Below are 135,732 nucleotides of genomic sequence, written 5' to 3'. Positions count from 1 at the left end.
TGGTGTTGGCATGCTGGTGGTGGCTGACTGCTGGCAGGGCGTCAGAGCAGAACGTCTCACAAGGGAGGAATGAAGCTTGTGTTGAACTGAACGTAAAATGATTCAAGGAAGTCACGAGGAATATCATTTGGAAGAAAATCAAGTCAACAAACTGAATATGTAGATTTATCAATTTGGAAAGTTTACCATATTTAGTCCAGATCAAATTCTTTATTCAGTTGAATGGTTGCCACAAAAATAAATATATATCACGTTCAGCTACTCAAATTAATCTCAGTGCAAATATTCTATTTGTTTTGTGTTATTTGTCTCTCCGGCTACAAGATTGGACCGTTGTATTGATTGTGACATCATGTTTTGTTTTCATTTGCTTATCTGTGTGTGTGTGTGTGTGTGTGTGTGTGTGTGGGTGGGGTGTGTGTGTGTTTGAGACAGATAGAGAGATATAGCGAGAAAGTTTTAAAAAAGAGACGAGAAAAAGAAGATGACTAACGGCGCGGAGAAAAAAACAATAAACAAAGGAATAAAAGTGTACATATGCAGCAATGTGCATCTAGGAAAGAAAACAAGAAAGATGTTGACCCTGCTGTGTGTGAAAGCAAACTTCTGTATTTGTCTAAACTCTTAAGTGTTGTGAATTCCTAAGTCCTCAGCGTCTCATCCACTGAGGGGCCGCAGACCTGGGTGGGCATCAGGTCCAGCTGCTGGTGCAGCCAGCGCAGGGAGCAGGAACCACGGAGGTCTAAATGGGAGGCTGTTGAGGGTGAGGTCAGCTTAAGGGGTCATGGAGAAAGGGGCGGATACGGGTCAGTGTTTGCCCATCCGTTCCCTGGGCAGTTGAAAAGGAAGTAACTGGATGGAGATGGGTAGGAGTGGGTGTGATGCTCTTATTCAGGAAAAGTGTTAATGATGTCCAAAGGTGTCTGAACACAGAAAGGAAGTGATTTAAATTCAGTGTATTATAGCTACCGGTATGTCTCCTCCTAACATGTCTTGTCCACATCCAACGAATGCAAATCCCTCGAGCTCTACTGAGTGTTTTAACATCTTTCATCTTAATGTGGTTTTAATGTTTTTATCAATGACTTTTCCAGAAGAAAAAAAGCTCTAAAACCCCAATAAATGCTACGAGCAGACAGACACAGGTATCAGGTATCATCTAGCTGGTAAACATAGCTCGATATTTCCCTCAGGAGTTGCTGGAGACCAACACAGATCTAGAAGAGTGTGAATCCTGGTCAAGTGGACTTAAACATAACTTGATAATGATGCTCCGTAACAGCAAGGGATGCAGTTAGGCAACCGATTGCTAACAATATGCTACTAGAGGTCATTTTACTAGTTGTTGGTTGTAGTTGTAAGCTTTCAATGAAGACCGTTAGATATGTTTGAAATCTCCAAAAGCTAAGAAGTGGATCTTTGCGCTTAGTTTGTTTTGTTACCTACAATTCAAATTAGCCTCAACGTGATCAGCAGGAAGATTAAAACACTCACGTAGAAAGCGATGTTAAATACAAAATACATTAACGATTGAAAGGTTGAAGTTGCAGTGTCTGCAGTGTGTCTCATTTGAACTCTCTTCCATTTAGGTCACAATGAAGCTGAAGTTCATGTATGTAAGATTAATTGTCTGAAAGTGTGTGTATCAACAGTTTATGGATGTTTAGCTTGTGGTTATACAATCTGAAGGAGCCAGCGTTGCTTATTCCTTGGCTCAATATGTGGTGACTAATGTTCACTGCTTTGATCTTCTTCTAGCTCCAAACCTCTGCGGTCACTATAATCCTCTCAAATTTACCCTCCATTATTCTCCTGCCCTCTCAGGAGTCCCAGAAGAATTCATCTGCTTTACATAATCCAGTGTAACAAGCATCCGACATACAGATCCTTAATCCTCTATCAAACGTGGCCACATGTATAACATGTTTAAGGTTTATATTTAGATATTACCCGTATTTCAAAGTTAAGACAATTGAGCAAACGGCGTAAGTGTATGCACTCCATTAATAACTTCAAATTTCTATTTTTCACATCTACTTGTGAGGTATCTGCTCTTAAAGCAAGATCACATGTGTAAGCCTCTCTTGTCAAACAACAGAAGACATCATTCTGTTCATGTATACAAGGTCTTTGAAGCTTTAGGACTACAAACATACAAATATGAAGCTGCTGAGCTTGTTTTCATTGACAACAGAAACAAATACAGATGAGGGCCGGCCTGAGGGTCCACTTTAACGCTGTTGTTTTACTCTAAGATTGGATCATGTGGAATGATTGCATTGTTCTCAAATTGCATCATCACCCGCAGGATGAAGGCTATAGTTGGCCTAATGGATGGACTGACTTCTGTGCTGAAACACAAGGACAAATTTACAAATGTCATGTGATGAAGAGTCGAGAGGGTGGAGAGATGAGTGGATGTTGGGGTCACAGGTGGAGGTCGCCATGGTTGCTGGTTCGTCTTATCAAATCAGTGGGCTTGTGTGGAGGTGAGTTGAAGGTCAATGTGGTCACCGCTGCTACCCTCTCCCACCTCCACCATGTTGCTCTGGTCCTTCTTAACCATTGACAGCTCACTCAATAACCATTACTCTAACCGGACATGAAGTGTGTGGACCCCGCTGGGCTGCTAATCGCACGATCAATAGTTGACCATAAAATACCATGAGCTCACCATAGGGATCTATTAGTATAAAGAGTGTAACCCTAACTTAATCACAGCTGATAATGACATTAAGAGGGCAGAGGGTACAAGTATAACACACACTATAATAGTATTATATGCTGTATACTTTATGGTCATTTCTATAAAAGATTTAACAACTTTAAAATTGTATTTTTTGCCAAAAAATCATTTTTCAGACTCCTTCTTGTTATGAATCTTTGCACCTGACTGGCTTTTGTCTCATCTTTGCAGATATTCCAGGGACTCTTTGGGTGGCCTTTTCCTTTGTTGTGGCTACATTGCACAGTGCTATTGGTTTCATTGCTTGGTAATGTTTGGATGATGAAACACACACATAGTCTCACACACATGCGCACATGCACACCTACACACACAGACAGACACACGCACACACACACACACACACACACAATGTGGAAACACCAAGATTATCTCAGCCCACGGGAAAGAAAAGCATTGCCACCTGATGGTCATTTGTAGTAACTGCAGCCTTCAGAGTTCACCTCAAATCTTCCACATGATGTAACCTACACTTTTTTCAATTTTTACAAAAGATAAATTAAAATAGAAAATAAAAAATGCTCTTATTCCTGTGTCCATAGAAGTTTCCTACTTGTTGGGAACTGATGACATATTACAGAAGATACATGCAATGTTGCTTTATTTCTGTTTGAAACTAAATGAAAATATAATTATCCATACCTAAAAACTAGTGCTGTGAAAAATAACGCGTTAACTCAGTTAATTAAATTACAGGTTTAACTAGTTTTTTTTAAAAACGCATTTAACGCATGCGCAGAATGAGCTTCCAATCCGTCTGTTGTTGGTCGTCTCGAACCAGCAGCATGTCATTCTGTCTCTAGTGTCGCGTTAACACGACTCCGATCTCCGTCTCGCGCGCCGCAGAGCTCGGATGCCGGCGTGTGCGCGCACATCGGGACGAAAAAAAGTCACTTGCAAAATGAGCTTCCAATACACCACTTCAATCTGAACTCTGTCCGCTCTCATGCAGACGGTCTGTTCATCGGTAATGATCCTTCCGCAGGTTCACCTCCGGAAACCTTGTTACGACTTTTACTTCCTGTAGATCAGGGTCTCAACACGTCGATCGCGACCTGCCAGTCGATCGCGGCGTAGTGTTGGTAGATCGCATGACATTAAAAAGATTGGCCCGCCCCCTGACATGTTCTCTAGTCTATAGCACGTCTTTGTTCTTTTATTAAACTAAACGTCTGTTGTTGATCGTATCTCCACAGCAGCATGTCATCTCTCTTCGCGTTGCGTTAACACTTATCGATCTCCGTCTCGCGCGCCGCAGAGCTCCGTGCGCGCGCATCGGGACCGAGCAAAAAAAAAGTCACTTGTCAATCTGTCCACCTGTCCGTGTCCGGGCCGGTGAGGTTTCAGCTTTGCAGCGGTGTCCCCGCCGTCCCTTTCATCACGGCCCAGTTCATGAAGAAAACCCACACAGTCAGTTTGCCTCAGCAGCTGCTAGAGGAAGACTAGAGGCCTTTAGATTGTATCATGGTGGAGTTAATGGTTGACAAACAAGAGAAAAATGTTCTGTTTAACCCTCCTGTTACCTTTACATTTACTAACATATTTTACCCTCGGGGTCAATTTGACCCCAGCAATTAAAACCTGCAGAAAATTATTAGAATTAATATTGCTTCCCAAGTTTAAGTGAGAGGTACTTTATGTTTGTTTGTTGACTACCTAAATAGCCCTTTAAATAAATAAAAAAGTTGATATTTCTTATATGTTTGACAGTGAAAAACAGCCTGGGGTCAAATTGACCCCAAAGAACACCGACATTAAACATTGAATGGGGTCAAATTGACCCGAAAGGTAACAGGAGGGTTAAACATTCTGTTTAGGATGAAGATGTATAAATGTTCCATATGGAAGAAAACTGCTAAATAACTGCTGAGTTGCAGCACCATTGTATAGAAGAATGTATAAATGTATATATCCGTCTTTTGTCATAAATCTCTATGTTCTCACAAAATATACCGAGAATATCGGTAATATGTGATTAATCATGATTAATCCACAAAAACCTGTGATTAACCCGATTAAAATTTTTTATTGTTTCACAGCCCTACTAAAAACACTTTATATTTCACTATATAACAACGAGTATTCATGCTCATGCATTTATATAGTCAGTAGTAGGTTAACATTTAAATGTAAATTTTGTCAGATGAAAAAAAAAGAAAAGAAAGTAAACCGGCGGTAACTTATTTATTTGACCTCTTGAAGTCAGCAGAAACAAATTGTGAATACAACATTACACCTTCTAAGTTTATTTGATGAACTTGTTAACCCACAGTTGCTTATTTACAAATCTAGCAGGCGCGGAGCAACATTATCGTTAGTTTGCAGTTTACGGTAATGTTCACTCTGTTAACTCCTCGGGGAAATATCTGTCTCTAACAAAATAGTCCTTTCTGCTCACCCAGCTATAGCTAACTGTGCCTGTCAGATACTGTGTCTGTGTGTGTGTGTGTGTGTGTGTGGGGGTGTGTGTGTGTGGGTGTGTGGGTGTGTACTGAATCCCAGAGGAAGTGAGCATGTACGTAAGTTGTCGAAACAGTGATTGACTATCTTGGTGAGTATTGCTGACAAGGGTGCAGTCTCTTTACCATGTCGATACAAACATACCTGTATCTTACTAACTAGATGCACACACACACACACACACACACACACTTTCTTTGCAGTAGATATGTCTTTGTCATAACACCCCTCCAGCTTCTTCTTTAGCAGTTTGCAGTGTCTCAGCAGACTTTGAGGGATCAGTTTGGACGTATCTGTCCAGACGCTCCTGCATCCAATCAATATTTGGGGATTTGTCCACACTCCTCGGGGGAAAACGCTCCGAGTCCCCCTGCCTCCATTCAGCATCCACTGACTTAACCTCCCATACCTGTTACCTGTAGACGTCTCTTCCAAGCTGCAACATAAACCGCCCCTGTGTTGTTATTGATTTGGTGCTAATGTGGTTTAGAGCAATACGGTAACATTGGTTTGGTCTGCTGGTTTTCTGATGGTGCAGTTACCTAAAAGTTCAGCGTCAGAGATTTTAATTCAGGTTTCATCATCATGGTTTATGACATCTTACATTGAATGTGAATTAAGCAGCTGCTGGTGATTTAGATGTCATCCAAATGTGAAGTGAATGAAACAAACACTTATATCTCCTTTTTATGGTGGTAATTTGACCAAATAAAGATAAAAGGGTGAGTGGAGGACCATAGAGATTCACCTGCTCTCTCTCTCTGCTTCTCAGTCACACACATCTGTTTGGCAACACACATGATATATCAGCTGATGTGAGTATTTAAACAATGGCATATTCAAACATGTTAGCACGAATGCAGCTAAACAGAGTAACTTACAGCTGCCTGTGTTTGTATGTGTGTATGCGTGAGTTTAGGACGGGTCATGCGTGCATTAAAAAATGTGGATTGATTTTCAATAATGAGTATTATGAATATGTTTAGTTGTGCTACAAAGAGCAATTTCCCCTCACCTCACATCAATTACAATCATACTGAAGTCCTCCACCTTTATTCAAATCAAATAATCTTGAATAATTCATGATGCATAACACTGGCAGAACTGTTCATATGGAGTGGGATTTCAAAGCTTTCTCATTCAACTCTACTTGTTAATTCTCAGCGTGCATAATTGCATACAGCGCAGAGCAGAGAGCAGCGAGTCCTGCATCCACATTCTAATAAATGCCAGAAGCAATTATATTTTCCATCGAAATGTTGAATTAATAACGTGTTTCCAGGACAAATAATGTGACAGCGAACTGTACAGGTAGTTATTGTTTTCCTCGTTTAGCACTATGATAAAATGTGTTGCCGGCACACAATTTAAGAAGAGATTAATTAATATCTGGAGGACAGTATGTCCGTTAAATCTCACACTCTCAATGTGAACTCATCATCTTGATGGACGCTCACAGTTCCTCCCCTTCCCTTCGTGTCCTGCTGCTTCTTGTTTCTCCATCCCTCTCTCTTCCTCTCAGCCAATGCAATTATGGAAATATGTTTTGGTGAAATTGAATTGGACGTACTGGAGAGGTGAATTTGTTGTCCGCCAATTTAGATCACATCGCTGTTCCTCAGGTCTGTGCACAGTTGGATACCGACAATATCACAGTCCTTCAGCTTCCCAGCTTTAATATGAGAAATATGCTGATGTTTTCTACCCCTGTAGTGTTTTTCAAATTAGCATTTCAATAGCTGAAGGTGCCACATGTAGTTTCCGGAAAGATAATGCCTATCAAGCACATGGCAATAACGCTGAATGAGGGAATCTTTCCTCTTCTTTTCACTCAGGTTTTGAATGGAGACACTTAACTGTTAGTCAATTCCACGGCTGGAGACACATCCAGGGACTGTCTGCTGCTGCTCTGTATGTATGAGCAATCATAATTACCCAGTCTTCAATTAGTCTCTCTTGCTTCACGGTCGAGCTGAGCATTGATTTAGTATGCTTAAGGAATAAAACAAGTGTATCTCTCTCTCTACCTCTCTTTCCCTCTCTCTCTCTCTCCCCCTCTCTCTCTCTCTTGGAAAATATGTATTCATCCCTCTCTCCTCAACACCACCAATAGTGACAGTCTCCTACAAATTAAGTTTATACACCACAACTTTGTTTTATCTTTGGGAAATGCTGCCAAGTTGATGTTCAGTGGCAGTGTTTTGAGTTTTGTTGTACAGGGAGTGTGACCTATTTTTACTACATGCATGTTGTGATAAGCCCCGTGTGTGGACATGTTGGCTCAACAAAAATAATTCAGTCATGATTAGTTCAAGATGGAGGTTTTGAAATAATTTTAAGAAAACGTGTTGTGCTTCATGTCCCTGTTCAATCTTTAAACATATAGTTGCTCCTAGTGCAGTGCCCGTTACCCAGGGTCTGGACATTCGGCATGTACGCTCATTTGGAACAGGCCGATTGCTTGGCTCCTGGTGTCGCTGCTTGTTGTATTAATGGTGGTGTGTCCGTGTGGAGCGCATATGTGATTGGAACAATTGCTTGGCCCTTGGTAATCTCTACAAACAGACTTTGGATGCACATGTGACGTCTGTTGGCAACGAGGCAAGATTTTCGGATAAGAAGCGTTCTGGTTTCTCGTTTGTAGTCCAAGTAGCATTGACCAATCGTGTTCGAGCAGTCTTTGATGGAATGCATATAAACAGTGGAAAGGATTGGCCAATATGCAATCTCCCAACGATTTGTATTGGTTTATAATTTGCTTTGTAAACTGGCTTGTGAAACAATCCAGTGCCAATTGTCGTCTTTCAACTCCGACTTTATCTCAAATCTCAAGTTGCTAATTAAGCTAAATGAGCAGCTAACGGAGGAGCACACCATGGTGTTGATATCTGCTGCTCGACCGATACCTCCAAAATACGGCCCTATGAGGTTTATCTATAAGAGGAGAGCTGCTTGCAGGTTTATTGACATCACTTCCAGTTATTTGAATTGAATAACAGTTTGGTTGTTATGTTAGTTTATCCAGCATCCAGTTGCAGACTCAACTCAGTCCACATAAACCTGAAGCCCCGCCTCCGCGTCTGTTTATTAGTTTGTTTATTAAAAGTATTTGTGAGTCCGTGCTGCACTTTGATGCTGCATTTCCTTGAGACGACATCAGTACGCCCATCAAGTATGAAGTAGATCAGATGAGCGGTTCTCAAGATATGCGAAAGAAAAGACAGCTGTAGCGTTAGAGGTCAAATGAAAATGATTGAGTTATGTTATTATTCTAAATCATTGTACCCTAAAATAACTTCAAAAAGGCCCCAAAAGAAATGGTTTACTGCATATTAAAATTGACAGAGAAGATTTGACTCACAAAATATATAATTATTACAATATGATGAATAATTTATAATGTAACTGAAAAGAATTGAAAGCTTCATCTTAAACAGAATGAAGTAAATGTAAGTACATTGTGGTTAAAGAGCCCTGAGCCCTGGAGTTCCGCTACAATTGCAATTATGTGTGCATGTTTATTCAAAGGTTATTAATAGTGAATGTGTCACGAGTCCAAATTGCAACAAATTCAAGAATGCATGTCCTTGGAACGCCAGCAATACACCCACCAAATGTGAAATAGATAGATCAGATGAGTGGTTCTCAAGATGTGCAAAGAACAGACAGACAGACAAATGTACTGCTGTTGACATTTTTGTTAAAATGTTCTGAATAGACATTTTAGGAAATTAGCAGTTCATGGAATTATCCAAATCATGTGTCATTAATAATTCTTTAAAATCAACTTTTGTTTTTATGTTCAGGGAAAGTAGGTGAAAAGGGTGTTGTCACAATTGTGAGCAGTGGGATAATGTGTCGACATTTAATGACTGAATTAACATATTTCTCCAAGTATGCAGTCATCAAAATTATTCTACTCCGCAGCCCAATTATTAACACATGTACACTTTGAACATGGAATGGTTGTTGTTGCCAGATGGGCTGTTATTTAAAAAACTGCTAATGTATTGGGGTTTTCACACACACCCATCTCTAGAAAATGAAAAAAAATATAGAAAATATCCAAAGAAAGGAATTATTTAAAAAGCTTTATTAATAGCAGAGTTCAGAGAAGAATGACCAGTCGTGTCGCTCTACGCCAGGCACAGGAAACTAAGGCAACAATTGGCACAATATTTCCAAAGTTGGACATTGCCTCGTCTGATGAGTCTTTCTGCAGTGACAGTCAGATATAGGGTCAGAATGTGTAGCAGCATGAAATCCATCGACTCATTCATCATATTTCTTCACACATTTTGTGACATTTTTTATCAATTGAGCCATGCATTCATGTTGTTTAAGCCTAATTCTGACCATACTGCTTTTTACGTTTACTACGACCGCACCGAACGAAGTTGAGTAATTGCAAATGTATATATATCAATACACCTTTAAGATGATGCGTACCATCTTTGTCATATATCTTCATGTTTATATGCGTTAGTATCCTTTTGTTTGGGAGCTATGCAGCCATCCCCTTGTCATGCTGCAGCAAGGAAGTAAACAGATCGGGTCACTTAGGCTACACCCTTATGATGTCAATATTTTCCTGGAAATGCATTGATACATCACACAGTAAAATCTTTAGAGTCTGATAACTTATAACACTTTTGTACGGTCACGATTGTGACCAATGAGAACATTACTCTGGTGTATGAAGCTGTAGCTAGCTCCCGGAAAATTTATTTTAGCGTAAAGATTGGAGACTAAACAAGCCCTACAGGGGGATTATGTGACTGTCTCTAGGCAAGTCACTTTCTGAAACCCAGCAACAACTCAGTCAACCCCCTGTAATACCATAACCTGTTTATTTTTTAAGGAATGCTTATAGTGTTAATTAATGGTCTTTTTAGTTGCTGGTGGGTTTTGTTATGGTTTGACAGAGCCAGGCTCACTGTTTCCCACAGTTTCCAGTTCTTATGCAAAACTAAACTTATGTAACTTGCAGCTGAGCTTCACATTTACCAACCAGACATGAGAGTGATCTGCAAAAATGAAATAAAAATAATGAATGAGCATGTTTCCAAAGATGTCAACCTTTTCCTTACAAGAAAGAATAATAATGTTCCTGTAAAAATCCATTTCCCAGAACCTATTTGCTGCCGAAGTGTAGTATAATAAAAATGTTATTTCTAGGGTAACGGCTTCCCATACAAGGCCATTAAATGCAGAAACAGGGATTTCGATGTACTCCTCACTCTCACATGGTCACAAGCACCATAACCAAAAACGATACGTGCCTGTGTGAGGAGAACACACAGCATCGGAGGAGCAAAGGGAGGCGTGGCAGTCAAGTTGTTATTGTCTGTAGAAGGTCTGCTGAAGGTCAAAGCATGGCTGAGCAACAGCTCTATTTTCCCCTTTCACTCCCTCTTCTCTCCCCTCCCCCACTCCAGAGTAATGTCGTTCAGTCTGATTGCGTCTCTGCCGACTGGCTGTCCCCTTTTGACTTCCATCAAATGGCTAAGGCTGCTGCTTATGAACAGTACACCGCTCGGATCAATTCACCTTCTGCCCTTCATCTGAACCACTCAGGCGCTAATCAAAGAAGAGGAGGAGCCTTGTCATCAAGCACCTCACGGAGTCGGGTATATTTTACGAGACGAGAATTTAGTTTGACTTCCCTGAGAATATGAAACACAAATGTATTGGTGTCTCTTTTAATGAGGTGTCAAGAGTATTCTTCAATGTAAGCTGTTTTAATGGCACGCCGGGTACCAATTACACTGTCACTGTCACAGCCGATCATTCACGCATTTTCTTTTCAGTCACATCAAATTCACTCTTACTCTCAGAGGATCTTGATGAAAACGACTTTTAGTGGCAATTTACAAGCTCATTCTTTTTCCAACAGGATTGTGTGTGTGTACATCTTTATTCCTGATGCTAAGGCCAACAAAGGTCATTATATCAGTCTCTAAGGTAATAAAGGAGGTTCTTACAAACTGTGGCATCTGACAATTGGAAATCCATCATGATTAATTCATCAATACGGTCCAGGGAATATAACCTTGTCGGAGAATCAATTGGCCTCGACCACAGACCGACCAGAACTAATTTTGGCCCCTTCGACTCCTTTTAAAATCTATGAGAAAAATTAAAAGCTAACAACAAATATGTCAAGAAGCCATAAAGATAAATGTATCATCTTCCTTAACTGTCTGTAATGGCCGGGCAGTGAGGATCCTCGTTAAGTAGTCACGGTACATGATTACCTGAAATATAGACCTGATGATAGACCTGACGATGGACCTGATGATGGACCTGACGATGGACCTGACGATGGACCTGACGATGGACCTGACGATGGACCTGACGATGGAACTGACGATGGACCTGATGGTAGACCTGACGATGGACCTGATGATAGACCTGACGATGGACCTGACGATGGACCTGACGATGGACCTGATGATAGACCTGACGATGGACCTGACGATGGACCTGATGATGGACCTGATGATAGACCTGACGATGGACCTGATGATAGACCTGACGATGGACCTGATGATAGACCTGACGATGGACCTGACGATGGACCTGATGATAGACCTGACGATGGACCTGATGATGGACCTGATGATGGACCTGATGATGGACCTGATGATAGACCTGATGATGGACTTGAAGATGGACCTGATGATAGACCTGATGATGGATGGACCTGATGATGGACCTGAAGATGGACCTGACGATGGACCTGATGATAGACCTGACGATGGACCTGATGATAGACCTGACGATGGACCTGACGATGGACCTGATGATAGACCTGACGATGGACCTGACGATGGACCTGATGATGGACCTGATGATAGACCTGACCATGGACCTGATGATGGACCTGATGATGGACCTGATGATAGACCTGATGATGGACTTGAAGATGGACCTGATGATAGACCTGATGATGGATGGACCTGATGATGGACCTGAAGATGGACCTGATGATGGACCTGACGATGGACCTGACGATGGACCTTACGCATGATCCGGATGATAGACTCGATGATGGAACTTACGATGTAACTGATGATGTACCTGACGATAGACCTGATGATGGACCTGATGATGGACCTTACGATGGACCTGACACATGCACCATCCATCCTTGCCATGCAACAGAGAGAGTGTGCATTAGAGAATAAGCGAGTGAGAGCAAGAGAGAAAGATCACCTACACAGCCGTGAGTAATGGTCTTCTAATGTTTTTCCTGAGGAGGATCTGTCCGAGGTGCTATGCTGATGGATAGACAGGTAGCCTGAACAACTGGGGCAACAGATTGGAGGAGAGGAATGTGTTAAAGGAAATGTAATGAAAGAAAATGAAATGAGAAGGAAAGGAATGGAGAAAAGGGATGAAGGAAAATAATCAGAAGGAAATGTAAGAGAAAAAGAAATGATACACTTTAAAGAAAGGGGAAAGGAACAGAGAGACAATGAAGGGAAAGGGGAAGGAAATCAGAGATAAGAAAGAAAAGGGAAACGAAAGACAAGAACGGGGAAGAAGTATAATTGAATCATTTGAGTTGTTTCAGAAGAAAAGAAAACTGCAGGTGTTGAAAATATATTGACAAAACAGTTTGTGTTGCTCTGCGAACAGTTTACAAGCAATTTAGTAAAGAAAGATTGTGTTTGTTAATGCTGATGGTTGACAGCCATAAGACCTTTAAAACAAGGTGAGGTTGAGGTGGGAAATAATAACAGTGAACAGTTAATGTATGCAGAGTGATGCATATTTCACGATCGGCAAAATGTCATTCACATTCAAATTCATACCGTTTAAAAATGTGAAAAAACATAACATAAACTGTGTTCAACCACGATGGAAAAATATGCTTTGTCTGTTGTGAAAGCATAAGAAAATAACTCTAAACACTGCATAATTAAGTGGCTGACTGAAACAATTTTGCATTTTGTTTTGTTTTGGCCTCTCCTGAAAGCTATTTGATCAAATAGTCAAACTTATCTGATGATGCGAAGATCTGCTTCAATAAAAAGAGTGATCAGACGTAGAAGACGAGACGAAGAAGGGCAGTGGCCGTGTGAGGGGCTGAACTCGGGGATGAATGAGCTTCTATGAAAGAGATCAAATAGAGGAGTGAATGGAGGTGAGAGAGGTCAGAGTGAGTGAGAATAAAAGGATGTGGATGGTTGAGGCCGACGTCGACCCCACATTCAGGTCAGACTTGTGGTTGCACGGCTGCAGGCCACGTAATCAGTCCTTGTAGTGCGTGGCTGATCCACAGGCACAGGGACAAAATGAAAAGCTTTGAAAGTAATCTCCAAGATAATAAACTCTTGCTCGATCCAGAGGTGGATCAATGTCGAGCTGGATGGGGCAGGCCCAAAAAAGAGTTCATCTGCTAGAGATGGGGCCATTTGTGTCTTAATCTCATCCATTATCAAGACGAAAGCAGAGCAGCACAGTCAAGTCCAAAGGCTTCAATCTCTGTTTATATCCATAATATTCCTGAGAATCTTTACTTAATTATCTCTCTCGCTCTCTCTCGCTCTTTCTCTACTGCACGCTGTGTCTCTCTGTTGTATGGCAAGGATGGATGGAAAGTGTCCAAAAGAGGGTCACTTAATCTGTTATGAGAGTTCATTATCTTACACACTGAGGGAGGAAGGGACACAGCGAGGTGTTCACGGGGGATCGCGTCCACTGTGCGGAATTACTCCAAGCACTGAAAGAGGGGCAGGAGGGATGCTGATCCAAAAAATGCAGGTCAAGAGTGTCAAACTCAAAACACAACACAGCATTCACAGCAGCCAGACACCACCACAATGCCGGAGTGGGGAAAAAAGTGTACTTTATTGTACCAGCAACTGTTCCACTGTTATGGAAATGCATGTGTAAAAAGGTGAATTGTAGGTTTGGTGTCGCTACTGGTGACGCTTTGTTGTCCTCGCTGACAGACACTTAAAAACTAAGCAGGAGCAAAGTTGATCTCTCCCTCTGTCTGTGTGTGTGTGTGTGTGTGTGTGTGTGTGTGTGTCTGCTCTGATATTGTGTGTTAGTGAATGTGCACAGACTGCTGTTTGTCCCCTATCGGTATGCTGCCAATTGTCAGCCTGGAAGCTGTCTCTTTCACATCAGCAACAAAAGACTCCTTCCAAATGTTCGCGCTCTGCAGATACACTGCTTTCCTCTTGAATGAAGCAAAGCCAGTAGTGCAAAGACAAAGCGTGAATAAACGGCTGAACACAAAAAAAGGATTTATCAACTCATGTAAGCATAGCTATCTCAAGAGGTGTGAAGAAAGAGTGAGATCCGGAGAGAAGTGGGGGTGGAGGGGGTGTGTGGGTTGTACAGAAAGAAAGAGCGCCAGTGTAAGTAGAGAGGGGAAACGTTCCCATAGCCGCTGACGTTATTTCTTCCCACCCGGACGGTTATTATGGTCTGGAGAGGAGTTCTGGCTGCGTCTGGTGTGATCGCTGATACAGTGAGACCCGGTCCAGATGGCCTCTTCTCTTTCTGCTGGGACTGTGGCAGACGCACAGCAGAGCTAAGGGCCCACAGGGAGGACAGACAGACAGGCAGACAGAAATACAGACAGGCAAGAGTTTTTTTTAAATCAGCATGTAGAAACTGACACATTTTCAGAGGAGTGAGAATTTAGAGGAGAAACCGGAATAATAAATGTATGGACAAACCATAACAAATGCATGTTGCCACTTAAAAGTCATCATCCCCATTCAAATGCACTTCAGTCGGTACATTACCGCTCATATACCGCCACAGTGTTCGCTACTGATTCTGAGTCAGTGAGGTTCAGTCAGGTGCGCTGTTCAATAGCTCTGCAGATGATTATGACATCATGATACTGTATGGGGCTTTGTTTGCGTCTCTCTCTCTCGCTCTCTCTCTCTCCAATAAAAAGCAAATCAAAGGTAGAATTTGGAGAACTTCCTCATAAATAAATTACTGAAATGATGGGAAGTACATCATTTGTGACCCAAAATAATCATCTTTAAAAGACAAACAGATTTTCTTTTAAAAGACAACCTGAATTGCTGAGTAGAGAAAGGCATTAGCCTTTGATGAATAACACATTTTAATAATCTGCAATTGTTTTTATTTACCTGAACACAGCCTAAAACATAACTGAAGCTGATTTGGCTTACTGTAACAGTGTGTGTTGGATTACCATTGAATTTGCAACCGCATCTCCTTTAGATACTGTATATCTGTGTTCACTGTTCTTTGAGATAGTGCCACCCACATTCAATACAATTCAGTTTATTTTGTACAATCCAAAATCACAAATTAGAAATTTGCCTCAGATGGCTTCTGTACACATACGACATCCCTGTCCCAGGACCTCACAATGGATCAGGAAAAACTCCCTAAAAAATAGAAATAACTCTTTCAAAGGAAAAAAAGGGAAGAAACCTTCAGGAGAGCCACAGAGGAGGACCCCTCTCCCGGGATGGACAGAAGCAATAGATGTCATGTGTACAGAAGGAATCATTACAGAGTTACAACACCTTCACATCTTATCAAGCCTGAACTGATCAGACTGACATGGAGCTCCATCATCACAGCCTCTGACCGTATACACTGTTGTCTGCCAGCTGCTCCTCTCCTCACACTTCTCTCAGCTGCGCAGGTGCATCCCTCCAGTCTATCTAACCCATGAGCACCTTGGCCCTCCTGCAGACCAGCCCCGGCCCTGCAAGTCCCAGCTCATCTATTATCATTGACAGACAGGGAGCTCACTTCACTTCACAGCTTGTAAGGAGCTGCCAACAACATGTGGGATCTCCTCAGTCCCTCAGACACTCCTGTGCTCTGTTATTAACTTTATAAGCCATGCTGCACCACTTATACTTTTTATTTGACCAAACAGATCTTTCAATATATATAAATATATAATATATAATATAAATATATATCCATATTTGTTTATTTATTTAACCAAACAGAGCTTCCTATATATATATATTCCATTTACTTTATGAGTCATGCTGCACTGTTTGCTCTCCATTTAGTTCATTCAGCTGAGGAAGCTCATCCACGTCTTCTTTCTCGGAATATTTCTCGGATATGTTGAAGTTTCCAACGTAACTCCCCGCACATTGCACATTAAATATTGTAATCTGCCGCATGAGCTTTAATTGGGTAATTAAGAAAAGCAAGATGAGGTTTTAAGTGTCCTTGCTGGGAGGAGAATTGCCCATTACCCAGTGATTTTCTCAAACATGACTATCCTTTATGGTATGTAAAGACTTTATGCTACAGTGACTAGTTAATTATATCCATTATTAAGAGTGGGTGGCAAGTTCACACCTGGAGAAACACACACGGATAACATACAGTCACATTTGTTCTCAAAAAAATGCACACATGCTGGGTAAACAGTCTACATGTGTATTACAGCAGGTAGTGACTGTTCACAGGTTTTTTTTATATTTACCGAAGCCGCATATAAACTGATTATTGCAGCCAATATTGGAAAATAATGCATGATTCTATAAACTGACAAAGTAAACCGGTCTTGTTGAATGTTTCAAGAAACAAAGACATCTCTTTCTCTGAAAACATTTGCATTCATAGGTTATGCCAGATTTGACCTTTAAAGTTGGGCATAATAACCTTTAAAACATAATGTTTAAATATGGATCTGGTCTCTTGACAAAACAGCTGGCTGGCTGTGTGGGTTCACTTCGTGCAACCTTTTGTTTCCCCCACAGCTCTGTGCCTGCGCTCTGCTGGGAGAGATCTTTTATCTGGACTAATGTATCTCATATTAACTCTTATTTGTCATTCAGTCGGTGTTGGTGAGTCGTTGTCAGTTTGTGTTGGGGGACATCTACTGCCAAGCAGTGACACCTACTGGTCAAATATGATCGGCTTAATGTAGCAATTTGTAGTATTTTTTTTTTCTTCCAGGAATCCCATTTGAAAAATACTCATAATTTGCAGGAAGATTAAAGTTAATTGATTTCGTATTAACAGTGAATACAGAAAACACTGACACTTTTCTTACTGCATAAAGTGTCAGTTTTAATAAACAGAAAGCACTATGACTTCTACTCTTAACTCTTCTTAAGATAATAGTAGACAATATGTTTCCAATCAAAAAGTATGATGCTGAATCAAACACAGTTTTTCTGTCCATTCACAAGCATGAAAGACAAAACTCACGAAAAAATAATCCCACCTATGCTATGCGATATTATTTCAGATTATTTTTGGTGTTTGGAAATCTAAACAGGCCGCCACTAGAGAGCAGCAGTGCTATTTGTGACCTCGGTGGAACTCAACAAAACATGGTGTTATATATGTTAAACAATCGATAAATTCCATTACAGAAGTTGTGCTGCAGATTACAACGTGGATAAAGGCAGAAAAAGAAAGAAATACAGCAAGATTAGCGAAAAAAAGTGTTACTTTCTGAGGAAAAGAACCTGCCTTAATACAGCTGCACAAAGCGATGTCAAGTTTGACATCTTCTTCTCATTTGTTAACGAGGATCAGAAGTATGGGTTGGTCACACATGCTGTCTAAAGTTGCTGATGTGGATAGACGAGGATGTGTGAGTGCTCGGTGGAGCCTTTGGACCTGAAAGACGACCCAGTCTCAGGAGTTCCTGCTTGCAGAGTATAAATGGCTGCAAAGAAACGGGTTTAATGCTTGGCTCTATCAGAAAGGTCTCAAACGTTTGATTAAATTCTAAACAAAGAGACATAGATACATTAGTTTTTATTATAACCACACAGTGGACTCAGATCAATCTTCATTACACACTGACAATTATACAAACAATAGTGACTGTATGAATGATATTAAAAACACAGATTGAACTGGATGATTAACAAATAGCAGATACCATAGACTTATTGTAATGTTGATCAGAAGATAGGTTATGGCTAAATAACCAAAAGGGCTCAATGACTAAAGGAGGACCGGATGTTTTTGGGACTGGGTTTTTCTTTTGGCTCAGGGATTTACAGTTGGAGGAAAGATTATGTGGAAAAAAGAGACAGGAATGAGGCCACATCCTCTCATATCAGAGTTCATAGCTTTCTCGCATGCCAAACTACTACAACTGGTAGTATTACATCTTTATCAAACACACAGTTACAATATATTTGAGTGTAAATTTTATGAAGCACGTTTTTTTTTTTTATTACCTTTTCTTCCATAAAATTATAAAACGGTGTTTTTATTCCCCAGCAGATCAGCTTTTGTTAGAACATTGTCTCCATCCAGTAGCCAACCTTTTTTTCAGATTGCAAGCAGATGTTGATTCAAAATGGACAAGCACGAGTCTCAATCTCCACAGCCTGTATGTAACACTCACGCAGACCAGCGTGCCAATAGTATAGCCTCCCATTTCCAAAAAGACCCCTAATCCAAAGCAGGTTTCACACAGTAATTACAAGCAGGACATTGTGTAACGTTTCATCATTGAATAAATATGTCCTCACATCCACAGATGAAAGCCGAGCAACAGACTAAAACATTACCAGGTCCAAAACATTTCAAACTACTTTTGACAAAGTCAAGCACTCGATAATACATTTTTGTTTGTGTTGTGAGAGTAAATAATAATCAGTGTCTGACCGGATTAAGTTTCCACTGCAATTGTGGCTGGTTTGATAAGTGTGAGTGTGATGAGGGAAGGAGCTCCTCGACAGTGACGTCATACATCTCAGAAAAACATGGACGCGCTCGAGGCGATTGCACAACCTCTTTCCCTCTGAGCTCGCTGAAAGGTTTTGTGGGGCAACTTTCTCTGCTTATGAGGTTTAGATGTGACAAATGGTGTTTGATAAAAACATAAATATTGCAAAATTGTTTGGTTATTAAACATGTTTCTAATCCAACAAGTAAGATATCGAATTATTGTTTGAAGCAATTTAACACAACAGCATTTGCATTGTGAAACATTTTAGCCAACTACACAATTACCCTTTTATATTGCTGTTTTGGCATAAAAGTAGAAGAAGCCATGTTTAGTTTCTGGAAAGGTTTGCTGGGTTACTCTGTACTTCCTTACAGAGATCTGTCTTCTGTTGCTCTGGACTAGTTCGTTTTTTCTCTGTTTTACAACCTGCAACCGTTTTCCTCATTATGCAACGCTGCATTCCTCTGGAGTGTAATTACTGTTCTGATGCTGGCGAGCTGTGTGATTTGCTGACTGACACAGTTACAGATATAAACAAGGACGTGAACACGAGGAATGAACATTTCTTACGTTTTAATTATCTGGATGACGCAATGTTTACAGGACCATACCAGTGTAGTTTTTTATTTACACCATCTTTGATCAGTTTAATGTGCATATGTAAAAACACACTGTGTACACTTGTGACATGCCCAACCAGAGTCCACCGCTATGCCCCTGCTTTGAGATAAATATACTAACATGTTAAAAAGGACAATGTACATATAGACAAAGGACATATTTGACAATTATTACGAACACAAAGCTGCTGCTATGGCTGCTAGTTTAGAAGATTTGGTCTTAAAGCAACTAGTTAGACAAGTTGAAAATGTAACGTGATAGAAGAAAATTACTTCTTTCTCTCTCTGTCAATACGAAGTTACAGGAAAATTCATCTATTAGACATTGAATATTTTACTAAATAAGTTTTAAACGTGTTACGTGTTTATGGCACTAAATTAAAATGAAGGGGATTGCATAAGATATTCGGATTCATTGCCTGGACCTCTTGCATGTCATGATAAAGTTGCAAAGCAATCCATGTCAGTCAGCTATTCTTCCTCCAAAAAGAAAACTGATATTTTATTTCACTAACAGTGATTTAGTTTAGACGTATACACTCATAGAGAGAGAGAGAAATGAAGCAGCACAGTTTGATCATGCACAGAGTTTCGAGTCAGGTTTTTTAGATTCTCACAGTATTTTCCTGTCTTTCTCTATCTGAATCTCACAATAATATTCTGTCTGAGTGAGTCATTTGATTGGGGAACAGTTCCTTGTGCAGCACTTCTTCCTCTCTTCTCTTGTAAAGCTACAGCTGAATCAGGCCAGGTTTTAAACGACTCATGGAAACTCTTTATCTTTCCAGCTGTCGAGTTTCCTGTATTTTATCGTGGGACCAAAAGCACGAAAAACTGATTATCTCCACATAAATGTTCTCCTTCATGATCTGGATCATAGTCTGCCATTCTCCATGTTGTTCTTCCACATGAACGTTTTCTCCTCTGTAAAGAACATACACATATTCTCTTCATTCATACCAGAGGTATTTTGAGAGCATTTAGCATTATGTAACAATAAAGAGAACAGGAAAATATATTTTAAGAATACATCTGAACGATATTCTATGTTATTGCTCATGTCAACTATTCTAAAGAAAAGAAACCCGATCAATACTTCATGACAGCAGTACTCCCCAGTCACATGACCTCTACCAGCCAGCACTCCCTCATCCCCGTAATCAGCCGACATTAACCTGCCCACCAACACTGTCAGTCTGCCAGGTACTCTTTATGCCTGCATGCTCACGTTTTGGACTTGTTGCCATGTTGCAGACTTCTTCCTAAAATTAAGTAAAAGCTTGTTTAATTTCTTCTCGTCCTGTCATTGAGTCTTGAATTAAAACATCAACCTGAAACTGGTACAAAAACAGTCGAGAGCTGAAAAACAAGCAGATACAACATTCCTGTGTTAGTCTGTGGAGGGGATGAGGAAACTTTTCAGCAGATCACAAGATTTACTGAACTATATATTTTTATTTTTTGTGCAACTGAGTTGTGATTTAAGACAATTTTTAAGAATGCAATAATTACATTTAGTGTTAAAATAATATGAAGACGAAAAGTTTTGAGGTAAAATATCCTGCTTTTTCTCCACTAAATCAGATTTCATCGTCCTCCTCCAGACCTTTAAAACAGAGGTCTCCAAACAACTGTCCAAGAGGAAAATGGATGACCTCGTTGAGCACATATCATCCGTCTTCAAGGTCAGCCCCATATGTTTCTCATCTAGCCCATAATTCTGCATGTCTTCATGCTTTACTGAGCTGGGAACATAACGGAGGTGCTAAACCTTCACATGTGCCTTCTATGGTGTGTCAGCAGAAAAACACGTTGCCAGGTTAACATAAAGCATCTTTGCATTAGTGAAGTGGAAACAGGTTTGGTATAATGATAATAGAGTTGGTATTGCATCATGGCGATTTTTTATCTCTCCTGCTTTTCTTTTGGACTATGAATCTTCAAGTTGATCAGAGATTTGTTTATATTAGCAGTGTGTAGTTTGTGCATAAATGCCAGATTAGTTACGAGTAAGGTGAACCTGATTTTACAATCCCAAAGCATTACCATATGTTATTTATGGAGATTTCATGATCATCTAATTGTGATTCATCATCATTATCAACTCAACTTCATACAGTTAGTGACTTTCTATTCAACATAATGGAAAATTTAACAGCTGAAGAGCCAGATATTTCCCTCTGGAGTTGGTTGTGACCAAAACAGAGTTAAGAGAGGACTTGGACACAAACTTAACTGTTTATGATTCTATGAAGTAATGAAGATCCGTAAATGCTGAAGATGTAGATAAGCATGTTTGCTGAATTCACTTACAAATTAAGGCGATGATTCAAATGTCCAAAAAAGATTGTAAAAAATGCAGGTTTAAGGGTACAATGATTTCTGTACCTCAAGGAGATGTGTCATCAGAATGTTGCACCGCCATGTTTCAGTAGCCCAGAACGGAAAATACTTAACACGAGCGCTCGGATGGAGAGAGCCTTGACTTTACCTGAAGGACTCCGTCGTTCTCCAGTGACGCGCCTACGAGCTACAGAGAATAAAACCGTGGTACTGTTGCTCATGAAGTAGTGTTGTTATGCTGAGCGAGGCCTCTGAGCAAGGCGGACGGTGTTACTATGGTTTTGTACTTGATGGCTCACGTTAGCAAAGTCTCGGAAAGGAATGAGTGAGTTCACTTCATCCTCAACCTCTCTGCCAGATGCTACCAAATCCTACACCCTGTCCCTGTAACTTCCTCTCCTGATGTTTATCGGGATGATGGACACCACTGAAGGAACGCTAAGCAATAAGCATACTATAAATTACTGAAAGTCATTATTTTTGTGTTTAGATTGGGATTAAATAACACTTTGCACTCTGTATCTGATGGTCAGAGCGTGAAGAGAGTTAAAGTGACGTATTACATTGTCAGTGTCTCGTTGAAGAAAAAGCTATCCTTTTACTTTTACACTCTAAAATTAATTTTAAGGCCCTTATTAGATAAAGATTACATTACATTTCGCTGACGCTTTTATACAAAGCGACTTATAATTAGGGTTGGGTACCGAAACCCGGTGCCAATATGGTACCGGTTCCAATACAACCGGTATTACCCGGACCGAAACGCAACGCACATTTCGGTGCTTCTTTCCGGTGCCTGAGCCGATTAAAATTGAAAAAAACTATTGTTCAATTCAATTCAATTCAGTTTATTTGTATAGCCCAATTTCACAAATTACTAATTTGTCTCGGAGTGCTTTACAATCTGTACACATAGACATCCCTGCCCCAAAACCTCACATCGGACCAGGAAAAACTCCCAAATAACCCTTCAGGGGAAAAAAGGGAAGAAACCTGCAGGAGAGCAACAGAGGAGGATCCCTCTCCAGGATGGACAGATGCAATAGATGTAATGTGTACAGAAGGACAGATTTAGAGTTTAAATACATTCAATGAATGTGACAGAGTATGAATAGTTCATAGTAGGCATATTCCACGATGGAGACCTCCACGATCCATCAGGCAGATAGCGGTGGGGAGGAGGAGTGGGCGGAGTCTCAACAGTGGGCGGAGTCTCAACAGGACAGTGGCGTAGTCAGGAGCAGGAATTCCACAACCCAGACCTCGATGATCCATCAGGCAGATAGGATCTATGCCGTCTCATAGGGTCCGATGACTCTATGAGACGTGAAGTCAAAAGGACTCCGGGGAGAAAGCAGAGTTAGTAACGTGTGATTGAGAGATGAAAATTCATCCTTAAGGAGAGAAAAAAGAGGAGATAGGTACTCAGTGCATCCTAAAACGTCCCCCGGCAGCTATAAGCCTATAGCAGCATATCAAGGGGCTGGACCAGGTGAACCTGATTCAGCCCTAACTATAAGCTCTGTCAAAGAGGAAAGTCTTAAACGAGGTGACTGTGTCTGCCTCCCGGACTGAAATTGGAAGCTGGTTCCATAAAAGAGGAGCTTGATAACTAAAGGCTCTGGCTCCCATTCTACTTTTTAAGACTCTAGGAACTACAAGTAGTCCCGCATTTAGTGAGCGTAGCTCTCTAGTGGGGCAATATGGTACTACAAGCTCCTTAAGATATGATGGTGCATCACCAATCAAGGCTTTGTAGGTTAAGAGAAGAATTTTAAAAGTGATTCTTGATTTTACTGGGAGCCAGTGCAGAGCAGCTAGTGCAGGAGTGATGTGATCTCTTTTCTTGGTTTTAGTGAGAACACGAGCTGCAGCATTCTGGATCAACTGGAGGGACCTAAGAGATTTATTAGAGCAGCCTGATAATAAGGAGTTGCAGTCATCCAGTCTCGAAGTAACGAACGTGAACCAATTTTTCTGCATGAAGTAGTGTTGTTATGCTGAGCGAGGCCTCTGAGCAAGTTACTATGGTTTTGTACTTGATGGCTCACGTTAGCAAAGTCTCGGAAAGGAATGAGTGAGTTCATTTCATCCTCAACCTCTCTGCCAGATGCTACCAAATCCTACACCCTGTCCCTGTAACTTCCTCTCCTGATGTTTGGGCCTGGGGCCTCGGCCTTCAGTGAGTCCTACACAGTCCCACGAATTAATCCACCTCTTATTACTATCATTATGATGCCATGGCTCTAGACCAGGGCTGCTCAATGTCTTTGTTCATTTATTAAACTAAACAGCCGTCTGATGTTGATCGTATCTACACAGTTTGTTCACTAAACAGGGCATTGTCGCACCAAAGCAGATTTCAAGTATATGCTCGACCAAATCGACATCTTCTCCTCCTTCCGCCATTGTGGGTTGAAAAACAGCTTTGTAGTCCGAATTAATTCCTTTATCAAATTCAGTTTCCTAGTTCTGAGGTTCTGCATATACCTGCCCATAGACCCCGCCTCTCAATATTGGTAATCCAATCAAAGACGTGCACGCCCTCCGCCTGCTAGCTGCTCCTGTGCGGTTCGGGGCCAGCTAGAAGGCCTCCAACTCTAAAGCTGATTGGTTGACACAACATTTTCATTCCCATTCACTTGAAGCTACCAGCGCGATTCTGAAGGCGATGGCTGAATATGATTGGATAAAAGATCTAACATAAAGACCAGCCCTCCAAATCTCAACTATGAAATTAAGAGAATAACTCTTACTCTGAAATAATTGAATACATATTTGTGGGAAAATATATTTAGAAAAATATATATATTCTGATGATGTTTAGGCCAGCAGAGAAGGCCTTGCTGGCCCTGACGGCCCGCCACTGGTTTATCGGGATGATGGACACCACTGAAGGAACGCTAAGCAATAAGCATACTATAAATTACTGAAAGTCATTATTTTTGTGTTTAGATTGGGATTAAATAACACTTTGCACTCTGTATCTGATGGTCAGAGCGTGAAGAGAGTTAAAGTGACGTATTACATTGTCAGTGTCTCATTGAAGAAAAAGCTGTCCTTTTACTTTTACACTCTAAAATTAATTTTTATTAGATAAAGATTACATTACATTCTTTTATATAATTAGGGTTGGGGTGCCAATAGGTTCCAATACAAATTTCGGTGCTTCTTTCCGGTGCCTGAGCCGATTAAAATTGAAAAAAACTATTGTTATGAACTTCTCTGGTGACTCCGCCCTGTCAGCAGATTACGATAGCCTATCATTTAACTCAGCGTTGCCAGGTCGAAGTGTTGCATGGGTTGAATTTGTTGTCCGCTGGTTGACCTATTTTGCATGCAAATTACATGAATATCTTTAAATGAAAATCCATATTTTAAATGAAATAATATATTGAAACCCAAATCCTACCAAACTGACTCCAGATCGTGCCTTGATACCTTGTCCGTCACCATAGAAACATTGTCACGTGACATCTAAGCGCTTTGGTGCTAGTGACGTCAACCAGAGTCTGTAAGTAGAAGTGATTTCCAGCAAAGCAGCAGGGATTTGTGAATCTCACAGGAGCGGTGGGCGATGGCGGTTCAGAATCGCCTAAGTTTAGTTTAGTTTATTTTATTTTAGTTTATTTCGATCAGCAAAATATACAACAATCAGAATTCAACAAGCTTATAAGTGCCCTATGATTTCTCAAAAAAACTTATTTCAAAGAACCATATATATATATATATATTGGTGCTGTTAAAAATAACGCGTTAACGTTATGATTAAATTACAGGATTAATTATTTAATTTTTTAACGCATTAAGCATGTGTAGAATGAGCTTCAATCGTCTGTTGTTGGTCGTCTCTACAGCAGCATGTCATTCTGTCTCGTGTCGTATCCACAGACACCTGTGGTTGTTTTCTCAGGACCTTTCAAGGCTATCTCCATGGCGACCATCTTGCGGACTGAGAACTCTGTCTGTTGTGGCCTAGATCACCCAGTTGTTGGATTACCTCCCTCCCAAGTCATGTCTAAAATGTATGTGCTGTCTAAGGTGTTTTCTTCCCTCATGTTATGCTGTAATCTTTCATCCACCCTTTCTTGTAATTTCGATGCTTTTGTACCTGTACTCTGGCAAACGACAAATAAATATATCTATCTATCTATCTATCTACTGGACATGGACTTTAAAAGCAGTGTATATGGTTTCACACCAGCGTCAGGCTGGGCGCGATGGGGAGGCACGGTCCCCTGAACACGTGGAGACCGATTATGACGAGCAGCCTGAACTTAGATTAGTACCGTAACGTTGACTGCAAGTCTTGCATTCATAAAAGTAGGCCAAGAAATAATAAATTAGCCATTATAACCATGCTTAAGCTAGCTCGTAGCTAGCGCCGTGACAGTCTGCTAGCAGATGTGTTGGTGTCCAGCGGTCAATATAGTGACGGAGGAATAAAGACCGTGGGGCGTCACTTTGTTTCAGTGGAACTCTCGCTGTCAGAAGCAACACTTTATTTGTCACGTGTCATCTTCAGTACCTCTGATTGGTTGTTCTCTTTGGCCATCAAAACAGTGACAGGATTAACCCTATAACGTCTGCACATGACAATACATATCACATCATATAATGGAGATCATATATTGTGTATGTTAACAGTCTGATATCCGTTGTTTGTCAGTGCTCCATAATAACAGCTTCTACAGGGAATATGGCCAAAGAGGTTTTTAATGTCCTCATTGTGCGTTAAAAAAAAAGAAGTATCGATTCAGGCACCGGTATCGTTTTAGAAGTACCGGTTTAGCACCGGTATCGGAAAAAACCCAAACGATACCCTTCCCTACTTATAATCATACAACGAATTAATTATCTCTGCATATTATACTGTAACAGGATGGCACGGAAGACACCGCAGTTAGGGCAGTGCAGCAATCACAGGCAGAGTCAGGTCGGTAGAGTTTAAGAGTTGTAATCAAATAAACAAAAAAGAACTGAAAGAGTAGCTCAGACTCGAGCTCTATCTATTCCTTGCAGAATCTATCTCAGCCGGGCCGCTAGCCGACTTACCGGCTTAATCGTCTTCAAGCAGAGGAGCAGGCACTCTTCTCCTCCCGTCGTGTTTTACCCTCTTTGGTCTTTTATTTGTCTCCCTGAAGAGGAGATCACGATCAGGTGTGTCTCTTCCCACACCTGATCCCCATGCTCTCCTGAACGAGTTAGTGGAACCTTCCGGAATGTAGACTCCAGCCACCACATTTCCCCTCAGGCCCTTACAATACTCAAGTGAATTGAAAGAGTGTTTTGTCGCTGTAATCATCAATCATAATCCACAGTCATACTTCTTTGCAAAAACATTCAACACGGTTTATTTGAAGCCAATATTATTTGAAGTCCTTCGAATAGGAAAAACAAGAACTGCGGATATTGTTCCACAAATAACTTTTCAATGTTCAAAATGTCCATGTGAGGATATTGTTTTTAAAATAGACTTGAAAACAATGTAGACCTATCCTTTAACCTAAGGCTCTTTGGAGTATCTCAGTGTACTGTAGGTTTAACAGAGAGGAGGCAGAGGTTGCTGCTGGACCCTTTAATGACTCCACCAGTGAAACTATGCAGAGCAACTTCTGCTTCTGTCATTAGGGGCCCGGCCTCACACAGAGGGAGAGAAAGTTACTCTACTTCCTTTAGGTAACTTTAGGGGGGGGGGGGGGGGGACAACAACAACATCATTCAGATTTAAGTATATTGCCAAGACCTTAAGAAGTCTGCACGTTTGACTTTTGGGGAAGGACATCATTTTTCATTGTACAAGAAGTACATTGATGATGAAAAGAAACGGCTTCTATTATCAAGAGAGGTTTTCTCATTGAGGATGAAATTGGTTTGGACCACAGAAAGTCCCATGAGAACAACATCTCAAGAGCTGCATCCCAACGCTTACAGATTGTGGTTAAGATTGGACTGAGAGAGCTGAGAGAGCTTCGTTGGTCATGCTAAATGCACTAATTTGTCACTGTCAGATGTAAAGCTATTAACAATCAGATACTGGTAATCTCCACTTGAATGTATTGGAACAAGTATTCAGATATTGTACTAAAGTAAAAGAAGAAATACTACAGTGAAATATTCTGTTTTAAGTCCTGCATTCCAGCTTTTACTCAAGTAAAAGTACTAAAGTAATGGCAAATTATGGCATCAAGAAATACCAAAAAGGCCCCTTTTCAGAATAATGTAAATAATTGCAGGATAACCCTTGTCAGTGTTATATTATCAGATATTGTATGACCTTGAATTATTCTTGATTTTCTTGAAAATGAAGATAGTCAAATAGTTATTTATCCGACGAATACTATTACTATGCCAAACATGTTTTTGTGCAGTGTAATCTATGATAATGTAATCAGAATGTAAATGATGATCATGTCTTATCATCAATAGCTGTCACATAAATGTAACATTACAATAATTATAGTGGATAAGGAGCATAAAGAAACAGCAAATGGAAATATAATCAAGTAAAGCACAATTATCTCAAATATATATGTGGTTAAGTTTCATCACTGCACAGCACTGCTCCAGATGAGGGTCCAATGACTCAATAAAATGAGACATATGGCCAAACTAAACAAACCAATGAAAGATCTTTCTGTTTGTTCTTTTAAAATATTACTGTAAAGTTGTGAAGTATTTACTGTGAATACCAGCCTGATGATGGACAAAACTACAGCGTGTTTAATCAAAGCATACCAAAATGAGTCTTATTCGATGTAATTCCACTGAGATGTCTTGAAAGCAGACAGTTATCTCCTCCTGTTGCTTTCCTGCTGTCTCACGTCCTTGTCCTCACATCATCCCCCACCCCATCGTTCCCCCTCGTTTAAAGAAATAAATAAAGTCCTTTGAGGAGCTAAAATGTCCCATAAAGTTGTCCTCACTGCACTGCTTATGAATGTTAGAAATATACTCTGTTGTAATTCACGACAAGTGAAAATAACGTGACATCTCAAGTATATGCAACATAGGCCAAAGGATACTTGCATATCAATATTGATATTAGCAATATTGCTAAATTTCACAAAGAATCCACGACGAAAATAAATTTGTTTTGAGGATGATGAAACGCTGCTGTGCAATTAAAGCATCATGACCAAAGTCAACTAAACTCACTTAACCCTGTCAGTGAAAACATTTATACTTGCATGCCGTCTCGACAGGCATGTGAATACAGCCGTATACGTCAATCAGTTGTTCTCCTGACAAATAATGACTGCAGGGATATCCCAGGAGCATAGCTTTGAGCCTCTGTTAACTCCCTCCTGATTTTAGATACAGACATATTTCCGCACACCTTACCAAAGCAGATATGGCTGACACTAGTGTATTTTTAGAAACTGGTGCTCCACATCCTGGTCATTAACGCACCACTAATAACAACTAATAACCAGTAATATAATGTATATTATTCTGCAATGGGCCATTCTGCAAAATGGGTACTTTTGATACTTGAAATGTATTTTGAGGCTCATATTTCTGTTCTTAAGGGACAGTGTTTAGGATTTGGTGGCATCTAGCAGTGATGTTTGGGTATTCAACCCCTCCTCTTCATCCTCCCCTTCCAAGGCTACGGCAACGTGAGAAGCCAAGTGCAAAACTGTGTTTACTCTGATTGGTTCGCTCAGAGGCCGTCCTTCTAAGAGTCACAGGGAAACAAATATGTATTGTATTAAAAAAAGATGTTTCATGTCATACAAAGAAATTGGACATTTTTTATGATATCTTCACGTTATTCTACAATACAACATGTTGTGGGAAAAAATGGCAAACATTATATTCTGAGTCTTTGTGGTATACTGTACGTTGACATTTTACAAAGATTCTTTTGCTGATGATTTTATGGCATTTTTTTGACACTTTCTTTTATCATACTGGGGGAGGAGGGAGTTGATTTATTAAACACCATCATTTGTTACTCAACCCTGTGACTCTCCTTCTTTAATACAAAGCACTCTAATAACTATTGGGTGTCATGGTTGTACAATGAGAGAGATCAGATCTAAGGATAACAGTGTAATCAAAAGACACTGTGGATCTCTGTCAAAAGAGGAGGGAGGGGTGGTGGCGGCAGAGAGGTATATATGAGACGGTGAAGGAGTGAGCAGAGCTAGAGAGAAGAGGAGGAGGAGAGAGATGTGTGAAACATAAATATAGGGAAAGCATAAAGGACATTTCTACACAGAACTCTGAAGCCAGGAGTTTAGTGCACTCAACAAGAAGGTAAGAAAGAAACAGATTAATAAATAAGTTAATGTGTCCATATTGATCTAACAAACATGATGAAATGATATCGGCAGATTGATATCTAAATCTTGAATGCTTATTTATATGATTTGAAATGAAGAAAATAGTCCTTGTAATAGCTGTTTGAGTTTAAAATACATTACAAGTGAAGACTTATTACAAACATGTGCTTTAAAAATTACAGACAAATTGCAGAGCCTGTCATTTGAATAGTTTCGTAATGTGAATGATTATGTAAAATGCATCTATCTTTACTTCAGATTGGTAATTTACACATCTAATAAATTATAGACTTTGTTGTAATTACTTTTGTTTTTAACCCAGACTGACCAATCCTAGTATTATCAATATCCTTTCTGTTCGATCAATTTAAAAGCAGAAGTGACAAATTAGTCTGTTATCTGGAATTTAATTTACATTTTTTTGTTTAAACTGTACAAAAGCAAACCATGTGTGTGTGGGGGGGATTTGGAGTGTGAAGCCAGTGTGTTGTTAGTGGATGCAGAAATGTTTCAGTATCCAGTGACAAATGGTGATGGCTAACACAGATGTGTAATCTGAGTGTTTTTTTTATGTCCAACAGAATTGCGTTTATCAATTCACTTAAATTAAGTTAAACATTAAAACTATCTAAGAAATTAGCTTTGTATGAGATAACACTGTTTAATTGTCTCATTGTGTTACTTAAAGAAAATGTAAATGCAACATTAAACCTTGTTTAAAAAAAAAATTGTTTCACAATATTTAATCCAAAATAATTTCCCCCAGTGACGCTCTGCCGCTGGACTATCTTCTTTTGGGTTCCCGGTGTGAAAATCCCTTTGAGAGGTGAAAGTTCATGGGTCGGACAGAGCGGCGAGTGAGAATGTCAGTGAGGCCTCTTCTTCTTCTTCTTCTCACCCTCGGAATCACGACCGCCTTTGATGTTACAGCTAAAGGTGGGTCAGTCACCAACATGCACACATTTTATTTTTATTCATCAACTTACTTAAAGGTGTCCACAACTAGAACTCTAAGATGCATAAGCATACGTTTAGATTTTGAATAGTTTGATCTGTTTGAGTTAAATGCAACACACTCATTTTGGAGGGGGGAGAACAAATTGCTTTGTCAGATGTTCCTGTAGTGCACAGTACAAAAATCATCTGAGATACAGGAAAGAAATCAGTCTCACGATTGGATGTGTCTCTTGCAGAGTCATGGAGAAGAGACCACAAAGATTCATCTCCTTCTGTGTCCCACTCTGATGATAACTTGTATTCCCGATGTACTAAAATACATTAAATATAGTAAAGCATTTCATTCTGGTGTTGAGTCAGGTTCCTAACAGGTTTTCTGTCTAGACAACTATGAGTGGACCACATGGTTCAACGTCGACCACCCTGGAGGCCTGGGAGACTATGAGCAGCTGGAGGCCATCCGCTTCTACTACCGTGCCCGAGTGTGTAAGACTCCCAGGGCAATCGAAGCCAGAACCTCTGAATGGGTCCCAGCCCGTGAAACTGGGGAGACGGTCCATGCCGATCCCGCCATCGGCTTCTGGTGCCTTAACGAGGAGCAGGGTCCTGAACGCAACTGCTCCAACTATGCAGTCCGTTTCCTCTGTTCCAAAGGTTTGCTCTCATAACACCTTTAATATGCATTCAGTCACCAAAACATGGTCTCAATGTAAGCCCAAGGCCCTACACTTTGAGGAAAATTAATTAAAGGATTGAGCGACTTTTGTGCCGATAAGACAAAAAGGCTCAAATCCCACTAAAAAACTCAGTGGACGGGTTTGCGCTGTCATATCATGAGCACACTATCTTTTGTAAATTAGATGGGGTTGATAGCTATTCCGAATGATTTGCAATTCATGGTAATATCAGAGGCCACAATCTTTGTGAATTTCCCCTCTGTGTCTTGCCCCTCAAATTCCTGACAATATAGGTGCAAATAAGAAGAATTCTCAGTTGCCTATTTGACTGTCATTTGCACTTTTCCAACAGATAATATGAATACTGAGGGTAACTGGGATCCATGGTCGGACTGGAACCCATGCTCTGCCCTCTGTGGTCAGGTGGGGGTCCAAGTGCGCTCCAGAAACTGTCAGTCACACTGGATGCCTTGCAGTGGACCTAAAGTGGAAGCGAAAGCATGCAGTGGACCAGAATGCCACAAAACAGGTGAGCTAGCCCTATATTACTCAGACAGAACCATCTTCTGCATTTCCTTATATATTCATCTTAAAATCTGGGAGACTGAGCATTTATAAAATGGCTAACTTGTTTAATTCTACTCTTTAGATTGCTCCCGGCAGTGTGTGATGGGGAAGGTAAATGCAGAATGTGACGCATGCATGTGTGAGGAACACATCCTTCTGGGTTCTGTTCGTGGTGCGGGGGGTCTCACTGCTGAAGGGGCTACTCTCCTACGCTCTGGCAAGCTCCTTACCCTTACCGACCACAACGGGCATTTCCGCATCCCCGGTGTCTGCCCTGATGGCAACACGACCCTGACAGTCACCCTGAAGGGCCACGCCCCCCTTAGTGTTGTTGTGCCCCACAGTGCTGAACGTACCTCTGTCGTCAGCGTCCAGTTGAAAAGAACAGGTACGGTGCATATATGTAGATTTACAACAACATATTTCATTATAGTGAAGCAAAAAGTTTGTTTTTAAGTGCATTTCATTCACAAGTTTGTCAAACATGTAAGGAGATTAATAGTTCATGTTATTTTTGTATCTCCGATTGTGATTTTTCAGAGAAGCTCCATGTGCTGGGACACCCTGAGAGCAAGGTCAGGAGGAAAGGACACACTGCTGCCTTCTGCTGCAAAGTGGCTGGAACACCTCAACCAGACAAGTACCAATGGTAGGACAACAGGGAATGTTTAGACCACACATGTTTGAATCACACAGACGCAAGACTGTAGACAAGTCAGTCTAGACCAAGTCAACACCAAGTCCAGAGCTTATCGAGTCCTGTTCAGGACCATAATCGGCAATCGTGTCTGTCCAACGCTAACATAGCGATTAAGGATTTAGATTGGATAGAAATAATGTATCTATAAACAATATTCACATCTTCTCACATCAAACTAATCAATGCATATAACATTAAGTTTGAAGACCATGTTGTCTACAGTTCAATTACGTATTTATTTTCTTCTTGCAAGCCCAAGACAAGTACTGGACTTCAACAATGTGGTCTTGAGACCGGACTTGTGGACTACAGACCTTCATGGATGCATTCAATATATTATTAATACATAATATTATAACAACTTTGCTTCCCGTTTCTGCCGTGTGAACCGACAGGTTTCATAACAACAGTCTCCTTGAGAAGCAGTCCGAGAGCACCTTGGTCCTAAAGAATCTGCACCCTGAGCAGAGTGGGCAGTACTACTGCAGAGCGAGTGGTCCTTCTGGGGCTATTAAGACCAAGCCAGCTACACTCAAAGTCTTAGGTGTGTTCTCAGTAAATGTATATTAAATACACAGGAATAGGAAAGCCAACTTTGTAAGCATTGTGTGTAGAGTAATATAAATGAGATTCCTACTGTATTTTACATCTAAAAGTTGGTAGCATGATCAAACTAAATTCAACACTTCATCTCTTACACAGGTAGAGATGAGCATTCATGTAACCCGAAGCCTGAATCCCACCTCATCCGTCTTCCACGTGACTGCCACCAAAACAGCACAGACTCCTTTTACTACGATGTGGGCAAGTGCCCCTCAATTGCATGTGCTGGACAGCTGGACAAAGGCATCAGGTGCAAAGACAAAGTGGCTTACTGCTGTGGTGTCAAAAAGATGGAGAAGAAGCAGCTAACATGCCAGGGCTACCAACTGCCCACCATGGTGGTGACTGAGTGCGGCTGCCAGAAACGTGTGGAGACCAAGGCCATTGTGCACGGTAGGGCCATTGCTGCAGACAATGGTGAGCCAATGAGGTTTGGCCATGTCTTTATGAATGGAGTCCGAATCAGCCGCACAGGCTACAAAGGTACATTCTCCATCCAGGTTCCTCCAGACACAGAGAGGCTAGTCCTGACTTTTGTCGACAACATGCATAAATTTGTCAACACCACAAAAGTACTTCCATTTAACACCAAAGGAGGGGCTGTCTACCATGAGATCAAACTTCTAAGAAAGAAACTTCCTGTGACCATCAGCCCAAGAGAAACCAACACTCTGGAGCTTGGGGAGGTAGAGGGCCAGGAGGCAATGGTTCAAATCCAGATTCCTCCCAATGCCTTCTATACAGAGAAAGGAGAAGTCTTCACTGGTAATGTGAATGCGAGCGTCACGTTTCTAGACCCCAGAGACGTCTCCACCGCTGCCGCAGCTCAAAGTGATCTCAACTTTGTCGGCGACGAAGGAGATACCATGCCGCTGAGAACCTACGGGATGTTCTCAGTTGACTTTAGGGGTGAAGAAAACAACGAGCCGCTAAACGTGGGAGAAGTGAAGGTGTTCCTAGATTCTGCCCAGGTGAAGATGTCTGCGCACCTTAACACCATGAAGCTGTGGTCACTGAACCCTGATACGGGCCTGTGGGAGGAAGAAGGAAGTCTGCAGGTGGAGAAGAAAAGAAGAGGAAAAAGGGAGGAGAGAACCTTTCTGATTGGTAACATGGAGATCAGAGAGAGGCGTCTTTTTAACCTGGACGTCCCAGAGAACCGCAGGTGTTACGTGAAAGTGAGGACCTTCCGCAGTGAACGCTTCATGCCCAGTGAACAGGTGGAGGGAGTTGTGGTGAGCCTTATAAACATGGAGCCCACAGCTGGCTACTCCTCGAACCCACGTGCCTGGGGCCGTTTCGATAGTGTCGTCACTGGCTCCAGCGGTGCCTGTCTTCCTGCTTTTTGCGACGAACAAAAAGCGGATGCCTACTCTGCGTACGTCATGGCCAACCTCGGAGGAGAGGAGCTGGAGGCCGTCTCTTCTGCTCACAAACTCAATCCCAACTTAATTGGAGTGCCCCAGCCTTACCTGAGTAAGCTGAACTACAGGCGGACGGACCACGAGGACCCGAGATTGAAGACCACTGCGTTCAGCATCAACGTGGCGAAACCAAGTGCCAACACGGCAGAGGAAAGCAACGGGCCAGTGTACACATTTGAGAACTTGAAGGAATGCGAGGAGGCCCCGTTCAGTGCAGCCCACTTCCGCTTCTCGAGAGTAGAAGGAGACGGCTACGATTACAACACGGTCCCGTTCAATGAAGATGACCCAATGAGCTGGACACAGGACTATCTGACGTGGTGGCCCAAGCCCATGGAATACCGGGCCTGTTACATCAAAGTGAAAATGAACAGCCCACACGAGATCAACGTGCGCTCCCGTAACATGGGCGGAACCCACCCGAAGACGGTAGGCCAGCTGTACGGCCTCCGAGACACTCGCAGCATCCGCGACATGGCCCAGGCGACCCTTTCAGCCGTGTGCCTGGAGTTCAAGTGCAGCGGCATGCTGTATGATCAGCAACGTGTCGACCGCACCCTGGTGAGGGTGATTCCACAAGGAAGCTGTAGACGAGATCAGGTCAACACAATCCTCCAGGAGTATCTGGTCAACCATCTGCCCCTCGCCGTCAACAACGACACCAACGAGTTCACCATGCTCGCACCTCTCGACCCCCTGGGCCACAACTACGGAATTTATACAGTGACCGACCAGGATCCCCGCACGGCCAAAGAGATGGCCCTGGGACGCTGCTTCGATGGCACTTCCGACAGTACATCTCGTGTCATGAAGAGCAATGAGGGCGTCGCGCTGACGTTCACCTGTGGAGATCGCGAGTCAACAAGCCAGACGAGTGTCTTCCAGGCCCGACAGGGTTCTCAAGGTCAAGCAGTAACAAGCGTGGTGAGAGGAGAAGGGAGGCAGAACCGGCGCCGCCAGAGGGCCAACGCACCGCGCAGCAGCAGCAGCAGGCGCAGCACAAGAAATCCTGCAGGAAGGCGCACAAAGGCCAGAAGCTGAATAACACGGACGGGGAAGGCTGTGTGGAAACCAGTCAGACCAGCAATGGAGAGGACAGGGTTGAGCTGGTTTTGATGAACATTTTACATTTACTTTGCTTTCAAATTAAGGGAATATTTAACAAAACAAAGCTAGACCTATTTCTTGTATTTTTGTTTACCTTAGATCAACTATACTGTGGCAAATATTTACTTGAAACTGTAAATAGAGTATTTATGACACATGCTATAAAAATGTATAATCAGGTAGCTGTGTTATTGCATTTATGTTTCTTTCATTGATGTTGTAAACAAGAACAGAAACAAGTTTTTTTTGACCAGTGATTTATTAAATTAGATGCTTATAAAACACTGCAGATGCTGTATCTTCCACATTGTGTATCCAATTGTCCATGTAACATTGAAACAGATCAATTGCTTTGGAAAAAAAGGAGAACTACACCTTTCTTCAATTAACAATAGCCCATATGAAGACATGGTGGGTGACGCCTATAAGCCCCCGCTCCTTCATCACACTTGATACAAGCCTGCAGAAGCAATGATTAGGAGACCAGTCGAAGAAAGTTAGTCCACTTGAACAATCCATTCCTTTTCTGCATTAGTAGAAATCGAATTAGTTAATTAAATTTTTTTTTTTTTTTTATGGACAAAAAAATACCTTTCGGTAATCTTTGCTCCATACGTTCAAGGATAGTCCAGACGCATCAAGAGAATGGCTCTGAGGTTTTAAAGTCACATTTATTATAGCCGACTCGTCTATTCCTTTTACCTTACAGTGAATGTCATGTGCTCTCTGTAAAATTACTACTTACACGTTGCATCAGTCTCAAAAAAATCACCCACAGCGCAACCCTTCCCGAGATAAGGATGAATAATTGTTCTGAATTTGGCAACCAAAGTTATAGATACTATATACTTTCCTGTAAGAGAACCATCCACAGGTAAGCACGACCAATAATATATCCATGACATTCTGGTTAAGGAATTTGCATAGAACCTTGTGTTTCTATGTCACTTTACTTACAACTGCAATACTGTATCTGCCGTTTTAAAAGAAGCAACATTTAATAAGAAATGAGGCCTGCAAAACCCAGCAAACAGCAGTTATAATGTATTCTCCATTGAAGCTGGGTCACCCAACAGACGATGTATGATGTGTGAGAATTGAGGCTGAATGACAGGAAAAGGCCATTCCATTTGTATGACCGGACAGAGTTGGTGAGACTGGACTCTCCATGGTATGATCCCTCTGGTCATTGAAGCAAAATTAAGGGGGCAACACATAGTTCAGATTTTCCAGGATGGCACTGGACAGCATGAAAAAGGTACAGCTGCATTTCTGAGGAGGGTTAGGAGGGGAACAGGGCGGGAGTGATGAGCCAATGTCACATGAAGTCCTCATAGTCCTGGGCGTAGCCACCATCAAACTCTGCATAGTCAAGGTCATCTCTCATCTGTGCTTTCAATCCGCCTCCAGCTACAACCCCTTTCTTCTTCTTCTTGCCTTTGTTTTGCTGTAAAGACAAATCAAATTCCCATTTAAAGAAATTACTCCATTTGACAACAGCAAAAACATTTTCTTATTTGATCTGAGAGTTCTCTGGTTCAACTATGCAACAAACTGAATATTAATTTGTTCTGCTGGTAAATGAGTCGGTTGATATTACAATTGAATGAACAAATATGACTTTTTGGATTCAGTAGAGAAACCACATGGACGTTTCAGAACAAACACGCAGACTGCATAGAGCAGTTGATTTTGAGTATGAGTGCACATCCTACTGTGCTTGGTGAACAGCACCCCCTTCTGCATATAATCTACAGAGCAGAATTAATATGAAGAACGAAAAGCATGCAGTCACTCACTTTTTCTTGTTTCTGTTTTTCACTAAGTAGGGCCGTCAGGGAATTACTGACTTTCTTCAACTCTTCTACTTCCACTGTAGGAGGGAGAAAGAAAACAAGTGTTGTTGTTGTTATTAGATTGAAATGCAATAGTAAACAATTGTAATTATCTATATTGTAAAAATTACTGTAAAAGATGCTGCTTACATGAAATGCAGAGTTCCCGAAACAATGAATCCAAGAAACTTGAATAATGCACAGATTTTTCGAACTGGGATATCTTTTCTTTCAGCAAGTTTTCAAACTCTGTGAAGTCTTCTTTGGAAGATGGACTCATGGCGTCAATCCCGGCGACACTGTTTGAAGAGCTGCCGACACCTGAACAAATGCATTCAAAATACAGTTTGAAGTCTCTTGAAAGAGGGGCAGACAGACTAACAGATGCAAAGCAAACAACCTACAGATAATTAACAAATGCTGTTAGTTTAAATAATCTTCTTAGAGGTAGTGTAAACGGATCATAACTAACCTCAAATATTTAATGATATTGCAGTGAAAATATCTTCATAGAACTGGATTTATTCTAGTTTTTCACCAAAGCTACATTTTACAAGATTACATGTGAACACATCATGATGAAGTTATAATTTGCCTGAAGGCCTCATAATGGAACCAAACAAAAACTCCTGTCATCGAATCATAGATTAGTCGTTTACAATGTAATATTATCAGAGATTGGCAACTAGAAAAAATCATAAATGCTGATGTTCTGATTGTAAATTTTATTGACTATTGCCGATAGTCAGTAAACATTATTTCCCACTGAGGTGGTTAACATTAAACTAATTAATCCACAGTTCACATGTGTGCCGACATGCAAAGGGTGGGATCCGTACCGATCCAGTGGTAAAATAATAATTCTTCGGGATCCAGATACATTTGTTTATGTTATGGGTTTTATTAAAAAATCGTTGTTATATTGCCCAGGTTTAAATTAGAGTGTAACGGGAACATGGACTTTGTTCACACTTGAATTTAGCTTTAGAGTGATCATGTCTTACCAAAAGCATCTTTTGCTAGCTCCAGGTCAGCGTCTTCCTGTAATTTCTTCACCCTTATCTTCTCTGCAAGTTCTTCTTCAGGTGTGAGCTCTTCCTGGGATAAAAGATGTCAAAGAAGAAATGTGAACATTATGATGAACAGTTTGTGAATAATACAATACTGTAACGGCCATAATGGAAAGACAATAAATGCAGATTTAAATAACTCACATCTTCCTCCAACTCTTTCTTCTTCAGCTCCTCTTGTTTCCTTAACTGGTTCTCTTTCTCTTTGATCTTCTCACTCAGCTTTTTCCTTTCAAAGACCTTAGTCTCCATCGCTTTAAATAATTAAATAAGAAAACATGTGAATTTGCAGTAAAGGCAGACCACTTTGCTCATTGACATACAAAGCATTACGTTCTCCTGAAACAGAAATAAAAAACAAATCTGTACCCTTTTTCTTCAGCGCTGCCTTTTTCTCTTCATCCTCATCATCCCAATTGTCCTGTGAATAAAAAGGTGGGATAGTTGCCATTTTATTGTTACGGTTACACAGGCAACCTGTGGACAAAAATGGTATTGAAACCATGATAAAGAAGTGAATGTAACATAAGACACAAACAGTACAGGACTCCCACAACCACACACTTAAACAAAACCAGATTAATGGCAACAAAATATATAATAATTCTTAGGGATATGGAGACAGTCACATTTGTTCTCAAAAGGATGCACACATGCTGCGTAAACAGTCTACATGTGTATTACAGCAGGAAGTGACTGTAAACAGGCCTTTTTTATATTTACTGGAGCTGCATATAAACAGATTATTCCAGCCAATATTAGAAAATAATGCACGATTCCATAAACTGACAAAGTAAAGCGGTCTTGTTGAAGTTTTCAAGAAAGAAAAGACGTCTCTTCCTCTGAAAACATTTTCACTCATAGGTTTTGATCTTCGAGGTCATTGTTTGCACTTGCCTCTACACACATGTAAAGACCAACTGGTCGGTCATACAAATGAAATGACAATTTTGGGATTTTAAGTTAAGGACAAATTGGGAGTGCAATTGTTGGGTATTTCTGCCGCCTCTAACATACCACCAGTGGTACACACTTTGGGAACATCAGGTTGCTTATTAATTTTGTGAGACTTTTCATTTATCTTTTATATTGTGATATGATATTCCTTTATTCGTCCCACATATAAAACTAAATACTAAAAACCAATACTAAATATACAGGGGGAAAACAAAGTAAAGATATACATATATATATATGGGGAGCATCACTTTGTGTATTGGTATTAAAGTGTTCAGTACAGGACTTTCAGTTTGGTGTGTGCAGTTTCTTTCCAAGCAACACAAACAGCTGTTCAGTTTCCCACACGTTTAATCCAGAAAGTTGACAGCGCACCAGTTGCAGTCTGTGGCAAAGTAACTTAAGGCACAAGAGTATCACTGCGTGGATGGGACCAGACTCTAACCGTAATGCTTTGAATCTGAATCGTCTATGATTGAGTGTTGCAACTATTTGAGTTCACATGTGCATTTTATTTTTCTGTAGATTATGATCTGTATAAACAAGTATCAACTACAGAGCAGCTCAGGAATTGTCAACAGATCAGAATCATGTGATTGGGAGGATAGCCGAATCAGAAATACTTTACATTTATATGACAGAAATGTCTGTTATGTGTCATTTATTTATCCATTATTGTCAATATGCCAGTATTAGAGAGCATTAACTGTAAAAGTAAGAATTGTGGCCAATGAGCAACTGTTTAATGTGAATCATTATCAAATACAATCTTTGTTTTCCATGTTGTACCAAAGAAACCCGAACCGAAAGAACGTACTTATGTTTACTAAGAGATGCACACATTGCTCAATGAGCTGTGAAAAGAAAAAAGGTTGCATTTGAGCATATTGTTATTACAACAATACCGTAAAACAATCCACGTGCACATTACTGTAACACAGACTGGACTATGGACGACATGAACTCATCGGTTTCTTTGGCTTTGAGTAGCATATGTGACAGAAACGGAACAATTGAGGCCTGTACCAGCACTTTCCCCGAGTCAATATGAGAGGTTTCTGGACAGCCGCCATGTCAACATTCAGCCAACCACCACTTGTTCCACACACAGGACAGTTCTAGGCCTCCTCCTCGAGTCATCAACCATCTGATGATCTCACCCGATAGTGGCTAAAGTTGGTTAGCAAGCCAAGGCCGCCTCATGTTGAAGGTTAGCTTCAACCTACGTTGTCCAAAACTAGACCGGATATCCAACAACCACATCGTTGATTTTACGTTTCTAAATGAAAGCAAACCACTCTGGCATCCAGAAGATTACGTTTAATCCACATCTCGCTCGCATTCCCCGCGATCGCGGCACATCGCATCAGCTGCACACGTGAGCTAGCTCTGGTAGAGTTACTCCAGGCTGCCAGTTAGAGCCACATGAGTTAGCTTGTTGCTAGCAGGCGGCGAAAAGGGCCGTTACGATTGACAGGCTCGGATCCCAAAAGGTTAGCGCGACATCAGCCGGGCCCGGCTAACAGCTGGCTCAACGGTCACCCCGGCACACGCAGGCTTCGGCCCGAGCGTTTCGCTCACCTTAACGTCGTCCTCGTCGTCTTCGCCTTCCCATTTGTCCATCGATGCCGCCTTTTTATTCGGCTCCTCAGGCTGGTAGGTTTCAGCGTCTGTAAAATCAACAACATGAAATTCGTTAGGCAGATCCACATCAAATAGCTGAGTTTGAACAAAAACGGAGCGATGGGCTCGTGAAACAATGTCTGTGTGAAGCGGCTGTGTCCAGATAGCGATCCTTCCTAACTTAGATCCTCACCCCAGTCCGCCATGTTGGCTGCGCTGGTTGTGTTTGACAGGCTCGCAGTGGAGCCAGCGCTGCAGCCCGTTGGCTACGTTCAGAAACGGCTCCCACCTTCTGGACGTCACTCTGCGCGCCTGTCTTGTGACATGGCTTCCCGGTGCTGGCGTTACTTCAGGCGACGTGACACCGGTGTGGGAGCCTGGGTACCTTTATTTAATTAAATAGTCGCAAAACATGATATGGTGGGGGATGGATAATGTAACAACCAGTGGGGGGATTTAATTACATTATTTCAACAACAACAAAAATTATAGAAAAATATAGATACGCCAGAATTACATTCACAATTTGTTATACAATGTCCCTAATTGTAATATTTAACTTACTATCTACATCATGTTAACTTTCAACGCCAATAAGAAATAAGTATTTATGTATTCTTATTTTCTATGTTCACATGGTTTATTAGATAACATGTTTATAAAAAATGAACAGTCAATCAGAGGCAGATTGGTTAAGTTTAATACTTTAGATCTATCACACCAGAAAGTGTGCACAACACCACAAAACACACAGCAAAAATAGAGTTGAACACAGGTCTCATTAAAAACTATATACCAGTTATCGAATCAAGATAACTTAAAATAGATAAATAAATGTAGCAAACAATACTACTCTTCCTCTCACAAAAATATGATATATTTGATATAATTTCACAAAAATATATCGATTTTTATATTTGTATCACAACTTTCAATTGCTCAGTATAACTTTGTCTCATACCTACATATAAATATTGTAAGTGTTATGGTTGCCTTTCTGGGTAAGGATTCATACAGATTTATATTATGAACACACACATACATATATGTATATATATGTACACTACCGTTCAAAAGTTTGGGATCACCCAGACAATTTCGTGTCTTCCATGTAAAATCACACTTTTATTCATCAAATGAATATAAAATATAGTCAAGACATTGACAAGGTTAGAAATAATGATTAATATTTGAAGTATTAATTTTGTTCTACAAACTTCAAGCTCAAAGGAAGGCCAGTTGTATCGCTTATATCACCAGCATAACTGTTTTCAGCTGTGCTAACATAATTGCACGGGTTTTCTAATCATCCATTAGTCTTCTAAGGTGATTAGCAAACACAATGTACCATCAGAACACTGGAGTGATAGTTGCTGTAAAAGGGCCTCTATACACCTCTGGAGATATTTCATTAGAAACCAGACAAATCACCTAGAATAGTCATTTACCACATTAACAATGTAGAGAGTGTATTTCTGATTAATTTAATGTTATCTTTATTGAAAAAACAGTGCTTTTCTTTGAAAAATAGTCATTTCGAAGTGATCCCAAACTTTTGAACGGTAGTGTATATATAATATTTATATATTAATGTAAGTGTATGAAAATAATTATGTGAGTGTTGGTTTGACTTGTTTATATTGTATGCTGTAAACATGTTTATTTATTTTTTATTAAACAAGACATTTGGTTGCTTCATTGCTGGAAGTTGATATGTGTTTATAAGTATTAGTTGCACAGAATACATGACAATCTCATTAAATACACTTTATAGACATCCTGAAGTGTTGTATGTTATTGCACAGAGAAATTAGATAATCTTGTTTCATGTGGTTGCGAAGGTGTTGCCCGATCCAGCAGGGGCGAGTGGGGTCATGTGCCGGGGCAGATAAGGGCAGGGCAGGGCAGTAGCAGCATCAGCAGTCCCAGTATGAGACACAGGGAACTGTAGCTCAGTGCCAGCCCCAGTGACTTCCCTACAAGAATACAATACAAATGTATTGCAAAGCAATGTGAGTTATCCGTCTTTTTATGTCACAAGAGAAAACACTTAAACAAATTTCAGAGTATTTCAAAATATCTTCTTTAACTGGTCAGTTGGTATATTCCAATATTACAAGTGCATTTCTTTTATGGCCATGAAATAAATAGAATACTCATCCCCATTGAATCGCTTTCTTTTTATCCCCAAAGAAAATTACATCATCATATAAGATGTTCACAACCTCTCCTACAGTAATCATAACATCACTCAGACCCTGGACACAACTAGTTCCAACTCCTCCCCTCTGGTTGGTGCTACAGAGCACTGTAGATCAAAACAACCAGACACCAGAACAGTTTACAGTGTCAGAAACAAATCTGTGTGCGATAATCCAGGACCTATATATTCTAAATTATACTCAGTACTTATCTCAATTGTATTATCATTTACTTAGTATATATATTTATATGTGTACATAGCAGTTCCAATGATCCCTTTGTTTTATTTGTCTATTTCTGTGTATGGACATTGAGATCAAGGGGGAAAAGAGTCAAATTCCATGTATGTAGAGGCATACATGGTCAATAAAGCCGATACTGAGTCTGATATGCTATTGTTTTTTCATATTATACAATTTTGTCTATAAAACAGATCCATGTACTTGTGAAATATATATATTTTTTAACTGCATAATGTTACCCCATAATGCTTCTTTACTAATTAGTGTTAATTAATACGACATTGTATTCATAATCTTTGTACTTGACATACTGTTATAGTACGAGTATGGAATTGGGACACAGCTTCAGTTTGAGCAATCATAGTCATCAGATAAACAAAAAAATAAGCTTATAAAAATTACCCTTCTTTACAATCATAAGTGGACAATAAGAGTTTCAAAGATTTAAGTGGTTTACCCCTGAAGTCCACAGGCCTGTCCTCCCACGGGGTCAGAACCATAGCCAGAGCTGTCCTCTGAACATCTGACAGAGCAGAGAGCTGCTCATCAGTTACTTCAGCCGCCTGCTCATAGGAGAACATGCTGATCTGTCTCTGGTGAAACACCACCTTTGAGGAAATGACAAGACAGACGGACATAAAGAAACAGAGGAGCACATTGACTTAATAAAAACTATGAAATATTGTGTGAATGTGGTTTTTTTGTTGTTTTATCAAATGTTGACTTACAAAGAACTTAGCAGCTGGTATCATTGAAACAGCAGCAGGTGCGATTCCTTCTATTTGCTCATTCACCAAAGCTGACATAGCCATGTCTGGAAGACCAGCTGTAAAAAGTGCAATATGTTTCAAAGAAAGTGAAGTAGCACAAAGGGCGCCTCAGTCAAAAACACTGGGATCAGACAATAGGAGTGACAGAACACAATATTCCAACTCTGTAAAAGCCAAACAGGGTGACGGTGAATACCTGCCAGAACTCCGATTTCAATGAAGACAGCCGTTCCCCATGAACTTATGGGTCCAAAAGCAAGACGGTGGGTCAGAAGCCCAACGAGAGCCAGAAGCTGCTCCTCTGAACAGGACAGCCTCAGCTGACCCAGCCAGAGCACCGCCTTGCTGCAGCCACCAGGGAGAGACACAGCAGAGGAAGTGGAGGAGTGAGGCGAAATCACTCTAACTAGATCTCTTCAGCAGCAGAGGAGTTCTCAGAAAGCAAGCTTGTGAAAGAACCCGTTTTTATCTGCTCACCTGAACTCTACGGCATTTAAATAGTTCATCTCTGTGGTTTTGGCTCCACACACGATGTATCCCATCGCCACCAGTGTGCTGGAGTCAAGCTGGCTCACACTCTGCTTTGTGGAGTTTAACACGGTGGTAAACAGGACAGAAAGCTGGAATGAAAACAAGAGTTATGATCCAGATATGCTCTTTGAATATACTCAGCTCATTAGGGAGCTAAAACTAATTTAATCTAATACGACAGCCCTAAAACAACAGCATGGCAACAAGTCTACTTTCATGAGGACATTGTTTAGTGTTTTTTAAACTTCTTCAAGAAGAATTGAGTCACTTTATTGCCATTTTGTATAGTTTTTGTCATCCATGAAAATTGTAGTATATGAGTTGTTGGGTTATTATTATTCTAAAAATATAATGGTCTCTTATCAAAATAAATTGCCATATTTAATCAAATTTAAAGTATCAATCATTCATTTACTTATGACATATTTCTGTTTATATCAAACATGTTTGAAACTACATATAAGTTGATATCACTGAGCACCTAGATATTCATATTTATGCATTTATTTAGCAAACAAAAAGGTTTCCAGCCATACTGAATACAAATGAATCGACATCTGCACATTAAAAAGAATCAACACGTGGTCATGGAAAATGCACATTTTACACTCTGCATTCTCAGAGAATTCAAATTGTGAAGGCACAATATATGTTATGTGTGAAAACAAGAAAGGAAAAAAAAGATTCTGGTCCTAACTATTGTGCATATTTGGTCTAATTGAGTTAATGCAGACCGTTTAGTAAATCTATGAGATATATTAAGTGCTGTGGTCCAAGCAGCTACCTGTCTGTTGCTCCAGGCTCTGACAGCACCAAGAGCAGCGATGCTGCTTCGCTCAGCCAGTCGCAGGCTGCTCAGCTCCTCTGGTGACAGCGCTATCGCTATCCCACCCAGCTGCGAGATCACAGACTGGGAGAAGGACGAGACAGGGCCGTATATCTTCTCACGTCCAGTAAAGACAGAGCAGACACACAGTATTAACACCTGGATTTGAGAGGGGACATGCCGCTCTACAGCCTTGAATCAAACACACCTGGTGGTTAATGGACTGAGGTGGTCTGCAGAAGGATCTCACCTGTTTGACTTTCTTGAGCACTTGGCTGCGTTGATAGGACGCAAGGAACGGGTCGTGACCCAACAGCTCCAGACAGTTGGAGAAGGCCGATGGAGACATGCTGAGCAGACTGCTGGAGGTCCAGACAGAGGGAGCTGTTGTATGCAGAATCTCACAAGTAGGGACCATAACAGCCGCTGGTGAAGGACACAAACACCAATGTCTTATCAGGAGATGCTGTTGGCACATAACATATGACTAATTTCGTATATATATATAATATATATACACTTAATTGGAATACAAATGTAATCTGAAACAATAATGTTGAGATGATTGTGATACATTAAAGGAATAGTTTGACATTGGACATAATTGCATAGCAAGACTCCAGGAAGTAACTGTGCACGACCAAGTAATAGTTCTTCATATAACCCCCGTGAAACCACATTGTGTTGTTTCTAAACCAACATATAATGATTTGTTGATTGATGCACTTTAAAAAGGAGCTGAAGGCGTATTTTCTTCCCTTTTAGACAGATTCCCCTGTTTCCAGTCTTTGTGATAGTCTAAGCTAACCAGCTGCCAATTGTAGACTTGTACTAAATGAACAAATAATAAAGTGATATTAGTATTCCCATGTAACTGTCAATCTGTTACTTAATTACCCATCTATTTAGTTAATAGCTCTACGATAACCGCCTTGGTTGGAGAAACGGATATGGCATGAGCCCCCAAATGTTGAACTATTCCTTCAGAGAGTACCATGTGTCTTTTTTATACATTTTAGGAACCATAGTGATGCTCACGTGACAAAGGATATATTTTCAGGAAGCCCAGGAAGAACTGGAGAACAAACTGCTGCTTTTCAAAAAACTTCTGGCGCTCATTCTCGTCTGAACAGTGGATGCCTACATCCCCCCGTTCCCATCGATGCTGGCTCATGAACAGCTTCTCGATACGCCCCACGGTCATCAACGCCTGTGGGAAGACAAACAACGCACATGAACACGTAGAGAAACACACACTGATGCTTTCCGGAAAACAGGAACTTCACCACCTGATCCTGACACCTATTGGAGATTTGACACCTGAGAGATTTATTTACAGCCTTTGTTCGCCAACCTGATCAAGTAACAATCCCAACACCTCGCTGTGGATTTCAGTACAGCCAATTATTCCGGTACAGTTTAAAATGTTCCTAAATCGTTGGCGCAAACTGTCAGTCAATCTCAGGAGCAATTAAGATGTAAATCCAAATGACCAAAAGTATCGCAAAACACTCACAAGAGGTATCTCCTGCAGTTTGTCGACAGGCAGGAAGAAGAGGAAGCGGCCCACCTGACTGAGTGTTGTCCGATTCCAGTTGCTGACTGGGCTGTGAGGAAACAGAAGAATAAGTCATCAGCTTGATACTGAAAGCTTGTGATGTATGATCCCCCATGTTTCTCCTCTTAACTTTACACATACATATCTCTCTGTATAAGTTGAGGAATCCCACAAACACACTTTTAAAAACACCACTAAGAGGCACAAGTTTGCTTAGAAAATGTCAAATTCTAATCAAAGTCAAATTCACACCAGAAATGCCCACTTTTAAAGCATTTTATAACTCATAGAAATGCAAAATCGAGAGCTGCAAAATAATTATTGAGATGCAAGACAATCATAATATTTTATTTTATTCGTTACGTCCGGGGGCGGAGCCGATCCCAGCTGACATTGGCAAGTCACCAGTTTATCACAGTGCACATTTAGAGACACACGACATTCATGCTCACATTCACAGCCCATGTCTGTTTATTATTTTCTTTTTTTATGTATACTAGTGAAAACAAAAATCCGGTTTGAGATTTCATTTTCGTAATTAAATGTTTATGGCTTTCTACACATCAGAGGGTATGTGACGTGGTGGCTGTACTACCTTGTTATTTGTTAATTTGTTGTTAAAAAGAAAATAAGTTTCTTGTCCCAAACAGATAAAAGGTTCAGTTTGAGGTGATGATGTTACCCAAAGGCTGCAGGTTCCGGCAGGATACGTGCCACAATGTCCATCTTGCTGCGGCTGTAGCAGAGGCCCTGGAGGAAGTCCACATTGTCGATGAAGAAGCTACGGTCGAGCTGAAGGAAAACTTCATCCGCCACAAACGGTGCCATGATGCCCAGTGAGCGAAACTCCTCCTCAGTAAACACCCCTGTGTACATTCCCTGCAGAGAAAGAGTCCACACAACTGATCACACAGCAAATACAACACGCTCTCCACTGCTGATCTCCTGCACGTCTTCTTGTATGCAAACTCAAAATCTATCTTCTTGTTGTTTCTTTGCCTTTTAACTGTTTTTAAAGAGGAAACGGATCAGTAGAGCAACACAATGTCGCTATACTGACCATCCTCTGCACCATCTTGTCAACCAGCAGCTCCTGTTTGGTTCGAGACAGCAAGAGAAACTGATGAGGGTCCGAAACAATAGTCTTCCTCAGAGTGTCCATCATATCTGTGGGGAACTTCTTAATGGTGCTCACCCTGCAGGCAAACACACAGGAACACAATTATGAAATAAGATTGTCATTATATAGTGAATAAATACATTTAATCCAGATTGTATGTCTTTCAATATTACTATAATATACAATATGTATATGCTATACTATTGTTTTGTTTTAATAGATAAAATATGATAAGTACACAAGGGTTTACCATGTTTTCTGCCAACATGTAGCAATTTTCTTTTGAAAATGTTTAAGGCTTAATTCTTATCTACTCATAATGAGATAGCTATTTTCCTGCAATCATTTTCCAAGTATCTGAAAAACACCATAACACATTAATAGTGGAGTGATTATTGCCATCTGCTGACTTACGGAATGGACAGGGCAATCTCAGCTCCGAGATCTTTGAGCAGCTCAAAGAAGAACTCAAACTGATACAGCTCGTTGATCACACACCTTTTCTGTCCAGAACAACACAAATACATGACAAAGGAAATATATCACATGCATTACAGACCAAAACAAATAGATATCTAACAAAGAGTCGAATGGCATCAATCAGACAGGCATGTGTACCAGTGAGGTGTGCAGAGGACCAGGCTGCTGTCGGAGGAAGGCCAGGACTCTTCTCACTGAAGAGGGCGAAGAATCGGCCCGGAAGTGTTGCTGTAGAACTGTACAGCTCACGCCCTGACCCACTGTTCCCAGACTCCTGGTGACAGACAGAGGTTAAAGAGACTGAAAGAATACAGAAGGCATCTGCCGCCAACAGTATGGAATACATTTCGGAGAGAGACGTAAGCATAGAGAAAAGAGTGTATGTATATTTATCACAGAAATGTATTGTACTTACAGAAAATGTTGTTCAATGAGGTCTGGATCAGTATCAAGCAGTGCTTTGAAAATTGCTTTAGCCTGGGGAAGAATATGGAAACAATTGTTTTAAGTGTTATGTTGTAACGCGGCCATTCATTTCAGTTGTGAGCTGCTTCCTTTCTCAATTTTCATGATCCGAGTCAAGGGTAATTTGATATAAATAGTGATTGATAGTCTTGTTTGTCTTCACAGGAAAGTCCATACACAGTGTCATGGATGATGACATCTTTGCTTTTTCCTCTCCACTTAATAATTTAGCAGTTAATCAAGATACTGTCATACACACCCCCTCATGATAGACAGACGAAGCATATTTAATCAGAGGAAGCAGGAAGAGGTCATAACACAAAGTAAAAGTCACAAACTCAGGTTCAAGCAATTTGAAGTGAATTGACAACTCGATGGCCATTGAGCGAGTCATTGTAATTGTGTCTGTTAATTCACTGTTATTTTCTATTAATTGGTTGTTGTTTTTTTGGCAAATTCTGACCAATCATGTTATATTACTGTTATTATTATTTGTCAAACAACTGCATTGGTTGCCCCCATCTGAACAAGTAAAGATAAATAAATTTGATACAGCTATTTTTTACAGAATAGTGTTAAATATATTGACACTTTCTAGCTTGTGGGGATTCTCTGATATTTAACCAAACAAAACCACTTGACAAATCAATTTTGGCTCAACTGTTTACCACTCTGCATTTGCATCCTGCGATGACGCCTCATGAGCTGGCGACACATTTATTCAAAGTATGCCGTGTGTTCATGCCTGATACCTGCTGTGTGTTCCAGGGTTTTGTGGATGCAGTGTTGATGTTGTCCACAAGCTGACGAGTCCTGGGCAGGACGCTGAGCAGGGGCGTCCAAAAGAGCAACGGCTCCACATCGTCCAGCCAGTTGACCACTTCTGGGAAGCCCTGGTTAGGAAAGAGGTAAAATAACACAAGGAAGTGTGTTGCAGTCGCCTTCTTCAGATAAAACACACAACTCAAAAAGTATTTAACGGAATGCTTATGATCAAGTATGACATCTACCGAGATAAAGTGGAAAGCTTTATTCTTATAATTGTGTAATATACACTACCTAGTAACTTCTTAATAAGACTATAATGACATTTACAACATTTTCATTTTACTGCATGTGTATTATGACAATTAAATGATTTTGTTCTTTGACTTTAACAAAGCCAACCTGACACCTTAGATTGAATGTAAAAATGGAGATTTCGGTGTGAACGTGTGTCCCTGCCCGTCGAGGGTGTGTGTTGTACCCATAGTTTGGTGGATATAGCATTGACTTGTGGCTGGCTGAGGCCTGCTATTGGTTGGGCCATGGCGGGCAGGGAAGACAGCAGCCTGTCTGAGGTGAGTGCCAGCAAGGTCTCCGTCTTCATTCCCACAATGAGGGAGCCGAGCGTCTGCAGCTGGCCTGAAGCGGTCAGCTGGGCAGAGGGGAGGAAGGTGTGAGGCTCAGAGAGGATCTCTTTACTAAATTCACAATGTGTGGTGCGTTCACAAAATAGCTCACGGTGGTAATTGAAGACATCTTGTCTACAATTATGGAAGCCTGAAAAACAAACAGAACGACAGAAAATGAACAAAAAAGGAATTACCTGTAATAAATAAATACTTCAATAGAAAAACTTGCCCACACAACATTGTTGTTATGATGGGCCTGCCAAACTATCTGTAGGTTTTTAGAGGTTCATCCTCTCAAGACGCCTTATGACATGAGTGAGACAACAGCTGTGAGGCGGAGGTAAAAGTAAAAAGAGGGTACAGCTCAGGTCTTTGCCTCATTAGCCGTCTCACCCCAGGGGTCAGTGTGCTGAAGATCGGCTGCCTGTCAGCTGTTCCTCAAGCATACAAGCCCCACCAGCTGCCAGGAAACCCACCCATGAACAATAAATAGGGGCATATGCAATGAAAGGGACCGACTAAATCCCTGACTTGTTTTTTACACGGGCAGAAACTGTGAATGTTAGATGACAAGCGGATTCAAGCTCCATATCTGCCTCTCGGGGCTACAGATGAAAAATAGCATCTTGGCTGACTGCCGCATTTACAGGAATATTTCTACTAATGTGCACTGTACTGTATCAAATAAACCAGAGTTTAAAAAAAAGAAAAAAAAGATGATGCCTGCTACATCTTCCACTGTGCATTACAGGTTGAGTACGCTCCTCTACCTGCGCAGGGCTGAATGAAACGGAGGCGAGGGCAGGGAGGGCGGCGAGCAGCTGAGACGGTGTGACACCCTGCAGGAAAGTCACACCCAGCGAGGGCAGGAGGTGACTGAGCTCTGCCAGTCGATCAGGACTGAGCGAGGACGGGGTCTTTAGTTCTGTGCTGTTCAGCAACACACTGGAAATCTGACGTGGGGTTCAGAAAAGCACAGCATGTTTATTATACGTTATGCAATTGTGAAATGAAAGCACACATATTACGAAAACAATCGAGGAACCACAAAGGAACTTCTCTGTTCCTACCAGATGGCTGGGCAGACTGAGTCCCGCTCGAGTGCAGTTCATAACAATGTCCTGGATGACACTGAAGACCTCAGTGCTTTTGTACCTGAGGAGGTCCTCTGGGTCTGCCAGGCATGAGAGATTTCCCAGCCTAGAATTACAGACACTGTTTTAGTAATACACACCTGGGAGCAGCTGAGAGGTTACTTGGTTACATGTTGAAAAGTTTATCATTCATTATTGCCCATTTCACATTTGACCGTAATATGTCTTTAAGTTATATTATTGTCGTATTAGTACTTTAGTTTATATAGTAATATATTATCTTTTCTGTCGATGTGTCTGTCTCTATATTAAATATCACTTTATTTAATTTCTAAAAAACAGTGTACATGCACAGAAAGGTTGGAGGTGCATCCAGTCAGTCAATGCCAACCTGGTAAAATCCTGAGCTGTCAAGTTCCTGTCGGTGGCAATGAGACTGTGAGCTATGAACTCCAGCTTTAGAGAAGTGAGGGTGTTTCTCTGCAACACATCCAGCCCGTTCAACAGCTGTGGAGATGCATGATGACCGAAACGCATTAAAACTTTTTTGCATTTGTGAGAAATAAATATTAGACAAGATTCAGCTGATCACACTCAGCAGAATTATGAACTCACTCAAAGTAGAAGACATTTTTATATTTGTGTTTGTATCAGTTTGTGCTAAGTTGAGCTATTTATGATAGCAAGTAAATGCATTTCCCAAAATGTAAAACCTATTCCTCTAAACCTTGCGTGGTTGAGCATTCAAAAGGTCAAAGGTCAGCCCCTCTCTCTTTATCTTCAGGTCATTCTTAATTAATGTCTTCCTATCTTTACACATTACTGGAGACAGAAAGAAGAGTCTGTGCTTTCCTTTCATCGTTCGTGACTAGTAGCTATATGCTATATCTCTGAGGCTCCTCCCACTGAGTCCTGGCTTCTTGGGTTTCCCAGCCAGGTGTCAGAGCTCAGAGGGCTGTTACCTGAGCAGATGAGAGGTGTTGGAAGTTGTTGAAGGGCAGGTAGGCGATCAGGTTTCCTGTGTCCCTGATGAGTGACTGATTACCTCTGATGATGAGGGAGGGGGGCAAAACTTTGCTGTACCAAATGCCAAATGCCCGCCGCTGAGCCAAAGCCAAGCGCTCCAAGTGTCTGTTAATGGTCTCCCTCCTAGAAAAGGCATTTCAAGAAAGAAAATGACAATAATAGGTGAATGAATGAATGGACTGTAGCCTACATGTACAGGGCTGTTCTAGTCTCCCCACCACTTATCATCAATCACTCATTTGTACCCTGATAAGAGGGGCTACCAGGCAAGGTGTTGCACACAACATCGCTTACAACATGCATACGCCGCAGGAACAGCCTGCGTTGGCAAATGGGGGTTAAGTGTCTTGCCCAAGGACACATCAACATGGACTAGCAGAGTCGGACATCAAACCTTTGATCGAAGGACAACCCTGCTCTACCACTGAGCCACAGTTGCCCCCTGTGTCACCCATCTTTGTTTAGTCTGTACACAAATTATAAGGGTGACAATTTGTGGTTTTCGGGTTTGTGTGCTGGAATTTCTGCTGGGAATTTAAATATTTGGTTTAGTTACCGATACACAGTGCGAGGCCAACTGCTTTTCCACATTTGCAGTATTTATGCTAAGCTAAGCTAATTACATTCTGGCATCAGCGACATATTTACCCTACAGATGTCATATTGGTATCATCCAACAAGTGACTCATTCATTCCTACTTCTAACTCTTTATGAGACATGTTTCGTATTTGTGTTTGTTTAATGCTTGCAGACAGAACTTCCCTTCAGTAAATATAAATTTCGACTTGAATTAACAGTAAATATGTACAGTTCTGGTATTGCTCTACACTTAATGTCTCTTTCTCGTAGATACATCTACACACATTATAACAAATTAAATCTAGTCAGTGAACTAGTTCCCTTTACTTTTTATGGACAATACATGTTCCTGGCACCTCGGGGTGCAATGACACATCACTTCTCGCAGACGACACTAGTGCTGTGTGCAGATGGAAACATAATGTGAGTAGGATTGTAAGATGACATAATCGTGTACCATGGAAATAAATCATGGTGTTGACTAAATACTTTAAATTGCAGATGTAACGCAGAGACAAACTCAGTCACTGCTTTGTTTGACATAAATAATACTTAATAAACTTCTTTTGCTGAGAGTATAAACCTACTGACAAGGTACACAGAGAATAAAGGCAAGTTTGAGTTGTTCTAGAAAAACAACACAAATACAACAGTGAAACAATACTAGACAGAATAAGTGACAAAATAATCCTGAATAAATGTGCGTTACACTAACAGCTATTGGGCTCATTACATCATTAGAGATGATTAGGTGGCACCGTGACTCACACATTGATGTTGTTCTGCAGTGAGGGCAGAGCGTAGATGTCAGCCGGGCTCGCTGCAGCCAGCAGCGGAGCCAGCTCAGGGAAGAGACTCACGGCTTTTACCAGGTGGGTCTGGAACAGCACTGACACCATGGTGGACAGGTACTCATCGGGCAACTGGCAAACAGAAAATACCAAACTGTGAAATGTGTAATATACTAAGACTAATCGAATGCCGCAGCAAACTCCGAACTAAAGTTATTTAGTGTAGGGTTCACACGGTGGTGTAACGGAGTGATTATCCACCTTCAGCATGTCTTTGTGCCCGCTATAGTACTGAAGGATCAGTCTGACGGTGGAGATGTGAGCTGCACTGAGCACTGAGCTCAGGCTGCTCAGCGGTATTCTGAAGTACTCCTGGACACACAAAGGAATTAGTCCAAAAAGACATGAAAAAAACCACATAAAGAATACAAAGGGCATCATTGGAAAGAAAGTCAGCGAAGCTACAGCCATGCAAGCAGCTGCAGCGAGTCGCGGTTTTGTTTTTAAGTCTCTTATCTGTGTGTTTACATGTGTTTTATTGATGCTGCCATCTTGACCAGGACGCCCTTGTAAAGGAGGATAAACAGGATGAGTGAAAACTTTGAGGAATAGTCAAGGAATTGCCAAATTCATAAGGATTCATCCTTTGGGAACGATAAATGGAAATCCATCCAATAAGTGTAAATGTGGACCGACAGACTGACTTTGCCATCCCAAGAACCCTGCAGCTCGCAAACCTTCATTTTAATTACAGTATGTACGGTGGTGTGGTAGAAATCACCTTAATGATGAACACGTCATCACTGGTCACATCTCTTGTTGTCTGCATCAGGCTGGTTAAGACTCTCTACAGAAGGGACACACAAACACACACAGAGGGATTTATGTCACAAAATCATCTGGAAATCTGTTTGAACACATTGTTGTAATGGTCAAATCAAGTGTGAGCCAGAAGAGATTACAGCCAGAGGAAGCCATATTGATGACAGGAGTGTAACTGTATAGCAGCTGCTGGAGGTCAGCTGCTACGACGCTACGGGTAACTGATATAGACGAATGATTCGATAAACTATGAAGTCAATGTTTTACACAGAAACTGATTGAGCCAACATGAATAAAAGATGATAATCTCTATTTACACTATGCTCAAATATGCATCATTAGTCACTCAAAGTATAAGTAACAACACATAACAGTACATTTATCAACTGCTGTACTCAAGTAGAATTTTGCTGGAATATTTCCATTTCACAAATCATTTTTCCTAATTATAAATACTTGTAATGTTCATTGTAAAAAGCACATTTTGCTATCAGCACATTTCCGATTCAGGTAAATTAATTATTAAATGCAATCATCTGATAACTTCCACTGCCACAAGATACCTTTCCTTTCAAACATCCAGCCCCTTAAAAATAACTACCTACCCCAAAGCACTGCAGCAACACCCTCTTATTGTCAAAGTTGTTTTCCGTCTGGAAGTAGCGAACTACCGACGCCAACACACTCAGCCGTATGTTCTCGGTGACATGCAGGGAGGTATTCTGGGCCTCCTCCAGGGCCAACAGGATCACCACAGTAGTGCTGACTGCCTGCTCCAGCACTGCGGCCACAGGTGGAGTCAGCAGATCCTCCACCCTGGAACTCAGACTCTCCACCCAGCAGCGCACCATCATCTGCAGGGCCACATTCTGACTGGCCCCGGGCTGGCAGGCTGAGGTGAAGTCAGCTGAGCAGGTCCAGTTGAACCGCCTCACCAGATTTCTGGCCAGGCAAAAGTTGGGCCCTGCAGTGGTGGTGGTGGTGGTGGTGCTGGTGGTGGTAGCGGTGTAGTTGGTGTAGGTTGTACACATGCTGCCAACCCACATGCTAGAGGGCTCCCGGGATAGCAAGGAGAGAAGACCAGCGTTAGGGCAGATGGAGGAGACAAAATTGTTCTGGTCGTGCTCCCAGCAGAGAGTCAGGAGTGCCACATCTGGAAGAGATATGCTCCAGCTGGAGTACTGGCACTGCTCTGCTGGGTGGAATCCAATGGGGCCTGGTCCCTGATCTCCTCCTGGAAATACCCCTGGAGTTGAGTAGTTGGCACAGTGCTTTATTAACCAGGTGTTGTCCTGATTAGCCAACAGGTTCTGGAGGACTGTGTCATTGGCGCAGACTTTGGAGGTGAAGTTATCCGGGTCGATCTCAGCGCAGAGAGCCAGCTCCGTCATGTCCACGATGATGGGACGGGTCCACTCAGAGTACTTGCACACCTAAAGTACAGATGCTTGTCAATACAATATCAGAATACAACTGATGTACCACTGAGTTGCTTAAAATCAATTTGATGTTTACAGCCCAATATCACAAATGTGCCTCACGGGGCTCTACAACCTCTCCAGCATATGGCACTGTGTTCCCCTTTCAACCTTTGAATAAGGGAACACTCTCCAAACAAACCCCTTTTAAAAAGGGAAATAACATTTACACTGTTTTTTGTAACTATTTACTGTCCATCATGAATTAATTAATTGAGTATGTAGTGTGTTTGTATACACGAGTGCACGCGTTGTCCTTGTCGGTCATGTGACCACACACTGCTGATGAGGTCATGTGAAACACCGTTTGCCTCTTTTCTCCCACTCCTGTCTCTGGAGTCACATGGTCTGTAAGGGGTGCAAATGATGGTCCTTTGACATAAAAAAAATAATAAAATTCATACAATTTCAGCTTTTGCACATGCAGTAAAGTTGTTGCTTTTGCATATTAAGAGCCTATTCTAGTTTTTTAGTCAGTCTGCGGGCACTTTTTCGATGAAATGGGACTTAAAATAGCATGTCATTTGTTTCTGTACATGCAAATAAAAGTGTTGGATACACAAGACCCGTGTTCATCCAGGTAAAACACCCACCTGCGGTAACACCAATATTTCCTTGATGTCCTTTATGTCTGTGCAGACCGATTCCACCCATTGGTTCCGAGGGTCTTGCAACAGCTTTTCAAACAGAGATGCCTCGCAGCAGACATTCTGCTGAAAAGCGAGCTGATCGTGCTGCCAGCAGAGGCCGACCACTGAATCGTCCACCCGACGCTCTCCCCACGTCTGGTAGTCGCACCAGTCGGCCATGCTGAAGGCCTCGGTCGGCTCAGGGAGTGCAAAGGCGAGAGAGGAGTTGCAGTGATTCTCGAGCCAGGCGTTTTCTTTATTGCGCAGCAGACCGCTAAGAAACGTCGCGTTGGAGCAAACCGCTTTGGTGAAACCATTCAGATCGAGGCGGATGCACTGGGACAAAACGTCAATGGTAATCTGGGTCACGTCCTGCCACTCTGAGTAACGACAAGAATCCAATATTAATAAATCCACGTTGGGGAACGGTGGTGGAGGAGGCCTGTTGGTGCAGTTAGGCATGAATTGCCCGTTTGCAGGATTGGAGAATAGGAGCATGAAGAACCGGCTCTGCTCACACATGAGTGCGGTCAGTCTGGGACCGTCCAGGCTCAGGCAGAACTCTAGTAAAGAGGGCTCCACCAGGAAAGAGTGCTGGGTGATCCACTCCTCATAGACGCAGAACTGACTCACCATGTAGCCGGGGTCCGTGGAGGAGTTGGCACAGTATCCGTAGAGCCAGCTGTTCATCTGATCCCAGAGCAGCTTTCTCATCAGCCAAGCATTGTGACACACCTGCTTCACAAACTCCTCACGTTGGTTATCGCTGCACAGTGACACCAGGACAGCGTCCACCACCTTGTTCTCCGCCCAGCTGTTGTAGTTACAGGCGAGCAGTTTGAGGTTGGATGCTTCTCGGACGACTCGATAAGGTGCAGAACCAAGCGGGGGAGGGGTCCCAGAGGGGGCGGGGCCGTCAGGGGAAAGCTGCGAGTCCCCGACGCTGCACTCAGACCAACCGCCGAGGAGCGGAGACGCCAGTGTTTGAATCACATGGCACATGTTGCTCCACACCTGCTCCACCTGGGCAGGGCTGAGGGAGCTTAAAGCCTGGCAGAAGGGCAGCACAGATGTAGAGGACCCCGCTCTCGACCCCGCGAGGATGTCGGCACACAGCGTGTCATTGAGCCTGGCCAGGTTTTGCCGATCACATTTGAACAGGATGTCGTGGGTGTTGTCAGCGTCATCTTTGGCCCCCGAGTGGCTGCGCCGGAAGGGGGCACTGGGAGGATTCGGGCACTCGGGCCCTGGATATGTGCAAAGAGTCTCTGCTGGAGCCAGGAAGATTTCCAGGAGGATGTCGGTGATGGAGTTGGTGAAAGACCAGCTCACATTGTGGTTCATCCCCCTACACAAAGCAGATTGTGACTGAACGGGACAGATTCTTTCAAGAACACGATAACATGAAGTAAAATGCCTGCAGATGTAGTGAGACCTGCTCACCGAACAGAGGCTGTGCTCTTAAAAACACAAGATGTCAAAAGCTTTACAGGGCAGCTTTAATATGGACAAAATCATTCCCAAGTGACTTACCACAAAACGAGCTGCTTGAGGTCTCCTGCCGAATGAGTGGAAAAACAATGTTATTAACATCAACAAGTTATAATATGTATTATACAGAGCGGTAGTTATACTGATGAACAGTGATGCCGTACCTTGCTCACATGTCTCTTTTCCATCTAAAGATGGCACTTTAGTTCCTAACTGTAAAGCTATCTGGATGTAGTCCATTGGGATTCGGAACACTGTTGCCAGGAACTTTGAGACGTACATCAGCGCCGCATCCACAACGCCGCTCAGGGTGCTCATCAAGCTCCCAGAAAGAGGGAGACTTGAAAGTATATTCATGAATGTTTGCTGAAAGCCATTCCGTGCTGCCGACGTTGAAGCTCCCATCCTGATGTAGGCACTCAGGAAGCTGCTGGACTCTCCATCGCTGCACGTCTGGGACCTCAGAGACGACACCAGCGCCAGCAGAGGCTTCCCCAACTCCAGAGACACGGCCTTGGCCAGTTCGGCCTCCAGCCCACAGTCCCGCCTCCCGGACAGGATGCACACTAATGTTTGTGGAAGGTCATCAATGAATCGCTCTCTCGTCGGCGGTTGAAAGACGGCATATAAGTTACTCAAAACACCGTAATATGCGTTTAGGTCAAACCCGTCTCCTGGGGAGAAGATGCGCTCGTTTCCATTTTCACCTGACAACGAGTGAATTTGATTAATAACTTTCTGGATGTCTTCCTCTAACTTGATGGCATCGTCAGTGGTCTGGTCGGACCTTCTTTGGATTAATTTGGGTTGTGAAGACACCTGCTTGACATCACATATGATTCCTGTAGTCAGAAAGCAACAACACATGTTTATTTCTGCTTTTAGTGACCATTATGATAACAATTATTATGGTGTCCAAAATGTTATTGCACAACATATCAATAAATGTGACATATTTAACCAGGTATATCCCATTGCAGTTCAAAGCCTTTTGCAGATATGACAATAAATCTATTTTCATATACTTAGTTTTAAGCAAGCTCTTTTTTTTCATAATCAATTCAATACATTGACAGTTTGTATTGATATAGCTTTATTCAAAAATATTGCCATATTTTTTCCTTAGTATTATCGACAATACAGCCTGAAAGCTTTCTAAAACCTTATGGCGTACTTACCGAACATGATGCACACCATGCGTGCAGCTGGTGTCGACCACATTGTAAGGGCCGTCAATCGCTCCAGATATTAATAACAAATCCACTTTGTTTTATCCTGTTGATGTAGAGATATTCATCTGAGGCAGAAGAACACACTTCATGGTGAACAAGCTCATCCTTCAGACTCATGATCCCACTCCGCTCTGAGGCTGCAGCTCCTCTCCGCGCCTCCTACTGCAACTCTACACCTGCTGAGAGCAGCGTAATTAAGGCCGCCAGTTAAGGGGGAAAAGGAGGTGCGAAATGAGGGCTGTGAAACACAGAAGGGATTCAGCAACAGGTCTGGCCATCGGTGTTGAATTATTAATGGGGTGTGTTTCTTAAGTCCTGAGTCTGAAACCCGAATCTGGTCCGAAGAGCCAGAAGGACGCGAGACCGACTGCTGACGATTTATGAGAATTCAACAAAACATGTGCAAAATGTCACCCATAGGAACATTCATCAAGCCGTTTAAATTTAGTGCTCATGTCAGAGGAATATATTTTTCATAGTTTTTTAGAAACCCTACTCAAATTGCCAAAAAAACCCATTCACAAATAATGTATTAGAATAACCAACGTTGTTTTTTTCTCTTCCTCTAAACCAGACAGTCCACTACAACTACAATACATTAAGGTAACATTTAAAAATGTTTAACTCAACTAAATAATTAAAATGAAAAATTTGATGTCTTCAGTTAACAAAAAAACCGTTTCACAAGCATCTAAAGAAGGGATCCAATTTAAGTTATTTGGCAAAAATAAAATACTATTGGTTAAAATTACACTATAAACTGGTAAAAAATAAAAAAAATACTTAAATTTGGACTGTACAATAAAAAAGGTCCTTCATTGTTTTATCTTTTTATGCTACTCAAATCCAAGATTTGTCCCCATTATTGTCGGCGAAGATTGTGCATTAGAATATTGTCGCCAACCATCTCGTCAGCATTAATGTGAGAAACTTTAGCTTTCCTCTTTTCTTCCATGAAGTGGCCCAGAACGTTACAGTTGACAGAAATAAAAACAAAAAAGCATGCAGGGTTTTAACTTTAAAACTTTGTTTCAGAAATTCAATGCAACTGTATATACACACACTTTGAAATATCGTATAGCCTGATGGTTAACAAAGATGTCTTCAAACATTTTGAAATACATCTTAAGCAAAATGAACAATTCTTGCAAGTAAAATGGCGTAGAAGATATTGGGAGAAGAAAAAAAAATCATTAACACGACAGCTCTTTTCTGCAGAAAAAGGGCCATGATTAAAATTTAATTCAGGACTCTCCCACAAAGCAAGCGGTACTCTCTACATGCCAAGTTTAACTGTTCAGTGACATTGCGGTAAACTAAACATACAGATATTTGTAAGAAAAAAACACTCCATCTGATGTCAAGTTAAATCTTCATTAATACATTTAAAAAGTAGATATGACATGCCTTTTGAAATAAAAAATACAAAATAAGATTTTCCTTATTTAAGGATTTTTTAAAACCATGAAGCCACATGTATTGTACAACACTTTGTGTACATAAAATGGTAATACACATAACAATCAGCTGGATTAAAAGTATCAAACGCCTCCCACCGATCGTTTAGAAACAAGCCGTGAGAGGTCATGGATGGGGGGGGGGGGGACGACTTCTAGACACGTTTCCTCTTCCATGCACATCGGTCTTGCCTCCTCCACAACAGAAACGAGTTGCCACAGATCATCTTTGTTAGTTGATGAAGAGAACAAAACAAGGTATTTGGAAAAAAATAAACACGTAAGACTTCACACCCCCCCCCATGTTCAATTTACATTCATAGTCTGGACATGTGACCTTATAAACAGTACGTCTGAGCGATCACCATGATGCCCTGTAACAATTTTTAGTACAAACTAAATTCAAATTTTCTGAGGAGCAATCAACCCTGGGTGACAAAAAAACTCCAGGAACCAGCTGGTAAATTAATGATGGGGGGGGGGGACCTCAATAAAATCACAGTACACAACACGTACAGCACAAGAAAAAAAACGAGGCGATAGCTGTGTCTCCAGGGGTCCACCTGAAGAGCTTTGAGGTCTGATTGTCTCTTTCCATCTAAGCATTTTGGGGGGGCGAGCGCAGGAAATGCCCTGAGGGGGGTTATAAGTTGGAGAAGCGTATGGCACTGTACAGGCAACAGAGACAAATCCAAACTCACATTTGCTTTAGAAAATGCACCTAGCTTAAACTGAACGAGGTTCAACAACACATGCCAAATTGTCACACTGAGTGTTTGGGCGATGACAGAAGATCGTCCGGCATTGAGCTTTCCGTCCCAGGGTTAGGCCCGCTAGGATGCCAACGAAACATCGACATGTCTGCCTCCCGTTTGTCTCACGATCAAATAAATTAAAGTTGAAACAACAGGGTAAAATGTCAGTTTGTCTAAAGTCGAGTGTCCAGGCTGATTTCAGGCAGAAACATATTCTTATAGTTACCATTCTTAAAACACATTGCTTAAAACTGCACGAAACATTGCAAAAAATAAAATAAAATAGCTTAAAAGTACAAAGTAAAAAAACATGAAACACGTAGCGGAGCAGTCAGGAAAGCTGACCGTTACAACCGTATGTGGCTGGTACAGGGTCTGGCCATAGAGGTCTACCACGGGTGGACTTTATGACACACTGGCAGAGATGTGCTACATTAGTCAGAATGCTACCGATATAGCCATCAAATTACACATTACAACTGAAAGAAAATGAGCTCTGATTTTAGCCCAAATACTTGATTAGGAGTTAAAGAGAATACTGATTATACAAATCAAATAGTAATATTAATGAAAGGCCAATGCTGACACGTCACTTTGAAAACGAATGCCCTTAAACCTTTACAATATGTCAGATTTACAGGGAAGACTAAATTAACATTTAAATGAGGAGCCATCTTGTGTCCACAGTGATGCCAACACGTCAACTTAAACCTCAATTTGTTAGAATGAGAACAAACTATACTTTAAGTCTTGGTACAATTAACTTGTTTGACGATGCAGTGGCCTGTCATTAATATGCACCCATGTTCTCCTCGTAGGAAAAAGGCGAACAATAAATACTTACGAGAACCCTTTAAAACATCGTATCTTAGAGAAGTAAAATATTTTGAAAAGCTATCCTTTTTTTAAACAATTAAACACCAGAAAAAAAACAGCAACCAACAATAGAAACTTGACTCAGCTACGGAGGAATGCATATGATTGATTTTAAAGGCTACAGATTGTAGGTTTGTCAAACAACAAATCAGTCAGTGTGTGTGTGTGTTCGCACAGGTAGGAGTCAACATACATGCACAGATTGATTTACAGGCCACTCCTTCCTGCTGAAAGCCAGAGTGTGGCTATTCGTCAACAGCGTGAGCACCAGGGGTCGCTTTGTGTTCAGGGACTCGGTCGGGGAGAGTTCCTCTTCACCAGGTTGCCTTTCATATCCACCAAACCAGCACCAAGACGTCAGAATTTAATGTGGAGGAAACATCCGGCTCCACAGCTGGAGAGTCCGTAAAAAAAAGAAGAAAAAAGGAGTATACCTCGGGCTTGTTCATCGCGTGGGTAATTTCATCTAAACATTAAAAAAAATTCACCCAGATATAAAAAAAGGCTAACATTTTAACAGTAATGGCAATGTTGTAGTTTGTAATCCAAAGAGGGGCTTTTTACACGCATGTTGTTCCCAGTCTTTTCATGTTGTCCCGTTCCGAGAGACTGCGGTCGAGTTCAATCAGGGGGCAACAAGTCGTGAAGCCTGAACCGCTCCCGAACATGCGGCCTTACGTCCTCATTCTGAAGAGATCGACAGCGGGAAAGAACAAGTTAGATTCATTGAAATGGTAAAATATAACTGATGTAGGGATGTCATCGTTAGAATTGTATCGATACTACTCCCATCAGTTTTGTTTATTACGAGAACAGGAATAGAATAAATGTATATTCTAAAAATAACTAAAGGTTGTTTCTAGAGCAGCAACAGGAATATTTAAACTTAAAACAATCTTACTTGAAAATAATCTAAAAAGTCAATAAACTAAATAACATTCTTGAGTAAAATGTATAAAAGAAGAACAGACATCTGTTCCTCTGCGGATGAGACTCACTGCCTGCAGGTGACACCGGTCGAGCTGCTTCTTAAAATGTATAAGAACTTTGGGATACGTGGTAAACTAAGAGAAGCAGTTCAACTAAATACAGACGGCTTTTGTTGTAGCCATCAATGGACGAGAGCGTGTGGACAGAGCAGATTGAAAAATCGCTTTTCTACATGTTAACATTTTTATGCTTGTTGAACATGTGTACTGATATAGTATTGGTTGTTTACTCAAAAAAGTGGTATAGCACTTAAGTAAATGGCACAGTAAGTGCTATGTGTGTGTGTGTGGAACAGAGAAGACTCATTACAGAGCGCAGATGAGATGCAGCCTAATAATAAATTACAAGAAAACAGAAAAAGATAACATTGTAGTTTATCAATCATTTAGTCTTCAGTAATTTAGTACTGCACACGCCCGGGGGTTCGGTCCTCATCCCTCCTCTGACAGTACTGTCCGACAGTAGTTATTAAACATTAGGACATCTCACCATCTTAACCAACTTCTCCAGGAAGGGCACCAGCTTCAGCAGTTCATTGTCGTTCCTGTCCATGAACCAGCTCTCTATGGGAATCCCATTGGACAACTGTGGGGACCACAAACAGGCCAATATTGATCAAATGAGTATGGTCATGGTTTTTCAATGTCTTCAGTGGTTTTCAAGCATTTCATTTCCTTGCCGGCAATTAATCAGAGCAGTACACGCCAATGTCAAAAACAAATAAAAACATTCTGCTAGTCACAATCATCTTGGGATGTGTGAGAAAAGACACAGGCTCAAGCTAGTTTAGTAATCTCCATTACAAATATTTAGAAGAAAAAAAATGCATTAAATTGAGATTAGTCTCAACATTGCTGTGATCAGCTGTATTTGTATAGACGCTCCATATCGTTTGCATCAACTACTTATCAGTCAAGTGTTAAATGGTCCTCTCAATTTCTTTGGTTGTCTACGATGACATTTACTGAAGCTTGAACCAGAAAACACAAAACCCCCAACGTCATATTTTGTTACGGTGTTCATCACCTGATATGCAAAGGCTTGCGGTGAATTGTCAATGATGATGGTCTTTGACAGGTCTCTGCCCAAGATGTTGAGGTCCTTGATGTAGTTTCCCTGGACACAGACACAATGCTCACGAAACAACCTGTGTCTAGTTACAGTGGGGAAGGAAAGGAAAGAGAGAAAAAATGCAATCAGTGACAAGTCACAGCCATCAATAATTCAGACAAACCACAACACCGACACCTCAACCGCCAACGGTGCTGCCATGAATATAGCTTATTGAGCTCGTTTCACTCAGGCTAAAAACAGACCAATACAGAACACATCGTACCTCACGAGCTGCTTTTTAGGATCCAAGATGTTGAGCAGTTTGTCGGCATACACTTTTTTAGAGGCGGTAAAAAGGATGATCTAAGAAAAAGAGAACATTAAAAAGTTAATTTTAGTTTCAAAGCCAATTCATTCATAGGATTTATCAACAGTAGTTGGGTTGTATATTTACCTCATAGATTTGAGACATGCGTTCCAGAAACTCTCTAAAGAACGGCCTCAAGCGCACATACACCTGCACGACAACACACCACAAGGAAGCAAACATTCATGGTCAACACAATGTTTACTGCAGGTCAACATTGGTATTGATCTAAATAGTGCTATTTTTAGTTTGTCTATTGACTTGGACAGTTTTCTTTCTCTGACAAGATGTTCCGTCTTTGAAAGCACACCTTCTTTAATAAAGAAAGGCTTTTTAGAAAGCATACTTTATCCCCCTCTAGTGGCATCATCAAATAAAGCAGTGCAACATTCCTGTAACACGGTACTTGCCTGGTAAATGACATCTTGAAAGAGGACAGGAAAGGTAAGTGCTGCATCCTCCAGCTCATTTAGACTGCAGTGAACCAAGGTTTCATCCTAATAAACACAACAGAGAAAAGTCTCAATCTTATGACCTCGTTCACAGAGATTTTTTTTTTTTTTACATGAACGAATAAAGAAAAACTTTCATGTCATTACTGACCAGGTCAAGCACCAGAGAGAATTCAGGAGTGCTGCGTGTTTTCAGCGGCAAAGCCGGCTTACGAGTGAGCTGCTCGTCTGTCAGTGGAGGGACATGCTTGATGAAGAAATATCTACAAATCAAAAACATCACATTGGTAAAACATCAATGTAAACCACAATAGCCAAACCAAAGCGGACTACTTTGTCAGGTCAAAATGTGTCAGTTCTGCTGCTGGTTCTATTGCATTGTTAGCATTAGGTTAGAGCAGGGCTATTCAACTTCAGTAGCAAGTGGGCCGAATAAGAAAATCACGGGGGGTGTGAGGGCCGCACAGAATATTGATCAAATCATGGCTAAAAATGAAAAACAGTAATGTATATTTCCACAGGTAAACAGTCACACACGCATCTCTTTTCTTCCACTTTATATAATCAGTTACAGACTGTAATTCCATTCCAAAACACAAGAAGGCTATCAAGCTTTGATACAGAAGTGCAAAAGTTACATAAAAAACATTAACAAAAAATGAGACATTGTTTTTCTGACATGTCCATATCCACAAATGTAGAAAACAATTTGAAAATAGTATAATAGTATTCAGATATCAGATTAACAATAAATGAGCCTGTTCAGGAAACTATCAAAAACAATTCCAAGCAGAAATTAGGTAGTTACAGCAGGTCCATATCCCACAATGCATAATGTAAACTGAACATCTTGAAACAGTATCCATCACAATAATAGTAAATAAGCCTTCAACAACATTTCCAAGCAGAAATAAGGTGCTTTGCAGGTTCATATCCATAAACACAAATAGCCAGATAATTCTGGTAAAACAGCATCCACCAGAAAACCAAAAAATGGGCTGACTCATATTATCACAAACAAGCCAAAAATAAGGTGCCTATAGCAGGTTCATGTCCATATTTGTTAAAGGTAAAAACTAAAACTCCAGACAAACCAAAAGGGAGCTTGCTGAACCATAAAACAGATTTGTATTCTGTGCATTTTCAGTTTGATAGCATCACATGCCTCAGTCAGGGTATTTTACTGCTACACAACTACCTTAATTATCAGACCTATGTGGTTTTGAGCCTGTTTGACTCATTGAGAAAAATAGCATTGCCTTGATTTGGCAATTTCAACATAGTTTGGCTCATAAGTAGTAAGGGCAACCCTGAGACACTCGTGTAGCTTTTCATTGGTCATGGAGCAACGTGCCCTTGTTTTGATTGCATTCATGTGAGAAAAGCTACTCACATGTGTAGGTGGATCCAAACATTGTTAGTATTAGCAGCGCCACTTTCCTGATTGTGGGGTACTGGTATTGGCTAACATGGTTACACCAAAAATTCACTGCACCCTCAGACAACAAGTGCTGCTTTAATCCGGGCCAGGCGTGGCGCGCAAATGTGTTCTCTCAAAAAAAACCCTCGGAGGTCATTATGACCATAAAAAAAAAAAAAAAGAAAATTATTAGAATTATTATGTTTGTTTGTTTCCAAGTGTGAGGTACTATTTTTGTTTGTTGACTCAAGAACACAGAACACCATTCAAAAGGGTCAATGGAATTGACCAAGGAGGGGAGAAAAAATATTGAATCGGGTCAAAATGACACGAAGGCAACACAAGGGTTAAAGCAAATGAGGACTGGACATCAACCATTTCCATCTGAAGAAGGCTCTCATCAATGCAAGACATTACCTCTTTTGCTTTTACACAGAAGTCTGCCTCAGGTTTGATGGAGAATGGGTCACGAGCAAACTGCAGTGCCTCAATAGGAATACTGAAGCCTTGGAATCTCAGTGAAGTTATCAGTCAGATTTCTCATAAAGTTTGTCATGACTGGCGTTACGTGTGCCCCAGGTGCTGCACTCATGAATGCACAGAGTTGTGAGAAGTGCAGCAACCTTCCTGACATTAGGTCTGACGTGAAAATCCTTAACTTTGTTTTGAAGGCGCACAGCCTCTCAACCAAATCAGCGATAGACTTTTCCCGCCCCTGAACTTCCAGATTCAAAGTGTTCAGGTGTCCAAAAATGTCACAAAGAAAGTGGACTTCTGCCATAAACTGTTCATCCAACATGCGCTCCAAGAAGTGTGCTGCCCGTTTGTGTTTACACGTGCAAAGGAAAGACAAAATCTCCTGGCGGAGTTCACAGAAACGTTCCAAAACCTTTCCTTTGCCGAGCCACCTGACATCACGATGAACCAGCGAGTGAGTGTGCTCTGCAGATGCGTCAGCAAGCAACATACGGAAGAGGCGATGCTGGAGGTTGAGCGGATGAAATTCACAATGTTCATAACAGTGTCCATGTTGTTCTTCAGATCGCTGCTGAGCTTTGCGCACAGTACAGCCTGATGAATGATGCAGTGTAAAAACTGCATATGCGGGGCTACGGCTGCCAACCTGGCCACCAGCCCTTTCACTCTACCGGTCATAGCAGGAGCTCCATCCGTAACCAACAAGCAGACTTTTTGTAAATCCAGTTCATGCTCATTAAAAAACGTGACAATCTTTTGAAAAATCACTTCACCTGTAGTGTGTCCCTCCAGCGGAACGAGCCCCAGTAGTTCCTCCCGAACTCCATCATAAAACCTCACATATATGCACAGCTGGGCCATGTCGGTACAGTCAGTCGATTCATCCACAGCGATAGACATAAACTCTGCTTTTCCAAAAGCTTCCCTTCGACATCCGTTGCCAGTAGCTCCAGTCTGCGGAGAGTTGATGTGTCCGAGAGAGGCACTTTTTTAATGGACGAAGTGACGCTTGCCTTCACTTTTCGTCAACAATCATTTCATCAATAACTGCAAGCATGCCGTCTTTAACAGTCTCCGACTCGGTAAAGGGCCTCTTCTGTCTGGCTAGTGTCCAGGATCCGCGTAGAGATGCTATCATGGCTCTCTCTTGTTCCGTGCAAAAGCGAGGGTACACTGCTTATATTCTTTCATCACACAGTCCATTCACTCGGTTTTCACAGTCAACTTTCCGACGCTTCGGCTTTGAGAGACATTTTGCAGCTTAATGGTAGCGTCAGCTAGCGCAGGTGTTTCAGTGGTCAGGCAGACCAGAGCGCAAGTGAGGAGTGGGTTACGGCAACCAACGAGGGTGCGTAACATAAAGATGTAACCATACAGGTTTGGTTGAGGCAACAGTGAAACTCAATGGCTCTGGGTTAGATGTCTCAATGTATAAAAGAGGCGTGTCCGTCAGTTTTATTTTTTCTTACCAAGCTATACTGATTTGCAGGCAGTCTTGCAGGCCGTAGTTAAATTCAAACGGGCCGTATCCGGCCCTCGGGCCGCTAGTTGAATAGGCCTGGGTTAGAGGGTCTGGATATCATTTGCCGTAACTTCAGTTTTGGCCTGGTTGGATCAAATGTCTCACTATGGTACAAACAATGCTCCCATTTGCAGTAACTTGTGTTACATCCCTAATGCTTGGTTAAATGATCTCAATAGCCCATTGAAATCCGGGTCGATGTCGTCTGGCTATCGGACTACCCATTTGATGACTGGTGTTTTACTGGGGATCCCCCAGAATCAGCTGGAAAATGTTGCGGGTGAGAGGGAAGTCTGGGTCAGTCTGCCGGGTCTGCTGACCTCGCGACCCGACCCCGGACTAAGTGGATGAGAATGGAGTGTTTTACTCACGGGTCAAAGACTTCCCAGTCTTCCTCATAGGTTCCCTCTGTTGGTACTGTAGCAGGCGGAGAGTACACATATGCCATATCTGGACTGGAGCCTGGAGCTTGGAACAAAATGTAAAAAAAAAAAAAAGAGAACAAGATGAGAAATGGCAACACAAAATATCAAATTACAACCGCAAAGTTAATTACAAATGTTTCAAAACCACATGGTCTTCTACCTGTGAGGGGCGGAAGGTCAGCATCAGCACAGAGCTCTTTCTCCCTCGCTGTGGGAGAAACCTCGGGGATGTGAGGTCGCATAGGTGGCAACTGCGATACACTAGAGGAGAAGTTAGTGGTGGCGCACAGTTCCTGTGTGGATGTGGCCGTGGTGCTGGGCGTCTCCTCAGCTTGCTCTATGTCCAGCTGCTTGACGACCTCCTCAACCTCCAAGGACTGGTCTGGGGAGTCTGAGCCAGGAGAGGCTGAATAACAAATACAAAGAGGTGTTTTAGTTGTGTACTACCCTGACATCATAGACACAAACGATTAGGACTGGGTATTGGTGGTACTCAATACCTTTAAATGTATCGACCAAAATAAAGCAGTAGTGAGTTGTATTGATCATTCTCCAGTCAAGAGATACCAGTGATAGCGATGACTGGCTGTAGAAGTGCAGTGGCGATTAGCTAACCAGTGGGACACACAGCTTCCATCCAAATGATGGAATCAAATTAAGTACTCTGTAAATTACTATCAATATCACTTGATCCCAGGGTATACCAGTACCAGGGGGCTGGTATCGGTACTGACAATGTCTTTTCTTAAAGCATACCCAGCCCTAGAAAATACATACATCAACACTGATAAAAGTGCATACACACTATTGGTTTGAGCATGATGCTGGCAGCGAGTCAAACGGGCTACCTCAGGTCTACATACCATTTTTAGCTGGTGAGAAAAAGTTGAAAACGGGGGAAAAGATGGTCCCAAGAAGGGAGGATCTGGGAGGGCTTGTGGGCAACTCAACGGCCGTCGTCTCCTCCACACTGCCATTGGGCTTCTCCTTACTTCTGTCATGATTGGTTGCCTCTGCGGGGGAGAAGACATGTGAGGTTTAAGAGAGGCACAAGTGGAAAATGTCAGTGCTTCGTGTTTTTGTTTGAGTACTACTCACGTCCATTCAGGGAGCCTCTCCGGCCAACCCTGCTGATAGACTTGAGGGGTGTATTGGTGTTTGGGGCTGAAGAGATCAGGTTATTGTCCACATCACAGTGGAGGCGTGTCTTCTTGGCAGGGCTCTCCTGCTGCACCTTCAGGAGACAAAAAAACAATTAATAATTTAAAAAAGTCAGGTATGTCTCTGATTGATTTAGTGAAGTGTGGCGATAACTTTGGTTGTCAAAACAAAATAATGGTGGTCCTAGATCACACAATGAGTCACATCCATCAATGGCTGCGAGAATTGAGTTAGAAACAGCCACTTTGGTGTTTTCCAACCAGTGTAACTGCTGCTATGATTTATGTCTATGCATGAAATAGTGCAGACAAATTGGCAGATGCAACTATACAAGTAGCATGTTCCATTAAGTGAAAAAGAATAAAAAATAATAATAATATGGCCAGACCTTTTCAACATGATTGGTGCCTTTTCCTGTTAACATCTCTTATCATAACCCATCTTGTGATGTAGAATTTACCATCTAGATCACAGTTGGCTTATATGGTTTAGAGTCTATGAGATATCATTTAATTGTATTTGAATTTACAAAATAAATAAAAAGCAAACTGAGGAAATATGTTTAAATTGGGACTTAATAAAGAAAAAATGGTCCAGGGAGGACAATTTATTGACCATATAATTGAAAAACATGAACAATGCTTCTGGTCCCTTTCCAAAAGGAAAAGACGTTTTTCGTTGTTGCAGTTGTCTTCAACACTTGTGACTGCCTCCTGTTCCTGCACACCAACTCTGAGCCAGAAGCTAAAGTTAGAACAGCGTCCAAGTTGTCAGATAAGATGCTGCATTCCTTCAGACATTAGGAAACACTCTACACCAAGAAACACTATTTAACTCAGCTACCTGGAGAGCACAGTGCTAAACACAGTATTAAAACTGAGAAGTGCCAAAAACTGTAGACAGGACGGTTGAACCACAATATTTCAATGATCCAAGGAGCACCACTCATATTTATATGATGCAAGTCAATATAAAAAACAGAATAATTTGATGCGATCAATGAAGAAGTTACCTTCACAGCATTTCCTCTGATGAACTTCTTGATGGTGGAGAACAAGCCCCTCCCTCCAGTAGTAGGCGTGTCCTCTTCGACTTCTGAATGCTTCCGCTTGGCATGGGATGGGCGGCTTGCCAGACTGGGGTTCGGCTGCTGAGAAGCCTTACGCATTCTCAGCCTCATTGTTTTAGGAGTCACATGTACGGCTGTTGTTTACATATTAAAAAAGAAAAGAAGACAGATCAGACACATGGTAGATAAGGAGAGGGAATCTATAGAACTGTGCAGTCAAGGAAAATAATTTCAAGCAAATACTCAAGTGTTAAGGTGGACAAACAGGTTTTATTTAAACAGTCTCAACTGTTAACAATGAAACTGTGGGGTGGATCTATCTGTAGAGGGGTAATACTAGTGCATTTTCTGCTAACATCTGGATGCATTCAAGATCCCATTTCACTTGCATCACAGCAGCCACAGCTGACTTTACTTCCATTTGAACAGTAAAGAAATTACGTTGCCAGGATTTGACTAGAAACACATTATTATGATTAGCTAAATACATACAAGATCAAAGTAGAGACGCCGAAATACAATGATCAAAAACTGTAAACCTGTAAAAGGATTTTTAAATGTATCCAATCAGATTGGGTACATCTAAAAATGTGCAATTGCTCAGAGCACTCATAGGGAAACTTTCAAAGCTGTTCAGTGAGGATGAATCGTCTGTTAGTCAAGCATACCCGCCCATTGAGCTTATGTAACAGCAGCTGGCTGAAAATGTGTCTGGACATATCCATAACCCGTCAAGTATCTTAAGCACACAATAGCACCAACTCGACATACTGTAAATCTCCCATACTGTAAATGTTCCTCACTACATCTGTTTCTCATGGACACAGGGGTGTCCTGTGTCCACGAGAAACACCAGAGGTATGCTGTTGCTTCATGCGCGCCGAAAAACTGCAACAGCGTGTTTTAACAGCTTCTAAGTACGGGGTAAGATTAAAGTAACGGGCAGCCAGGGGAAATGGAACACGCCGGAAATGTAATTGACATTAACGTCAATGCACTAGTTTAAGAAAAATAGACTCCCTGTTAATATAGCGTCCAACATGGCCCCCCGGTTTAAACCCTGTGTGATTAAAAACATTGGCTACACAAGAAAATCTATCTCGGACATATTTTATAATACATAAAAGGTGAGAAACCAATAAATATTCATGATTCTCCAGGATAGTTTTAGAAAATACCAAAACACCCCATGTGTACTTTTGATAGTACAATCCTGACCATTAGTTTCTGTGCTTCTGATATCAGACGTGCAAACGTTTGAGTACAACATTGGGCTATTATTACTTTTACAGCTAAAATTCCCAATTGTAAAATATTTGTCAATGATTAATATTCCAAAAACAATAACCACATGTTATTCGGAATTGGCTAACTAGAAGCCGTTTTATGTTCACTGCCCACCACACAACCTCTTTAAATAATATACCGTTAACAAAATGGCTTTTACGCTTTTATTTGGTTACTGAACAGAAAGAAATATCTCCTGATGTCTTTGTGACACTGTCCATCATACATTAATTAATTGTGTCTCTGTATACAGCATCCCCAGCAAGATCACATCATTGCAGTACTACTACTCACAGTACTATTTTACAGACTAGACGGATAGATTTGACTTCTTTGTCCAATCCTGAATGTGTTGTATAAATAACTTGATAAACGCGTGTATCTACTGCTCTAAATATCAACATGCTCCCCTTATAGCGTGTGAAACAAGGGGAAATAAACAATAGTACCACAATGATGCTCGTGTGTTTTTGTATGGCAGAATTCAGTTTTGCCTAACAGTAATAAAGCCGTGACATACTTGTGTTGATGAAACTCATGCGTGTTTGTTTCTGTTGAATGGTTCAGAGCTGCCAATTAAACTGGACTGATATCTCAAGCTGTTGCATTATGTTTTGTTGAGCAGAAATATCCCACAATATCAGTATGGTTGCTGACAGATGAATGGAAATAGGCTCTCTCGCTGATTCATCGCCGTTTGAGATTGCCCAGTGGATTGTGATTATATATAGACGTTTCTGAAAACACTGCAACATTATGCATATCAATAGCACTTAAAGCTAGTCTTTGTATGTTTGCTCGTCTCCATTCTCAATGTTAATATGTACAACAGACGATATGTTGCCGTTTCTGCTGTATCAAAAATAAAAATGAAGTGCCAGTTGCATTTACTGCTTCGCTGAAGCTCGCCACAGCTTGCATGGCAACAACGCCGTGGCTGCTCAACATCCACCTCTCGGAACTCGTCCACTAACCGAGGATCACGCATCGCTCGGTACGAGCGAGTGAGCGGGAAATAAGAACATGCCTGCCACAGGAGACTGTACGAGCGAGCTAGCAAACTCAGCGGAGACTAGCAGGGCCTCGCTTGTTCGACAGCCCGCTCCCTCTGCGCACACCTCTCCGGAGCCAAGCTCACGGGCTTGGTGTAGTTTAAGCATATGTAGGAATACAAAAATACACAGGTGACACATTTGGTCCACTGGCCTGTGAGAAGATGCACAACGCAAAATCAGCTTCGCAGCTAATATAGGAGCTAGCTCAGTTCAGCTAACGTTATAGAGACGTGTTGTGCTCAGAGGAGGTCGCGTATCACGTGTCGGGAGTTATGAAGGTGTGCAACATACACTCGTAGACGTAAAGTGTGTTTCAACGTAGTTAGACTTTACGTTTGGCGCCTACAGTTAATGTCAACATGAACCTTACATTGCACACGTACAGCGGCAACGTTAGCATTTCAACCAGGCGAGCACAAATAGGAGTTAGCGGCATCTCAAACTGAACTAAAGACCGTCTAACGAGTGATGAATGCGAGGAGACTAAATGAGCTACCTCTGCCCAACGGACCGTCACTTCGGATCACGAGGTTAAAATGAGTTATTCGGAAGTGAAACTCGTCAGACATCGTTAATCAAAACAGCTAACGTGACGCTAACATGGTAACATGACCGAAAGGAAACTTAGTTGATGGGACTTAATGTCACCCTTTGTGATAACGTTACACGGACGAGTTTAGCTCGGATATGCCATTAAAATGGATAACGTCGTTGTTGGCGCTTGTTTGTAGAAGTAGCGTTGACCCGACCGTTCGCCAACATAAGTTATGGTACCTCAACGACGTTAGCCTCAACGGAAGCTAACGAACCCTGACGGTCGTTAACATCAACTCGTCAATGGCGCGTTTTCAAAAGACGTAAGATAACGTTAAACGTGTACACGAGCTACATGATGAAGACTCCAGTCGGCATTTATTACAATGTTGGGAGTTAGAATTAACTTAGCAGTCGAATTGACCAAGAGGCCTCGCTTTTGCATATCATAGCCATGTACGGTAACTTAGCTTAGCAACGCTAGTTTAGCGTAAACCCGAATTAGCCTCGTTGAAATACCGCTTCGGGCAAACAGACGGACGCAGACAGAAGGAAAATATGTATCCCGTCGTGAGCCAATATTACAGAAATGACACAAATGAACGAACAAGGTTGGTTAACGTAACCGACTTACTTTACAGCGATCCGCAGTGTCTGGCGATAGCAACTCAAAATCGATTAACCATCACATCCGACTGGTAGTGATTGTTTTCTTGCTCTGATTCGACTTTTGCTGTACAGCTACTCAAGGGCTGTCTCTGAAACCACACATCGTTGTGTTGCCAGGCGCCATTTCCCGCCTCTGCCCAGTCTCTTGAAGGCAGATACCCGTATGGGACACAGACACACCCCCTTACCTCTGAAAACACCAGTCAGGCTGCAGCGAGGACTACCTTCCTCTCAAGGCTTTGATTAAGACAGAGGACTGAATGTTCAAAAGGGCAACAATATATTTATGCAGTTCTGATTGAATAGTCGCCGCATGTTTTATAGCCACCGTAAAGAGAAGCACATTGTAATTGTGAACTAAAGGCATTCAGCTGCTAGACACCGTGTCAACTTTGCTACAACATTAAAAGCTGTCACCCGAGTGATAACTAAAGTGACTGAAGCACCATCACAGCTGACAAACGACATGAAGCATTACCTTTAATCAAATCAAATTACATTCAATGTGCCTTTCCCACGAGAAACCAATGTTGCTGGCTGCACAAACAGAACTGATTTCATGTTTACAGTTTTCTCTAAATAAAAAGGTGGATAATTAAGTTTCCTTGGTACAAATGGTAATGGTTCATTTACATTGTGTAAGGAGAGACCTCATTACTGGAAGCATGTGTACAGTATGTCAGTTCTATATGTGCTTGGTTAATCTTTGCACACTGGAGGATACTAACATAGCTCTAAGTATTGCTTAAGCATCAGTATTTTGCGCAGTAAATTACTAAAAAGTTTCAAATGCATGCAATGGCATCATAGAAAAAACAAACAAAAAGGAGCACTTCTGACTGTGTCACAAAGAAAATGAATTGATTTAATAGGCCAGAAGTGAAGTCCTTGGCATTTGCAATGGATTCCCACTCCAGTAAACAAACAGAAAAGTCTTCCACGTTAAGTCCCAAAACTATGTTAGAAAGGCAGAATGCTGGATTAGTCTATTTGATAAACATCTCAGACAAAGAGTTTGTTTACATCAAGCAACATCAACCTGTAAAGAAAAGTAGCAAAAAAACTAAACACAGTTTGACCTTGAAGTTTAGCTGCGAGTGAACAGGGCTCTTCAGTTCTAGACTGAGGCAGTTATCAAATAACAAAACTCAACAGTCAGTGTCCATGATATCAGACTTACTGCCATAACTTAGAACCAGTAGAAAATCAACGGCAGCTCAGGACAACGCCATGATTTTTTTCCTTTGTATTGTGGTACATTATTAAGAATTAATTCATTAGTTGCAATGTCTGTTTTTCGAAATAGTCCGTGACATTGAGGATGAACCCTATACATTCTTCAACAGAATAATGTTCAAACTATTTTCCCAAGTAAAGACCTCGGCTGTCAAGGAGTCTCAATATTTTGAACTGGTTACGGCTGTACAAGTTCCCATTCAAAGAATGTCAATGGCTTGATGTCTTTTCCCATAATCCACAGCTCGGTCTCCCTGCATGTCTCGATCATCATCATCTGGAAAAAAGAAAGCAATCCAACCATTATACATTTAATAATATACTTAATGAAGTGCTTTTACCATACTCCATTTTCCAATAAGACCACTTGCATGTGTATATAAAGTTAAATGCCATCCCAATCAGTATAATCACATCAACAGTGATTCCAAACTATTACAGTGCATCCATGAAGGCAGGGCAGTCAGGAAATATCAGGACTTATGTTTTTCTTACACAGATGGGCACATGGATTTGAAATGAATCCTTGACTTCAGGTTTTGGTGCTTAACAGTGTTTGAAGATGGTCAGGTCCATCTCGAGTGAACAATGTAGGAATCAAAGCACTTTATGTACATTGTCCTCCTGATTTTGTAACAATGTATTAATCTAGAAGAATTGTATTAGGAGGACACATATCATTTTGGGATTAATGCTTCCGACATTTATCAAGCAAATTATTAGCTTCCTTGTCGGTCATTAAAATAAACATCCTACATTTCTATTGAAATCTGACCATATACAAACTGAACAGTTTAACACAGATACAAATGAAAAATCACAGCTATATACCACAAACACAAATAGTATAGTTAACAATCTGATTAAATATGACAAATCTAATCTAATAGGCAATCAGAAAAATGTATGGAGCAAACAATAATAAATAATAAAAAAAACATTGACGTGCATTTCAATATTTCAAGGAGAACAGACACATTCACAAACACAGTGAGCTATATTTATCTACTCGTCTAGATGTGGGTCAGATGTTTGGTGGGCAGACAGTATAGCTAAAAGAAAGCAGGCAGGAGAGAAATACTAGACACTTACTCACAGAACCGCAAGTTGTCCCCATACACGGGAAAATAGGGTGCCAAGATTGTTACCGTTTTTACACAATAACAATGCACTGACAACATTCAGCTACTCATCCTGAACTGCAGACAAAGCAGTTCTGCTTTGACCCTGAGGGTGTTTGGGTCGTAGTTCTTAATCATCTCTGCTTTATGACGGATTCAAGGACCAAACTCAGGGTACTGTGAGCTTCTCTAACTGTCGAGAAAAATGCAGGGGCGCGGCAGCAGGACAGGGGTGGAAGGAGGGAGGGAGCAAGGGGAGGAATGGTGGATACACATCTGGACAGGCAGTCCAGTGCCCTGGGCCTGGCTCACCTTGAACGTCTTCCTCCCCACCATCACCATCCTCTTCCTCATTGTAGGCCAGCTCAGCCTGCTTGTCGGCCTCGTACTCACCCACGTTCCCATCATCCCCATTGTAGTCCGCTAGCTTAGAGCCGTGTTGCGGATCTACTGGGGACTCGTTCTCATCAAAGAACCGGCCTGCAGGAGGCAGAGAAGGGCCTCATCAGGAAGGGAGGGAAGCGGAGGCAGTTGTAGGAAGACAGGGAGGAACGGGTGAAATACTGCATAATGAATGCATGAAGAAATAAGTGGTCGTATGAAGAGGATGAGAAAAGAGGAAGAGGTGAATGAATACTCAGCGGCAGATTGTAATTAGAAGACAAGGGTTTCTGAAGAGTGAAGGAGAGTCCAGCACAGACTTGAAAGCAGAGAGTCAAGTGGAAACAAATGGCGTTCCTTCTATAATGGGGGATTGTTTGAAGTCGGGACAGAGTCCCAGAGCGCTAATTGAGTTACTGGTTTAATCATCCTTACAATCCAATCAATCAAAAACAATAGCTCTGCTGTAAATCCTATCGTAGATTTTGTTTTTGTTGGTATTGTGTCTGAGAAGTGATCATCAGATATGTACAATGTAGAAATACAACTTTATTAAAATAGCATTTTTACCTCTAATCCATAATGATTGCTCAATTTCAATCACACAGACAGCTAAAGCCGTTTATGTTCCCATCTGATTTCAGACTGTACCGTTCATCAGGAAAAGACTGGGTGGGACTCAACAGTTTGAGCCAGGCGGCGTCTTTGCGCTGCAAGTGACTAATGAGCACCCAACGCTGCCAAAAACAAGACATCTGGTGGGCGTTGGGTGTTAATTTGCCATAATAGGATGCAAGTATGATGAAATCAGTGGCAGATGATATGAAGAAGAGAAAAACAAAATGAAGACGTGAACTGAATGCAGTCTGTGTTTTAAGCAGCAGAAATGCAGACGTGTAAGGGAGATGAAATAAAGAGAACACATAAAAGCAGTGAAGAAGGAGGGAGAAAAGGGAGCAGAGCAAAAGCCAGGCAGCAGGAAAGGATCATCTGGGAGCCAGGTGTGTGTCATTGGTCTCCTCTCCTCTGCAACTCAGCCCTCTCTCTCCTCCCTGACGGTGCTCCTCGCCATGTTCAGACATGACTTATGTTCACTTACTTTCATGAAAATGTGTTATGCAGGAGTGGGGGTGTAACCAGTTAGTAATGGGCAATATTCACACAGATGGCATGACCCGAAATTGGATTTCAGTCTCTGCATTGACACATCACAGAGAGCTGGGAGGCAGCAGCTAAGCTCAAAGGCAGAGCTAAGTATTTGTGCTGTGATTGTACTCGTTCCATGTGCAAAGGATATTTTTCCCACCTTCAAAAGCAATACAATAAATGGAAAACTCCAACCGCAACCGCAACCGCAACCCCCCCCCCTCCCCCTCCTTGCAAATTACAGTATTCCCTCTGTTCAAAGTATTGAGGAGGAACTCACTTTGACGGTGGCGAACTGGCTTTGCTTGAATTTGGTCTTCGGCACGGCGGGGCTGGATGGGGTTGGGCACCTGGGCGGGGTTGGGGGGCAGAGGAATCGCCTTCAAGTGGTCACGGTCACCCTTGACATGATCAGGAGCTGACAATGAGAAAGAAGTTAGGTTCTGTCGTGTGGTACTGCAAGCCACCTTCTCACCTCGACTAAATCTCCTGAGCTGCAACACTTCGCAATGATTATTCATTATTTATTATTCATGAAGCACAGTGTGATAAACCGAGAGAACAGCCCACTGCTCCTGCCTTTCCCTGACTAAGTTTAGTCAGGGTTTAGTCACTAAACATTCTGTGAAATAAACACATTGCCTAAAAGTCTCAAAGGACTCAAAAAGGACAGGCATTATATTTGAGGCCAATGATTAAAAACGTGCTGCATTCTGTACCTTGAATCTGTCTTTGCTGTTCTCCCAGTTCGTCGGCCTTCATCCCGGCCTTGTTGTCTTCTTCAAACACCATGGGTTTGCCTGCCTGTTTGTTGATGCCTGGAGGTGCAACCACGACTGCCTGGCCCTCCACTCTGTCCTGCTGCAGCCCGGGCTGGTCCAGGGACAGGCCCTGGCCCCCGGGGCCATCGGCCGCCCCGACTCCAGGGCCGGGGCCGGGGCCGGCACCAGCTCCGACAACAGCATCAGGGACTTCATTGTGCTTCTGAGTTATGGCTGGTTTCTTCAAGGCTGCGGATGAATTAAGTGGCAACATGAGAAAGCTCGGAAAATAACGCAGGTTGAATGTTTCTGTTTCACTCGCCACAAGGACAGAAATACGGGAGACGTTTGGAGGGGACCCAGTTTTGGTTTCAATTTCACAGTTTTTAAGCAGGTAAACAATCGAGGATTTATTTGTGTGTTTGTCCAGCTTAATTAGCTCACTCCTGGTTGTTTGTAGTCCCCTCAGCAAGTCTCAGATTGTAAATCATAAGGCAGCAAATGAGTTTAAATGTAAAACCTAAATCAATCTCCACATTGGCATTGGGAACATCTTTATTTTTAATTAAACTTGCTCGACCCAAACTGCTTAAAAAAATATATCATGGTACATGCATGTACCCTCTACATAATTTCCCCTCATAACTTCACTGGGTTTGACAGCATAACAATTACTCTTGAAAGCTTGGAGCGCTGCTTACCGAATTGAACTTCCTCAATTTTTCCCACCTCACTGTCTTCAATACCAGGCATGCCAGCATCACTGCCGGGCTTACCCATCTCTTCTGGAACGGAGCAGAAGGAATGTGACTTAGATAGTGGATGTGTTGACATGTTCCCCGTTTCATAGTTACAGAGGCAGTATCAACACACACAGAAAACTCACCAACCAAGTGTGAATATGATGTCAGTTAAATTCTTCGAGCAATAACAAACTACATTAAGCGTGTAAGAACGTAGCAACATGAAGGATTTGGAGGATGCGATCACATCCACTGCACCTTTTGAATCTGGACTGTCGTGCTGGCGAGTGGCCACAGTATGGCGCTCTCCAACCAGATCCACCCCGGCTGCTCCCTCTGCATGTAAACCCGCCACTGCTCCCTTTTGGCCGTCCATCACACTCTGAAGAATAATTTTTTTAAAAGGAACATATGGAAAATTGAAAGAAGAAGAAACTCAGTTGGCTGAAAAGGAGGGATTCAACAGGATCGGAGACACCGAGGAATGAATTTAGTTTGGCTGCGAGAGAGTAATGAATACATACTTCAGTACTGAATAAATGCAACACATAACAAAAGGGAGTTTGGGGGGAGGACAATGATCACCATCTCATTTGTCAAGATTTCATCAATACTAACCTGTCTTAGCTTGGATGCTTCTTCCTCCAGGGTCTTTTTTGTTTCTTCATACTCTTCCTTAAGTTGTGCAATCTGACGGCCACACTGTAAACTAATGAACACATATAACTCATCAATTTCATCCACATACTCGGGGATTCCTTTCACCAGATTGCGAAAATAATTTGTCAAAATACATTTTGAGTCAAAACCTTTATGTCACACAAGACAAGTGACACAAGGTAAAGCCTTATAAAGAGACAAGTAAATAGAGTATTACACACAACCTAAAACTCATTAATCTATTGTGAATATACCAGACAAAAATAAAAATAACAACAGATTATTTAAGAAGCACAAATTCATATGTTGAAAAACGTTTTAGACATCATGGGTAAAACCCAGTGGCTGACAAGAAGTTGTAAAGCTTTAACCTACCTCTCGTACTCCAGTTTTCGATCCAAGGTAGTGCTGTTTTTCTTCACTTCTCTTAGCTGCTCTTCCTGTTTGATAAACTCCTGCTTCATCTCCTTCAGCTGCTCTGTTAATAGCAACACAAACGCATATAAACAATATGTCAGAGGTTTGGTCTTGGTCTGCTTTTGTAATCAGTTTCTATCATTACAAATCCTCTGTTGAGGGCTTTTGAGTTAGAGAGTGCCCTCTGCTGGGCAGACGGGGCTAAGATCCTACCTTTCAGCCGCTGGAATTCTGTCATGTGGGCGGTGACGTCACCCTGTGCCTTCATCTGTACAGGTGAGAGAAAACCGGTTTAAGCATCTCAACATCTGAAGAAGTGAAACACACCTGCCTCTTTTACACCCGTAGCAACAGCATTGCTGCTAAGCCGCCGCTGAATAACCAGTGCAACAGGTTATCTAACGAGAAGACAGTGGCGCCATTAATGAAAGGGAACCCAGGGGAACAGGTGTTCCTGTTTATTCTGCGTCACAAGGCATCATCACAGCACAAACAGATGGCACCCAACGTGACTATGAGCAGTTACTTCCTCATGGCGATACGTTCCTGCCGATCCAAATCCGTGCGTGTTATTTCAGACGTTATAAGTGTGTGCTGGCTGATCTCATGCTGAGCAAGCAACCGTTTAAGTATACAGGTGTCGTCTTTGCTGGTATTTACAACAAATGCCTTTGTAAATACCAGCACAGAAGTTAGTAGCTCAAACATAAATGATTTTTGATCTTTTTCTCAGGCACTTAATTCAAACCCGAGAGACCAGGAAAATAGAAACCATGCAATCCAATAGAACAGCTCTGTAAATAAACAGTCCTGGTGTGAAACTGAAGGGAGGAAGCAAGCAAAGAAGGGAGGCAGAGGGAAGGAAAACCTGGACCCCAAAATCTAATTGTGTCCACCAAATGACGACAGGCCCAATTTCTGGCAGAGTGAGGGTGAAAATAAAAAAAAGAAGGTGCAGTCGTCTATATTTTTAGCAAAACAACGATTGTCCTGCAAAATAATGAATGTTTATATTAACGGACAGTGGTGAAGTCAATTGTGCCGCAGTTCGAGAGACTACATGTCGTCGTTGTCCCCCCCCAAATTCCAAAAAGCATGTCACCTTCGGAGTCCTTTGTGATTGTCTGAGTTCCTGAATAAGTTTTAACTGACAGACAGAAGACAGTGAGGAAAGAGTAGGCAGAAAATACAGCATCAGCATCAAGCCTCATCCTGTCATTAACTCACATGAGGTTAATGGCTTCCCTTTGCAGCCTGCTGCCATTGGTTGTTCTGGCAACATGACTATTGACTGTATAAATAACTATAAGCTGGTCTGGCATGATTCATTCTTTTGCTTAATGTGTACACGACTGTGTATACAACTGTGTATACAACTGTGTATACAACTGTGTATACAGTACTGCGTGGATGGCATTCAAGACTCAACTATCCATATTTTTCTTTTTGCAATGGAGGCCTCTTAATGCATGTAGCATGCTGTTGGAACAGGGTTAGGCTGTGGACAAAAGAAAGGAATGGAACAACCGCTCCTTATCTTAATTACGCAAACAGGGAGCAGGATATAGAATATAAAAAAACAAGGGAGACTGGACTTCTCTTTAACCCACGTCTCTATCTACACTCCTCAAAAAAATGGAACCGCTTGGTTAAATTTGTCTAAAATCTCTTACACAAACAGGGCAACCGTGTCAAATAATTTAGCTGCCAAACAGGGATTTCAGTGCCGCAAATTATGAATGCAAATTTGGAATAAATACATTAAATTGTCAGCGAATCATGTCAGTTTGTAGACGATTCGACAGAGCCAGCATAACGGCAACAGACAGAAGGCCAACTGCTACAGGGCCATTGTTTTGCCATAATCTGGCCACAGAATATGGGATCTGGCTCACCAACACAGCGTGTGGTGGTAAGGGGAAGAGTCGATTCAGAATAACCCGTTTACTACCCATTAGGTTCACCGGTGACTCTTGGGATAGATTTATCCATCAAAAGATAAATATTTCACTCCTGGGTCATAATTATTAAAGAGCAGTTGCTGGTTTAAATTCCAGACCTTGTTTGCTGAGCATCTAGTACATCACCATATGCATGTGTGTGTGGCCCATTATCAGAAGCATTATGTCCCTGGTCCCAAACTAAGACAATGACGCGACACCACAAGTAGGCTTAGTTAAACAAATGTATGCCCCTCAATAAGAAATAAGCATGTCAGACGGAATACAAATTACAGGAAAACCTCCCTCTCCATCTGTTGCCTAATTGTCTCCCAGGGCAGCTGGACACACACTGATGTTCAGAGGGTGCTGGGACACAAAACAGTGAATTGCTGGCTGGGCAACTGTGCAGTACAAGAGGTGGGGAAAGCCTTGTGGAGCAGACAGACGTGCCAAAGTGGCTCAGAGGCACAGTGAAAGAACAACAAAACAATAGACCCGAAATGAATTGATACCAACAGACTTGAGAGCTGTAAGAGCCAAATGCATGATTTCATTTGTTTTAATAATTTAGTTAAAAAAGATTTAAAAAGGTAACTGAAGATAAATCTTTGTATTATGATTTGAAAGAATGTTTATGTTAACATATATAATTTAGTATTGTATTTAAAAGCTGGATAATTTGTCAGAATGTAAGCTTCCAATCAGATGACGTCACGTCAGTATAACAGCTGTGTTGGACTGTCAGTCGTGTTTGAGCTCAGAGTTGTTGGAAGCGACATCGTTTTTTGACCGTGTGAACATCTACGTTTTTTTAGTAAACATCATTTTGTATGAAATAACTACTTGTGTCACTCGCGTGTCAATTAATAGCTTTTAAGACTGATCTCAAAATAGTGGTACAGAAGAACCAGAACTAGACAGAGTGCCACTACAAGAGCTATGAGCTGCAATTTAAAAAATAAATAAAAATACAATGTCGGTGAAGCTGCATGCAGGTTCTGAGGTGAATGAATGAGTTTCCCCAGCCAAGAACAAGTTGATATAGCATCTGCCACTTGGTACCAGATGACGACTCCATTGCCATCACGAGCCTCTTCAAAGTACATCAAAAAACTCCCTCTCTCACGGGTTACCCACGTTTTCATGTATGCTGCGTGTGATATCAAGGGGGGAGATCACAGCAATATAACATAGAAATTGTGATGAGACGAGATGTGATGGAAATATGATCTTTTCCTCTTTCAGTTAAGTAATGCTCTATCTGTACCTGGCTTTCCCCCAGGCTGTGGAAACTTTGGCCACCTGTTTCTGCGTGTATTATGAAGCGTACCCCTCTGATCCTTCCTCCTCCTGTCAGCTCTCAGTAAAACAATAAATACCAAAAAGGACGAGTGAAATGAAACCGGGGTTGGGATCAGACATTGTTGCTCTACCTTTTCGTCACTGCACTTTTTGATGATAGCCTCCCGGGCCTGCAGCTTGCCCTCCATCACAGTGTATTCTCCATCCTTTTGGTCGATCTGTTTCCTGTGCATGTCCACCTGCACCATCAGCTCCGAGTTGCGCTTCTCCAGGCGACTGCGCGCCGCGTCCGTGCGCTTCACCTGCGCCTGCACCTCCGCCAGCTCATCCAGCAAGCGGCCGTGCTTGCTGGTCACCGTCCAGTAGTTAAACGACAGGATGGCGATGATCAACATCAGGAAGATGAGGATGAAGGACGGGATGCGGCCTCCCCGTCGGTTTGCACCGAACCCGACCATTTCCAAAACAAAGTGGGACGTTACTTCAGGTTGTGAGCGCAACCTACAGAGCCCGATGAGAGGAGTCTCCCGCTGTAAAACACATCCGTCTACGTGACATGCCGTGTGTATGCGGCAACCGCTCTGGAAGAAGAAGAAAAAGAGGAAGGAGAAAACCACTACACAGACGGACGGTCATGCACGTTCACGACTTTTCACATCGCAACTGAGCCTTAATCTCCTTCCGCACATCGGGCAGTCTCTGCAATTCGTCCAACGTCAGTGGGTGAGATGAAATCCTCCCGCGGGGACGTGGCCTAGCTCAGCTGGCAACGTTAGACGCAGAGACGAGACGCGACGTGGACAGCGACACCGAGGAGAGCGAACACAGATCTCACAGCTCGCTGAGTAACCTCCGCCTCCTCGTTTTCTCGGGGCCCGGATAAGCCCAGTGGGGCCGCATATGCAGACGGCTGGTGCTCCTGTAATCACAGGATTGCCTTCAAACAAGACCACTGATGGTTTTCTCTCCCGACCTCACGTTGTTAGCTCTTGTTGACGTGCGCGTCGTCCAGCTAACCGCTCCACACTTAGCTAGCAGCAACGGTGGATGCGACGCCACAACTAACGGCTGTCTGGCGGGGAAGTATCGTCTCTTGTTGCGGAGGGCGAATGTAACCCTTGTAATATTAATAACCACAACGCAAATAGTCACTGCAGACCCGGGCTTTGTATCACAATCTCATCCTTTCGCTGCCGACTAGACATGGTGTATGCGCTGTGTGAAGCTAGCTGCAATGCGTCTGCGCAACTTCCGCTCATGCCCACATTTCAAAATAAAGGTCATAATTGAGCTTTCAGCGACACAAAGAACAGCGTGGCACTCATTTCTTGATGGCATTACTTTTCAATGTGGTTGGTTTATGTACACACAGCTTTGTACGTCGTAGGCTTAAGGTCTACTATTGTGTCTTAAAAGTTGAACGAAAACCATCGGCCACACTGAAAGTGATAATCCTTTTTGAAAACCACAGGCTGTATATGAAGGAAACACGGGGACTTGGACATCGCGAGTGGTGCCCAAAGACCGGAAACACAAGGCTGACTTGAAGAACACTTGACACTTAATACGACACAAGGGAAAGGGTTTTTAATTTAAGCGAGTGTTGTGTGTCAGTCTTGAAAACAAACGCACACAAATGCACGACATTATTTCAAATCAATATGTTGAGCCTATAAAAAGTTGGAGCCTCACTTACAAATTGAAGTAGGCTCCAGGTTATACCATATCAGCGGCAGAAAAAAACAAGGATGTACACTCAAACACTTGCCTCTGGTTATCTAATGAAGATACCATTTATTTTCTTTGCAAAAAAATACAATTGTGTCATTTTTATTGAAAACATTAACATCGGGGACTGTAATCTCAATCTAAACCTAACTGTCTTCATGCAGTCTTATGTCATGTATTTAAAGATTACTTATGATTAAAAAACATATTTTGATGGGATCACATCAGGGGCCAATGGCCCCTTCCCCACTTCCATCCCCCCTACTCTCCGCACCCTTGCTCCAACTACGCCCGTCTTCAAACACATCCTTCATTTTGTTCACACAGCTGTAAAGCTTCATGACTGCATCTTGCTATTGCATTGACAAAATATTTCCACAGACATGTAAATGCACAAAAAACAATATCAGCCACCCGCTGTCCTCTCACCACTCTATTGAATAAAAAACATATTATAGTTTCACCAAAATTATATTATGTTGGCCAGTCCTGTTCCATGTGACTAAATGTTCAAAATCTTTACACATACAGTTGACATATGATCCAAAGAAAAGTAAGAACACAAACCACGAGATACAAACTCATATTTTATTGTAACACTAAGAAGAATTGTAACACAATGAGGTAAGTTAAATAATCAACATCTGTGATGTTCTTGAACCAGCGACACCACAAAATATTCACCGTCAGTATACAATTCCACAAAGTCTGCAAACAATGGCGAGTAACGCCCTGTCCGCTCAATTCACAGTTTAATACAAACATATTTCTTAGGAATACTGATGACGCAATCTCCTTTGTCTTTGAGTGACACATCCAAACTTACCTTAGTAGTACTTAGCTGTTTGTTTCTTTTTTTAAGAGATGATACAAAGTAGAAAAGATCCCCTGAGGGAGAAACATTCTTTTGTTTTTCTGATGAGAAACAAGCCACTGGACACAGACACTGGCAGGCTCAGTCTGAGTTTGCTACCATTTCTGCTGATGACTTGGCACAGTCTCACAGGGCACTAGGAGATACAGTAGGATGCCATTTCAGTGCGCCTGTGCTGCAGTCACATATTGAGAATAAATGATCCTTCAATGCTGGAAGAGTTGTCCATTACTCTACAGACATCTGCTGCACAGCAAATGAGGTGGGGGGGGTCTGCAACACCATCATCCTGAAATGCTCTCAGAGTTTTGACTTGAGTCCTTGTTGGGAGAGTGGTCAGAGAATTGTTTCTTTGCACTCAAGGCTTTGTTCAGAGGAGGGGGAGTCCAGTGGGTTGGTGGGGGTGCTGGTGGTTTGTGGGAGGTGTTTTGGACGGCGCATGGAAGGGGAACTCAAAGCACCGCAGCTCTGAAGGTGAAGGTCCTCATGGCCACGCTTTCTGGGACTGCCAATGACACGTTGGGTCATCACCTGGGCAACAAAACATAAACGAGAGACACACGTTGCCAGTTATTATCTTTTTGATTGGTTTTGTTTTACATAACGATGATATGATTGAACCATCCATTTTCATCCATCTCACTTGTTTCTGGTTTTTTTCTGGTGTGTAGTGAGCATTACTGCCTCACAGGGCTGCTCGCCTTATATCTACTCATTGTCTTCAGAAACAGGGCTACGAACTGCTGGTGTACAGTGGACATTATACATTGAGTTTAATTCCGTTACCTGATCTATGACATTGGCACTAAAAATGGCCTCCTCCATGTGTTTCTCATCCAACTTGATGACACACTTGATGTTGTTGACAACCTGCTGGACTTCAGGAGGTAGACTGCAGTTCGAATGCTCCAGAAACTTGGCCACCAGTACTTTGGTGTCTTTGTACATCTTAAAGTCAGCCAGGGGGTGTGGGCGTTCGTGGGAGGAGTGTGTGTGCATGGTGCGGGACTTCAGGTGGATGTCAACTTTCCTGCCCTCCTTTTGCTGCTTCCTGACACTTGTGTGACTGGGTTTAGCTCCGACGACCACCGATGTAATTTCGGTTGGCTCTGAACAGAGAAGAAAAACATGTTCAATCACATAGAAAAAGCAAGGCTAATGGTTGCGGATTTAGTGCATTGGCTAAAGTCACTGATGCATCACATTTTAATTATCAGCTCAGTTACAATTCATTTGGGATTTTTTGTTTCCAACTTAATTGTTAGAATGCATTTTTTGGATGATCCAATGGGACTAATGCGGTTAAAATGGTGTATTCAAGGGATATTAATCCTTTATAAAAATTTAACATAACCAATCATACAACATGGTTTTAATTGGAGTGAGACAAAACCTAACACTTTTTAAAATAAAGGTTGTTGAATTAGCTCTCCACGCTGCCAGTTTGTTGTTCAGGTCTAATTGTAGGGATCGATGTGAATAGATTGTGTTTATGACCTCATGAAATGATTACCCATCAATTATTGGTATGAATGGTATTTCCATCAGTATAAGGCTGGCAGATGACCAACTGTTTTGTGACTATAGTTTGTTGTATTTTAGCGCTTCTTTTGAAAATAAAATATGAAACAGTTTCTATGACTCACCTTGCTCTGGTGATGTATGAGTTGAATCTTCAGCAGCAGGGGTATTTGCTGAGGCGCAGCCACAATTCTCTCCTGAAGAGGGAGACAAGAAACTTAGTTTGGACACAACAGCCGGTTGCTGGTTCCCGATCCACCATTGCATATTAACAATGAAAGGCTGCAGGGCTGGCTCTAATGATTAGACTTAATCTCACTGAATCTGCTGAGTATTTTCTTGTTTAATCAATAAGTGGTTTATTCTCTACAATGTCACTATCTCAGAGTCCAAGGTGATTTCTTTAAAGGCCTTTTGTCTGCTCAACAGCCGAAAACCCGGTGATAATCACTTTACAGTGACATTAAACAGAAAACAGCAGTAATTGCTCACATTGGAGAATCGATCGCTTGATACTGGACTTTGAAACCTGAACAAATTATTTAGATATTATGGTTTAGTTGACTAATCATTTAAGGTCCAGACTGATCGTTCTTGTTATATATAGATGGAGTATGTACGCTGTAGTCTTGTGGAACAATGTTGCACTCACTTCCTGTGGTAGAGGTGCAGGAGATAGGGTCACTGGTCGAACGGACGATGCGTGCCAGTTTGCGGTATCTCCTGGCTGCTCGGAGCACCCGAGGCCTCTCTGATGGCGAGTAGCCACTTTGGGCTGAGGTAGAGGGGGGTTGCGATGCGGAGGAAGGTGACCAAACACTAAAACACAGCCTGGGGCCGCGTGGCCTGCTAGGAGGGGAAGGGGAAGGAGAAGGAGCCATAGGACTGATGCCGGAAGTTCCACCAGAGGAGGCCACGGAGGTGGGGGAACACGGCTGAGGTGGTGGGGGGAGCGTAACAGGGAGCGTGAGCTTCCGGCTCATCATCCGTGCCTTAACGAGGGAGTGCGTTGATGCTTTCGGTGGCTCCTCCGGTAAATGCTTGGCTGAGGCAAGCTCGTCACATAAGTGCATTGCGGGCCTAAGTTCCCGACATGGATGTGCGTTGTCCGTGGAATCCTCCTGCTCCAGATTGCTGAAGTTTTCTGAGGACCAGTCAGGGGAGCGCTCCAGAGAATCCTGTGTGTGTGAGGACTCACTGTAACCTGTATCACTTGGGCAAGCATCAGTGTTAGGCAGGCCACGATGGTCACGGGTACAGAGTTCCAGACTGTTGCAGCTTCCATCGACGGGAGCTGGGTGGAGCACGCCATAGGGGGAGGAGTCGGAGCCCTGGACCTCCAGAGAGCACAAGTCCTCTGAGGAGCAAGTCTGGTCCTGATCAGCCACCTCTGACACCATCAGTGATGCACTGTCCACCGAGGCTGAGAAAAGGGGGGAAAGCATCTTCAGCATGACTTCTAGTAGACATTTGACACTTCTCTGAAATGTTAACTGCAGTCTTAACTGTCTTTACCCTGAGTACTGAATCCTGCAGCTGCGTTTCTCTCACACAGACTGGATTCAGTGGCCTGCTGCTCCATGCTGATAGTGACCTGTGAAGTGGACACACACATCTAAACAGCACTGTTTGCATAACATGTATGAAGCGGATAAACAAAATGCTGTTGTGCACAAAAGCAGCTGAGTGTTACCGAACCATCAACACATACGTTTGGTCTGTAGGGGGCGCTAAAGGACCACAAACAGAAAATCATCTCCTTAAAGGGAACTACTGTATTAAGTAGAGTGCAATAATTACATGTGTTTGTATATGTAAGTATACAACAGTATATCTATTTATATATATCTATCTATATATAGATAGATATACTGTTTATGTTCATATAACTTCACATAATTTGGGATCTTTCGCCTGAAAGCTGAGTTTCTTCTGCCACTGACCGCTCTCAATCAATCGATCACCGATGCTTCAATGAGTTATTTACAGCAACTGCTGCTAATCTATTGCAGGTGAGAAAACCTTCTGGTGATTCCTGTTTGAAGGACACTGTGAAGAGAACATGGATTCAACATGTATCGTGGAAATAAGAGATTGAAAGCCTAAAGTGTTAAGTGATGCTGAGAATATAATAGCAGATAAAAGATTGTGCTTGTACGTCAGATCGTTATTTTTAGCTGTGAACAATGAGATGCAGCGGAGCCTCAGCCGGCAGTTCAACATGACTGTCAAAGGGAGACCGCCTCAGTAAATCTTAAACAGCAGATAAATACTCAGATGAAGTTGAAAATCTCAAAATAGAGTAAATGCCAACAATTAAGAGAAGAACAGTCGACAAGTTGGTTGGGTTTGTCAAATATAACCTTTATACTAAGATATCTGGTCTGTAATACCATATTATTATGAATATTATAAATATATTATTTTTATCGTATCAATTTTTCTTTTCTGTTTCCTTACATCTCCTATGTTATCAGGGTTTGACTCTTACGGTAGTTGTCTTGTTTTTTTGGGCCTCACTGTTGAGCTTTCTGCTCTTGTTATTGTTGCCTTGATTTAGCTGATTTGTCTATCAAAGCACTTTGTAAACTCAGTTTTTAAAGGTGCGATATAAATAAAGCTATTATTATTTTTATATTATTATTATTATTATTCACAGTTCAAAATTCAAAGTAACTTGGCCGTAACCATGAAATACCCTTGCTTTTCTCACCAACATTTTAATGATGTAAATCTTTAACCGAATGACTTCATTTTTATACAAATATATTTTTATAAAACTACCCAAATAAAAAATTTAAAAACTGTCTGTCTGTCTCTCTCGCACTCTCTCTCTAGCTCTCTCTCTCTTTGTCTGTTTCTCTCTCTCTCTTTCTGTTTTTCTCTCTCTCTCTTTCTGTTTCTCTCTCTCTCTCTCTGTCTGTTTCTGTTTCTCTCTCTCTCGCTCTCTCTCTCTCTGTCTGTCTTTCTGTCATCCTTTTCTACTTTGAAATAATAGCCAAATTCTCTTGTTTCAAGGAGGCTTCGTGCTGGCTCTGGGGGGCAATATTGGCCTGTCGGTTGGTCCAGACAGAATATCTCTACCTTATACTGGATAGACTGCCATGACATTTTCTAGAGACATTCATGGTTCCCAGAGGATAAATCCAAATGACTTTGATGATCCCTTGACTTTACTCGTTGCATCACCAGCATGTCAAAGTTTGCAATATTTCGACATTCAGTCGATGGATTGGCATAAATGATGACGATAACTCCCAATGGCTTAGATCTTCCATCTGTCACATCACCCCTGTTCTACAACAACTCCACTGGCTTCCCATCAAACACCGCATTGACTTTAAGATCCTGCTCCATGCATTCAAGGCCATCCACAACCTCGCCCCTCCATATCTGTCCCACCTCCTCCAAATCAACATCCCCACCCGGTCTCTCAGGTCTGCCTCCTCCATCAACCTGACTGTCCCCCCAGCTCGTCTGTCCACCATGGGGTCATGAGCCTTCAGCCGCTCTGCCCCTCGCCTCTGGAACTCCCTCCCCCCTGACATCAGAAACATTGACTCTCTCAATTTATTCAAAACTCACCTCAAAACTCATCTTTTCAGGCAGGCCTATGCCTGACTTGTTCCCCCTCTTGGTTGCTCTGCTGCAGACTGTTCTGCTTTTGAACTGTTCTGCTTTTGAACTGTTCTGCTTTTTAATTGTGTCCATTTTTAATGTGTTGTACGGCGACCTTGAGTGCCTTGAAAGGCGCCTTATAAAATGAATGTATTATTATTATTATCTCCTGACCTAGCATTAACAACTATTGGATAGATTTTCATGAGATTGGGTGCAGACATGTGTATTTTACCGAATTGCATAACCATCATCAGGTCAAATTAAGATTTCGCCAATACTTTTGTTTATGACCAAACATCTGTTGACTGTTCTCACCTGGCTGGCCGGGGTATGTCCCACCACAGACTCATACGGAGGAGGCAGGTCAGTTGGGTACAGTGTCCCTGGACTGTTGATAGGAACCCCGTAGATGGCACTGAAGGGAGAATGGGGGAAGTCCAGGTGCATGCCTCTGTCAGGGGCATAACAGCAGTTTCAATAAAAAACATTAAAAACATACAAAACATACAAAATAAATTCCAAATCGTATCTCAAATAACGAAAATACAAAGAGTGAAAATTATACTGAGACAGTTGCAGAGTCCAGAGTATTTTAACCCTTGTGTTGCCTTCGGGTCAATTTGACCCGATTCAATGTTTCACCCTCCTGTCGCCTTCGGGTCAATATGACCCGATTCAATGTTTAACCCTCCTGTTACCTTTATATTTACTAACATATTTTACCCTTGAGGTCAATATGACCCCAGCTATTAAAATCTCCAGAAAATTATTAGAATTAATATTGTTTTCCAAGTTTAAGTGTGAGGTACTTTATGTTTGTTTGTTGACTCCCGAAAGAACACCGACATTAAACATTGAATCGGGTCAAATTGACCCGAAGGCGACAGGAGGGTTAAATATTGAATCGGGTCAAAACGACCCGAAGGCAACACAAGGGTTAAGAAACAGGCACAGGAAGTCTGAATCCATCATATCCGAGTAAAAAATACAGAATATTGTTGAATAAACATTAAGAAAGGAAGGATGAAAAAAATCCTCTCGTCACTAACACTCTAAGAGAAGATATATATGGGTATCATATTTTTTATGTGCACCAATAATAAGAATAAGCAGCCATGCATGCAGTCATATCTTTTAATTACAACCTCGTTCTCCTCTAAAGTGGCGAAGCATGAAATACAACCTGAGAGTTCCTACCAATCATCTGAGGCATGATGATGTCATGACACATCCCTGGCCCTGGGCAGGGACACTATAAATGCTTCATCTGCCTTGTTTATATTGATGGCATAATTGACAAACAGATGTGGCTTCCTGCCAAATGGCTTCAGAAGCAGCACATTATATCCGGCTAAACTGAGAAAATGAAGGTAGTAATGGCGGGGGGCTGCACTGATCTTTCACAACAGCTGAGAATCATGGATGTCACAGCTGCTGAGCAAAGGGAAATGCTCCGAGCTGACCGTGGACGATGCCACACCACATGCGATGGTCACAACCTGATCCCAAGCAGACACGGCTGGCTTCGTATGATGGATCTGGATTTGACTGCAAATGTTGCTTTTGGCATCTGGGTATATTTACCATCACATGGGAGGTTTTAGGCTGGTCTGCATTAATAAAAAAGGTTAGAGCAGTTTTTAACCTGACAACATTTCATTACTGACAGATGCTGTACCAAAGCAGCAAGAAGATGTAATATACCTCATCCTTTCCTTCCTAATAACTTTGCAAACATTGCCGTTCATTCCTCAAATGACTGTGTTTACATCACATATATAAATAACCCCAGTATCTGATTAATTTCAGGTGTCTGAAAAATCCTAAATCTGCATGCGCTATCGTGTAAAACTAGACATTTTGAGAAATACCAGCTACAGTCAGACTTTAAGTTCCCACTCATTCCTCTTGCATATGAATGCAACTCAAGGATGTACAATAAGTGACTTTAAGTGGCAGATTGCAGAACAATTTAAATAGAGTCTCAAACAACATTGGATTTTTTTTATTATTAAAAAATATATATTATCAAATATTAATATATACATTATATTATATTAACAAAACTCCCAGAAACAATGCCCAATGTGTTTATAAGAAGACCATGCAGTGCCTTGATTCCCAATTGGAATTGCTGCCCTCTGGCTTTATGTTGCCTTTGACAAAAATAATATGCATTTATAAATGTATTCCCACTGCAATAAGTAAGTAATACTCAGTGCAATTAATTCAAATAAATAATTAGTTTCCCTTGATTAATATACTGAATACTTTGGTTTTCTGCATATACTTGATTAGATTACGAATGTTTTATCGGATGTCATTATTGTATTCATGTCTACCACGGTGGACAATACAGCTGAATTGTATTGTTTTATATTATGCTGTGATAAGCAGCAACAATCAAAGTGTTCCACTAAACAAGGGAATTGATGCAGTGCCAAGTGTCACTGAACAAAGAATTGGTAAACATATTTTGGGTCACAATGCATTTCGACATTTCGAAAGGGGGTTCTGATTACCAAGACTATTGTGTTTAATTAGTGTCTTGTAAACTTTGTACTATGTTTATTAGCAAATTACAATTTGCCTTGTGTATTCCCTGAAAGTATCCCCATATCCCAGAAGATACATTGGAACCATGAGTTCGGGGAGCACTGAGCACTTTGTGTTAGCGCTGAGAGAAGATGGGATGCTGATGAGCAGTATTTTGCCTCTCACCTCTGTCCATCCATTGAGGGGGTGCAGGTGTACTCTGGGGGGTAGTATGGTGGAGGGGGAATGGGAGGAATGAACTCATCAAAGTCCAGTGTTTGGTGGAGGATTGTTCCGTGGGGGGTCATACAGTCAGCATTTAGAGCTCGCGCTCTGTGCGGCATAAACTGAAACACAGCATAAAAACAACCGTTATCAGGGTTTAACACACAAGGCACTGGACACTTTGTTGTTTATTCATTATTTTAGACTCTACTTCATCCAGGGAGACATGACAGAGCTACTGTCTCTTCACTCGGCACCTCTCAGCAGTTCATTCAAGCAGCTATTCACATATGTGCTTGTTAGTCACAGAACAAGCTTCACTGCAGCAAATGCGAGCCAAGTGCCTTGCTCAGGGACACCTCAACAGCAGTTTTGAAAGCGCTGCTCATTTACTTTTCTCACTCAGACGTTTCAAAGTGGGACAAGATTCCAGTCAGAGCCAGTCGGATTTTTTAATAAGCTGCCATTGCTGCTATTGAGCTGGCTAAATTTAGTGAGCTAAATGAAAGGTTAACAGCTCATGTGGTAAATAGGAAAGCGAGGCTACTCTTGGAAACTCTACGAGACTGTTAGAGATAAGACATAAGCCTGTATCTTTCACTAACTCTACAGTTTCTTTGTGGCAAAAGGTTTTATGAGATATTTTTCAATGACAGCAGGTACTTGGGGACCCTGAGACTATCTGATGAGAGCAGTGTGAGGGAACCAAAAGAGCAAAAATGTAGACCTGAAATTATTTACGGGTTCATCAACATGATCGATCTCTTTCACATACATTGAGTCATATCTGCCCCATTGTTATGTTAAAGCATATTTAAAGAAGAACACAACAGTCATAATATAAAAATATTCAAAATGTAAAAATGTGCAGCAGTCCTTTGGACAAGTCTGATTTATGTTGATTTTGTTGACTTGTGACTTGCATGGAGATGAAACTAATGTAATGATATACTCCATACTCCCAGTTAAAGTTAATTTATTTTAATAGCTACCATTCAGCTGAGTTTACTGCTTATTTCCCGCCACATCACTCTGTTATCAAACCAAACTTCACTTCCATCCTGGAGCACCGCATTTTAATATCCAGACCCGTTTAAGCAAGCACAGAATTGATAGCATGGTTCATAAAATGTGTAAAAGTCTCTTGCATCAAGTATCACTGCAAAGCCATTTCCTTTCCAGCGGATGTGTTTAGAGGCATTTAATAACTATTGTTGGTGTAAAATACGAAAGGGAGCTTGGCCAAGCTAATTTCCTTAATGACAGAAAGCATTTAGCTGTTGGTAACAGTTTTATTGTTCCACATAAAATAATAAACAAGGGTACACCGAGGACCTTTGAGGAAAGAACACAGTGAGATGTTAAGCTGTTTTCTTACAATCCAACATATTTTTGAGATGCAGGGGTACACAGAGAGGTCCTGTGGCAATCAACCTTCACAGTGTGTGTTTGCATTCACTTCCAAGCAGGAGGATTTAACCAAAAACCTCAAACATTCCTCTTCAATATCTTAAAACGGATAAAGGTTGGCAAATAGTCCCTGAGCTGCTTGTGTTTATCTAACCTGATGATAGTGATCTCCAGACTTAAAGAAGATTTCTTTTAACAGCAGGGTGGTCACTGAAAAGAAAATAAGGTCAGCTATTGACGCTGTCTTCCATCACACTCACCATCTGCAGCACATCAGTCGAAACCATCTGCATACAGCACATGGCAGTAGCGAGAGCGCACACGATGGTGGATATGACATTAAGGGCACATACGCTGAACAGCAGCTCCTATGGGAGAGGAGGGAAGAGAAGGAGACTGTTAGAGCAGCAGAAGGAGAGGAGGAAGAGTGGAGAAAATAAGAGAAATGACAAGGGTGCAAGAGAGAAGGTGAGGAGAAGAAGAGAAGACAGTCAAAGGTATGAACATTACAGATGTGTGATATGGTGACTGTGGAACCAAAGTTGAAGACACAGATGGGATAGAAGGCGACACAAACCAGTAAGGTAACCAACTTTAAGAAAGCACAGCACTTCTACAAACAACTGGTTATGTTTGGTAAGACAAACCCCACATAACTAAGAAGAGGCTCATCTGCAATGTTAATAGTTCTATAATACAATTTAAAAGGCTAAAGAAGCATTATTGTAGAGCATAACAATTTAACAAGACGGAAAACAACTTCAAAACATCCACGGTTTAAACTCTAGACACATTTACACTTGACACACACACACATTGACAATGCAGTGAACAGCAAAGGGACAAACCACTATTGAATCTGTCAGCAGAAATAAATGTGCATACTAGTGAAATACGAGCCCAGCACACTGAATCAGAGAAAAGACTTATGACAGCAGCTATTTGTACAAGAAGGTCGAAAATTATCATTTCTAAGCATCTCCATTTTAAAACCATAATGTGTTTAGTATATTCTAACAAATTAACCGATAACAACTGTACAGAATGTATTAATTTCCCGAAGAAGAGCACAGGAACAGTAATACTACCTGCATGGTAATTGGCTCTGGGAATAGCAACTGCCGAGCAGAGAGAGCATGTTGAGAGTAGAGAGGATGATAGCAGCTTGTAAGGAGCTGCAGTCCAATCTAATGTAACTCCATGCTTCTATATTAAGTTCCCAGGATTCATCTGTCACAATAAACCCATTTACACAAGCCCTATAACGTCATTATCAGGACTCCCAATATTATTTAACTTTGTAAGACTGTCAACATATGAGAGGGAGGCGGAGGAGAGACGGCAGAAAAAGGGGTGAATGTGTGGCAGAGGTTTTTACTTTTAATTCAAATATCTCAAGAGGGAGAATCAAATTCCACAGTTCATACATATGCAACCACAAACGTACTGTACACCCACACAGGTGAACAAAAAAACCCATTATATAAATACTGTATATTCAAATAAAAACTCAATATTTAACACGGCTGTACCAAAATATATATACATGTAATTACACAATTCTTTCAAGACGACAACAGGAGGCACTATCAGCACTGGAATGGAAACCTCACTTCACCTCTGGGTCTTTGTGGTTCATGAAGCTCATGAAGTTCCCCTGATACCACACAACGTGGTTCACAGCCTGTCACACAGAATATTTACCAGATTCAGGAGGCACACAATTAACAGTGACATTACAAAACCCTAACTTGTATTAGGCTTCTGTTAATTGTCAACCTGTTACACTCTGTTTTCTGTCCACTCAAACCCGGTGGAGTGGGCAGATTCAAAGATCTGGAGCCCGTCAACCCACGCCCCCTGATCCAGATTGACCAGATTTGTTGTGTGGGAGAAGCCCCCCCCCCCCCCCCCAGTTTATACAAGGAGCTTCAGGCTCGGTGTCTTTTTGTCAATCAGATTTCTTGACTCACTTCCACTCCCTTTGAAGTTTGAGATATTAAAGGGATCAGTTGCCAGCTCTGTAACTGTTTTTCAAACATGTTTGATATCCAGTGAGTAGATGCCAAATATCAAGTCTGTGTGAAGTTAAAGATGAGATGATGCCAGTTGGAACCAGCGACGTTGAAGTTGTGCAGTGTCAAATATAAAATGCAACAAATACATGTTTGTCTTGGAAGCTAACACTGTTGGAGCCTCTTCTGCGTTGGAGGAAAGTCTGGAGAACTGAGCACAAGTCCGTTTCATACTTAAAACTCAAACGCAAATCATTAAAGGCATTAGAGATTGTCACTAATTTTAGCGGAGTGAGAATTACAGTCGTTTACATGGTTAAATAGTTTGGGTGTTTCTACATAGAACAACACCCATTTGTAAAATGAACTTGTACATGGAAGATGGGAAAAAAAGTAATCCATCACAATAAATACAATTGCTGTTACTGTAGTAGACACCATAACATAACTTTGATCACAATAAAATTATTAGGATTATTTCCTTAAAAGAACCTGAATAAACGACCCAACAAGTCTCAGTTCTCTGCTCATCACATTTCCTACCGCAGTCAATGTCCATGTTGTGCTTTAAAAATAATCAACATTTATGGCAAAAAAACATGTGGTTGTCGGAAGCTAAAACATGAACGAGAAAGGTGCTCACAATAGAGAGCAGATCTCGTCCAGGTGGGGCTGAAACACGTTTTACAACAGACTTTATTCGAACTACAAAACAAGTTGCGATAATGCAGGCATTGGGCTCAAAGACAATTCATGCAATCTTGCCAAAAACTAAACTAAAGTCTGCCCGTGTTGTAGCGGCAGTGGAAGTGAGGTACAGCAGTGTGCCAGCTTATAGCCAAACACACAATCCAAAACACTATGAGTGAGTCAACTGTTTTCCCCCTCACTGTGTCTCTGGGTACAGAGTAATGGCTGGGTGGCGGCGATGCACTCAGCTGTGTGATCACTAGCGGCCCCAATCAGCCAGGGGCCAGTAAGAGTCATGAGTGGGGGTCTGCAGGCAGTCGATGGCGGGGTAAAATATGCAATAAAAGAGGTTTTGAGTGAGAGTGAATCGCCGCCACCACAAGAGGTCCTTGAACATACGTCCATAACTGGAAACCCGAAACATTACGCCGTTTGCTGCAGACACAGAGGCGCACACTCACTTACGCACACGCAAACAAGGGATCTCATGATTTTCCTGAAAGAATTGAAAAAAATTCCGGGATGGTCAATATCTGTATTCAAGACAACTATTACCACCTCCACGCATGAGTAGCACCTGGGAAGTGACACATGCTGTCTAGTCTGACCACCACCGTATTGTGACAGATTGTATAGCACCCTGAGCCTAACAGGGGACTTAATTGGGTTTTCACATCACTGATTCTCAACTGTTGTCTCACCAACCATGAACGTCTTGACCAGACACAAACGACACACACATGCCTCGACTGGCTGCTCCCTCTAAAGTAGGGCAGGCTTGTCGCAGCGTAGTGCAGCAGCACCCGGCTTTTCTCCATCCAACATGGAGTTTCAGTAGATAGACTCCGCTGACCTCAGCTGTTTTTGGCATCCACTAGCAGCTCTTTACAGGACCTGGCAAAAGAAAAATACAGCATTTCCCTCAGGAAGCCAAACATCAGTTTCAGGGAGGTCAATCCAGACTGTTGGCAGAGCCCTTCAGATACTTTCTAACCTCCAATGACAGGAACCAGCAGATGTTGTGAAGCCGGGATGCCAGTTCTCATAAACTACTAAATGCACAGACTCCATAGTAAAGGAAAAGCTTTTTTCAAACCTCGAGTCTTGAACTTCCAAACAAGTTTATCTCATACCAACAGAGCTTAAATGATCCAATCATAGAACATGCAATAAGTATCCCTTGTCTTCTTTTGTCACAGCCTGGAGAGATTGTGCACGATTTCCTCTGGATTTCTGCCTATAAGATGTTATTGAAGGCCAATTCTCCCTCAACAATTGAGACCCATCCTTTTTGTCTTTAGTACAAAGCTTGATCCGTCTTACAAGGCCCTGATAGACCACCCAACCTCACAATTAGGGCAAACAGACACCAATTGATTCTGTCTTGTCAAAAGCTTTGAATAGGCAGCAAAGAGCACTGCTGACATGCATGTTCTGAACCCGCGACAAGAAAATACAACCAGAAACACGACAAACACAGATAAAAATGAGTCCAGGATTTCACCATTCAAAAAGGTCAGCGGTTCATTTTGAACTTTGCAGACAGACAAACACAAGATAACAGCAAGACATTCTGACATCTTATCATTTGCACAGAATACAACATGAGAATAAGCCTGAGAACATGGCCTTGCTTTTCTGTGGTCAGCTGTTGTCAGTCTTGAGTCTGACTTGTGAAAGGCCACAAGGAAGAGAATGGTAAATAAAGGTAAATAAATGTCAAACTGCAAGCATCTACTCAGACCACCAAAATAAAAGCTTCACTTGAGCTATTTTTGTTACGGTAATACATCTGCAGTACAGATGTGAGCTGGTGAAGGTCTGTGATTTCCCTTGTGACTACAATGTACAGAATGACATTATAAATCCTGCCAGGCAAATAAATGTAAGAACACCTCTGCAGAAAGTGTTTAACATGCCTGCTCAATAGATATTTAACCCCGAGAAGATAACTTGCCTCAAGCCAGTCAGTCACACAGCGAGGTTACACATCCACACCCTTACATGAAATCACAAATTATCTTAATACCCCCTGCCACTGACGATTAAGGGCCCCAGGCAGTGTAATGAAATAGAAACACGGATTGGAAATGAAATGTGTCTGCAAAGAGTGAATGACACATTGTTGCATCAAATGAATAGTGCTGCTGAGGGTGAAAACAAAACTCTCAAACAGAAAGAGAGATGATGCTGCGAAATGACTGAATAATACACTTACGGTGGTTTAATTGTCTATTCAGTCTACCTGCTGTGATAATTTAGTACTCCCACAATGCAATTTAGTGAGGAATTTAGAGGAACTATATGGCAACTGCACCATGGCTTCATTAGGATCAGTGCGCTATCTGAAACAGCCGAGGACTCACGGGACTCGGGCCTGACAGCTTCCTCTCACACATAATTCAACTCATCTGACTACTTTGGCACTTAATAATGGCACCGATTCCCATATTTTCTTTAATGAGTGAAGATCAAAATGACAAATGCGCTTGATCTTTCCTCTTTTCAGAAGCATGCTTCATCCTATGAAGTCTTTTATTTGGTTATCAATGTTTTATAATCAATCAGGGTCATAAAATGAATGGATATGATTGTCGTTATCCAATAAAGACACAGTAGCACATACTGTATATCATTCCTGCAGACATTGAGTCAAGATAAATCTACAGAGATCGTGCACTTGCAAACTACCGCCAGACCAGGCTGGATACGCACTGCATACTAAGAGGTCTGCATCTAGGGAAAGACAAATGCTGTTGCCATTCTCCACTTCCTGCCCAATTAATATCAGACTGAACACTTTCAGTGTTTTTCTAATTTACGTTATTCGGCTGTTCTCACATTGGGATACGTTACAAAGTGAGAGGGCAAACTTGGAGACCTCAATTTAGACCTGATGATTCGAGCAATTGAAAGACAATTATTGTCAAACGACTACAGACTGTTACTCAAGTTAATGGTAAGATACTGATTAGAGACGTAACCAGAGTGGTAGAATCTGTAGCCAGTGGCTCAGTGAGACAATGGTGACATCACTCCGTGTGGTTAAAGCCAGCCATGAAAACAAGGCGGAGGAAATCAGCATCTACCATTCTTTGTACAGCGACGAACATTTGCTAAGATAGGAAAAGCAAGAGAACAAGTCTCCATCGTTTTAACACGCAGACAACAGTCAGTACAGTCAGTACATATGGTACAACGTGGTGTACCATAGGAGCAGTTGCAACTGCGACATGCTTCTCAGTTCTTCTAAGTTGCCTGCAGTCTGAACGCAGTCTAACTAGAATCGAATGAGTTGTGCATGTGAAAACATCCTTGTCTCTCATTATCAGCACAGTGACATCACATGCTGCCTCACACCCACCTTGAGACGCAGGCGGATGGTGTTGCAGTCCCTCAGCGGGTTCAGTTTCAGCGTCTCTCCCAGGTTGTTGCAGCTCGTACTCTGCTGCTGCAGCTCGCAGCACACACACACTCCATCGCTGTCAAACTTGAGCTGGGGGGGAGGAGGGGAGAACACACATCCACACTCATGCATGCACGCCACGTACACAAACACATACATACACACAGACACACAGACACACGCATACATACACACACAAAAGCACACGCACAGACACATGCACTGATCAGACCTGAGCTTGGAGTGTCGTGGTGATGTACTTCATGCTGGGATTACTCCTGACATGAACACACATTCGTCAAGATAAACTAAACACACACAAGATACTGAATATGAGACTCTGATGGAGAAAGGTGGCGGCACACAGCCGATCATAAGTGCACGACAAAAGAAGAGAGGCTGTGAGATATGTGGAGCTTCCCAGGGAGGGACGGAGGTAGAGCGTACCTCTGCTATGTGTCCTAGATTCCGAGAAAGCAGGACACAAATCCAACAAGTATGGGTTAATTACATCGGGGAGAGGAGATGAGGAAAGTTAGCATTTCAGACATGACTCGGGGAGGGACTCTGAGGAGCCACATGAATCAGTGAGGTTGGTCTACTCGGCTGGTCCCACGTCCACAAGCAGACAAGCTGCTTCTAACGTGTAAGTGGTTGGGGTTAGTGGGGTTGGTGCTGGATGAATCACAAGGGGCTTCTTCAGTCAAAAGAGGAGACACTGGTGCGACAAATTCCTCTTTAAAAAAAATCAGCTGACATTTCATTATGAACATGTGAGGACTGCAGTGTCCTGTGTCCAACTCCTTCTGATCCCCAGCTGCTGGAATAAAAGCTTTATACACCTATGTTGACATTCTGTTTGACATGCGTTAACACAGCTGTTGGAAAAGCCAGGGTCTAGAGGGCACGTATCAAACTGGTGAAAACCGCTTGTGAAAAATAATATCAAAGGAGAATGGTATCAATTTTACTGTGGTAAATTCTGCTCAGCTTATAAAAAATGTTTTATGACGTATTTTGGGGCTCTGGAGAAGCACATCTGCGAAAACAACCCTGGTGAAGTTATCAGGGGTTATCTTCACTTTGACTCGGAGACTAAACAAGTGTAACAGAAAGCCCGCTTTTCAAATTGGGGTTACAGAGTGAGGAATGCAGGGGCATTAACAAGGATGCAGAGGATACAAAGATGCTTTTGTTGGCAATTGGGAGGGATCAGGTGTTTTTTACTAACTCAATCATTGGAGATGTGACTGAACGTCAACAAACATGGCGGCATCGCCCACGATACCTCACAGATTCAAATGTTGTTCAGTGGTACAACGTGAGGAAGTTGCGAAAGGTTAAATCTTATGTAAATGCATTCAACCGCGTGAAGCTAGGGGTTAGGCTAAGCTGGGGAAAAAGCTGGGAAAGTGTTTATCGGGGTTGCAAACAGTCGCACTTGAAGGGTGGGCTGAAAAGCTGTAAGATCATCGAACAAGATTTTCTTATGGAGTATTCTGGCCCCTTTAATGTTTCTGTATGAGTTAGACTCAGGACATCTCGTTGTCTACTGCTTTGATTCTGACCACGTCTCTCTTGAGTCTCTTTGAGCTGCTGCCTTACGCTTTCAATGTCGCTTATCTGTATTCCAGCTATTTTAGATTCTGGCAAAGATGGATGTGATAATCACCAGCCATTAGTCACTAACAGACAAATAGTTCAGTTCACTTTTGAAGTTGACTCAGATTTGCAGCCTGCTCAGAGCAGAAGCGCCGCCTGTCAGCCTTTCATGTGCCAACATTCATGAATTTAAATGTTGACTCACATGCAGACAACAACGAACACACGCCTATTATGTAACAACAACAAAATACAAGTATTGCGCCAATCTTTTGCATTTATCTACAGGCTAATGTTAAAGTCACCTACATGTGTTTGTAAAGAAGATAAACATTAGGCTGCTGAGAAACACCATTATTTGGCATGTCAGTGGTATTGTACTGTTTTAGCTTTTCCATGTCGTTATGGTAAATAAGAACTGGTCTCCAATTGACTTATCTGGGTAAATGCATTTAAATACATTTAAATTAAATTTAGAACATAATTTGTTGTTTTGCTGTTTTTTGTTGTCGTAAATGTGTTGGGCTGTATGTCACAGGTTTTCAACATACAGTAAATATTCATGTATGAACAGATGTACTGTCGGAGAATTCCAGTGTTTCAGGAATATAAGAAACATGTTGATGGAGCAATCTGAGCCTCAGGTATGTCTAAAAACCTGTGTTTCCTTTTCTTTATTTCATTGAATGTTGTCAAATCTGCACTATATTAGAGATAATGATAAAGAAGTTAAAGTGCGTTGACCTGATTCCATCTATCATTGTGTGATGTCAGTGTGCATTCTTACAAAGTAGGGGTTTGATTGTGTATGCTTTCATCAATCAGGTTCTGACATTTAATTTAAAAAAGGCATGTGCTGTATACATATTTATAAATGATGTAGTTAAAGTCCAGTGGGTCTCACCAGCTGACACTCCTCCAGAGAATTGACCAGCTGAGCGTTCTGGCAGGACAGGATGGAGCCCGCCAGGTTGAGCATCACACACACAGCTGACAGCAGCATGAAGAATGTGATCTGTGGCAGAGAATGAAATAGAGGAAAAAAAGACAACATAATGTCAAAATGTTGCTGCTTACAGACACTGATTAGACACTTATATCTTCCCAATATTTAGTTTGAAAGCAGCATTTACATAGCGTATATATTTCTCAAATGTACTTTCACACCAAAGTACCACCTTAAGCTCAGGGTAGAGCTTTATTTTAATTTCCAGGCTAACAGCCCCGTGAATATACATCCTGTTAGAATAAATACTGCCACCGTTTCTGATACTTGAAATTACAGGTCAAGCACAACGGAAAGAGTTTGAAAATTGACAACTGACAGTCTGTCCAGGAAATTGGAAACCAGGCACCAGTGCTTTCTGAACATTTTCATGAGCTCATAATTGATTCATTTAATTAAAAATTGCAATAGCCTATTTTCAAAGCTTGTGTTTGTGTAGGACGTAAAGGGCAATAGCAGGAGGAGTTTGACGGCTATAAAGGTTATTTGAAACACGCATACACAGATGGATAGGAGCAGAGAGGGACCGAGGGCGGAGAAGGGAAGGAACTGGAGGTGACGTGTAATAAACAGATGGAGCGATAAGTTTAAGTGCTTTTCACAAATGCAGATAATTTAAAGGTTGAGAGGCTGGTGGGCGAGAATGAGGAGCACCTCTTTGGATGGAACGTCCGATAAAGAGTTACGATAAATTAAAACCAAAGGAAAAGTGCAATCGTTAACAGACAGTGAGAGAGAAGAAGAAGAGGAGACAGACAGACATACAGAACAAGACTCTGTAGCCCCAATGGTTCATTGGTGGTAATGATATGTAGATGTGCTTAGTTAGCACTTCATTTGAATTTGATATCAGCTGTCTGGTTCTCTGGTTGATCAGCTGCACGAGAATGTAATCAAGTCTCTGGGATGCAACATTTAACGCATGACCTACCAACACCCCCACCCGCCCGCCCGCCCGCCCTTTTCTATATCTGATTGGTTAGTGTAGGATGAATATCTATATGAAAAAGGTTTCTCAATGTGTAGACACCAAGATTACATTTATTTTACGTTACAATTCATTTTGCTGACATTTTTATGCAAAGTGACTTAGATTGATGATAGATAGATGATATATACTTTATTAATCCCCAAGGGGAGATTAGTTCTCTGCATTTAACCCATCCTTAGTTATTAAGGAGCAGTGGGCTGCAGTGATGCGCCCGGGAAGCAACTGGGGGTTCAGTGCCTTGCTCAAGGACACTTCGACTTGCAACAACTAATGGGGAGAGCCGGGATCGAACCGACAACCTTGGGGTTGCAGGACGACCCCCTTACCCCACTGAGCTACAGCCACCCCCCCTATTGCTGTTACATACATACACCTACAGGGAGCAATTCAGGGTTAAGTGTCTTGCTTAAGGACACATCGACTCGGGCGGGGATTGAACCACCAACCCCCTGACTCTGAGACAGACCCGCTACCCACTGATCAAAAGTCGCCGCATTTAAAAAAATGTATCAGATATGACCGATCTGTATGCTGTGTTACAGTTTGGCAGAACTGAGACTGATGGGATCTACCAGATACAAGAGGCAATCTCTCCTTCAATGAAGAACATTACTTGGGTATTGCAGAGGAAAGCTTTTGCGCTACAGTATCCAGAGGGACCGACTTTAATCATAATGTCCAGACTGGCTCTATATCATTTATTACCGGGTGTGAGTTCAAAATGCTGCTCTGCACAAAGCATCATCATCAGTTCAGGTGTGCAGGAGAGTTTAACTCGAATGGTGCCATGACGATAACTTTCATAAAGAGGATATTATCATGCACACAGCAGTGACAGTAAAAGCTCTCTCTGACAAACAGGACATTACTTGTATTTGAATGAAACCTCTCCGGCTTTGCATTGTTGCAGCTGAGCCAGTCGGATGAAATGCTGCACCTCAAACAATAACCCGCTGCAATTCCAACTGAGGACAAAACAATCCCTCTCTAGCAAAGCTCTAGTGACTGTGGGTGTGCACTAACAGAATATTTTGCCACTTTAAAATAATATTTGTTTTGTTTCATAATTCTCAGAGCAATATGTTTTAGCTCTTCCAATTACTCATTATTTAAATCTGCAGCTACAATAAAAAAACACACAGGCACAAGATAACAAAGTGATGCCACCACTAGCCCTAATTTACACACACGCACACACACACTGGCTGAATTGTGTTTTTAATGAAACAATGGTGAACAAGTCCCACAATAAATCCTTTTGATATCCTCTGGTGACCCAGGTGTCACCTGCTTGTCCCTCGTGGCGTCTCTCTGCTGAGCTGATTGTCACGCCTGGCCCCACACCAACGCTTTCTCATTGCCATGTAGGATTACACAGCATCATTTCGCAACTTGTCATTAATTACTGCTGCGCTGCCCTCTGCATGTCAAAGAGGTAAACACACACACATACACACACACACACGCGCGCGCACAGGTACCCACGCGCCACTCGGACGCTGTAACAGTCGAGACAGATTTACGCTTTGTGTCATCTCACATCGTTTAGCGCTCATTGCGGAGGACAATACAGCACAATATAATCACCATTCATCTCCATGCCACACTCATAGATTACGACATGAGACCCAAGGTGCAGGTGTTTCTCTGTAATTCTCCATAACTGTCAGTGAGGTGAAATAATTTGGCTTGAGCTCTGCCTCTTTCTATCCTTCATCCAGCTGCAGTAGTTTTTCAAACTGCAGAGGTAAGAGAGGACGTTTCCGATGGACCATATATCTAGGAAAGAAAACTAAGTAGCCTGTTGAGAGTTGTGCACTGGAGAGGAGTATTTATCGTAGGGGGTATAGTCTTAAAGGTACCATGTGGAGGTTGTTGGGCTCCCTCTCCTTTTGGTTGATTCATGGGATAATTGGTCATTTTGGCCGTCGTCGACGACGATCTTCTTCAGTGAATTAGTCGTTCTTAACGCTTTGTTCTTGCTGAATTACATATTTCCAAGAAACCAATGAGTAAGTCTCTAAAATTGACTGCTAGTCAGTTATAATAAGGCATGATAACAATGAATGATTTTAAATACTTGGTAAATGTTATTAAAAAGGAATTGGATTCAACACGTATTCGATCTTAAGGATTCCCAAAATGGGTTTTGGCAACACTGAATGTAAACTGAAACTTTCTTTTTTTTAAAGAACAATCTCCAGGGCAACGGTGCTACATTTAGGGAAATAGGCCTATTCGCTCTCTGGGGGAGAGTTAAATAAGATAAGTAATAGTGTGGTATAAATATAAGGCCAGTTGGTGAACTGATGTGTTTACATGTTGTCAGTTCTAAACAAACAACTGATAACATTTCAATTATTGAGGTGGATTTTGTTTTGGTAGCTGTTTCTAGTCTTTCTGTTGAACTAAGTTAACAGCCTGCAGGCTGTAGCTTCATATGTACATGATGGATAGACACAGAGTGGTATCAATCATCTCGTCCAACTGCCATCCAAAAGGTTTTCCTTGTGTAGAATTTCAATGGATTTGGGAAATCTCTGTAAATCAATGTTTATTCAACAATTTGCATAAACTGTAAACATACATAGTCTTTCTGTTGTAACGCTCTCCTCGTCCATCACTGCCACAACCAAAAAACCAAGCTCATCGATCATCCCCTCGAATCAGAGATAAGATAAGCGTCTCAGTGGGGAAACTGGACTGATGGAGCAGCAAACAATAATACCCCTTCATTGTTTCATTATATACCAACTATTAAAAGAACAGAGGAAATGTGGGGGCTCATATATCCTCAGCTGACCATTTCAGCAGTATTTTAAGCAGCAATGTATGAATATTTCATTATTGGAGTATAATGCCCTAAAGCTTACTCATAATGTATATGCAAAAAACTGCCATGTATAATAGGTTATAACAATAAATCATACACATACCATGTATAGCTATTACTAACTCTTCAAGTTATTAAACACACATGTGGCACAAATATGCTAATATGCAAAGTGCATGTTGAATTATATCTGCTAATAATATGACTGAAATAGTCTCTAAAATACTGTTGCATTAAAATAACCTTGTCCATAATGACCTTTACGCGTGTCTTAGATCTCCAGATTATGACGCATGCGCTGCATCTCTAACATGCGTGACAACCTCAGGAAATCTATCTGTGAACTTAAAGAAGCAAATGAGTGTATTTTGATCTGAAACGATTTTCGAAAGTCAAAAAGAGTTTGATGTTGTTCAGATTTTAACGTTCTTGGAGACACACTTGTGACAAGAGCTTTGTTGTTTTATGCTTTTTGTTCTCATTAATCACATATATTGTTTTAAATGATGAATGATTAAGCCAAAGGTCATTTTGTATCATGTTGACAATAAAGTTCCTAATTAATGTAATTGAAGAAAGGTTCAAATCGAGATTGGAAGGAATAGTTGATTAGTCTATCAATACAACATTGATTTATTTCAGAAGTCACGTTTATAGCAAACATACTAAAAATTCTCTGGATTGAGAAATTGGAATTGAAAATGTGTTGTTTTCTGTTATTGTAAAGAAATATTTATAGATTTGTGTGTTTTTCTTCTGAAAAACAAAACCGAGATATTGGTATGCTTGATATTTTCAGCAATGTTATCCTTCGGGAGTCCAAGTTCACTTTGTTAAACTATGCATGGATTTCTGTCTTTAAAACACAAAATGTGAGGGGAAATGACACAGGTGCATACATACATATACAATGCTGGAGTGGTAATCACTTCAAATATGACTATAGATACATACACATTTTCAAATATTATTTAGCTAACAAATGTAAGGCATACAACTAAAATACAGTCTATTTACATGTTTAAACATGTGACATTATTCCAACTGTTTGTGCCTCTTTCATTGAAAGTCTATTGTATGTGTTCAATCACGGAAATAATAATAATAACAAATAATTATCAACAATTATTTTGAAATACATACAAAAATGAGATTCATGTCCAGATTTTTCTTAATGAAACACGATCAGTGGGTTACCTATTAAAAGGCTCAGGAAATCAAGAAAATGAACTGCAGATGAATCTATAATTTTAAAATCATCGTTTTTTGCAGCCCCATTTAAATGTATTCCTTCAGACCAGAGTTATTGGTTTCTTTTCTGGTGTCAATCAGGTGCAGATGGATGCTGCTAATCAGGCCCTGAAGAAACAAAGTCTGCACAACACAGCAGGAGAGAATGCTAACGTGCTATGACAATGAGTTAAGAGCTCCTCCTGTAGAGTCCTCGAGTAGTAAACAATGGCCGCACTATGGGTTACCACAACATTCAAATCAGCCTATTTAAAAAGACATAATGATGTAGAGCCGGGGTTTAACCCTGTGGAAGTGCCGCAGGGCAAAGTAATTAAAGATTGTGAAGTTGTGATCAGAAGGGAATTATATAAAAGAAGAATTTGACTGCAGCCCACATTAGTATTTAGTCTGCAGCAGCACTGCGACACAACCCTGTGTATTTTAAACCATCCCTGAGCCATCAGAGTTGGAGGCAATGTTTTTTGTTTTTGTTTGTTTCCTGCTTAACAGATCACAAAACCCTCAGATTCAGTTTCCCTCAGACACTGTATCAATCCACATGCCCTGCAGAGCTCAGGAACCTCTGGGAACATACAACTCGAAAAGGAGAATAAGAGATCATTCCTGAATATATTGATCGACAGGAAACTGTCCAATGTTAGCCTGAGGAACTTCCAGATCTTAAAGTGATTTAAAATATGCTAAAATACACCCCTACCTTGGGGTTAAGCCACAATCAGCAAAGACAACAATGTATTCTCCTGGTGTCCCCTCGACTGACTTTATCAACACACTGCAGACAGCAAGCAGCAGCTGGTTCTCGTTGGTTCCCACTGTTAACTGAAATACCTTTCTACCTTCCTGCTCCCTCCTCCCCCTGAGGGCCGTGGTGAATATCCTTATGTGCATGTGTGTGTATGTCTGCGCGCGCGCGTGTGTGTGTGTGTGTGTGTGTGTTTAGACCACATCACCAGGATTAGCTGTGATAGGAGTTGAGTGACCTTGAGTTCAGTGCCGGTCCAAATAAACAGTGGAGGTGTTGATACTAACCCTCAGCAGCAGAACCCGGGGGACGTCACACTAAACCAGACGTAACGACTTCCACAGACCCCTAACCCTGCCGGGGGATAGCTTCATCATGGGAGCGCACACATCACTTTAAACCAACACTCATGTCAGGATATGTGCTTAGAGATACCTGGACACGTATACTTTTGCGGAAACTCGTAACTCGACAAAAAAAACTGATGGGATTCAAAAGCGAGTACGGCAAGCCGAAATGCAAATGTATCAAAAATACAAACACGGGTGAACACAGCAGCATACATATTTGCATTTTCTCTGTCTTTTAAGGCGTTGTTTTTACTGCACAGCAGAAGATTTGCATGGAGATTAAATTCACACCTCGCACCTCGTCTCCATGAATTGATGTATATCCTGTTTAACAGGGCACTGGGTTTATGGAGAGCATGGTTGAGTCAGATAGTGGACCCTTGCACGCCATCAACAGGAAGTGATGTTCCGAATGAGACATACCACACAAGATCTTATCACCATTCAAACACGCGTTGTTCTCGGTGGTCAAGAAAGAACACCAGACGTGTTTTTATGTTTCTATAGTTGTTGACTATAAGAGTTAAACAAATAACACTTTGCCATGTCAGACTGTGTCTCCAATTCAATTCAGTTTATTTGTATAGCCCAATTTCACAAAATACAAATTTGTCTCGGAGTGCTTTACAATCTGTACACATAGACATCCCTGTCCCAGAACCTCACATCGGACCAGGAAAAACTCCCAAATAACCCTTCAGGGGGAAAAAAAGGGAAGAAACCTTCAGGAGAGCAACAGAGGGGGATCTCCACAGGATGTGATGGATTAGTTCCTGTGGTTACAGACATCATGTGGACGTTGCACTCCAACACCTTTTATTGGCAGAAGAGCCGTAAAAACCTGCATCAAGCCGGCTGAAGCTGAACTACATCTCTCATGTTGGAGTACTTCTTTTAATCCAACCTTTTGCCTTTTTTAATAATGTGAATTCACCAAGTACAGCCTGCAAACGTCCACTTGAGGAGTGTTTAGATAATGGGTAACTAGACGGTCAGGTACTATAAGGGAAGTAGGGTTGCTCTGTGGAAGGAGTGCATCTGTGCCAATGCTCACACTTATTGATTAAAACAGACCGTGAAAGACAGCATCCACCCGAGGGTCAGTGGCTGATTAACCTCTCCTCAACATTTTAATCAGCTACTGACCTCTAAAGAGCTAAAACAAGGAGGATCTGTCTTCTGCTTCCCTCAAGGCTCTTGGTGGTGTGTGTGTGTGTGTGTGTGGGGGGGAGGGGGGGGCTGTAATGAGACAGGCCTTTAATGAACCTGGTCCCAGCAGACTCTCACACCACACAGAAGTACAGCAAGAACTTTGTAAAAGATGCTGCTTGCCTGAGGCGCGTCATTGAAAACCAAGGATGGCGTCTCCATGAGGTATTAATATGATGTAAAACGCTGTCTAATATGAAACACGACACAGAAGACTTTACACGCTGGGATCTGTGATCGGTAACAAACTGTCAGATCTTCATTAAAAGATGTGAGGTTCCTCTTATCAACTTTAAGAGAATTTGGCAACTTTTCATGGATTGACACTTCCTAAACAGTCAGTAGGCCTCCAAGTACACAACAACACACTCCTCGACATGCTATGCTGTGAAAGAATACAACATGTTGTAGAAAGCATTTCTAAATCAAGTTTAAAAAATGTGAAGAGCTTTTCTTAAAATAATTAAATGAATGACCGAGTGCTTTCCAATCTACATCATTATTATTATTATTATTATTATTATTACTAGTATTAGTATTAGCTATATTAGAAGTCCTTCCTTCCTGCTGCTGTCAGGCTGCACAACAAACTGCTGTAGATCGCTGGAGATCCTGGCAAACTCGGCACTTTACTTTACTCAGCACTTTACTTTGTTTTCCCCCTGTATATTTATTATTAGTATTAGTATTTAGTTTTTAGTATTTAGTAGTTTTGTGTTTTATACTTATTTTCATTGATGCTCTGATGTGCACCGCTGCTGTGATTTTTGAAATTTCCCTACTGTGGGGATGAATAAAGGTATATATCATTATTATCATGGCATCATGTTGATCAACGACTCTGGTCCAGACTGACACATTTCAACAACTATTGAATGGATTGACGTGACTTTTCCTCTTTTATTCGAGGCTGGAAGAGGCCATGATGACTGCAGGAGAGCACCGTGACCTGAGATGTGACTATTTGCTCAAACACCTCTAATGATGCTGCTGCCTGGATCATGCCGCTGCTGCTCCTATGAGCCATGAGATAAGGAAGTCTATCTAATTCATATTCTAATTAATATGGAGCCACACTTCCTGCTTCTCGGGGCCTTGGGAAGGACATGATTCATCCGGCATTATCTTGAGTCGGAAGGTTCCGGTTCACCCAGCCAACTGTTCGCTTTCAAACTCTGCCCTGGTTTCTCTCACAATCTGCTCATCCCTTGGTCTGATCCCTTCCCTGTCACTTCCCGTCATTTTATACATTATGAGAGCATGTGGAAAATAGAAATAAAGACACCAAAGATGGTTACAATAGGTGTGTGCCTTTATATGCTAAAGAGAAGCAATGTGGCATAAATGCAAAGTAGAGGAATTAAGAGAAAAAAAACAACAGCAGGATTATAACATCTTCCTAAATTACCTCCATGGACATCTTTTCATTTTTCGTATTTGTTTTACGGTGTGGAGCAAATCACATCTCAGATTTCCTTTTATTCATATTAAATCCAGTTCTTTCAATGCCATGACTTGAAACAGCATGTATTTGATGCACAATAAAATAAACACAGAACAGAGTTAAAGCACAGCAAAGAGCTTGCTTGTTAAAAAAAAATATATTTTTTAATGTCTTAACGTCAAATGACAACCACAAGAAATAAAGCCTATTTTCTTTTGCCATTTGGAATGATCATTCACACACCTCCATGTAGTCTGGTTTAGAAAAATAAAATGTTCACATGAAAGTGAAGAGGGTTTTGCAATTGGTTTAAAGTTTCACAATGCAGTGCCTCCCCCACCCTCCCACCCCCATCCCCCATCCCGCCACCCGTCTGAAACCTTCACGCACTCTAATCTTCAGTAATTTAAATGGTCAACTTCCTAGGGCATGTGATGCCAAAAGCACTTTAACACTGTCATCATTCCTGGTGCCTGTCCATCAGAGCTCTAACTAACATTCATATCCATTCATACACCGCAGGAACAGCCTGCGGGAGCAATACGGGGTTAAGTGTCTTGCCCAAGGACACATTGACATAGACTAGCGGAGCCGGGGATCAAACTGACGATTCTCCGATTGAAGGAGGACTCTGCTCTACCACTGAGCCACAGTGTAGTTCTATATGTCCCCAGCAAGACACCATGAATAAAACAGCAAAATAAGAAATGCTAATTTGAGGAAGAAACACAGAACATACTGTGAACTCCATGGTTAAGGTTTGAGTTAAAATGGCTGAGGGGATCTTTGTTGTCATGGTTACAATTAGATTGGTTTAGGTGAGTTGGAAACAAACAGCAATGTCCCAAATAAAGGTTGCAACTGCAGCAACTATCGTGTAGTTACAGATACAAAAGGAAAGGAACAATGATATGGTCAAATCTGTCAGAAATTGATGCAAAAATCTGTCAACAAAAATCTGTCAGAGTGCAGAGTCAACGATGAAAACTGACATCACAGAGGTAACGATGCTGCAGAGTAGAACCACAACGCCTGCAGCTGAGCAGACACTGTTGAGTGGGAGTCACAAAGAAGCCTCTTTGATCAGCAGCTTCTTCATTCTTTCAGCTGTTAAGAGTGAAGTCGGTTGGTATATAGAGCAAAGGAGCTCTGCTCTTCCTTTCATCCGAATGGCTTCTTGGCAGATACACAGTGTGAGAGGAGAGGAGGTGATGTGAGGAGCAACGGGGACGCAGAGCGGCAGTGCTAATGCAAACTGACCAGAGGTGACAGGCAAACTGTGACCAGAGCAAAGAGAAAACACTCCTGGAGTACACACACACACACACACACACTCCTTGCAATCTCTCTTTCAGCTTGCTTGGTGTATAAAGAAATAGTCCACACACTGTTAATTCAAGCTTGCAGCGAGGTTGCTTTCGAGAGGCTTCACCCCGAGTCCTCCACTCTTCAACAGGAGGACTCTGGGCGAAGCCTCCATGTTGGCAGACATCATCTCTGCCTTAGTGGACTTGAGAAAGACATTTCAGTCCTGTGCACCATGTTTAACACAGCCAGCTAATGTGTATGATTACGTATACAACATTTACTGCTGAACCGGCATTGTGATTGGATGGGAAGTACTTATATATAAAGAATAGTACTTGCCTATCTGAGCAAGGTATCTTTAATTCATTTCTAAACATAATTTAACCAATTTCATATAAATTGTGCTTGCCAAACAGCTATCACTGCAACAAAGACACAGCCAAATGTGTTATTTGTCTGCAGACAACATGGGATTGCATCCACATTTAGATTTTGTGACAACTAAATGTGCCTCAATCTCACTGTGAGCTGACCCTAGAAACACGCTGAATCACAGTTGGATTTAGATGAACCTGAACCCATTCAGATAAACATCCACACTCTGAGCCAAAACAAACTGTAAGATGTAACAAAGGATGCTGGGAAGATGCAAAAATAAAAAATATTTTCTTTCTTGGCAGAGGACCAAAACATATTTCCAAAGCTACTCTCTCTGCCTCTTTGTCCACCGTGCCTACAGCCACCCACATCACAGCAGTACACCTCATGGCATACAACTTTTTTGTTTATTTTTCCAAAACCATTTAAAATGTGGAAAGGCCCAAAACACCAATTACACCGTTCTGTTTGAGCTTGCTGGTGAAACTTGAGAGAAATAGCAGCTTTATGTGGACGGATGTGAGTGTGAGGTTTTTACAACAGCAACAAATTCCACAGTGTTACTGGATACATTCATTGAAAACACACTCTTTCAGTTGTCTGTTGGGTTGAAATTAAAACCTCCACCCTTATACAATCATGCAAAGAAATACTGAAAACGAGGGTTCGGTAGCATTACAATAAACAAACTACAGGGTGAAAATCTTCTGTATATTATATCAAGAGTTGTGCAGCTTGTCGCTTGGTGCGCCTCTATGTCTAACTTTAACTGCAGCTCCTTCACTCTCAACGTTGGGACTGGCTGCTATTCAGCTTTTCAAAAAGATGAGGATGATCAAAATTACTAATCAAACATGACAAACAGGTAGTTGTTGCTGTGTGATCGTGTAAAGTTATACTATATAGAGAGTATGAAGCTGAACAAATCTGCCATTACAGAAATTGTAAAAACTCACATTAATATCATTTAACTAAAAACTATATAGTTAAAAAATGACATCTCTGCAGGGCTTTCTAGCCTCTTTTAGCTCATTGATGGGTTTTGTGGCCGGCACATTACATTAAGTCTCAAAGTCAAGCATCTTGTAAGACCAGAATTCTTCTTCTCAGGCATTGGCGGAGACCCAAACAGAGCTACAGAGTGGTTATTAGACCTCCAGTCAAGTATACCTGACTGCTAATGTTGGTGTGTTTCTGCTGAGTGTGTAACTGGGTTGTCAAGTTGGTGGTTGTTATTTATTAGTCAACTTGATTGGATTGTTTCGTTTCCAAACATGCTGACTCCAATATTGTAAATATGTTTCATTTGTTAGTCTTCTCTTGTCACACCTGTCCAACATGTGAAACATAGTTTGATTGCATGGTTAACTATTGTAATATAGTTAATTTAAAGTGGATGAAAAAATGCCACACATCCATCATGTTTTCTACATTCTTTCCCAATATTTAAGGATTGACTGCACGGCGCTTCATCGATTACTTCATTGCAATTTGCCCTTTTTTGGGATGGAAATCTGGCAACGGATAGTTCCTTTCTCACTCTTATGTTTACATATCAATTCAGTTGAACTGTGCACCTCAAATGAAAGAAACAAGCTTCTATCTACAGGTGTGCTGGGATACGAATAAGCATTCCCCATTCCTTTTTCATAATATGGCCCCACAAGCGAGCTTTCATTTCAGGGCTTTCAGGGCTTTTCCTCCCAGTAGCCCCTGTCAGCTCTGTAAAAGAACTCGAAAGAACAGAAAATCTAACCATACAATCATAAAATTCTACAAGGAACACGTGAATAGGAGTTATTCCCCCCTAAAGGCTATTCTGAGTGCTTTCTGTCTGTTTGATGTCGTGCAACATTTCCAGTAGATTTGCTCTTTGAAGACTACGTCTCCACCACCTTCCTCACAGCCCTCCTCAGCCCACACGTTTGCAAACGTGTGCACTTTTGTTTCCGTCCGTCTGTCTGTCTGTCTGTCTGTCACACACTTCCTGTCTTTGTTTCCCTTTGGCGGCTCCTGACAGGTGGTCCTACGGGGCCCATCTCTGTTGGCAGTAGGCTATATCTCCCTCTCCATCTGGGTCAAGTCAGAGATTAAAAGGCCTCTAAGGAAGAGGGAGACCGAAGAAGCACACACACACACATGCAAAGCAGTGGCAGAGTTGGTGTGTGCCAGTCATCTGTGCATGTGTGTTTGAGTGCTGGCTTTATGTTTCTGGCTGTATTGTATGTCTGCATGTGTTGTGCATTTGTTGGTCTTCATGTGCACTTACAGTTCTAATAAAAAGCAAGAGCCTGCCGCAACAACAGTCTCTTAACCGCTCAATTATACAAGATGGCAGACGGTAGTCGCTTGAATTATCCGAGCTGTATTGATGCTCCACAGTACAAACTGGTGATGAATAGAATCAGGAAATCTGTTGCTGGACTGTTGCCAATCACTCAATGAATCATCGTCATTTAATAAACAGAAAAATGTAAGACGAATGCTCGGCTTGAATTTTATGGACTTTTGCTCTCGCTGTTAGCAAATGGAGAACAAATGGAAATGCTCCAGCTCCTCAAAGTACTTTTTAAATTTGTGTTTAATAAAAGCCCAATTAAAAAAGCATCGTCTTTTTAAGACTGAACTAGCATTTTGTTTCCGCTTTCAATTGTTTTGATGCATGGGGGGGGGGGGAGGGGGGGTGCTAGTAAGAATGTGCTCACCTGTGTGCGCGCATCACGGCTGAGCGATGCGCGCGCAGACAGCATTTAACGGAGCGGAGCAGCGTGTGCGCTCTGATCGCTCTTTTAATGAAGTATCGATACTAAAAATATGCTAAATCACATCGTTTTTAACGTACGGGTACTTTGTTAGTATCGCTACACCGTGCAGCGTGACAGCAGCAGATGTAGCGGAATAACATTCAAGCTAACCTAACTTCCCAAACGCTGTGGACATCTGAACGCTGATTGGCCGAGACGCGACACGTCCCATCAAAGATGTTCTATTGCGAAGAGCACCACTCCACATTTTCTCCGCGTCTCACTGCAATCTCAACCGCAGCGGGCCAGGTGAAACAAATAATAAATCGGAACGCTTCTCTGGTATTGTTCAGGGGGCCGGTCCAAATGGGGCCGGTAGTTTGGGGACGACCACAGTGTTCTGTGTTCTCTTGTCATGTGCACCAATTAAAAGAACAAAACGGACGGCCTTGGTTTATGAAAAATCCAGCTTTCCAGTAGCAAAATACTTATTATATACACTAATAGTTATTCATTATAATGCTATGAATTGCTTTGGGTATTTTGGGAGATGTTTATGAGTTGCTCTGATATCTCTGAACACCTTCACTTGTCAAATGGATCAATGGCTTCAAGATTGTTTGTAGCTTTCCGGGACTACTTTACTCGTACCAGTCTCACGGGAACTCTTCCTTTATTCATCACAAACAACCAATCCATGGAAGATGGAAACAAGCTTCAGCTTTAATATTATTTCCTGTCAATGAGATAGAGGCAGTGAAAACCGATGTTGTTAATCATAGCTGCCCTCCCAGTAGCAGGAGTTAGTTTCTTACTTTATGCATCTACCTTCAGAGATATCCCTCTGAAGCTAAATGTACGTCTGGGTCTGGCATGCTGGAAGTGCAGTAGAATGAAGGCCAGTGCTCTCGAACACAGACTCAGCCATCCATTGATTCACAGCAAGTCGTGCACACATGAACCATGCACGCACACATTTATGAGCTTAGACGTGTGCACACACTTCAATCATAGCAAACATGGCTCTACTCTACTCCGGTCTTCACATCATGTCCGTCGCATAAAGATTTGCTGTGTTTTTTAATTTTTCGTGCCGTTTCTAATACCAGCACTAAAGTAAAAAGATGTTCATGACCATTGTAGTTTATTGTGATTAAGACAGTTATTGCATTATGCACAATGCTGGTAATAATGTTTTTCTGTCAGGGAGCTGAACTACAAATAAAACATATCTTATACAGTTTTTGTCTTAATGGAGGCGTCCGGCTTTGAAGAGAGAATAGATGCGTTTCAGTTCAGTTCAACGTCTTAAAGGGCTGTCTGATGCTGTTGCGCTGGTTCTCCTGCCTGGTGACGTGTCGACCGCCATCTCCTGCAGGTAATACACTGCCCATGGATAAGTACCTCATACAAGTTTACTTCAAATGATCCGAACAACTCCTTTAATGTTTTTGAACAGAGCTAAATGGTTCTTAGACCCGAGTGAGTCCTCAGCAGCTATAAGCCGGGCCTGCCAGGCTGTACAGGAGTGGCCGTAGTATCAACTCACTCAGCTGTGCAATATAGCTGACATGATTGTGTGTGAACCACAATTACGTCCCAAGTCCCTGACAAGTGACCACAGAGCACGAGTTGTTTGGTAAACTGTGGAAAATAAACTGGTGGGCCCGGCCTCCAATGCCTCGATTTGACCAAAACACTCTCACACAATGTCACGCATAGTTCAAACTGTTTGGTGTAGAAAGAGAGCGACAGGAGGGAGGCGAGAGAGGAGCCGCCTTGTGCTGCTGAACAAAAACTGACAGAAAGCACAATTATTTTGTATGTTTGTTTGTGGCATTTAAAATATCGGAGGAGTTATTATCTCGATTGATTAACAACACAAGGTGCAGAAAGAAATGCCTTTTGATCCTTCATCAATTGTATTCAGCTAAATGAATTCCGCTGTGTGACTTTGAGTGTGTTTTAGGAACCAAAGAGATGTCATGGCAGGTCAGTGACACATCATTTGTATAGATTTACCGTGTAGCTGATTGGAGTTAACAATGATACAGTGGATTCAGATTTCATTATTGGGCTTCTGTTTCCTGTAAGCTATTCATGTATTGAATATTTAACACTCGCATCCGAGAGCATGACAGTGGCGGGTGCCCACTACAAACCACAGAACATCCCTGGCTTATGTTCACGTTCATCCAAGCCAGATATATTGTTTGAACACTTCCTGACATCACGTGACTTGCATCTAACTTGAATCTGTTTACACCAAGCACTTCGTTACAGCTGTACTTTTGTTTAAATTAGATTTCTATAAGTCACAAATGATTAAATTTACTTTGTGCTTTCATGGAAATACCCAACAAAAGCGGAGAATGACATTTTGTCTGTCTGGGGCCAAAAAACAGGGGCCCAAAGCAATAAGTAAAACCACTTATAGCTCAGACGCACACACAGACACGCACATGCACTCGCACATACACACACATACACACACACACACACACACACGCCCATCACACACACGCACACACACGCCCATACACGCCCACACACGCCCCCCCCACACACACACACCCATCTGCTGGCCACAGAGCCAGGAACAGAGGCTGCTAATGGACTACTTTCATTTCTAATTACAGGATTAATTTGTCCATTTAGGCCTGAATGAAAAATGTTCAACAATTGGAGGGCAAAACTGGGTTGGACAGACAGACCATCTCCGCCTTTACTCGTAGACAGCCTTTTAATCAATCAATCAATTAGCTAATTAATTGAATTATCGGCACTAACAAACTGTTGTTTTTTATTTTTTTGTCGTTGTGGCCTCTGACCATAAATCTTTATTCCAGCAGCACAGATATCTCAGTTTCCTTGACACAATCAGTCAGTCATCTCTCTCTCTCTCTCTCTTTCTCTCACTCTCTCTCTCTCAACTGCATTTATATTTATGGCCTGGCAGGGTCACAGGCTGTCACACAGAGCACCTCATAAAGCCTTTCACCGATATCCTGCCGGCCCCACTGTAGTTATGTGATCGTAATACAAAGTCTAAGGTTATTGTGTGTATGTACCGGCAGTGATTTGTGTGCATCGTTAGCGAGATGTTTGGCAATGTGTTGCTCTCCTGACCATGCATTGTGAGCACTGTGTGTGTGTGTTTGTGTGTGTGTGTGTGATCAGATTTATCCCCAGCCATCAGCATATCACTAAAATGGTCCTGTAAATTACACACGCTCCTTTTGTATCCGATCTGAGACAAACAGGCACACACAGGCGTTTGTCAAATGAAGTTGTCATTGAAGTTCAACCAGGAGGGCCAACACATCCTGGCATTTCTCACAGACATGACAATTATTTCTCCACAGCCAGTCAATTATATCCACAACATCTTCCAGCATTTATTCCAGGATTAGATACCAAATATCCCTTTGTTTAAATTATTATATATAACATTGTGTTTTCTGAAATGAACAGATAAGAACATATGATGTCTGGAACACATGCAACACTTCTCCAACCTTACATAATGTAGCTCATATTTAAATTTAAGTTCAGTACTTGAGCAAATGTACTTAGTTACATTCCACCATTGGTTTAAGCAGTGTGGTCTCATGGGAAGGCGTACTATGTTAATGTTATTTAAGGAGGGACAATGCACATTATGAGCACTTGAGTCCATCATTTTCAGGGTTATTTTCATCTACAATCTCTGGCAGGTATAACCAGTATTTTAATCTTTTTGCATGTAATCTAGCTGCCTCCAGGGCCTCCTCCACTCTATTGCAGTGGCATGAAATGACGACCAAAATGACTGAAGACAGTTTGGTGAGAGCAGGCTGGTATGCTCAAGGATCCTGTCAAAAATCATCTTGTCATTGAAAAGGTCTGATCACTCAATCATATATCTCCTCATGTTTCTTTCTCAAGCTGTGAGTTCCACTATAAGATCCAGGCACTATTTTGGGATGCCTCACTTTTCCTGTGTGGATCACTCTTTGCCTCAAGGTTGCCTTGGTGACTATACGAGCTGGTGCCTGACAAACGCTGCAGCGTTCGGGTGGCAACTGGATTAAAACACAGATTTGCACTTCAGTGGCACTTAAATAGCACTTACTTATGGTACTTTTGTAGTTCGACTATGTTGAGGAAATGTTACTTCCTGTATTCTTGTTGTTCTTAGTTTGTACTCTAGGTTGAAATGCACTAATTGTAAGTCGCTTTGGATAAAAGCGTCTGCTAAATGACATGTAACACTTTTCCTACACAAAACTATTGTGTATGCATAGGATATATATTTTTTTTTATGCTTTATTCTAGCAAAAACTTGGATCTTTTCAGAAAAAAGATTGTATTGTTATTAGACAGCAGGGCATGTGCATTTGTGTTAGTTACTGCCTTTTTTGTGGTTAAATGTGCATAATAGTGCTTACGTAAATAAGGTTTTAACAGTGATTTATTTGCTTATAAGTTTAAGTTTATTAGATATAATTAAAAAATCAATTTACTGTAAAATATCCATCAAGTTAATAAAGCTCAAATAAAATCTCATCAGAAATACAGAGGACATGCGTACATGGCTGTACGTACAACATGTGCATGTTTCTGTATCGAGCAGGCGGTAATATTGATAAATGGCGTCAGAAATATGGGGATGAAAGAACCTGATGACAGTCGCTAATCTTTGAAGATCCAACATGAATGATGGTTTTCAGAGTCCCAGGCAAGTACGAGCAAGCAGCAGAGTGATGAGCATATCCCTCGGATCAGGCCCGAAACATGCTCTCACTCCCATCTTTTGATGTGGGTAAATGCTCTGTTTTGGTGCTTCTGAATCTTAGAGTAGGTTTTAAAACCGTAGATCCCGGCAATCGTTCTGAAAGGCTTAGGCCATGGGTGTGTGTACATTTGAGAATGCCTTAGACCGGTTCACCTTCATCTGTCAGATACAATCTTTTCCGTATTGTTTGGTCCCTACATGTTTGAAACTAATGCTCTTCTCAGTGGCGTGCCTCAGGGTTCTGTCTTGGGTCCTATAACAGGGCTCCAGGGGCACCATTTAGTCATTTAGACTATTTTAAGAGATTTAATAACAAGGAGCGCAATTATTTTTAGTCTAATGAAAACACACTTTTGGGTCAGACGTCGTTTTATATTTAATGGTGTATAGCTATGACTTACGCAGTTTTAGTGTGTGGCAGAGACAAAAGAGTAGTTACTTTGTTTTACTTCCGTCTTACTGTATTGGACCTTTAAAAAACAAAGATAAAAACATGATGAAATTTACTTAATAGCTACAATAAATGCTATAAGAAAAAGGTGCATAATAAAAGAGTGTTAAGAATACATTTAAAGGAAGGTTTTGAGTTTGCCAGAATTCTAACACATTATTACAGTTCGATCATTTAAAATCATAATCCATTTAGGAGTAGCCAATAAACTCAACGAAATAATGTATTTCTTGGTATCCATGTTTGAAAAAAGCACTTTTTAAACTTAATTATTCTATTTCCCTTTGAAATGAAGAATGTATCAATGAGAGAGCTAAGATGAAAAAAATATGAATGTGTAGTGTAGCATGTCAATGAAGTTGTCCACCTACATTTTGTGCTGTTTTCATTAAGAAGCACCAGTGCTCTTAATCGAAAAAGTTAGTTTGGAGCTCATTATGTTGTTTGCTTTGTATTTGCGTCCTTTTGTTCATATTATTGGAACATTTAAAAAGGTATAACTTATATCACTGTTACGCTAATGATATCCAACTGTATGTTTCTATTAAGCATGATGAGACTTTTAAGAATGAGGTCCTTATCATTGCTTCAGATAGCATAGCTTCCAAGGTTACTCAGTGAATTGGGTCCCTCTCCTCCGCTCTACAATCTAATCTTAGACATCTCCGTGTTATATTTGATTAGGCTGTGCTGACGTTAGTATATCCTGCAGCAAAAGTGAACTGCAATCAAATAGCTGCAGCCGGTACAGGCCTGCTGCTCGACTCAGTCTTCAGAGGCCTGAAGCCCCGTCCTCGCTGCTGCACAAAAGGCTGGTTGCTTGTTTATTATACGGTTGCTCATATTGAACTTGTCACATATCCAAATTGCAATACTGCTCATCCTCGGTTTCACAGAAATACACCTGCCAAGTGGGATGCAGATTGGATGATCGGTACTCGAGATATGCAAAGCACCCACCCACATAAAGACTCAGGTCATATCACCACCTCAGCTAGAGATGATTATTCACACTTAGACCACTGCAATTCCCCTTTCACCTGCCGCAGCAAGTCGTCCTTGGACCGTCTACAAATGCATGGCAGTTTACCAGGTCCAGCAGCATGACTCATACCCCAAAGCATTTCTTTGGAGTTTTCCTTCAAGTTCAAGATTCATTTTACGGTTCTGGTTTTAAAAAATAGAGCCCTGTATGACCTGCTCCATCTTTATATCATCAGCAGGTCACTTGGGCCTTCTGAGCAGGGCTTACTGGTTCTCCCATGCACTCACTGAAAACGAAAAAGTGATTGTACCTGTGATGGATCGGACACTGTGGGAGGATCTTCTTGTAGACACACAATATGTTGATGCTGTAAAGGCCTTTGTCTAAGCACCTTAAGGTCAACTGTTGATTATGTTTCAATGTTTGTTAAAAAATAAGATCCTAAAACAAGTCCCTATGGTGAAGAACTTTGTGATCTTGCTTTGGGAAAGATGCTACACAAATGAAGGTTTCTCAGAAAGTCACATCAGACCGAGGTGATCACACACTTGCCCTTTTCTGACGATACTGGACTGTTTTTGGACTGCAGATCTCCAATCTAGTGCTGCTCATGGTTATGGCAATACTTAAAGTATTCTCAAGGAGCCCATGGAGTTATGAGAGCTGCAGGTTGAAACACTCTTGGGAATGTGGAACATTAGCTCTTTTCCATTGATAATACTGAACAAAAGAGACCAACACTGAAAAGAGATTTCCTCAGCAGAGATGCGGCTTTAATATTCTCGGGGCGGACAGTATAGGTCGAGCTCTCGCTAGCGTTGAAATCAACCTTTGTAGCTCTGCTGATTAATGCATTATGGTGGAAGGCAAGAGCAGCCATGAACTTGAATTCATTTTTTCACTGTAATGCAAAGCAAAATGAAACACCCTCGAGGGTTATAAAGAGCATAATAAAATGCATATTCCCTCTGCTTGTTCCACAATCTCTACTCAGCTGGTAGGTTGGCCTTCAGTGACATATACTGTATACCAGTGGCGGGCCGTCAGGGCCAGCAAGGCCTTCTCTGCTGGCCTAAACATCATCAGAATATATATTTTTTTCTAAATATATTTCCCCACAAATATGTATTCAATTATTTCCCAGAGTAAGAGTTATTCTCTTAATTTCATAGCGTTCCTCTTGGTTGCGCTGCTGCCAGCGCCAGGTTGAGATTTGGAGGGCTGGTCTTTATGTTAGATCTTTTATCCAATCATATTCAGCCATCGTGTGTTGCCAGGGGGCTAACATCTGCCCTTAGGCCTTCAGAATCAACATTGAAGGCGCTGGTAGCTTCAAGTGAATGGGAATGACGATGTTGTGTCAACCAATCAGCTTTAGAGTTGGCTCCTCTAGGCCTTTGAAGGCCCCGGAACCGCACAGGAGCAGCTAGCAGGCGGAGTGCTGCAGGTCTTTTGATTGGATTACCAATATTGAGAGGCGGGTCCTATGGGCAGGTAGATGCAAAACCTCAGAACTAGGAAACTGAATTTGATAAAGGAATTAATTCGGACTACAAAGCTGTTTTTCAACCCACAATGGCGGAAGGAGGAGAAGATGTCGATTTGGTCGAGCATATACTTGAAATCTGCTTTGGGTGCGACAATGCCCTGTTTAGTGAACAAACGAGTGCAAGTGACTTTTTTTCCTTCTTTTTCTCCGTCCCGATGCGCGCATTCTGCAGCGGGCGAGACGGAGAGCCGAGAGAAATGACATGCTGTTGTGTAGATACGATCAACATCAGACGGCTGTTTAGTTTAATAAATGAACAAAGACGTGCTATAGAGAAAATGACGGGGGCGGGCCAATTTTTTTTAATGTCATGCGATCTACCAATACTACGCCGCGATCGACGTATTGAGCAGCCCTGGTCTAGAGCCATGGCATCATAATGATAGTAATAAGAGGTGGATTAATTCGGGTGGGACTGTGTAGGACCTCACTGAAGGCCCAGGCCCCAGGCTCACGGCCCGCCACTGCTGTATACATTTACAGAGTCTGTAATCTCACACAATTACAGTGAACTGATCAAAACCATACTATGAAAAATAAATGCTTTGTCAACAGTGTGTTTTGATTATCCTAAAAAAGGTAAAAGTAATTGAACCGTGATTAGATTTTTCATAGTATTTTTGCAAAACATCCATATGATATATATTCCCCTGTCAAGGCTGTCGAAGCAGAGCACGCTCACAATGACAAGGAACTAGAAGAAAAGACGATTCATCCTCTGGAAACAATGAATGTATGTCCCAAATAATATATATGTATATATTGTGGTAGTCTGGCTAAAACATGCAGCTGAAAACATGTTTTAACAAAGAATATTTAACCCCAGGAGCAATGTAACATAAATCTGAAACAACAGTATCTTGAATAACAAATGTCTTTACGTTCCATAGACAATAATATAATTCCTTGGGCCATAGGAATAGTTTGATCAAAAACAGTCCTTTTGCAAATAAGCTCAGCAGTCGCAGTCCATGCAAATAAAGTCAGGGGTGCAGAGAAGCACTCTCTGACATTAAAACCATGGTTCAGCTACACAGCCATGCTCAAAACACTAAAGGGCAACTTGCACTCACATCCCTGTGGAAACATGAATGTGAAGTAGCTGCTCATGTTAGTCTCTCTCACTGACACCTCACAAGTGCAGTGACCGTTTCACCTCACGACTGCTGTGCCTCTCCATTATTTAGATCTCTCCACGCTACACTTCAGTCCAAAAACGATATCAAGTCCCTCCAGTTTAAACATCGCTTTCTTTTTATGAATGAAACAGCCCCACAAATACATAAACTAAAACTGGGTCTTCATTCTATATTACATGTTCAACATTTATTTCTGTTTTGCGTACGGATAAAACAAAAGAGATGCAACGTAGTCCAAGTTAATTTAGCGCTGTTGGTATGGTGTGTGCCTTTTGTAAACAGCGGGCAGAACAAAGCAGAACGTTTCCCCCTGCTACCAATGCCAAGCGAAGCTCATTGCCTCTTGGTACTTTATTCCCATGTAATGCTCGGCTTGAGAGGAGGCATTTTACAAAAGCAAAGGAAATCAAGAAGATGATGTGATATGGCTGGTTAGTGCTTCATTGGAGTTGCAGAGGTTAAAATATAATGAACTGTAAATGTTGTGGAGACATTTGCTGCTGTACTGTACAGACTTGAGTTACGTCTGTTAACTCACTATCTATCGCCAAGGGAGGTAACAAAATGGTGAATGAGCCTACGGCTCACTGATGAAATACTCCACACTGCAGACCATCTCCGTCTTGTTTCCCGGCAAGGCAAACAAGACAGAAATGCCCTCTAACTCTCTCTCTCTTTGTCTCTCTCTCTCTCTGAACACATAACTCATCAGTCACAAACAGCAGCAGACTGCAGGAAGTCTTGTCTTTCTTTCTGCCTCCGAGTGATATGGGGTAAATCTGCAATGGCATTAACGCAGCACACTTAGAAAATTACAAGATAAAAGAGCAGGACTTCCTTCAAAACATCGACACGGTGTATTTTGTCCTTCCACGAAGAAACATATCTCAATTTATCTTTGATGTGGAGTTCAAATGGAAAGTATGCAGAATTTCATATTCAACCCGTGTTTTCTCCCCACAATGGTGCCCCTGTTTTTACATCCAGTCTCCAACCATCCAAACATTGCACTCTTGCATTTTTTATTTATAATTCATATCTGTCTCTAATACTTCAGTATAACAGACATCACAGAAACACTTTTGAATACTTTAAAAATACTGACAGATCATTTAAATTAGAAGAAACTTTACTTCAATATGTTATACCAAATTTTTAGGACTGCAACTAAAGATAATTATTGTTATTTGATTAATCAATTAAACCTCCAGTATATAAAATGACATAAAACAATAAAACATGGCCATCACAAAACACAAGGAAATAGAAAAGAATAGAAATCCTTACATCCATCTTTTCAATATGAAGATACAGCTAGCATCAGGTTAGCTTAGTTTAGCATAAAGAATGGAGTCTTGTCGTCTCTGTAAGTAGTGACTCCAGGACGTCAGACACAATGTGTTGTTTTTTACACATAGACACAAGACAAAACATGTTAATTAGTGAGCTTTAGTTGTGCTGGTAGGCAGATGTGTGTGACCTTTGGACAGAGCCAAAGGTCACTTCAGTGGCACTTCAGTGGCACTTGAATGGCACTTACTTATGGTATTTTTGTAGTTTGGCTTTCTTGAAGAAATGTTACGTTCTTGATTCTTGTTGTTATGAGTTTGTATTCTTTGTTGAATGAACATATTGGAAGTCACTTTAGATAAAAGCGTCAGCTTAATGACATGTAATGTAATGTAAAGAGCCAGACTCGCTGTTTTCTACTCGTTCACAGTCTTTGTGCTAAGCTAACTGTCTGGCTCTAAATACGCTATTTAACCCTTGTGTTGCCTTCGGGTCATTTTGACCCGATTCAATATTTAACCCTCCTGTCGCCTTCGGGTCAATTTGACCCGATTCAATGTTTAATGTCGGTGTTCTTTCGGGAGTCAACAAACAAACATAAAGTACCTCACACTTAAACTTGGAAAACAATATTAATTCTAATAATTTTCTGGAGATTTTAATAGCTGGGGTCATATTGACCTCAAGGGTAAAATATGTTAGTAAATATAAAGGTAACAGGAGGGTTAAACATTGAATCGGGTCATATTGACCCGAAGGCGACAGGAGGGTGTAATATTTAATCGGGTCAAATTGACCCGAAGGCAACACAAGGGTTAACAGACAGATATGAGAGTGGTATCAATATTAGTATCAAACTCTGTGCAAGGAAGACAATGAACATAATACAAAAAAACAAATACTGTATAGAATAATTCTCTATCAACTTGAGTTGAGTAATTCACTTTTCCTTTCAGCACTTTATTATTCGTAGTGTAAAATCTAAACTACCCAGATCGTAGGACCAGCCCTTGGACCTTGTTTTATCATTCAGGACTTTGATCTTTAATAAGTCAGCAAAGAAAACGGTTTGGAGAACTGATTTGGAGTAACTCCAGCTATTACAAATCACGATGCAGAGCCTTGCCACCCACATGGTGGGTTGGTGCAGGATTGCCAGGCCTGGAAGCATCCAGCTTGTGTATTAGTCACCTGCCTGTCACTGCTGGGTCTTGGCCAGAAATGGAGACGCTTGACTGTGAGCACTGAACATGACACGCTACAGTCACTCTCTTTGAGAACCCTCTTCAGACAGGAAGAGTGGCTGCCGACTGACATACTATTCTGGTAAATTAGCAATGCTTTTTAAAGAAGGAGAGGTAAGAGGATTTTACTATTTTACAGTGAACACTGTGTGTCCATTTTCTGCTCAAACCTCCAATGATGGGATATTTCCATTGATCCACAGGAGCAGAAATTATTTAGATCTCTTTCATTGTCGTAACATCACACAAAGGCAAAGACAGAGTGGGGGAGGGGAATATAAATGTGAAGGGACGGAGATATGTGTAGCAGGGAACCACGGTGATAAAACTAAAGGGAACGAACCAAGTGAGATGCAGTGAAAGGGGAGGGGTTCAACCATGATGTGGTGAAGCAGTAGAAAATAAAATGGGATTATTTATGGCATTAAGAGAGCATGAAATAGAATCAGGCAGGGGCCTTGTACCCACATCCTGATCTTTAAAGGACAAAGACTGAAAGATATGCAGTCAGAGAGAGATCATCTTCAGTCACAATATAAACCACCTCGATCTCTCTTTGTCGCTTAAAGGAGGGGAAACGGATGATTTGTGTTTTACAATGTATCACAAATGCAGGATTAGAGATTGTTGGCTACATGACAGTCAATTCAAGGTTTTCTGGCTATATTTTGGCAGACAAATTACTCCCTAGAAATGGAGAGAAACATTTCACCATGCAGATGTAAAGTAACAAAGTAAGATTAGGGAAAGTTCCAGTTATGTGGTTATTTATAAGCAAGAGGGGTCCTTCTGTGTGAAGGTCTCCCCAGTGTGGGCTCCCTCTGGGTTCTACGGCTTCCTCGCAGTCCAAAGACATGCAGCTCAGGTCAATTAAAGATTTTATAAAAATTGCCTCTAGGTGTGAATGTGAGCGTGAATGGTTAACGCTGCTTTCGCCCAATGTCAGCTGGAATTTGCTAAAGCGCCTCCAACACCCTAATTAGGATAAGTGGTTTGGATAATATAAATATCTAAACATGTAAACCCCAAAAAAATAAAACAGGAAAAAAATGTTGCCTGCTAGTAGAAGAGAAACATCAGACAAATCATGTAGAAAGGAGAATTTAGTACCACATTGCAGATGCAGTGCCAGCTCTTTTGTTGTTTTCACCCATGATAAATGAAAAAATAGGTGTAACATCAGACGACAGATCAGAAGCAAGTGGTGAGTTAAAGCTGAACGGTAAATAAATACCTGGGAGTCCACATCACCGAGGATCTGACATGGTCAACAAACACAGACACTCTGGTGAGAAAGGCAAGGCAGCGCCTCTACCACCTCAGGCAGCTGAGGAAATTTAAAGTTTCCCAGAGGATCCTTCAGTCCTTCTACTCTGGAGCTGTAGAGAGCGTCCTGACAGGAAGCATCACAGCCTGGTTTGGCAACTGCTCCGCTCAGGACAGGAAGGCTCTGCAGAGAGTAGTGCGTTCGGCTGAGCGCACTATTGGAACTACACTCCCCACCCTGCAGGACTTGTACACCAGGAGGTGCAGAACCAGAGCCGGCAGGATCATGAAGGATCCTCACCACCCCAACAACAGACTGTTTCAGCTGCTGCGGTCAGGCAGGCGCCTCCGTAGTCACGCTGCAAGAACAGAGAGACTGAGACGGAGTTTCTTTCCTCAGGCCATCAGGATTGTGAACTCCGACCTCACCAGGACCCCCACATAGACCCACACAACTGCCCTCTTAGGCACACACACACACACACACACACACACACTTACTGTAAATATTGTGTTGTTTTTTATTTGTAAATAGTGTGTACTTGTTGCCCTTGCACATTCCTGCTGAGCATTGCCACTTTCATTTCACTGCACACCCTGTGTGTGTATGTGACAAATAAAGCATCTTGAATCTTGAATCTTGAATCTTAAACCTTATTTTAAATTAGTAACACAGTTCAACGATTTTTCATCCGTGTAAGCACAGAGAAGAAAAGTGTAAACTGCAAAGTCTTCTAGCTGTCTTTGCTCCTTTAGTTTCCAGTCCAGAAGCTATGGAAACAAACAATAATGGAGTTGTGATCCAGGGATTTTACCACAACCTGAACATGCCCCACAGTTGAAATTGTGTTAAGAGCTCTACAGTTTCCACGGCTGATAAAGGGTGACCAGTCACATGTTTTTTTTATAGAAATGTTCAGCACTCATATCACATTTGAATTGGTAAGTAGTTTCAGAAAGATTGGTCTGCATGTGTTTCCTACAGCATCACAGGTTATCAAATCAGTTAATAATGTCGTATGCGGTGTCATGATTGGTATTCTGCTGTAGTGTGTGAACTAATATACTGTACATGTGGTTATTCAAACAGAAAATAAACAAATGATCTGTTTCAGTGTGTGTCTCATATAACGTCACATCTCCCTCTTGAATAGCATTGCTTTGTTCAGAGTTGTTAGATTAGCAGCTGAGCGTGGGCGCTCAAAGGACACTCACCACAAGAGAGAGCGGCCTCTTCCATGACACCACTCCAATCAGTCCAGAAAGCAGCACCTGGGAGAGAAGACCAAACAGATGCTGTCAGAGGTGATTGACACCGACATGTATGGGGAAAAAACAAACGTGGCTGTGTCTGATAATAACATTGCAATCACCGAGAAAATTACTGGGATGTACAGTAGATTCCCATTAAAGTTTGAACAGACAATCGTCACTCCCAGAGAATGTGCGCTATACTGACTTTTGTGATTCCCGGTTTTTTCATCTAGCGCTACCAATTGGTCACAGTGTTGCTTAGCCCAACTCTGTACCTTGGCTTTACTGCTAATTAGCAGACGTTAGCATGCTAACATGATGATCCAAGATTTTGAACGCAGTAAACAAAGTTAACTTCTGCATGTTATGTTCTTTAAAAGCATTGTCATTGTAAGCATTTGCTATGATACGTTAGCATTTAGCTCAAAGAAATGTTGTGCTTAAATCCAGTCCTTTGAGCCGCTGCTATAAGGGCTGTTGAATCTGGAGCTTAATTTGTGTTTCTGTGAAAAAGATTGATTTGTGGGGCTTGTAGTCAACTGAAGAGTTGCCTAAGGAATGTGACTATGTTTTATTGGAGATCAGAGTCATTACAACAACAAGCTTATTATCTCCAAGCCAAGGAGCTCCTCCTCCTCATCCAACTATTCCATTTTATTCCCCCAGCCAAGACGTTGTGTTGGGCCTTATATGAAACTATTGTATCATTTCTATCAAATCATTTGAAAGACCATTTGACAAAGGATATAAAAACCAGGGGATCAAATAGAAAAAGAGAAATGACATGCCTCCACAATTCGCCGCAGGACTATGACTGCTATGAGGGCTCAAGAGGGTACACAGACGTTGGAGAACAAAGCAGGCAATGTTTCTCCTTTTCTAATGAAGACAGCAGACAGTTGAAACGTCTGAACTATTGAAACAAATGTGAACTCCTTGTTTTGGAAAAGTAAACAAAGGCACATGGCAACATGATTAGCCAACTGTCTGTTGAAACACCCGTCACAGTTTAGAGACCAACTTTTATAGTTTCTGTAGATGAGCATGTCCAAGGTTAACAAAAAGTTCAATGAGGGATTATTACTAGTAATTGTTCCTCTCACTTTCTGTTTCACCTCCAAATAAAGTGTTCTGTTCTGCAGGATCTGTTGGCTTGTTTAGCGCCTGTGTAACAGTCTGAGCACTTGTTTCTTGCTCCGACAGACCGCACTCTTGTGCTGTGACCATGTTCACATTTACTTTTGGTAAGTACAATGTTTTTAAAGCAACTACAATTATATTTGTCCTATATCATTTATCGACAAAACGCAACAGCACAATTAACAATTCATTTTGCATCTATTTAGAGTCCTTTAGTTAGTGTTCGATGATACACAAATACAGACAGTAAATATGGGCTTTAGTTATTCTGTAGTTTCTCTAGTAAACACATTTTAAATATCTTCTTCTATAAGATACGTTGAGAAATCAGATGGGAGCTGTCACTCCTGTTTCTCAATGCTGTGCCCATCTGTTGCCAGCTATGCCGTTGCTCAGTGTGGATGTGGATTATCTTTGCAAATGCTCACTGTGTATTTCACAGGCTCACTTTTCCATCGGTTTATTTCCTTTAAAGCCGAGTTTACGCTGCACAAATTTCAAAGACTCAGATCGCTGTGCTGATGATGTTTTTCACACGAAGCAACAGGGTTTTTTGGCAAACATGTTCACATAATAGCCTGTTTCCACAAGTCTTTACTATTTCCCTCCATGTAGATCAATCACTGTGTTGTGTTTATTCATCTAAACCTCCTTGGGACAAACACAATTTTAATCATTGTTGCAAAGCAACACATATAGTTAAGCATCTATTGTTACAAAAAATCCCTCAACCCGTGTCTTCTCTCACTATCTCACCATCAGACTCCCAACAGGTCCAGATATTTGGATATCAGATATTCGATGGAGATCTTGGCACACTCAACACTTTATCCTGCTGAAAATTCTCTTTGGTAACTACCTTGTGTATTTTTTTTCTTCCTCTGTATATTTTTTATTTTAGTATTAGTATTTAGTATTGTTGTTGTGTTTTGTGTTTTATTTTAATCTTTTATTAATGCTCTAATTAACACCCGCCGCTGTGATTCTGCAATTTCCCCACTGTGGGACTAATAAAATAAAGGAATATCTTATCTAATCTAATCTCATATTTAACATGCTAGATGTCTGAACCGTGTCTTT

The 135,732-nt window shown here is 41.6% G+C and overlaps 6 protein-coding genes and 2 long non-coding RNA genes across 13 annotated transcripts in view; 2 read left to right on the top strand and 6 right to left on the bottom strand.

The window, feature by feature from the left end:
* The first annotated feature begins 30,089 nt into the window (after nucleotides 1-30,089).
* On the top strand, nucleotides 30,090-36,465 carry cilp (cartilage intermediate layer protein, nucleotide pyrophosphohydrolase). Of its 2 annotated transcripts, XM_056412891.1 has the most exons (9): nucleotides 30,090-30,115; nucleotides 30,908-31,077; nucleotides 31,335-31,406; nucleotides 31,483-31,752; nucleotides 32,128-32,304; nucleotides 32,425-32,730; nucleotides 32,883-32,991; nucleotides 33,438-33,586; nucleotides 33,745-36,465. In XM_056412891.1, exons 2-9 carry the CDS (start codon nucleotides 30,978-30,980, stop codon nucleotides 36,108-36,110), a joined length of 3,549 nt encoding a protein of 1,182 aa, XP_056268866.1. In that variant the 5' UTR covers nucleotides 30,090-30,115; nucleotides 30,908-30,977; the 3' UTR covers nucleotides 36,111-36,465. The 2 variants fall into 2 exon arrangements, with proteins under 2 accessions (XP_056268866.1, XP_056268865.1); XM_056412890.1 differs by lacking the exon at nucleotides 31,335-31,406.
* Nucleotides 36,466-36,828: 363 nt separating this feature from the next.
* Nucleotides 36,829-41,963, bottom strand: eif3jb (eukaryotic translation initiation factor 3, subunit Jb). Its single transcript, XM_056412892.1, has 8 exons — nucleotides 41,855-41,963; nucleotides 41,620-41,708; nucleotides 39,451-39,502; nucleotides 39,226-39,335; nucleotides 39,016-39,109; nucleotides 38,162-38,332; nucleotides 37,976-38,049; nucleotides 36,829-37,623 (listed from the first exon to the last, which is right to left on the bottom strand). Exons 1-8 carry the CDS (start codon nucleotides 41,865-41,867, stop codon nucleotides 37,495-37,497), a joined length of 732 nt encoding a protein of 243 aa, XP_056268867.1. The 5' UTR covers nucleotides 41,868-41,963; the 3' UTR covers nucleotides 36,829-37,494.
* Nucleotides 41,964-42,344: 381 nt separating this feature from the next.
* strc1 (stereocilin 1) lies at nucleotides 42,345-52,361 on the bottom strand. The gene is made up of 19 exons (XM_056412734.1): nucleotides 52,320-52,361; nucleotides 52,020-52,202; nucleotides 51,359-51,397; nucleotides 51,102-51,272; nucleotides 50,608-50,748; nucleotides 49,806-49,867; nucleotides 49,529-49,664; nucleotides 49,325-49,413; nucleotides 48,851-48,986; nucleotides 48,473-48,669; nucleotides 47,749-47,839; nucleotides 47,271-47,442; nucleotides 46,483-46,658; nucleotides 46,191-46,346; nucleotides 45,353-45,495; nucleotides 45,072-45,220; nucleotides 44,834-44,931; nucleotides 44,563-44,713; nucleotides 42,345-43,637 (listed from the first exon to the last, which is right to left on the bottom strand). Exons 1-19 carry the CDS (start codon nucleotides 52,359-52,361, stop codon nucleotides 43,534-43,536), a joined length of 2,436 nt encoding a protein of 811 aa, XP_056268709.1. The 3' UTR covers nucleotides 42,345-43,533.
* LOC130192165 (uncharacterized) lies at nucleotides 52,362-54,771 on the bottom strand. Its single transcript, XR_008831340.1, has 4 exons — nucleotides 54,718-54,771; nucleotides 53,306-53,492; nucleotides 52,735-52,850; nucleotides 52,362-52,449 (listed from the first exon to the last, which is right to left on the bottom strand). It is a non-coding gene; the product is annotated as an uncharacterized LOC130192165 (long non-coding RNA).
* Nucleotides 54,772-61,397: 6,626 nt separating this feature from the next.
* Nucleotides 61,398-76,084, bottom strand: ctdspl2b (CTD (carboxy-terminal domain, RNA polymerase II, polypeptide A) small phosphatase like 2b). Of its 2 annotated transcripts, none has more exons than XM_056413201.1 (13): nucleotides 75,927-76,084; nucleotides 72,360-72,550; nucleotides 71,285-71,420; nucleotides 71,050-71,199; nucleotides 70,347-70,592; nucleotides 70,133-70,229; nucleotides 66,494-66,605; nucleotides 66,301-66,387; nucleotides 65,978-66,040; nucleotides 65,807-65,886; nucleotides 65,497-65,623; nucleotides 64,960-65,055; nucleotides 61,398-64,167 (listed from the first exon to the last, which is right to left on the bottom strand). In XM_056413201.1, the coding sequence occupies exons 2-13, from the start codon at nucleotides 72,525-72,527 to the stop codon at nucleotides 64,102-64,104; spliced, it is 1,428 nt and encodes a 475-aa protein (XP_056269176.1). In that variant the 5' UTR covers nucleotides 72,528-72,550; nucleotides 75,927-76,084; the 3' UTR covers nucleotides 61,398-64,101. The 2 variants fall into 2 exon arrangements, with proteins under 2 accessions (XP_056269176.1, XP_056269177.1); XM_056413202.1 differs by having other exon boundaries at nucleotides 70,133-70,223.
* A 343-nt stretch (nucleotides 76,085-76,427) lies between these two features.
* On the bottom strand, nucleotides 76,428-86,889 carry golm2 (golgi membrane protein 2). Of its 4 annotated transcripts, none has more exons than XM_056413415.1 (10): nucleotides 85,803-86,889; nucleotides 82,640-82,694; nucleotides 82,385-82,487; nucleotides 81,968-82,058; nucleotides 81,608-81,731; nucleotides 81,308-81,388; nucleotides 80,565-80,855; nucleotides 80,126-80,263; nucleotides 78,631-78,798; nucleotides 76,428-77,474 (listed from the first exon to the last, which is right to left on the bottom strand). In XM_056413415.1, exons 1-10 carry the CDS (start codon nucleotides 86,127-86,129, stop codon nucleotides 77,398-77,400), a joined length of 1,455 nt encoding a protein of 484 aa, XP_056269390.1. In that variant the 5' UTR covers nucleotides 86,130-86,889; the 3' UTR covers nucleotides 76,428-77,397. The 4 variants fall into 4 exon arrangements, with proteins under 4 accessions (XP_056269390.1, XP_056269389.1, XP_056269391.1 ...); XM_056413414.1 differs by having other exon boundaries at nucleotides 81,308-81,391; nucleotides 85,803-86,888; XM_056413416.1 differs by lacking the exon at nucleotides 78,631-78,798 and having other exon boundaries at nucleotides 81,308-81,391; nucleotides 85,803-86,886.
* A 463-nt stretch (nucleotides 86,890-87,352) lies between these two features.
* Nucleotides 87,353-106,301, bottom strand: fam189a1 (family with sequence similarity 189 member A1). The gene is made up of 10 exons (XM_056413669.1): nucleotides 106,203-106,301; nucleotides 103,655-103,819; nucleotides 97,846-97,953; nucleotides 96,137-96,297; nucleotides 93,731-93,866; nucleotides 91,310-91,388; nucleotides 90,447-91,217; nucleotides 89,920-89,991; nucleotides 89,060-89,382; nucleotides 87,353-88,804 (listed from the first exon to the last, which is right to left on the bottom strand). The coding sequence occupies exons 1-10, from the start codon at nucleotides 106,299-106,301 to the stop codon at nucleotides 88,610-88,612; spliced, it is 2,109 nt and encodes a 702-aa protein (XP_056269644.1). The 3' UTR covers nucleotides 87,353-88,609.
* A 28,379-nt stretch (nucleotides 106,302-134,680) lies between these two features.
* The window catches only part of LOC130193224 (uncharacterized), a 2,370-nt gene continuing 1,318 nt past the window's right edge, over nucleotides 134,681-135,732 (top strand). Inside the window, exons 1-2 of the long non-coding RNA XR_008831529.1 lie at nucleotides 134,681-134,756; nucleotides 135,415-135,503. This is a non-coding gene — a long non-coding RNA (uncharacterized LOC130193224). The remainder of the gene's footprint in view (nucleotides 134,757-135,414; nucleotides 135,504-135,732) is intronic.

The sequence above is a fragment of the Pseudoliparis swirei genome, chromosome 4, assembly GCF_029220125.1.
Source record: "Pseudoliparis swirei isolate HS2019 ecotype Mariana Trench chromosome 4, NWPU_hadal_v1, whole genome shotgun sequence".
NCBI lineage: Eukaryota > Metazoa > Chordata > Actinopteri > Perciformes > Liparidae > Pseudoliparis > Pseudoliparis swirei.
Note: the sequence above shows the minus strand (reverse complement) of the source record. Positions and strands in the feature narration are given on the sequence as shown.

Coding starts and splice junctions, on each gene's coding strand:
- cilp (XM_056412891.1), top strand. CDS start 30,978: ATGGGTCGGACAGAGCGGCGAGTGAGAATGTCAGTGAGGCCTCTTCTT. Junction 32,731..32,882: donor CGTCCAGTTGAAAAGAACAG/GTACGGTGCATA, acceptor GTGATTTTTCAG/AGAAGCTCCATGTGCTGGGA. Junction 33,587..33,744: donor AGCTACACTCAAAGTCTTAG/GTGTGTTCTCAG, acceptor TCTCTTACACAG/GTAGAGATGAGCATTCATGT.
- eif3jb (XM_056412892.1), bottom strand. Junction 38,333..39,015: donor GCTAGCAAAAGATGCTTTTG/GTAAGACATGAT, acceptor GCATTTGTTCAG/GTGTCGGCAGCTCTTCAAAC. Junction 38,050..38,161: donor TCGGGAACTCTGCATTTCAT/GTAAGCAGCATC, acceptor TCCCTCCTACAG/TGGAAGTAGAAGAGTTGAAG.
- strc1 (XM_056412734.1), bottom strand. CDS start 52,361: ATGAACTGCACTCGAGCGGGACTCAGTCTGCCCAGCCATCTG. Junction 45,496..46,190: donor GAGCCTGGAGCAACAGACAG/GTAGCTGCTTGG, acceptor TTTTCATTCCAG/CTTTCTGTCCTGTTTACCAC. Junction 44,714..44,833: donor TACCAGCTGCTAAGTTCTTT/GTAAGTCAACAT, acceptor ATTTCCTCAAAG/GTGGTGTTTCACCAGAGACA.
- ctdspl2b (XM_056413201.1), bottom strand. CDS start 72,527: ATGAGGCTGAGAATGCGTAAGGCTTCTCAGCAGCCGAACCCCAGTCTG. Junction 66,041..66,300: donor TTCAAGATGTCATTTACCAG/GCAAGTACCGTG, acceptor GTTGTCGTGCAG/GTGTATGTGCGCTTGAGGCC. Junction 65,624..65,806: donor CCTAAAAAGCAGCTCGTGAG/GTACGATGTGTT, acceptor CACTGTAACTAG/ACACAGGTTGTTTCGTGAGC.
- golm2 (XM_056413414.1), bottom strand. CDS start 86,129: ATGGTCGGGTTCGGTGCAAACCGACGGGGAGGCCGCATCCCGTCCTTC. Junction 82,488..82,639: donor AGAATTCCAGCGGCTGAAAG/GTAGGATCTTAG, acceptor TGCTATTAACAG/AGCAGCTGAAGGAGATGAAG. Junction 80,264..80,564: donor ACAGCAAAGACAGATTCAAG/GTACAGAATGCA, acceptor TCTCATTGTCAG/CTCCTGATCATGTCAAGGGT.
- fam189a1 (XM_056413669.1), bottom strand. CDS start 106,301: ATGCTGCTGTCAGCTGTGTGTGTGATGCTCAACCTGGCGGGCTCCATC. Junction 103,820..106,202: donor CTCTGGAGGAGTGTCAGCTG/GTGAGACCCACT, acceptor TGCATGCATGAG/TGTGGATGTGTGTTCTCCCC. Junction 93,867..96,136: donor CCCTCAATGGATGGACAGAG/GTGAGAGGCAAA, acceptor TGCCCCTGACAG/AGGCATGCACCTGGACTTCC.